The 121,896-nt window shown below is 42.1% G+C and overlaps 1 protein-coding gene and 2 long non-coding RNA genes across 4 annotated transcripts; 2 read left to right on the top strand and 1 right to left on the bottom strand.

Moving 5' to 3' along the window:
• The first annotated feature begins 328 nt into the window (after positions 1-328).
• Positions 329-4,671, top strand: LOC125722209 (uncharacterized). The gene is made up of 6 exons (XR_007386203.1): positions 329-587; positions 699-947; positions 1,206-1,298; positions 2,032-2,144; positions 3,617-3,739; positions 4,605-4,671. It is a non-coding gene; the product is annotated as an uncharacterized LOC125722209 (long non-coding RNA).
• Positions 4,672-9,413: 4,742 nt separating this feature from the next.
• Positions 9,414-61,663, top strand: LOC125722199 (uncharacterized). 2 transcript variants are annotated; one of them, XR_007386193.1, is made up of 2 exons: positions 9,414-11,018; positions 61,404-61,663. XR_007386193.1 is itself a non-coding variant. In XM_048998384.1 (2 exons), exons 1-2 carry the CDS (start codon positions 9,709-9,711, stop codon positions 60,840-60,842), a joined length of 675 nt encoding a protein of 224 aa, XP_048854341.1. In that variant the 5' UTR covers positions 9,414-9,708; the 3' UTR covers positions 60,843-61,663. The 2 variants fall into 2 exon arrangements, 1 of the variants encoding a protein (XP_048854341.1); XM_048998384.1 differs by having other exon boundaries at positions 9,414-9,798; positions 60,258-61,663.
• On the bottom strand, positions 28,738-30,037 carry LOC125722222 (uncharacterized). Its single transcript, XR_007386223.1, has 3 exons — positions 29,876-30,037; positions 29,525-29,617; positions 28,738-28,791 (listed from the first exon to the last, which is right to left on the bottom strand). It is a non-coding gene; the product is annotated as an uncharacterized LOC125722222 (long non-coding RNA).
• Positions 61,664-121,896: the final 60,233 nt, after the last annotated feature.

Here is a 121,896-nt window from a genome sequence, read left to right as displayed (position 1 = left end):
TGCAAAGTCATTGATTTATTTTTAATACAATTGCACTGTGATACATTTAACATCATATTTTCAGTTCTGCCTAACAGAACTAACAATTTTACAGGCTTTTGTTGAAATTACCTTAAAAATTCATCTGGAATGTATCGATTTATGCTGTAATTAATGATGCAAATTAACGCAGATGGGGCCATTTTGACCCAAAACAGCTAGTTGGAGGGGTAGCAATCCTCCAGATTGTAAAGGTCAAGATACTGGAGCAAAAAAGAAAAACAGTGAAAGCTGTCAGAAACAGGCAGGAAACTCTGCATGGATGTTTTTGAAGAGGTAGACAGGTCCAGTTGGCTGTATTAGTCAGTCTGCTAAGAAACATAGTGCCAACAAGCCCATGGCCCCTTTTCATGTAAAACTTCGTACAGGAGGCTGTTTGTGCAGTTTAGTGCCTTTGTTAGCCTCGGCTCCTGTAAATCATATAAGCACACCCACCACACCCCTAGGAGCATTCAGTGCGCCCCCACCTGCCAACCTGCCTGTCCCCCCAACCCACAGACCGTCTGTAGTTCTGAAATTTATCCACATGGCTGTTGACCAAGTCTAAGGTAAAATTCCATAAATGAAATTTTCAGTAAAATACAATTTTTTCCTCTAATCTGGGAGACAGTGCAGAATTATTGAAGTCGGTCCTAACTCTATCTTGAATATGTACCCAGCAGGCACCTAGGACTCGTATCTCCCTCTGAGAATCTCTTCTAAGGCGCTCAGCAGCAGAAATTCTCCATCCTAGATGAGCCTGCAAAGTTCTGTAGAAGTTAAATATACTTTAGTCAAATGAGAGACTAACCTGCTGTCAGGCTGGGGAAGCTTGAACAAGGCCTTCATTCATGACAGCTCCACTTGGCTTTTTGACGAGTCCCCATTTAGATGCAGCACGTCAGAGACTGAAGAGCAGGATGAAGGCTGTAAGTGCAGTTTGCTGTGGATTATGACTGTGTTTAAATCCAATAATGGATGAGACAATTTACTTAAAGCAAGATATAGTTCATATTGCTCTTCAGGCTTCGTGATAAAATATTAAAATTATGGAGTACAAAGTTGTAAATGCAAATAAAACAATGCAGAGCGGCAGGGCGCCTGGCCCAGAGGGTCTTCACATAGAATTCTACAAAGGGTATTTTTTCCTGTTAGATTAACAGCTTTGGTTGTCTTGCCCTTTAAAGAAATTCTCTCAAGAAAGAAGTTGCCTCTTACCATGTCACAAGCAATTAGTTTCACCCAAAAAGGAGGAGGACCCCTCTCTGCTCCCCGTGTTAGTAGGTTCTCCCCGACTCCTCCTGCTTATTCCTCCCTCCCTCCCTCCTATTTGTGCTCTCCTCCTCCTCTTGGGTTCTATTCATGTCTTTTGGTTCAGCAATAAAACCCACAAGGCTGCCCTTGGATTGTCCCTCTTCCCATCGTGACATATTATGTATTACATGATTATGAAGTGATTTGATTATTATACAATAGTCAATTAACCACTTTGTTTCTTCAACTTGTCTTTCTTCTGAATCATCAGATATATGTCGTAGCTGGTAATTTGTTACACTCTGCTGTCAGTGCCAGTGTAGCCTAGATACAACCAGTCGTATGTTTCGTTCATGCTGATGTTTGAACAATTTTTGGGAACAGATTTTCATAATGTTTTCTAATATATGTGGTGTGATAATTGAGCATGACCCCACTGTTGCTGTGCTCGGTGCTCCTGTCATGATCTGTAATCTCTTATTTTTTCATGTCTCCTCCCACTCATGCCAGCAGGGGTCGCTGCTGGCCCTTTGTAACCCTCCTAATTCTCCTGTATCCCATTATAGTTCTCCATCCTAACCCTGTACACCTGTTTTGTCGCTGATTAGTGTGCTGTGTATAAATATGCCTGCCCTCACTGCGTTCCCCAGCTCAGTCATTGCTGTTCCATGTGTAGTCTGTGTTTCCTTAAAGTCCACGTCTGTCTCAAAGTGGCTGCATTTGAGTCGAGTCTCACCCGATGCTCACATCTCCCCGCAGAAAAACAATACACCGCCTCACAGGCCAGAGCCACAGCCTTCTCCTCTCTGCTGGGTGGAAGAACAACTCTCACACAGTGGAAGTCCTCCAGACCCCCTGCCTTCAGACAATAGGTTAAAGATGTGTTTTCTATGTTACCTTTTGAAAATCTGAGATACAGCAGAGGCAACTGTAGGAAGAGCTTTCATGCTGTCTGGTCTCCTTTCACTGAAACTGTGGAGGGCCTGTATCTCACTTGGAAGATATTATTTAATCCCTTATATTACAAACCAAAGAATATTGCACTACACCATTACTAGGCTACACAAAGTTATTTTAACAACCACTGAATGGAAAAAGGTCAGTGCTGAATATATATAGCTGTGGAGCAGCAGCAGGCCTTGCTGGGCCGGAAATGCAAGCAGCATTGTCCACATTACCACTCTCTGTACTTGGATTGACCGAATGCTCAGACCGTAGGATAAGAATTAATACTTTTTATTGATCCCCATCAAGATATTTTCGTTTTGCCTCCCCCAACTTGCTCAGAGTGAGCTGGCCGTGACGGGCAGCCAGTCATAGTGGCACCCAGGGAGTTGGGGGCCTTGCTGAAGGACCCACAGATTTGCCCATGCTGGGCTAAAGTGGGCTATTTTCTGATCACAGGCTTAGCACACTGAGCTACACACTGCCCCTAAATTTATATTTATATGTAATCTGTGTGTGTATGTGTTATCTAGATTTGCCCTGTATGTTTCTAACTAAATCTAATCCAGGCCTTGATCCTACACCTACTATAATTATAAGTACCTCACTATACCTATATCTAACACTGCTATTCATCACCAGTGTTACATGTCAGGGCTTCGCTGCAATAGATCCCTCAGTGCTGCAGGTTATTACTGTGACTTTGCACACACACACGTTGCTGCTTCCTCAGCCAGTGTCACATATACTTTATTACACACAGACCTCAGTAATCTCTGCTACACTCACACCTGTTTCACCACACTTTACATCCATGGTTAAATTCTCCTAATGGAATCTATCTTAATGTCTTTATTCTATTTTATTTTAATTGTTACCATATTATTCATTGTATTGTTCTTTCGATTTTATTTTTATTTTATTATTGCTAATACACCGGATCTGAGTGCCTCATTTTGTTCCCTTCATGTAGAACACGTTTTGTAATGACAATAAAACATCCTTATCCTCATCTAAATCACACTGTCTAACTACTAACCTGTTTAAATAATATAATTGGATTTCAAAGGTTAATAGTCACTCAATTACCCCCTCAGCCCAACAGTACCACAAACACCCAACATGCACGGAAATGTTCTCCTAAGTTGTTTTCCCTGCCTGGAACAATACCACAGCAGTCACATGGACTAATGTTTCAAAACATTTCAGAAACCTTGCATTGAAACTTGAGGTGTTTAGGAGGGATCAGTCCTGGGTGGCAAAGTTGCCATCACAAAGGTTTTTGATTAAGGGATTCATGATGCCAGGTAGCCATCTTTCACAAGCTGGTGGGCTGTGCCACTGATGCCTTTGCTTGGGTTTTATATGTCTGTCCTGGTTTGTGTTCTTGCCACTTCAGGTTCCCTGGTTTTGGTCTACATTCCTCGGTCCTCTGCTGTGGAGTCTACCTTCTGCTTCACCTCATTCTGGAGTCGCCCATCCAGTCAGCGGCCCATGTCCCCCTGGTTCCCTGTTTCCTGAGGTTAGTCTGCTAGTCTCCGGGGCCAGGGGGCAGAAATCTGCCATGTTGGATGGGCGGCCCAGGTTGGGGTGCTCCATCATAGACTGATACATGAAGGATTATAGATGGTTTTTAACCAGTATGTACCGAGTGTGCGTCGTGACGAAAAGAATGTCATGGGAACATTTAGGACTGACTGCAGTATTAGTTCAAAGCATGATTGTGTTTTTCTTAATTTTTATTGATTTATTTTTGAATTATTAATTTTTTAAAGTAACTTGATTCAGTTAAAAGGGGTTTGTCCATTTGCTTTAGCAGAAGTTTGTGTAAGTATGATGTTCACCTTCCCTTTTCATAGTCTAGTCTTTGCCAAGTTTTATGCTTATTTCCCCTGGTTAAGTTAATCTGACTTGTGTGTTTAGGAGGGTCATACAGGCTTTTTGTTTGTAATGGAAGCACAGGGTCTGTACTTGCAGCTTATTTGCCATGCTAATGGAAGCATTTTACCTTCCTCTCTAATCTCTTTTTTTCTTGGCTCTCACTGCAGTCTCCTCTATGCCAGGGTTTCTCAACCCAGTCCTTGGACCCCACTGCAAAGATCCACAGATTTGCTCTGTCCAAGCTCTCAGCACAGCAGTAAAAGGTGACTGTTTGGTTCATGCATGCAGGGATCTGGGACAGAGCAAAAACGTGGAGCTGTCTGGTGGGCTGAGGAATGAGTTTAGAAATGCTGCTGTATGAAGTATTAAACCATTTGACCGGTTGGATAAATGTTAAAATGTTTTCTCAAAATATAAAAAGAGATAATCTTCTGTTTTGCGTCTCATTACAAGCAAACTTGTTTTTTGTTTTTATGTCACTCTAGTATTTGATATCTAATTTTCAGTCTTCTGGCAATATAATCTGGTGAATGGGGAAAGACTTCCAGCAGGGGCTCCGGTTTCCTCCCACAGTCCAAAAGTGCGCAGGGTAGGTTAATTGGCAAATCTGAGTTGTGAGTGTTTGCGCCCTGCAGAGTGTTGACTCCTGCCCAGGGTTGGTTCCTGCCTACGCCTGTTGTTCCAAGGACAGGCTCCGGTCCCCCCCGCGACCTCAGTTTGGCTTGCTGTCTCCCCGCTTGGTTTTCTTTGGTTTACGTCTTCACTAGCCCCCTTGTTGCTTTGACTTGTGTGTATGTTATGTATGTGTGATTGTATTGCTGCATAGGGAGTGACTGCAGTTTCTAGTGGTGCAACGGATCACAAAACTAACGGTTCGGATCATATCACGGATTTTGAGTCACGGATCGGATCAATTTTCGGATCAGCAAAAAGGGGAGGAGTCAAATGTAATTTGCTTCTCATTTATTACAAGAACAGTATGGCAAGGAACTTTTGGTTTTATCAAAAATAACTAAAATAAATTACAAAAATAAAACCAAGAAATAACTGAAAAAGCTGAATAAATACAATTTTTAAATAAAATTCTCAATACTTGAATACTTCAATGCAACAATTGAAAAACAACCTGAGAACTGAAAACAGGCCAAACCTTATAATGACAATTTTTTTTTCAAAAAGATGAGGATGTCTACATTCTCTGGGGAGAGAGTAGACCTCTTAGCTGTCACTATGTCACCTGCTGTGGAGAATACCCTCTCACTAGGAACTGAAGTGCCAGGCACAGCAAGGTAGTGTCTTGCCATTTTTGCAATGTGAGGGTATTTACACTCATTGTGTTTCCACCACACCAGCGGATTATCACCATCCACTGGCAAACTGCTTGCTGCCCTGTATGATGCTACCTCCTCTTTGATTGTGTTGTAAAAAGTTTTCTCTGTGTCTGACTCTTTCACAAATGTATCCCCAAAAAGCTCTTCTATGGCAGACTTCTTTTGTGGAGGAGATGCATTTGGCCCTGTGTCTTCTTCAGAGGGTGTTGGCTCTGTGGCTTGACCCTGCAGAAAAAATTACTGAGTTATTTAACTATATTTCTTGTTATATATTTCATAGGCAATCAATAACATATGCTGGTAATTTTCAAAATTAAGATCAAATATTCACATAAATAATAGTTAAAATATTTTATAACTTAATTATATTAATATTAAATAATATGAATAACTGTATTATTTTTTACCTCTTCAGTAGCCACAATCTCAGTTGTGAGATCAGTGTATGTCTTCTCGCGTAGGGCTGGTTCTATGTGAGTCAGGGACTTGAACCTTGGATCAAGTGCAGTAGATCTGTGAAGATAATCTTGTATTTCAGGGGGGTTGGTGTATCTGGAAATCAGGTCCCCTCTTATGGCAGCCTTAACATCTCTGGTAATGCTGGTGTCTTCCTCATTTGCACACATGGATTGTATAATTCTGGTTTTCAGAGGTAGGATCATGGACACAGATGGTGCATTTTCAGTACTCAATAGGGTTGTGACTGTTTTGAGAGGTTTGAGGAGCTGAAGGACCTCCTCTGCTACTTTCACATCATCATCAGACAAGGTGACAATGTCTCTGATATTTTTTTTCAGTGTCTTTTCTGTCAGTGCAGAGTATACTGCTGCCTGCTGCTCAAGATAGCGCTTCAGCATGTCATATGTGGAATTCCATCTTGTAGTGACGTCGTGTATGAGCTTGTGGGCTGGTAGCTGTAGCATTTCTTGCTTTGTTTTAAGGACATGAGCTGCTGTTGTACTTCTGTGGAAAAAAGAAACCACCTTCCTAATCCTCCCAAGAAGGCGATCCATCTGGTTAACTGAGATTCCTCTTTGGCATGCTAAATTTATCACATGTGCAAAGCAAGATATCTGTGGCCCTAGTCCAGCTTCTGTCACTGCATTTACTTGGTTTCTGGCATTATCTGTGGTGACTGGGATATTGCTACATGCATTGTGTCTCTTTAACTTCCACTCAGCTACTGCTTCTATCAGGATTTGCGCTAGATTTGTGCTTGTGTGAGTCTCATAGAGGGGGCGTGTCTGTAGCACCGGACTTTGCATCTCCCATCCCGCTGTTATATAATGGGCAGTCACAGTCACGTAGCTTTCGGTAGCCCTTGATGTCCACCCGTCTGTGGTGATCGAAATAGAGGATGCATCTGATAAGTCTGCGACGATTTTGCTTTTTTCCTGTTCGTAAAGTTCAGGCATGACCTTCATGCTGAAATGTGTGCGCGAGGGTATTTCGTACCGTGGCTCAAGCACTTTTAGGAGGTTTTTAAAACCCTTGTTTTCAACAACAGAGTATGGCCTCATGTCTGCCGCGATAAACATCCCAATAGATTTGGTAATAGCTTTAGCCCGCTCTGATTCTGGTGCAAAGTGCTGCTTAAATGCAGCGGTGAGCAGCTGTTGCTGTGGTTGCTTCGGTTTGCATCCTGTCTGCACACCGGGGTGATGTCGCTTCAGATGCGTGGCCATACTCGATGTATTGCCACTTTCATACGGCTTTCTCGTGCCACAGTGTCTACACACTGTAACTGTTTTGTCCACCACCCTTCTTCCGTCATCATTATATTTTACAGGAAAGCCAAAATGCTCCCATACAAAAGATTTGAATGACGCGGGAGGCTTTTCGAGTTCCTCTGTTCCGCCGCTAGCCATCGTTGTTGACTGAGTCACATGTTCCGCTGACGTAAACACGACTTCTGTGTAATTAATTATTTATTATTTAAGCAATATCAGCAGAAAACACTGTTTTATCTGCGGTTATTTTTTTTTATTTATCTAAAAGTTTAAAAAACGAGTTAATCCGCGGATCACGTGCGTTCCGAACCGTGGGTCGTAATCCGTACGGATCACGGATCAACCGCGATCCGTTGCACCCCTAGTAGTTTCTTAGCCTGAATTAAAATAAAATATTCTCGTCATATAGGAACCAAGTCTCTGGCTGGAAATTTCTACAAAAGGTCCATCTTCTTTTGCCGTATCAACACTTAAATGAGAAAAGCAGACAGGGACAGTATAGGTGACAGCAGTGACTGTCCTTCCATGCCATCCATATGTACAAGGGGTATGACCAGAGTACACATGTACAAAAAATTATATATCAAAAGCAAGTACCTTTGTTGAAACGTGAAGGTAATCGTTTATAGCATAACAATTCCATCCTAAAAAAAAGAATTTGTCTGTGTATTGCCTAGGAACTGCTACAATGTTAAAATGGTAAATCCCAACCAAACAGAGCAAAAACTGACACGTTATTTAAGAACTGAAAGAAGGAGAAAATTGAAAACTTTCTTCGAGGGATCAATAACATATATGTTTTGTTTCCCACGGTCCTGTTACTAATTCAAATCTTAAATCCTGTACTTTGATATTTTGGGCTGAATGTAATGACAGCAAACGTAACAGCTGCCTCAATGCAGGTGAAGGCAGCCCAGAGGGTCCAAGAGGTCAGTGGTCAATTACTGCATAGGGATCAAATCTGCAATCAGAAAATTACTGCATACATGCCTTTATATTACGGTCAAGCGGAGAGTCAGAGCAGTTTCCATAGAAACAACGTAAACAAACTTTACCGTTTGAAGCACAACAAACTGTGAGTGAAAATGGCGCAGAGGTGAGTAGCTTGTTAGCTCTCCAAAATGTCTTTGAATTCTTCAACTGATGTTGTGCTACTTTGATTATTTAGCCTTTTATACTATAATGACATAGTAAATGTCTATAATACAATAAAAAACATTACATTTTTTTTAATATTACATATTTTTTAACGTCATTTAAAGTGCAGTGGTTTTTATTGCTACTGTGGTTGCTAATATTTAAATAATGACAGACTATTTGGTTAGTAAATTCATCTCAAACATGCTAGTTTAGTAGGGCTTCCCAACCTTTCGATGTCCGCGGATCGGTTTCCGTCGTAGAAAAGTGTCACGGATGGGTAAGACGGCGGTATAATTTGGGGGTTCCCACGCCGAGCGGCGGGAGATTGACGGTGTATACGGACATGCGGGGCTAATGGCGTATTTCCGTACATCAATACGGGCAGCTTTCTTTCCAAAACGGCGCGATCCCCTAATAAACGGGACGGCTGGCTCCTCTACCCCCGGTTGTCTGCCGCCCGGTGCAATACTCCGCGCGGACGGTACCGGAACACCGACCGGAAGTTGGGACCCCCTACTGTACAGGGTGGTAGGTAAATTGTTAAAAAAAATTTGGGCCATTACTTTCGGAGTAGGCTAGATGCTTCTAAGTTTATCATTACATCTATTTACATTGTTACACAGGATTAACACTTTCAAATATTCTTAGCTTGGTTAGTGTTAACTCAGTTCTTAGTAGTATTCATCTGGGTATTCATTTGATGTGGAGCACAGTTGTTTCGTATTTGATTCTAGTTATAATTTGGTGACATTACTGTTTAATATGTTATTGCACTTACAGTATCGTGCATTTTACAGTAGATTTTTTTTGCAATCTTGCTCGCTGTTTCTTTTATTCTTTCTTTTTTATATATGTGAACCCTGTAATTATTTATTATAATAATTATAACAATTGTATTTTCTGTATGGTTGAAGAATTTCCAGCTCTTTATTTATTTTATTATCTCTCTTAAGTGCTGGTTAATCTCTCATTTATTCCCCAGAGAGCGAATTGAGAGAGCTGATCGATGGACCAACACCCAACACTGGGAAGCCTGGAACCTGTGGGATGAAGTGATCCACTAGGGAGAAGGTGTGGAGGAGTTCTCACCAGTGACACTCCCCACTGTCCAGGCTGGGGGGGTTAAGGGGGGATTGGGGGGGTCTACTGATTTGGGTAAGGGAGGGGAGAGTGTGGAAAAGGATGGACTGCTAGCCAGCACTAGTATTTCATCTCAAAGTCTTCAGAGTAATTACGGCCTTTCATCTGAAGACTGGGAAATTTATAAAACTTGCTACCTTAACAAAAAAAAGAAAGTCAGGAAGGACCGGACAAGCCGGGGGGAGGGTGAGGTAAGGGGGCAGAGTAGTGAGGAATATGTGGAGGTACCAGAGTGGGGAACATTTGAGGGGAAGGCCTCCAGGGTTGTGATGGAGGGGACAGAGGCTGGTATTAGTATAATGGATATGCTAAATGGAGGTGAGGAGAATGTATGTGAGGTGGGAGTGAATGTGGAGGAGGTTAAGGGAGGAGGAGGGAGAAGTACAGGGAATGCTGTGGAATATGTGGTGTCACAAGTAGGCAGAACTTGGCTAGAACCCATCCAGGAGGAAGACCTTGAGGAAGATGAAGAAACAGATGAGGAGCTTCAGGAAGCAGAAGACACTGATGCTGCCACAGTGGACAGTTGGCAGTGCATGGCGGCATATGTAGCCAGAATATGGCTGCAGACTTTACAGGAAGATGGACCTGAGGAAAATGAAGAAGCTGATGTGGTATTCCAGCAGGCAGAAGATGCTGATGCTACCACACTGGTCAGGTTTCAGTGTATGGTGGCATCTGAAGACAGATCACAGCTACTGACTATACCAGAAGAAGGACCTGAGGAAGAGGACGAGACTGAAGTGATGAAGACAGATAAAACAAAAGAAGATGCTGATGCTGCCGAGAAGATCTACAGTGAAGAAGAAGTATCATTCCATGTGAATGCCGAAGATCTTTCTGAAGATGATACTGAGAAGAGCCACAAGAAGAAGAAGAAGAAGATGAAGTGGTGCTTCTTCTGCTGTCCCCTGCCCTTCAGAAGAAGTAGCAAGAGGCAGTAATTATAAGGTTGTGAATTCAGGTTTACAAATGACTTAAAGCAGTAATATAACTGCATTATTGACACCTTCACAATGCACTGTAATGCATCCATAAATATATTATAGACATGGGTATAAATATTGAAGAAAAAAAAGCATAACACATTATAGCCATGTTTATTATGGATTAATGGCCGATATAATGTATTATGAAGATATTTATTGTGTATATATAGATCAGAGCATTCATAATGCATTATCAAGATAGCTATAATGTGTTATGCCTTTGTATAAGTATTTACAGCCGTGTTTTTAATACTTTTATAAATGATTTATAAGGCATTAATTGAGTATGTATAATGCAGTTATATGACTGCTTTAAGTAAAGTTAAGTAAAGTGTTTATTTTCTTTTTCTTAGAATACCCGTGTTAGAGCCCTGCATTGGGACTGGGATCCCGCGGGACCCAATGGAAAGTGATACTGTTTAAGTGTTAATGTAGCTATAAGATACGATAGGATAAGATATGCTGAGTTAAAATATAAGATAGGCTAAGACGAAATATATTAATATACGCTAAGTTGAAATATAATAAGATAAGATAGGTTAAGTTATATGATAAGATAGGCTAAGTTAAAATATAATAAGATAGGTTAAGTTAAGATATGACAAGATAGCCTATCATATTTTATCTTAGCCTAAGTTAACATATGATAAGATAGGCTAAGTTAAAATATCATAAGATAGGCTAAGTTAAAATATAAGATGGGTTAAGTTAACATATGATAAAGTAGGCTATGTTAAGAAAAGAGATTTGCAATAAAACATATTTACTTTTCAAACTGTGTCTTTGTCATCTCTTCAGTGTTGTGTCTGTCTTTGTTTGATAATTTTGAATTGTTAATTTATATCTGACACTCTCCTAAATGTCAATAAGCAGAGACGGAGGAATGGGAGGAAGGTACAGTTAAGTATAAATGATAAAGTATCAAAATCACAGTGTTGCCTTATTTTGACGCAGAGAAAGTAATTTCAGTGTTACTACCACATATGAGTTAATGGCTGCAAATGTTGGTGTTAGAAGTGCCGGTAAATAACGCGGAGTAAGTTTAACTCTGGTGTGTTTCTGAAAAACGCACCGCCTTCTGCCTGCTGTCATTCGGCGAACGTGTAGGAGGCTATTCTGGTAACAGGTAAAGTTGTCATTTAACGTAATGCTAACGTGCATTACCAGTTAGTAAGTGTTTTACTATATCACACACCTTACGTCCTTTATAGTTTTAGTCCGGTGCACTCTGTATCCATGCTAACTAGCTAGCTAAAGTTAACATGACGCAGTACAGTCTTCCAGCTTGGGGATTCCCACCCCTGTCCGCGGCCAGTATTCCGCAGGGGGGTTTGCGGAGGTGTTGGTTGCAAATGCAAACGATCCCTTCATGTTCATGCGTTGTGTTCTAATGTGTAAATAAAAGATAACTATCAAATTCAATGTTTATGTCCTATTATACTAGATAAGACTGTAAAATAGTTTGCCCTGCATATGGATGCCATGCAGTCAGAGTATGATCAAGATAGGGTGTGAGTGTGGAAAAAAGACAAATGTAACAGTATTTGAGGGATGGAGGGATGAGAAGAGTGGGATGGAGGGAAATGTAAGGAGAAGGAGGTTCCTCGGAGCTCCGAGATGTGTTTGGCTGTAATAAATCTGGAATATAGCTATATGACATAGTTTTTGATAACACCAGCATTTATTTTTTAGGTTTGTCGATCTCCGTCAAAACAATTAGAACGAGTTCATTATGTAACTGGAACCCCTCTCACATGTAAACACAGTGACACGCTACAGCGTTGGTTTGTTGTCTGAGGCTATGATACTGACCACAAACACATTCTCAAATTTCACTGCACCAATCACAGCATACGCAGGCAGAAAAATTATCGCAAAAAACATTCAGCATTAGACTCTGTAATGTCTGTGTTTATCCAGTGGACCATAAATTAAAATAAGCTTTCCTATTTCAGTTTCTTTTAGATGTTATAAAGTAATAAATAAAGAATCATAATAATTAAACCATGTATTACTGACTATCAGACAACTTCAACAAGTTACCACATGGATGCAAAATCAAAGATATTCATTTGCGCCTGGCACTAACCATGTACTCCTTCACAGTACTAAGCCATAGAAAGGGCCCCAATGAAACCCCTGCATTCCTGCATCGCAGATACTCTAATCTCAGCATTTATAAGATTATATTTGTACTACCTGCCAATTTTTATATTAGATGAGACTAAAAATTGAGAAATATCTATATGCAGAAGTAGTTTTTCCTGATAAGAAGGATAATATCAAGACTGTCAGCATTTACAAATCGAATTATGACACATCTGAGTAGCCCAGACTGTCCGGAAAACAAAGCCGTACAGCATATGTGGCTGACTAATGTACATACAGTGTAATAAGCTTATAATCAAATGGATAGAAAAACGCTCAATAATAGACAGGATTCAGAGGGTAAATAAGGTGCATCATGTGGAAGAGAAGTTAGGTGGCGTTGGGGTGCATTGTGAGTTTCATCTGGTAGCTAGAAGGGAATAAACAGGGCTTTGGGGGGGGGGGGGACTTCTCCGGCGGCTACATCGCTCTACCTTTTTTTTAAAATGATTTATTTAAAAAAATATATTTTCTCCTTACACTATAATGGCAGGTTTAGGACTAATACAGTACAGTCATAACCAGTGTCAAGGATTCTATGCATCGCTACACAGAGACAAGTCCAGATATTGAGCCCAAGGCTAAAATTGTGGTTTACTGACAAGTGCACTTTGGTGGGCAGTGGGGGTGTTTGTTCTTCTCTGCTCACATTTTCCCCTCTTATCCTGTCTTCTCCTCCGCAGCCCTTCCTCCTTCTCTCTGTTGCACCTATATTCCCTCCCCTCCAGTCATCTATGTTCTCCTTCCTCTGCAGTCTCTCCTCTTCTCCCATTCTTCAGTTATACTGTCTTCTCCGCTCTCCCTGTATCCCTCCTGTCTTCTGGTCCTGTCGTCTCTTCTCCAGTCATCCCCTGCTTCTCAGTCATCTCTGCATCTTTTCACTCTTTTGTTTGCTTATTCTTTGATTGTTTGTGTTATTCGTTAACCCACCACCCCATGCTGGATGAGTCTTGATGTTTTTTGTTCTTTTTAAAGTTAGGCTTCTTCCTTTGTTTTTGTGCCATATCTTCTGCCCTCTTCTGGTTGCGGCAGTGCATGACACGGCTGGAAAAATAGGGTTTATTACAACACACACATCAAAACCAAAAGGATCAGGATGGATCCAAAATAAACTGCAAATGACCAGGAATGAACTAAATGATGGAATAAACACAACTAGAGAACTATATACATGCATACATACATACAACATACAGCTATAATGAAGCATCAAAGAACAGAAGGAGAACAGGCACTTAAATACACAGCTAACAAGACACAATGCAGGACAGTGAGAATCATAACCAATAACAAGGACTGAGGGCAACCCAGGAACAGGCGTTACAGTTAAACAGCACTGGTGAAATCAAAGTGACCTTTCAGCCACATGGTCAGCTCTGCATCGCCCTCTGCTGTTTGCATTAGAAGCTGCTTGAAATTCCCACTCTCCTTACCAACACCTCGAAAAGCCAGGCCTTGCCGTGCCAAGTACTTAACTTCAGAAGATTTTTCCTCACTTGCTGCTGCTCTTTCCAGCTCATCTGAAGGTTGAATATTAACAGGATTGATCTTCTGAATCCATGTCATCAGTGCTAATCTGTGGCACTGCCTGTCTTTATGTGCACTGAATTTCCCCAGTGCCTTTTCCAGTTTCACATGCCAGTCTTCACAAGAGCTGAATGTGTCTTTCATGCCAGTTTAGACATTTGTGTTACAAATTATACAGTAGAAACAAAGAACCCCCCTTAAGATGAGGGGGGCTGTAAGGGAGCCCAGTGTGATCTTTAAACCATTTCTCCTGAAAGCAGGGTCTCCTGTTTGATAGACGTGACATTTACATTTGGCTGATTTGGTGAAGGTCCAAGCTCCTCCCCCCTCCTCCCTAATGCACCTTCATCTTCACCTGCCTGTCTGCTCTCTCTCTCTCTCTCTCTCTCTCTCTCTCTCTCTCTCTGCCATTGACTCACACTCAGTCTCCCTGATTAAATGCTGTATCTGAAATACACACCACAGGCCAAACTAAGAAGCATATTAAACTAACATCAGGATCAGGCTGCTGTGACGTCATTATTCACTCTTAACCATCAATATTTGCTCCTTTTCTCGCTCCCCTCCATGTCGCCTGCATTCTCTGCTGTCAGCAGCCTCTTGCTGTCTCTCCCTCTTCATCTTTACTCTCAGCACAGCAGAGTTTACATGAAAGCAGTTATCAGTAAACAAGTGGTGTTTCTTGGCATGATGCTCAGGAATGGATTTCTAAGGATTTGTTACCTGAATGGGATGATTAATATATGAAGAACCTTTGACTCACATACTGTATACGTCTATCATCTGACTGGCACTAATTATCTCACTGTCTCTACTTACTTTCCTGCTTTTCTGTGGTTGCCCAAAACCTCACGATTGTCACACTTCCTCTTCATGATGACAAGCTACTCACTGTGAATAAAAGCTGACTGTAATAAAACTACCTGCATTTAAATCACACATTAATAACGCAAAATACCTTAAGTAAGCAAGTATAGCTTTCTACAGTAATGGAATATAAAATTAATTAAACCTATTACTGTCTACAAAATAACACATTCAGCACTATATCAGACTTTACATCAGCTTTCTGACCATTATAAATATACCTGAGTGAGCACCGTTGTTAGTTTCTAGGAGAATGTGCAGTTAATAACATTTCCAGGTAATTTAACCAGCGTAACTGCACATGAGGCAATTATTATAATTATAAACGTAGTAGGGGTAGGGGGCGCTATAGAGCGAAAGGGTGACTACGCCACTCTGTAACTGTCGCTAAGACGGTTATTTTATAATCACCTTTTGCTGGTTTGATTTAATATAGAATGTATACTGTGAAATGTATGCCAGTGCCCTCTGCTGACTATTTAATTGATCCGTGTTAACCCTTGAATACATGGTCAGGTGACGGAATAGGGTAGGAGTAAATGCATGCTGGGAGATTCATGGAGTCAACTTGTGGTTTGTCGGCTTGTCACGGCAGGATCTGTAATAACTCCTAAGCATTTGGTCAGAAGGCGCACACGGTAATTTATATTTATTGTATTTACTTGTTGTCTTGTATTGAAAAGTGGAATTGCGGTGATGTATGAGCCGCTGTTTAGCGGTAATATCATGGATCTTTTAGAATGTCTTGTAAGATTAAATGTAATGCAGGAATTTAATAATATGTTTATTTTATAGTTTTTCACGGCGTCTAGAAGAATAAAGACGGAATAAACTTCAACATCTGTCAGGCGTATGTTTTCTGTACCAGATGAAGAACTTTGGGAGCTGTTATATCTTCTATAGTAAAGGTAACCTTACAGTAAATGACGTCTGCTGTCATCTGACGCTATATAGAAAATGTAATTAAATAAGATTAAATTTACCTTCTGCGAGGGGCACCCTAATATAATGATATATATAATAATTATAATATAATATAATTATATAATTATAATAAATATAATATAATTATAATATAATAATACACTGCTGTCTGTCTGCCATAAAATAAATAAAAGGGGGAATTGGAATTGCATATGACTATGGAGATTTTTACTAATTCACATAAGGGACAGCATAAAGGGTTGTTTAATTCAGTATCAGAGGAATTCATATATTTGTGTGATTATGATAATCACACTATTATAACTTGATAGTACATCTCTTGAATTGAACTAATTACAGTGTCATGTATAACACTGCACTTTTTAATACATTGTTTGGCAGAACAGACTGCAAAACTGTAGTCTCAATGGAAAGCTGGATGAAATTCCTAGGGTGGCGTAGTCAGCTGTCCACTGAGTCTACAGTTTTGTAGTTCGGTCTGTCACAGTCTGGCGCAGTTGGCAGGATCGTCGTCCTGAGAGCAGAGACGCGTGTTCAGTGTGAATGACTCTTCGGTTGTTTTTCTATTTTTAATTACCTTTTTATTCCTATCCATGTCTTTTTTTCCTTTTGTATGCTTATTATTCAGCCAGTACAACTGTTTTTATTGTAGTCGAAATCAACAGTGAGTGCCAGTCACTGGCAAATCCCTTGGTTCCCGGTTCCACTCCATCTGTCCTCTGGTGATCCCCTTGAGCTGTGGACCCCTTTCCAGTGTTCTGCAGCCAGATCCTCCTGAGCCGCACGGAAGCGGAAGTTGGCAAAGTGAGATGCGGCAGTAGGCCTATGCATGCAATTGACTGGAGTATGGAGAGTAAAGCCTTTCGTTTTCTTTAATAAAAGTTGTCCGTGTATTTTCTCATATGCGAGAACATCACAACTGCCACTGCACTTGTTGATGTGTAAGTGTGCCCTATTCAAACAATAAAGAGAAACTACATGCAGCACTGAAAAACTATTCCACGGCCAAAAAAAATGTAAACATTCTTTCTATATCAGAAGCTAGTCTCTGACTGAAATTTCTATAAATCTTTATATAAACTGATAGCAATTAACCTAAGAGTGCATGCTTGGATTTTAGTATCTGCATGTACTGTGGAACTAAAAAGAATCATAATCAACATATATAATTATGTAAATGAAAAACAAATACGTTGCATTTTCCTTAATAGTTTTGCACGTTGCCATAATTTATATTTAATTTAAAGTATGAAGCACCCAAGCAAAGTTTATGTTGAAATAATACTCAAGATTCTTACTGTAAGTCTTTACTCTGGCACAGTGGTGGATCTAGAAAATTTTACATGGGGTGGCAAGAGATTTTAACAGAGTGGCATGGAGGTTCAGTGAGAAACCGACTATCATTCAGAATCGTGGAGCTCAGGAGCATACTTACACTGAAAAAGTGACAATTTATCTAAGCATTTGGACTCTCATGGTTAAAACAATGCTGATTGTACTTTTCATTATCACTGACCAGTTGTTTTTCTTTGTTGTGCTGTGCAGCAGAATGTTTCACAAACATATCCAAATTAAGAGCCTTTGCACGCTGATTCTCAATGCTCAGCAGAGTTTCCAGGTCCGCGGTGTTCATGCCCAATTGTGCTATTTTTAAAACATAGTTTCGGGTAAATATTAGGAGGTCATGGGTTGCGGATTTTTGGGCTGATTTCATAATGTTATACAGCAGCAGACTGCAAGGGGAAAAATAAACTAATTATTATCAGTGCAAGTGGCTCCTAATCCTGAGTAATGCTGGATCTCTAGCCACCTAAAGTAAGAGACAGATGCACACGGAAAGCAGGGCTGCCGACTACCATGCATCTGGCATGACTTTCACGCTCTCAGACACTCACGCAAGGAATCTTCCACTATATTATTCCACTATAAGCCTAAATGTAGCTACATCAGAAGCGTTGGTGTAGTTTGCATACCCTACATACCATTTAGAACAGGGGTCACCAACATGGTGCCCACTGGCACCAGGATGCCCCCAAGGACCACATGAGTCACCCACGGACCTGTTCTAAAAATACCACAACTCACCAGTGGGCAGCGACTAAAATTTCATTTTATCTTGTTGCTATTCTTCTTTAATCACATTTGTATTTATATAGATTTGAAAATGACAATATCCAAAAAAGCATTTAAAACGTGTTTGTTCTACATGAAGTTTAGATAAGTTTAGGTAAAGTCTGTTCTGGTAGCCTTTGTATGGCTCAGTACCCGTGAAGTAGCTCTCAGTTTCAAAAAGGTTGCTGACCCTTGATATATAGTATACCCCAATCTTGGCTGATATATCCTAATCAGTAAAATAACAGTCGGCTAAATTCCGCATAGTGATCTCATTAACTGCGTGTTGTTGCTGAAATACATCACACAGACGTCGGGGGAATGTCAAATCATCAGAATATGTAAGATTTATACATTTGGTTAAGTTGAACGCATTTGCTGTTGAATGCAATTCCTATCACATTAACAATTACTGGTTGAAAAATTGCTGTTAGTGTCTTAAATCATACTGCTGTAAAAGTAAAATTTACAACAGAAATCAATATGCTTAGAATATGGGTTAAGATGGAAAATAATTTTTCCATCCCAATCCTAATCATGTTAATGCAAATTTACAGCAGTGTGGATTCTCAGAAAAAAAGGTACTCTGACATAAAGATCAGCAATACAGTGCAAATAACATTTAATTTCACATTTATACAAAAAAAGGTCAGGGCATTTCGATGATAAAATCTGTAGTGAACAATAAGTCGCATCAAAACAAAACCTGGAATTCGGTCATGCTACCTTAAGGCACCGGGGATATTGGCGGCACCCCATCTGCCCCCTTTGTCCCCCAACGGCCTTACTGCCCCTCCCCCCCATGCCGTTCAGCAGGAGTCACCCACCCACAACCTACACTGTGGCCTCTCCATCACAACTGACCAGGTGCGGAGTCAGCTGATGAAGATGAAAACCAGGAAGGCCGCAGGTCCAGATGGAATCAGCTCCAGACTGTTGAGGGACTGCGCAGGTCAACTGTGCCAGGTCATCACATACATCTTTAACCTCAGTCTCAGTCTGGAGAGGGTCCCCGTTCTGTGGAAGACGTCCTGCGTGGTGCCGGTCCCAAAGACAACGCACCCCAAGGAGCTGAACCACTTCAGACCTGTTGCCCTGACTTCACACCTGATGAAGACCATGGAGAGGATTGTACTTCACCACCTTCGCCCGCTAGTCAGGAGGGATCTGGACCCGCTGCAATTTGCCTACCAGCCGAACATCGGGGTGGATGACGCTGTCATCTACCTGCTGCATCGGGCCTTCTCTCACCTAGAGACGGCTAGGAGCACTGTGAGAGTCATGTTCTTTGACTTCTCAAGTGCCTTCAATACAATCCGGCCCTCAGTGCTGAGGGGGAAGTTAGAGGGAGCGGGAGTGGACCATCAGTTGTCTGCGTGGATTACGGACTACCTCACCAGGAGACCCCAGTATGTGAGACTCCGGGACTGTGTGTCTGAGGTGGTAGTCTGTAGCACGGGGGCCCCACAAGGAACAGTACTCGCCCCTTTTCTCTTCACCCTATACACTGCGGACTTCAATTACAACACGGACACTTGCCATCTACAGAAGTTTTCAGACGACACTGCCATTGTTGGTCGGGTGTCAGAGGGGAACGAGCTGGAATACAGGGGGGTCATCGATCGCTTTGTCAGCTGGTGTGAACTGAACCATCTTCATATTAATGCCAGCAAGACGAAGGAACTGGTGATTGACTTCAGCAAGAAGTCTTCTCCTACTACACCGGTGAACATCCAGGGTCTGGACATTGAAACGGTGAAGGAGTACAAATTCCTGGGTGTTCACCTAAACAACAAACTGGACTGGTCTACAAACACTGAGGCAGTTTACAAAAAGGGTCTAAGTCGTCTTCACCTGCTTAGGCGGCTAAGATCCTTTGGGGTGAACAGGACTCTCTTAAGGTCCTTCTATGACACTGTGGTAGCATCTGCTATCTTTTATGCTGTGGTCTGCTGGTGTGGTGGAATTGCAGAGAGGAACAGGGGGAAATTGGACAAACTGGTGAAGAGGGCCAGCTCTGTCCTGGGCTGCCCACTGAAATCCATCGAGCAGGTTGGGGATGAGAGGATGCGGTCTAAGCTAACATCCATTATGGACAACACCTCCCACCCCCTGCATGAGACTGTACGAGCTCTGAGCAGCTCATTCAGCAATAGACTTCTACACCCACAGTGTAGGAAGGAGCGCTACCGCAGGTCATTCTTACCAGCGGCTGTCAGACATTATAACAGTTTAGCGTGAGTATTTTTTACTCATATATGTTTAACTGACATATCACATGCTGTAACCAGGATCATTCACACCCCACCCCCGCACTTGTGTACATATCTCTGTACATTTTGTACATATCTCTGTACATCTTTATTTATTTCCAAAACTTTTGTACATTTGTATTTATATCTTTGTGTATCTACCTGCTCCTATTGTTCTATATTACGTTTTTGTGCAAGAGCTCTGTAACACCTAAATTTCTCATTCGTGGGATAATAAAGGTTTATTCTATTCTATTCTATTCTATTCTATTCTAAACATTACTTTGTGCAAAGTTCCTTGTTCTGAAATAAATACTTTCTGCAATAGCACATCCAACCATATTCACACAGTCTTTATCGTTATTTATTTATTCAGCCGTTTTTTTCTTACTGCCAGCATCTCATAAAAAGGGTCAGTGCTCACAGCAGCAGTGATGCTCTGTATCCACTTGTCCTTCTCCTCAGGGGTTGGCGCCGAGATGCGGCACACCACATGATTGCCCTCTACCAGGCGGCCGTCCGCCTCCGTTTTGCAGGCTTTCATCAGCTGTCTGCTGTTGTTAGGGATGTACAGTTCAAAGCAGTTAGGCTTCCTGAGATCCTTCACCTCACGGATGCTCAGATTCTCCAGCGGAATGATCACCCTGGGTTTCTTATCCGTAGTATGTTTAAAGTAGTAAAGGCAGTTATCCATCAGGATGAACCACCGCCTTTTCCATGTTTTCACCCGTCCTCCTCCCAGTTTGAAGAGCCAACCCTCTCTGTCAGGGTTGAAGAAGGCATTGTTCCCATTGTCTTCAGGAATCTTGAATGGTTCATTCTTTATGCTCTTATAAAGATTTCGGAGGAGATCATCTGGCAGGTTGCCTCCATCATTGATTCCTCGATTCATGGAGATGAACCTGTCCACACTGGGCTTGTCTCACACATTTGGATTATGAAGGCTAGTGTTTAGCATGATTATGGAAAATGAAAGTACATAGCAGGTGTCAATGTTTTGGAAGACTCCAGGATTACATTGACAGTACCTCTGCGCAAAGGCCTCCATCATCCTGTCAATCTTTTGTGCTTCTCCTGGCAGATGGAAACTCCAGAGGAACTGCCTGAGAGCCTGTACCAGGTTGAACCCTGCGAATTCATGAAGCCCAAGAAATGTTTGGAGGACTTGGATATTGAAGTCGTCTCTCTCACCCAGGTAATCCCTAATGGCTGTTTTGTTCAGCCCCTCTCCCTTGTATAGGAGCTGGGCGATGTCCTCAGACGTGTGCCGGAGAAGATTGTTTTGTACCATGAACAGGATACCCTTCTTAGGGTCCATGTTGAATTTCTTTCTTCCCATGGCGACATGCCTATTCTTTTCTAAGATTTGGCTGCGTTTGGTGCTGGATTCAAGGCCCTCCACTTCCATGAGGGCCTCTCTCAGCGCCTCCCGCAGCCTCTGGATCTCCAGCAGAAGGGCTCCTTTCCTCAGCCAGATGTCCTCAAGTTCAGAGTGCTTCTCGGTCCATGGAGACTGCAGCAGACAGGAAAAGGAGATCGTCAGCGGGTGTGGAGCTCAGCAGGTTGGCCATCTCTGCCAGTTTGGTTGTTGGTTCAACTCCCATGGCAGAGTAATCGTAACATTGTTAAGCCCTTGAGCAAGTCCCTTAGACCCAAGTGCTCTGACCCCAAACTCTCCTCACTTCGGACAAAAGCATATGCTGAATATATGTAATCCCAAAGGGCAGTTACAGAAGACCCCAGGACCGGAGTAACGTGGGAAGCAATTACTGATGCCTGGAAGCTTTGGGGCATGCAAATAAACTGCATCCAAAGGCAAATGGCTAATAAAGAATGCTCTGAATGCCAGGCATTCGTCCAGCAGTGAGATCGTAGAGATAATGAATAAAGATAGAAAGTGTGAATAAAGATAAAACATTTTGATTGTATTTGCGAAGCGATGCTGGATGTGCTGAGCTCGCCGGGAAGGTCATGTGGTCCGCATTCCCTCCCCATGCACACGTGATCAGCTCAATCACACCGAAATTGTCGGTTTGCTGCCCTTCAGGGAAACAATCTAAAGGGTGTTACGGGAAAAGTAATCGATGCAAGAGCCAATGATGTTCTCCTGGTGCCTACCCTTGTTTATGTTATCGTTACTGACACAAACAATGATGAACGATAATAAGCATTTATAAGCCATGATGACCGCACCATTAACGTGGAGTTGCACTAACGTCTGTTTTTATAGCTAACCAGCAAGTCAACCTCTCACCCTGGTAATGCAACAGCGCCGGTTAAACAATACGTTTACACAGAGTGCTTGTGATCAGTGGCCTATACTACGAATCAGGGTTACTGGCTTATCGAGGTAACTTGACGGATTTAAGGTACCACAGATTAAATGAACTTCATATTTGTTCATCGGGATGTCTGAATCGGTGCTAATCAGTACTACGATGCCAGTTATGCAATGTAGTTTTGATAAAACTTTTCTGTCATTTAACATAAGAGGAAAAAAATAATTATACTGTAGTCAAATTGGCTGATATAAAATCGTTTAAAACTGGGACAAATTTTGCCTTTTTTTACAGTGTATACTTCCAGTCACAAGGTAGCAGATACGGATTTCTGAAATAGCAAAGATAAAGGTCAATGATTAATATCCCTCATCTCTTTTAAAACTATAGGTAAGATGCTGTTTTGATATCCTGTCTAGGGTTGGAGTGTAACAGTATTCACGGGAAAGGGGAATGGGATAAAGGGACAAACGGGGTGAGGGCAAGAAGGGAACACCAGTGGACAAAGGGATATTTTTTGTATTTTCATTTTTTTTCATGTATAATACTGACACTGAACAAATAACCCGGTGCAAGACTTTGGGAGTGACCACAGCCAAAATAACAAACAAAATCCCCAACTATCAAGTGCGACCCACAGCTAATCTCACCTAAGTGCAAAAGAAAAGGAAACCAAAAGACAAACACTCCACCTCACTCCCTGACCAAATAAACAGAGTCCAACACACACTTGCAAAACAAAATAGCTAGGGGTGCAACGGATCGCGGTTGATCCGTGATCCGTACGGATTACAACCCACGGTTCGGAACGCACGTGATCCGCGGATTAACTCGTTTTTTAAACTTTTAGATAAATAAAAAAAAATAACCGCAGATAAAACAGTGTTTTCTGCTGATATTGCTTTAATAATAAATAATTAATTACACAGAAGTCGTGTTTACGTCAGCGGAACATGTGACTCAGTCAACAACGATGGCTAGCGACGGAACAGAGGAACTCGAAAAGCCTCCCGCATCATTCAAATCTTTTGTATGGGAGCATTTTGGCTTTCCTGTAAAATATAATGATGACGGAAGAAGGGTGGTGGACAAAACAGTTACAGTGTGTAGACACTGTGGCACGAGAAAGCCGTATGAAAGTGGCAATACATCGAGTATGGCCACGCATCTGAAACGACATCACCCCGGTGTGCAGACAGGATGCAAACCGAAGCAACCACAGCAACAGCTGCTCACCGCTGCATTTAAGCAGCACTTTGCACCAGAATCAGAGCGGGCTAAAGCTATTACCAAATCTATCGGGATGTTTATCGCGGCAGACATGAGGCCATACTCTGTTGTTGAAAACAAGGGTTTTAAAAACCTCCTAAAAGTGCTTGAGCCACGGTACGAAATACCCTCGCGCACACATTTCAGCATGAAGGTCATGCCTGAACTTTACGAACAGGAAAAAAGCAAAATCGTCGCAGACTTATCAGATGCATCCTCTATTTCGATCACCACAGACGGGTGGACATCAAGGGCTACCGAAAGCTACGTGACTGTGACTGCCCATTATATAACAGCGGGATGGGAGATGCAAAGTCCGGTGCTACAGACACGCCCCCTCTATGAGACTCACACAAGCACAAATCTAGCGCAAATCCTGATAGAAGCAGTAGCTGAGTGGAAGTTAAAGAGACACAATGCATGTAGCAATATCCCAGTCACCACAGATAATGCCAGAAACCAAGTAAATGCAGTGACAGAAGCTGGACTAGGGCCACAGATATCTTGCTTTGCACATGTGATAAATTTAGCATGCCAAAGAGGAATCTCAGTTAACCAGATGGATCGCCTTCTTGGGAGGATTAGGAAGGTGGTTTCTTTTTTCCACAGAAGTACAACAGCAGCTCATGTCCTTAAAACAAAGCAAGAAATGCTACAGCTACCAGCCCACAAGCTCATACACGACGTCACTACAAGATGGAATTCCACATATGACATGTTGGAGCGCTATCTTGAGCAGCAGGCAGCAGTATACTCTGCACTGACAGAAAAGACACTGAAAAAAAATATCAGAGACATTGTCACCTTGTCTGATGATGATGTGAAAGTAGCAGAGGAGGTCCTTCAGCTCCTCAAACCTCTCAAAACAGTCACAACCCTATTGAGTACTGAAAATGCACCATCTGTGTCCATGATCCTACCTCTGAAAACCAGAATTATACAATCCATGTGTGCAAATGAGGAAGACACCAGCATTACCAGAGATGTTAAGGCTGCCATAAGAGGGGACCTGATTTCCAGATACACCAACCCCCCTGAAATACAAGATTATCTTCACAGATCTACTGCACTTGATCCAAGGTTCAAGTCCCTGACTCACATAGAACCAGCCCTACGCGAGAAGACATACACTGATCTCACAACTGAGATTGTGGCTACTGAAGAGGTAAAAAATAATACAGTTATTCATATTATTTAATATTAATATAATTAAGTTATAAAATATTTTAACTATTATTTATGTGAATATTTGATCTTAATTTTGAAAATTACCAGCATATGTTATTGATTGCCTATGAAATATATAACAAGAAATATAGTTAAATAACTCAGTAATTTTTTCTGCAGGGTCAAGCCACAGAGCCAACACCCTCTGAAGAAGACACAGGGCCAAATGCATCTCCTCCACAAAAGAAGTCTGCCATAGAAGAGCTTTTTGGGGATACATTTGTGAAAGAGTCAGACACAGAGAAAACTTTTTACAACACAATCAAAGAGGAGGTAGCATCATACAGGGCAGCAAGCAGTTTGCCAGTGGATGGTGGTAATCCGCTGGCGTGGTGGAAACACAATGAGTGTAAATACCCTCACATTGCAAAAATGGCAAGACACTACCTTGCTGTGCCTGGCACTTCAGTTCCTAGTGAGAGGGTATTCTCCACAGCAGGTGACATAGTGACAGCTAAGAGGTCTACTCTCTCCCCAGAGAATGTAGACATCCTCATCTTTTTGAAAAAAAAATTGTCATTATAAGGTTTGGCCTGTTTTCAGTTCTCAGGTTGTTTTTCAATTGTTGCATTGAACTATTCAAGTATTGAGAATTTTATTTAAAAATTGTATTTATTCAGCTTTTTCAGTTATTTCTTGGTTTTATTTTTGTAATTTATTTTAGTTATTTTTGATAAAACCAAAAGTTCCTTGCCATACTGTTCTTGTAATAAATGAGAAGCAAATTACATTTGACTCCTCCCCTTTTTGCTGATCCGAAAATTGATCCGATCCGTGACTCAAAATCCGTGATATGATCCGAACCGTTAGTTTTGTGATCCGTTGCACCACTAAAAATAGCAGTCACTCCCTATGCAGCAATACAATCACACATACATAACATACACACAAGTCAAAGCAACAAGGGGGCTAGTGAGGACGTAAACCAAAGAAAACCAAGCGGGGAGACAGCAAGCCAAACTGAGGTCGCGGGGGGGACCGGAGCCTGTCCTTGGAACAACAGGCGTAGGCAGGAACCAACCCTGGGCAGGAGTCAACACTCTGCAGGGTGCAAACACTCACAACTCAGATTTGCCAATTAACCTACCCTGCGCACTTTTGGACTGTGGGAGGAAACCAGAGCCCCTGCTGGAAGTCTTTCCCCATTCACCAGATTATATTGCCAGAAGACTGAAAATTAGATATCAAATACTAGAGTGACATAAAAACAAAAAACAAGTTTGCTTGTAATGAGACGCAAAACAGAAGATTATCTCTTTTTATATTTTGAGAAAACATTTTAACATTTATCCAATCGGTCAAATGGTTTAATACTTCATACAGCAGCATTTCTAAACTCATTCCTCAGCCCACCAGACAGCTCCACGTTTTTGCTCTGTCCCAGATCCCTGCATGCATGAACCAAACAGTCACCTTTTACTGCTGTGCTGAGAGCTTGGACAGAGCAAAACTGTGGATCTTTGCAATGGGGTCCAAGGACTGGCTTGAGAAACCCTGGCATAGAGGAGACTGCAGTGAGAGCCAAGAAAAAAAGAGATTAGAGAGGAAGGTAAAATGCTTCCATTAGCATGGCAAATAAGCTGCAAGTACAGACCCTGTGCTTCCATTACAAACAAAAAGCCTGTATGACCCTCCTAAACACACAAGTCAGATTAACTTAACCAGGGGAAATAAGCATAAAACTTGGCAAAGACTACACTATGAAAAGGGAAGGTGAACATCATACTTACACGAACTTCTGCTAAAGCAAATGGACAAACCCCTTTTAACGGAATCAAGTTACTTTAAAAAATTAATAATCCAAAAATAAATCAATAAAAATTAAGAAAAACACAATAATGCTTTGAACTAATACTGCAGTCAGTCCTAAATGTTCCCATGACATTCTTTTCGTCACGACGCACACTCGGTACATACTGGTTGAAAACCATTTATAATCCTTCATGTACCAGTCTATGATGGAGCACCCCAACCTGGGCCGCCCATCCAACATGGCAGATTTCTGCCCCCTGGCCCCGGAGACTAGCAGACTAACCTCAGGAAACAGGGAACCAGGGGGACATGGGCCGCTGACTGGATGGGCGGCTCCAGAATGAGGTGAAGCAGAAGGTAGACTCCACAGCAGAGGACCGAGGAATGTAGACCAAAACCAGGGAACCTGAAGTGGCAAGAACACAAACCAGGACAGACATATAAAACCCAAGCAAAGGCATCAGTGGCACAGCCCACCAGCTTGTGAAAGATGGCTACCTGGCATCATGAATCCCTTAATCAAAAACCTTTGTGATGGCAACTTTGTCACCCAGGACTGATCCCTTCTAAAGACCTCAAGTTTCAATGCAAGGTTTCTGAAATGTTTTGAAACATTAGTCCATGTGACTGCTGTGGTATTGTTCCAGGCAGGGAAAACAACTTAGGAGAAAATTTCCGTGCATGTTGGGTGTTTGTGGTACTGTTGGGCTGAGGGGGTAATTGAGTGACTATTAACCTTTGAAATCCAATTATATTATTTAAACAGGTTAGTAGTTAGACAGTGTGATTTAGATGAGGATAAGGATGTTTTATTGTCATTACAAAACGTGTTCTACATGAAGGGAACAAAATGAGGCACTCAGATCCGGTGTATTAGCAATAATAAAATAAAAATAAAATCGAAAGAACAATACAATGAATAATATGGTAACAATTAAAATAAAATAGAATAAAGACATTAAGATAGATTCCATTAGGAGAATTTAACCATGGATGTAAAGTGAGCAGGTGTGAGTGTAGCAGAGATTACTGAGGTCTGTGTGTAATAAAGTATATGTGACACTGGCTGAGGAAGCAGCAACGTGTGTGTGTGCAAAGTCACAGTAATAACCTGCAGCACTGAGGGATCTATTGCAGCGAAGCCCTGACATGTAACACTGGTGATGAATAGCAGTGTTAGATATAGGTATAGTGAGGTACTTATAATTATAGTAGGTGTAGGATCAAGGCCTGGATTAGATTTAGTTAGAAACATACAGGGCAAATCTAGATAACACATACACACACAGATTACATATAATTATAAATTTAGGGGCAGTGTGTAGCTCAGTGTGCTAAGCCTATGATCAGAAAATAGCCCACTTTAGCACAGCCTGGGCACATCTGTGGGTCCTTCAGCAAGGCCCCCAGCTCCCTGGGTGCCACTATGACTGGCTGCCCGTCACGGCCAGCTCACTCTGAGCAAGTTGGGGGAGGCAAAACAAAAATATCTTGATTGGGATCAATAAAAAGTATTAATTCTTATCCTACGGTCTGAGCATTCGGTCAATCCAAGTACAGGGAGTGGTAATGTGGACAATGCTGCTTGCATTTCCGGCCCAGCAAGGCCTGCTGATTCTCCACAGCTATATATATTCAGCACTGACCTTTTTCCATTCAGTGGTTGTTAAAATAACTTTGTGTAGCCTAGTAATGGTGTAGTGTAATATTCTTTGGTTTGTAATATAAGGGATTAAATAATATCTTCCAAGTGAGATACAGGCCCTCCACATTTTCAGTGAAAGGAGGCCAGACAGCATGAAAGCTCTTCCTACATTTGCCTCTGCTGTATCTCAGATTTTCAAAAGGTAACATAGAAAACACATCCTTAACCTATTGTCTGAAGGCAGGGGGTCTGGAGGACTTCCACTGTGTGAGAGTTGTTCTTCCACCCAGCAGAGAGAAGAAGGCTGTGGCTCTGGCCTGTGAGGCGGTGTATTGTTTTTCTGCGGGGAGATGTGAGCATCGGGTGAGACTCGACTCAAATGCAGCCGCTTTGAGACAGACGTGGACTTTAAGGAAACACAGACTACACATGGAACAGCAATGACTGAGCTGGGGAACGCAGTGAGGGCAGGCATATTTATACACAGCACACTAATCAGCGACAAAACAGGTGTACAGGGTTAGGATGGAGAACTATAATGGGATACAGGAGAATTAGGAGGGTTACAAAGGGCCAGCAGCGACCCCTGCTGGCATGAGTGGGAGGAGACATGAAAAAATAAGAGATTACAGATCATGACAGGAGCACCAAGCACAGCAACAGTGGGGTCATGCTCAATTATCACACCACATATATGAGAAAACATTATGAAAATCTGTTCCCAAAAATTGTTCAAACATCGGCTTGACTGAAACATACGACTGGTTGTATCTAGGCTACACTGGCACTGACAGCAGAGTGTAACAAATTCCCAGCTACGACATATATCTGATGATTCAGAAGAAAGACAAGTTGAAGAAACAAAGTGGTTAATTGACTATTGTATAATAATCAAATCATTTCATAATCATGTAATACATAATATGTCACGATGGGAAGAGGGACAATCCAAGGGCAGCCTTGTGGGTTTTATTGCTGAACCAAAAGACATGAATAGAACCCAAGAGGAGGAGGAGAGCACAAATAGGAGGGAGGGAGGAAGAAATAAGCAGGAGGAGTCGGGGAGAACCTACTAACACGGGGAGCAGAGAGGGGTCCTCCTCCTTTTTGGGTGAAACTAATTGCTTGTGACATGGTAAGAGGCAACTTCTTTCTTGAGAGAATTTCTTTAAAGGGCAAGACAACCAAAGCTGTAAATCTAACAGGAAAAAATAGCCTTTGTAGAATTCTATGTGAAGACCCTCTGGGCCAGGCGCCCTGCCGCTCTGCATTGTTTTATTTGCATTTACAACTTTGTACTCCATAATTTTAATATTTTATCACGAAGCCTGAAGAGCAATATGAACTATATCTTGCTTTAAGTAAATTGTCTCATCCATTATTAGATTTAAACACAGTCATAATCCACAGCAAACTGCACTTACAGCCTTCATCCTGCTCTTCAGTCTCTGACGTGCTGCATCTAAATGGGGACTCGTCAAAAAGCCAAGTGGAGCTGTCATGAATGAAGGCCTTGTTCAAGCTTCCCCAGCCTGACAGCAGGTTAGTCTCTCATTTGACTAAAGTATATTTAACTTCTACAGAACTTTGCAGGCTCATCTAGGATAGAGAATTTCTGCTGCTGAGCGCATTAAAAGAGATTCTCAGAGGGAGATACGAGTCCTAGGTGCCTGCTGGGTACATATTCAAGACAGAGTTAGGACCGACTTCAATAATTCTGCACTGTCTCCCAGATTAGAGGAAAAAATTGTATTTTACTGAAAATTTCATTTATGGAATTTTACCTTAGACTTTGTCAACAGCCATGTGGATAAATTTCAGAACTACAGACGGTCTGTGGGTTGGGGGGACAGGCAGGTTGGCAGGTGGGGGCACACTGAATGCTCCTAGGGGTGTGGTGGGTGTGCTTATATGATTTACAGGAGCCGAGGCTAACAAAGGCACTAAACTGCACAAACAGCCTCCTGTACGAAGTTTTACATGAAAAGGGGCCATGGGCTTGTTGCCGCTATGTTTCTTAGCACTCTGACTAATACAGCCAACTGGACCCGTCTACCTCTTCAAAAACATCCATGCAGAGTTTCCTGCCTGTTTCTGACAGCTTTCACTGTTTTTCTTTTTTGCTCCAGTATCTTGACCTTTACAATCTGGAGGATTGCTACCCTCCAACTAGCTGTTTTGGGTCAAAATGGCCCCATCTGCGTTAATTTGCATCATTAATTACAGCATAAATCGATACATTCCAGATGAATTTTTAAGGTAATTTCAACAAAAGCCTGTAAAATTGTTAGTTCTGTTAGGCAGAACTGAAAATATGATGTTAAATGTATCACAGTGCAATTGTATTAAAAATAAATCAATGACTTTGCATGACTATTTTTGCACGACAGATTTAAATTTCATGTTTATAGTTCAATTTTATGTTATATAAACAAAATAATTTTTAATACAGTGCATTTTTTTATTAATTCAACAGCACCCATGTTCAATCCACTTAAGTTTGGAAGGTGTATTGGAAGGTAACGCAGATCTTTCTTAAGTGGGCATCTAGAGATATCGTCCCCCCTCCAAGCACCCCTTTTCTCCACCAGTTCTGTATGGAGCTCGACAGGAGGAATGGAGAGGTAGAGAAAGGGGTTAGTCTCACACATAATGTAATGCAAAATAAAGAGTAAATACAAGTGCCATGAAGCAGAATTGAGCTCCAGCAGGCCTCGACATACAGTAAAGGAATTGTAAGGCAGACATGCTAACAAAACAGCTTTACATTCCCAATTCCAAACCATTAATGGGCAACCTTAGAGTGACAATGGCTAAAAAAAACCTTAGCTATAAGCAGGAATGAAACATTGTGAAAAGCCAAGACTCCACATGAACATGTTCTCCCCTTGCAGAGTCAGATCACGCATTTGAAGTGTTCCCAAGTGTTTGTGTGTTTTAGGTTCCTGTTAGTGAGGGGTCCTTTGCCGTTCTGTCTGACATCCAACAGAAAGTGCACTGTGTCTCTGCAACTTAAGCTGAGTCAGTGTAAGTGTGTGGCTCAGTAGCTCAAGTATTTGGGCTTGTAATCCAAAGTTTGCTGGTTTAAATCCAGCTTCAGATGGATAACTGTATGTTTATGGGCCATTGAGTTATGAAAAATAATCAATGTAGTGAATCACTATATTCTCAAATTACTTGTCATTTTATGAACAACACCATTTATTAAACAAACAAATCTACATTGGCAGAATGAAAAATTAAAAATGAAAATAAACTATCATTTAAGAAACTGTGGAAAACTGAATTTACAATATTTGTAAATTGAAGGAAGAGTCCATTAACTTAAAACCGTTTTTTGATGGATTCTTTTTTTTTTACAGTGTATGACGCGCTTGAATTCACTGAGCTCAAGTGTATGTGAAAATTAATATATTTACATCTAGTATGTTTCATGGCTTCACTGTATTTCCCTGTGCAATGATCAGTTTCATCTAACTGGTGATGTTAAAGGCAGAGCTGAAATTTAGTTTAGTCATGACCTCAAAATTTAAATTGAGTAGGTATTCTGTACAACCAGACGGAACTGCTGGTTGGGCTGGTCATCACCTGCTTTTTCTAAGTGAGGTCAAAATGTAAAGTTTCAAATTGCACAATATATATTAATCTGTTTTTAATGTTTTTACAAAATATTTTTTATGTGTTTGCATCTTATATTTTGTATAATGGGCTTGTACATTTGATTCTTCCTTGATTTCGGTGTAATGAAGTGTAACTAGTGAAAAAGAGAGAAGCTTTTGGGAAGCATTATTGAACTTATTGTCCAGAGTCACTTGGGTGATAATGAAGGTCAGTATAAATCACCTATTACCCACTGTAACCCTTTGTATTCCCCCCGCACACTCTGTTAACAAAATAAGAGGGTTGAAGTTAAATCAGGTTTAAAAGGTAAATTTGATCCTCCCCCTATCGCGGAAGATGCGTTCCAGACCCATCAGCGATAGGTGAAAATCCACGATACAGAAGTTTTTTTGAAGTTTAAGCCTTAAAATACCCCTCCCACATGCTTTAAACACATGTAAACTCATTAAAACAACACATATATCTGTATGTCGGGCTAAGGATATGAGTGACATAATAGTAATAATAAAAATGAAATAATAATATGTAATATATATATATATATATATATATATATATATATATACACACACACACACAACTTTCTCTCTATATATGCAATGGAATATATAAAAATAAAAACATATATGGCTCTTACACATTCTTTTCATCCTTCTTCATGTAGCGTACTGTTGATTCATTCAAGCCATAATGGCGAACGCCGTCCGCATAACGCTTTCCTTCCCGAAGCACATCCAGAAGTTTTACCTTCTCCTGAATGGTCAACGTCTTCCATCGTAGGGCTTAGAACAAAACGAAAACAATCGGACCACAAACAATGTACGGGATACGCAGAGAATTGTGAGGCGTCGGAGGAAAATCCGCGATATAGTGGGGAATCGCTGTAATGTGAAATCTGCCAATCCTGGTTTTCAGCACCATGGACAGAAACCTTTCGTTTATAGGGACCTATTATGCCCATTTTCACTGTTCATAATTGGATTTTTATCTTCTGCTAGAATAGATTCACCCTTTTAATAGGTGATATCCTAGAATCCAATATATTATTGCAGGGCTGTTTTCATTTGATATTAACCAAACGTGATATATTTATTTTTACTTTTGATATCTCATCCTTTTCCCCTTATCTGATAAGAGCCGCTGTCCGCTGAGACAAGCTGGTGTGTTTTTACTGCTCATTGAAAAGTGGGTGGTGCAGACTTTGCGTATTACATCACACTCTGAGACAGTCACTAACTGGTGGGCTCTGAGGGGGCGGTGTGACCTGAAAATCATCCATCAATCAACCCAGGATGGGGGGACAGGCAAGTGTAAGGCAACAGTGCTAACCACTGCACCGCTCCTGAAAATAATGAACCATTTTAAATGTTGAAGTATTTTTGAAATATTTATTAAATTTAAATATTTATTAAATCAAAACATTGAGCAGTATACATGATATAGCGACTCATTAATGAATAAGCAATATAATAAGATTCAATTTTGCTTTCACTACTTAAAGCGCCAGAACAACGCATTTGAAAAAATCAACAGCTATATCTCTTACCAGAAATCAGGAACAGGTTAAGAAAATCCACAGACTTCGTCGCGAGCAGTTTAATATACGATCTATTTCCTTCTACCCAACTCCACACACCTGCAGTATCACTGCGCAGCAGATATCGCCAGGGAGCTCGTGCTTGTGTCTAATGCGCAGAGATAGGAGTAGTGTACTTCGATAGAAGCACGACATTTCTACGGCTGATATTTCCAAACCTGAACAACTCCCAGCACAACTTTGATGGATAGATAGCATTAAGGCCCCTCTAAAATATCTTTTTATAGTTTTGGGGTGAACCTCCCATTTAAACGAAGTACATCGTGGTGCTCATGAATTTGAAAGCCTAGATGCCTCATCTCGCTTTTCCACAACGTGTCAGCAGCGCCACCATCTTGGAGCGGTAATTAGGCATAAACAAGCAACATGTCAGGGTGTAGATGGAAAGATCTTTTGGCCATAACTTCTTTACTAATTAACGCATTTATATCTTACAATTATGTAGAATAAATAAAAAAGCCCACCACTCCCAATTTATGTAGTACTCCTGATAGTACTCTCAACGAAAACTAATCATGCTAGTATCCCGTCAGTGTCACAGGCTAGTAAACATTTTATGTATTTTATTTGACCGTACCGCAGATTTTTTTACCTGTGAAATGTGGTTCCCTGTTTTCTAGTTTTAACATTCCTCATGTTGTTGCAGTTTCGAAAATAGTCGGTTCACTAAGAGATATCACTCTTCTATTTCACAATTGCCGCGCCAATATGGCGTATCGCCCAACGAGGCATCCAGGCTTTCAAATCTATGGCGATGCTGCCTACGCTACTACCCGTCACATGACACAGGAGCTACCGAATACCCGCCAATCGGGAGCCGGCTTGATCAACCACGCCCACCCGTCACATAGAGAAGAGTGAGGCGAAAGAAGCCAATCAGTTTAAAAATGTCACCATTAACGCGGTATTTAGTAGTCCGGAGATATTTTACTTTAAGCAAGGCACAAAATAAAGTTGTAGTATTTGTAATAAAATTTGAAGATTAGCCATCCCCGAGGAGCTGACAGGAAAGTCAGGTACAGATATAGTCCTCATTAACCAGCTAGTCGGTTACTAAACGTCGCCAAATAAGGTTGCCTTTTTCTATGATGTTTTTTTTCAGTTAAATTGACATTAAACAAAATAATCTGAGACCTGAGATATAACATTGGCAACTATGGTCATTTTTTACAATCATGGATATTTTAACATTGAGGACGTGTGTCTCATGTCATTTTCACATAGCGGGAGTTTAATTGTTTTTATCTATGTCTGTGTGTCAACATATATCTATTTCGTTATGTCACTCAAATGTATGATTAGTATCGACATTTCGGTAGACTACTATGTTGTAATAAAACTGTATGGTCCTCTGGGAGTTGGGCAGTAGAAAGGAAATGTAAAGTATCAATAAGAAATACTATTAATGAAGTAGCCGCCCTATCCTTTTACTTTGTATGGAGTGTGCATACAAGACACAACTAATGCAGTTGTACTGTTATGTATATAATTTAAAAGGTATACTTGCCAGCAAAAGATTGAGTTAATAAAATTAAATGAAAAGTATTAAGACCCCTTGTCATTCATAGTATTATATACTTCTTAATTTTACCAAGACTTTTTTCCTATCATATTTTTAAGTTTTTGAAGTTGATAATCTGGAAAACTGCTGCCTGGGATCAACTATCCATTCTTGACTCGGAATAGGAATTGAAGTTGAATAAAACAGCCTTATAGCACCCTCTTGTGACATACAGTAATATGGAAAACAGAACAATTACTAACAGAACGCAACATCCCCCCTTTACTTATGTATTCTTCTTCCTGCAGCAGTACTGTATTCTATAAAAGACACACCTTACCTGTAACATTTCTTCCTTTAAGGTCACTACACCCCAGACAAAACAATAATGTAAGTTCAACAAAACACATTGTGCTTGTGCCTTCCTGTAAGTGCACAACCTTTTCACTATAAACTGCCTGTTTTGCTTCCAACAAAAATCAATTACAATTAGAAATGTTCCATTCACTGAGGACCACAGTAAGAGGATCTATGAACAACTGTTATATATTTTACACTGAATCTCTCTTTTCCTTTAAGGTATCTCTTTCTAACCAGAAAATCATGCTCAGAACATGCATTTCATTTCTTTGTTTAATTCTGTGAAGTTCCATAGTCCTTGAGCCGATGATGGTTTGTGTGCCCTGGCTGCACAGCTTCCAGTTCCTTAGGCCATTCCAAGCTCAACTGTTTTTTCAGGACCAGTCTTTGGCAGGGCTGGAAATTTGGGAAGTCCACTGGGTACTGAGGCCAAATGGGCAGCATGCCATGCTTTCCCGTCAGCCAGGCAATTTCTAATGCCCTTTTTGCACATGCGCTGGTTTCCACAGCCGCACTCTGTGCCCTTCTCTGAATGAGGGAGTGCGAGCTCCCTGTCTTGCATCACAGTACTGTTTCACGCGAGATTGGCAAAGAGACACCCAGCAATGCACTTTATTATCATGTCACTTAATTATCACTTATGCCCCTTCAGTATCAGGCCAAGTACAAACACTACACAAGCAGAGTATTCTGTGGGGAAAGATTAATGTCCTCAACTGCTGAGAGCAGCGTGCTGGTGATGCTCTGTGCTCATTACATCTGTGAGTTCATTACTCTCTGTAGTGCTTTTCAATGCTGCATTGAGCAGTTGCCAGGATGTTATGCTGCCTCTGAGGATGAATGTTTGTTTTGAAGTAGAATAATTCAGAATAATTCAGAAGATGGATACAGATTTTCTCTTATTAAACAAGACACTGGCTCACTCATAATTGTCCAATAAGAGATAAGGAGCATTCCTATTGAACAATCATGACTTCTAGCTTAAGTTAACTCCGCTAACTGAGAAATCCTACTTAGTGGAACACCTCCCAGGTCAGAAGAGAACAACTACAACAACCAAGAGTCACTACCTGGCTTCTGGTTATTGTGCATTAGCTCACAGCTCAGACTGGGAGTCATTTCATAATGAATCGACTCCTCAAGTCCAAGCCTTGCAGTGGACTGCAAAGCATCCAGGGACACTGCGCAGCACGTTAAAGGACAGCTCTTATGGAGTGACCACTAAACGTAAAAGTGGAAAAATAAATCATTTAAAAAATGTTAAATGAATAGTTAAGGAAGATGTAGCATTTGATTATGTCCATGCATTTTATAATCTATTCAGTACAGGATCATAGGGGAGTCACAATAGGACATACTGTAAGGAAGGGGAATATTCTGCCAAGAAGGTCAGTGCATCATAGGACTCACTGACAGACACAGACACACACAGGCACAAGGAAACAAGCAGCAGAACATACATATTACATGCAGAGCCAACAAGCCTGTAGGACCTAAGAACAAACTTAGATTTGGGTTTAAAGTGTTCTATCTGGGATTTTCTTGCTGTTGGTACTACAGCCAGACACACAACAGTCTGTAGTCATGATCCTCGTTCCCCAGTAAAATACTATTATTTTCTTTCATGCGTACTTTGACAAAGACATCAGCTTAATACAATGCACAAGGCTCACAAGTTGAAACTTCAAGAATAGGCACAGACCATGACATCACCTTAAAACCAGCTTGGAAGGTGATGAAACTGTAACCTGGCTGTCTTCATCGCCTGATTTAATCCCCATCGTTAACTATGGGGCCTTAATGTAGCATAAGATTAACCACGATCACAAACATTACACTTCTCAGAGCGGCGTCTAGGAGGTTGTCCTAGTTGCTTGTGTGTGTGTGTGTGTGTGTGTGTGTGTGTGTGTGCGTGTGTGAACTGATACCAGGCTCATGATGGTCATTGACAAGAAAGGGCATTAAACTTGGCAAAAGGGACCGCAAAGAATGGCAGATTGTTATTCTTTATATAAATTCAATAACTAACTAAGCCTTCTTTTATTATTGCTTCTCTTAAAAGAAAAGAGAGAAAAATCCGTCAGTTTCTTTTGTTTTCGTTTGTGACTAATTTTCTCTAAAAGAGAATTTACTTTTAGCAAGACAAAACTTCTGAATTCATTTTCCCAGTCTGTCAGTTTGCACGCACACACACACATACACACACACACACACACACACACACAGTCAAATGCATTCATAAATGTATATATATAGTCAGGAGTGGTACTTTCACCACGATATGTCACCCATGTGCACTGTCTTCGAGTAGTGAACCAGTTTTCAATACAATGGTTAAAAAGGCTGTTACGATCCTCAGTCTAGGGTTGAGGACCGCCAGAAAGGTAAAGGGAAAGGAGAGGGGAAAACGAGACAACCAGGGTATGGGAAAAGGGAACACGGGACACAAAGGGATCTATTTTTGTATTTTTTTTATGTTTATTCACAAAGACTTTCACACACAATAGGGCAACAGACTTCGGGAGTGACACCGCCAAAACAATAAACAAAACACCACTAACGAACACGTCCCAAACTAAGCTAACTCTAAACGAAAAGAAAATGACACAGACTAATCCTAACTCCCTAACCAAAACACAGAATAAGCAACACGTACGCAAAACAAAACAGCCGTCACTCCCTACGCACTTAACAGAAACCAACATACAGAACACCAAAGCCGAAACACAGTATCCGAGGGGCGAAGCAAGAGAGGAGTCAGGAGGAAGGCAAGAGATCACAAACCAGAAAGCAGTCAAAACCAAAGGCAAAGGTACAGAGGGATAAGGCAAGAGACGAAAACCAGAAAACCAAAACTGTCATACACGATCAATCAAAAGAACACAAGCAAATCAATAACGCAACAACCAAATGTGAGCAGAGCTGCCGCTACTCTCCCGCCACGGCCTTTTAAATCATAAATACGGAAGTAGCGTATAGCTCGGGGCGTGGCCAGGTCCGGGAGGCGGAGACGAAGGCAGCCGGACAACGATCAGGACAATCCCCCCCCAAACCTTACGGCACGTAACAAGGCTCAAACCTTCAGTGCCTCGTTGTGCCATCTCTACCAGTGTTTTTTTTAACAGGGAAAATACAACTTGTATGCTGGCCTTAGAAGCACAACTTAAAAGAATAGCTGCCATGCTTCTGCCTAGCATGGCAGAGGGAGTAAAATGGTATGGGACTGCATTGGTGCTGGTAAGGTGGGTGATTTACACAGAGTACAAGGTGCAATGAACCAGCAAGGTTACCGCTCTGTTTTACAACTCATGCCACCCCCTGTGGTCAGCACTTCTATCAAGCAGCAAGGCTGATTCAAAGCACACTGGTGAAAGATGAGGAATCCAGAGAACTGTCCTGCTTGACTGGCCTACAGAATCATCACATCTCCAGCCTATCAAGCTCATGTGAGACCAGCTTCACCGTGAGGTCAGAGAAAATACCAAGCCAGTCCCACCTCTGGGAATAGCAGGATTGACATTTCCCCTAATATTGTCATAAACGGACAGCTCTAATGGCAAAGGACTGCAAAGCTGTAATTGCTGCAAATATAGTTTTCATACAGTTTGATTAATTGAAAATGAAGATGAAACTTATTGCAATATTTATTATATTACAAAGCAGAAGGCAGCAGGGAAAAGTAAAAAAAGAATCACCCCAGATGGGACTTAAAACCACGATATCCAGCTCAGAAAGTCAGGGCCGTGGGCGTTTGGCCAGTGGGGCAACCGGCAGACCTGAGCTTATGACCGGGACACTTGACTCACAATGGAAGCTCAGCAAATTATAAGCAAGCCTGCAAAAGTGACATGAATGGATCTGTGTAATCTATGGTAAAATGCATCTTGGGGCTGAGACATTAACACTCACAGTCCAGGAGAAGATGACATCCATCACTGGATCTCAGTCAAATGCGGCAATTGAGTGTCCGCTATGCCTTTGGCATTTAATGTTTGTACTTAGGTATAGAGTGGCAGGAACACAAATGAATGGGGAGTTTAAAAAAAAAAAAAAACATTTGCATTACAGCAATACGTCACACATGACTATGTAAGGGAATAGATGAAACCCTGCATACATCACTATACCTGAGCAATTCAGTACAAAGTGCACTGACATGATTCATATGATTTCTGGTTTGTTTGGAAAATTTAGGTCCACCATAAGCTATGTGTTTTATTTATGATGCACATTGATGACACTATTTGGCTGACACAATATCAGACTGAACTTATTTTATAATTTTAAAGGTTTAAATACAATTCTGGGTGTTGGACATCTTGTTAGCCTTAGAAATCTATAATGCTCCCCCTCAAGAGAGAGTAAACGACTGCAGGGCATTACAAAGGTCCAGAATGGATTTTTCATTTACAGGTGTCTTCTTTGCCTCTCGTGACCAGTATCTCACTCTGGACCAGTGGTGGATCTCGTACTCAGGCACAGAGAATGGGTCCTTCCGCCCCGTGGATCTCCTCAGCCACTGATTCCCTCCAAGCTGATGGGGTAACTATGGTTGGCAGAAGTGGGGTTTGCTGTTCACTGTCATCCGCTTGACGTTGATGGACCACTTGCTGAGGCTGAGGATGGTGGTCTTTACGTATCCTCACTGTTAGGCCTCTGCACACCCATTTCTTTTGCTGACCTGTTGCACAGAAACATTTCATAGTAAACTGTAACATGATTACAGCAATTATTTCAATGTCGTTCAGTCAGTGAGAATCATTTACATAGTAGGGACCAGATAAGCAAGAACGGAGGTGGTGTTGCAGAATATGTAAAAGAAAACTTGCAGGCAAGGGAGCTCACTGATAAAAATATAGCTAGAGAAGCTACAGCGCCCTCCACAATTATTGACAGCCCTTGTAAATATTTGTGAAAAGGGTTAGAAAAAATGTACATTTTCTGAAGTAACTTCATCTTACACTGAAAAAGTTAGAAAAATAATGCAGTCATTGGTATAGAGTGTAAAGAGGAAGGGGCTGAGGACACACCCTTGAGGGGGTCCAGTGTTGTTGATCACAGTTGCTGATTTGGCTGTGCCTATCCTTACAATCTGTGGTCTATTGCTGAGGAAATTATGGACCCAACGGATGAGAGATGCGGATATGTTCAATTGAAGAAGCTTCTTGATCATCTGGTGCCGTTGAATGATAATAAAAGCGGAACTGGAGTTAATGAAGAGGACAGTAGCGAAGGTGCCTGGAGATTCAAGGTGTTGGTGAAGGGAGTGGAGGAGACATACTACAGTATCCTCTGTTCTGCTCTTCACCCAGGAGGCAAACTGGTATGAGTCCAGCTGCGGTCTGACAGCTGGCTGGATGATATGGAGTATAATTTTCTTTAGGCATTTCATTATTATCGATGTGAGTGCTACTGGCCGGTAATGATTTAGCTCAGAGGGACTTTCTTAGCACCCGGGACGATGGTAGAAGTTTTCCAAATTGTAGGAATGGTCACCAATCTATATGAGTTTCAGAGGATGGAATGAAGGATGGGAGCTAGTTCTGTGGCGAATAGCTTCAAAACTTTAGCTGGTACACGATCAGGCCCGGCGGCCTGGCCAGCTTTGCATCTGCTTAGCTGCTGCCTCATGTCCTCTACAGTAAAGGGAGGGTTTGTAGGATCGTCAGAGGGAAGGTCATTGAGCAGCTCCTCACAGACAGCAGAGTAGTCCTGCTTATCAAACATTGTATAGAAGGAGTTTAAGGAGTCAGCAAAAGTTGTAAGATCAGTGCCTATGGGATGAAGGTCATGGTAGGTATTTGACCAGTGAGTAACCAAAAGGCCTGTTTGGTGTTCATTGTACTGAACTCTTGCTCCAGTCTATTCTTATATTTGAGTTTGGCATTGATTATCTCATTCTTTACTTGTCTACTGAGTGACTGGACAGAAGACCAGTCCTTGCATAGAAATGCTTTGTGTTTTTCCTTCAAGCTGTGCTTAACATGGGAAGTGATACTGGGTCTGTAGGTAGGATATCCCCAGACAGTTCTGGTGGGAATAGTGGAATAAATACAAAACTTGATGTAGTCTGTAATTACAGAAACTTCATGGTTTTGATCACCCTGGAAAATGTCCCAATCTGTACATGCAAGTGAACCTTATAGTCGTTCAATTGCCTCCCCCGACCAGAGGGTGGCCAGGTGCACATCCGGTTTAATGCGCTTCAGTTCTGGTTTGCAGTGAGGTAGCAGGAAGACAACATTGTTGTCAGAGTGGCCAAGTGGAGGATGTACACGCGCGATGAAGGCATCAGAGATGTTACTGTAACATAAGTCCAGAGTATTAAGCTTCCTAGTGGGAATATCCACATACTGATAAAAAGATGGCAAAACAGCGTTGAGATTATAGTTGTTAAAATCACTCGCAGTAACTCCGGGGCGTCGGGATATCTTGCCGTCATGGAGCTGGCGTCCTCACACACTAGCTCCGCCACTGCCTTGGTGTTGGTGCTTGATGGAATGTAGACACAGCTAATTACTACAGTAGGGAATTCCCGCAAAAGGTAGAAGAGGCGTACAGATAGAATCAGCATCTCCATGTCAGGTGTCCAAAATAATGCGGTGTACTTTAATATTCGTGTACCACCGCTCGTTGACAAATATGCCGACCCTACCACCCCACTTCTTACCTGACTGAGACATCCTGTCAGTCTGCCAGATCATAAAATTAGAGAGACTAACCTCAGAGTCTGAGATGGTGTCATCAAGCCAGGTTTCAGTCAGGACAATAACATAGGTGATACCGATCCACCCGACAATTGGCATGCAATAAGTCCATTTTATTCTGGAGTGAACATACATTGGCCAGTATGATGGGGTGTAGCGGTGGTCTGAAGGGTCTCCTCCTCAACCTGGAGCGTACACCTCCTCGCCTACCTCTTTTACTCAGGTGAAACTCCAGAGGAAGAGCAACTGCCGGCCTTGAGGTGATAGCCGACTGCAGTTGGAGAAGCTCCCCTCTACTGTAGGTGAGTGGATTGTGTCCATTACCTATTGGTTTTATTGCTGAACAGTCGTCGATGATCCAAAGGATTATGAATGTAATCCAGAAAACCTTGTTCAGGTTCGGCATTTCAGGGTTTCATCTATTCCCTTACATAGTCATGTGTGACGTATTGCTGTAATGCAAATGAACTTCCCATTCATTTGTGTTCCTGCCACTCTATAGCTAAGTACAAACATTAAATGCCAAAGGCATAGCGGAAACTCGATGAGCGCATTTGACTGAGATCCAGTGATGGATGTCATCTTCTCATGGACTGTGAGTGTTAATGTCTCAGCCCCAAGATGCATTTTACCATAGATTACACAGATCCATTCATGTCACTTTTGCAGGCTTGCTTATAATTTGCTGAGCTTCCATTGTCAAGTGTCCCGGTCATAAGCTCAGGTCTGCCGGTTGCCCTACTGGCCAAACGCCCAAACTGGCCGACTTTCTGAGCTGGATATCGTGGTTTTAAGTCCCATCTGGGGTGATTATTTTTTTACTTTTCCCTGCTGCCTTCTGCTTTGTGATATAATAAATATTGCAATAAGTTTCTTCTTCATTTTCAATTAATCAATCTGTATGAAAACTATATTTGCAGCAATTTGCAGTCCTTTGCCATTAGAACTGTCCGCTTATGACAATATTAGGGGAAATTTCAATCCTGCTATTCCCAGAGGTGGGACTGGCTTGGTATTTTCTCTGACCTCACGGTGAAGCTGGTCTCACATGAGCTTGATAGGCTGGAGATGTGATGATTCTGTAGGCCAGTCAAGCAGGACAGTTCTCTGGATTCCTCATCTTTCACCAGTGTGCTTTGAATCAGCCTTGCTGCTTGATAGAAGTGCTGACCACAGGGGGTGGCATGAGTTGTAAAACAGAGCGGTAACCTTGCTGGTTCATTGCACCTTGTACTCTGTGTAAATCACCCACCTTACCAGCACCAATGCAGTCCCATACCATTTTACTCCCTCTGCCATGCTAGGCAGAAGCATGGCAGCTATTCTTTGAAGTTGTGCTTCTAAGGCCAGCATACAAGTTGTATTTTCCCTGTTGAAAAAAACACTGGTAGAGATGGTACGAGGCACTGAAGGTTTGAACCTTTATAACCATTATATTGAAAACTGGTTCACTACTCGAAGACACAGTGTACATGGGTGACATATCGTGGTGAAAGTACCACTCCTGATTATATATATATATATATACAGGTATGAATGCATTTGACTGTTCGTGTGTGTGTGTGTGTGTGTGTGTGTGTGCAATCTGACAGACAGCGTGCAAAGGCTCTTAATTTGGATATGTTTGTGAAACGTTCTGCTGCACAGCACAACAAAGAAAAACAACTGGTCAGTGATAATGAAAAGTACAATCAGCATTGTTTTAACCATGAGAGTCCAAATGCTTAGATAAATTGTCACTTTTTCAGTGTAAGTATGCTCCTGAGCTCCACGATTCTGAATGATAGTCGGTTTCTCACTGAACCTCCATGCCACTCTGTTAAAATCTCTTGCCACCCCATGTAAAATTTTCTAGATCCACCACTGTGCCAGAGCTAAGACTTAAGAATCTTGAGTATTATTTCAACATAAACTTTGCTTGGGTGCTTCATACTTTAAATTAAATATAAATTATGGCAACGTGCAAAACTATTAAGGAAAATGCAACGTATTTGTTTTTAATTTACGTAATTGTATATGTTGATTATGATTTTTTTTAGTTCCACAGTACATGCAGATACTACAATCCAAGCATGCACTCTTAGGTTAATTGCTATCAGTTTATATAAAGATTTATAGAAATTTCAGTCAGAGACTAGCTTCTGATATAGAAAGAATGTTTACATTTTTTTTGGCCGTGGAATAGTTTTTCAGTGCTGCATGTAGTTTCTCTTTATTGTTTGAATAGGGCACACTTACACATCAACAAGTGCAGTGGCAGTTGTGATGTTCTCGCATATGAGAAAATACAAGGACAACTTTTATTAAAGAAAACGAAAGGCTTTACTCTCCATACTCCAGTCAATTGCATGCATAGGCCTACTGCCGCATCTCACTTTGCCAACTTCCGCTTCCGTGCGCCTCAGGAGGATCTGGCTGCAGAACACTGGAAAGGGGTCCACAGCTCAAGGGGACCACCAGAGGACAGATGGAGTGGGACCGGGAACCAAGGGATTTGCCAGTGACTGGCACTCACTGTTGTTTTCGACTACAATAAAAACAGCTGTACTGGCTAAATAATGAGCATACAAAAAGAAAAAAAGACATGGATAGGAATAAAAAGGTAATTAAAAATAGAAAAACAACTGAAGAGTCATTAACACTGAACACGCATCTCTGCTCTCAGGACGACGATCCTGCCAACTGCGCCAGACTGTGACAGACCGAACTACAAAACTGTAGACTCAGTGGACAGCTGACTACGCCACCCTAGGAATTTCATCCAGCTTTCCATTGAGACTACAGTTTTGCAGTCTGTTCTGCCAGACAATGTATTAAAAAGTGCAGTGTTATACATGACACTGTAATTAGTTCAATTCAAGAGATGTACAATCAAGTTATAATAGTGTGATTATCATAATCACACAAATATATGAATTCCTCTGATACTGAATTAAACAACCCTTTATGCTGTCCCTTATGTGAATTAGTAAAAATTTCCACACCTTTTTCACCATAGCCAACCATTCTCTCCATAGTCATATGCAATTCCAATTCCCCCTTTTATTTATTTTATGGCAGACAGACAGCAGTGTTTCCCCTATCATTATATTAGGGTGCACCCCCCGCAGAAGGTCAAGTTAATCTTATTTTATTACATTTTCTATATAGCGTCAGATCACAGCAGAAGTTATTTACTGTAAGGTTACCTTTACTATAGAAGAGCTCTATATCATTGTCATTTTAATAAACAAATTAAATAGCCTTTTGTTATTTATCTTATTTGCACAAAAGCTTTTTCTCTCTATACCAGAGGTGCCCAATACATCGATCGCGATCTACTGGTCGATCGCAAAGACTGAGTAGATCGCATGACATAAAAAATAGAGGAAGGATGACGCGATCAACCGCGCCAGCTGCTGCAAAACTCCAGTAAGCAACCGAGTCGCCTCCAATTTATTTCTACTAAACTTAAGAGAGGGTATAAAACTGAATGGGGGAGCAGGACCAAGTACGAAGCCAATAACCTACCACTTCCATACGGAATGAAAGGACTCCGGAGTACTTTTTCCCCACAAGGTCATATTCGAAGTGCGTTTGTTTCATCTGTCAGTCTACCATTGCTATTCCGAAGAAGGGAAATATGGAGCGGCATTTTCGGACTGCTCATAAAAACTACGGCATTAACTTCCCTCCGAAAAGCGAGCTAGAAAGAGAAAGGTGAAGGAACTAAAATCCCAGTTCAATTAAAAAATAATGCATTTATGCCAAAGGGAAATTAATAATAATGATCAGAAAATATGTAGCGTCAGCCACCTGAAAAGCAGAGAAAAATATCTGCGTTTTTTAAAGGGTGATAAAGACGTTTCACAATGGAATTTTCTGCTTTAAACTATCACCATTTTATGCTATCAGCAATCGTTTTTAAAGCCTAACAGTTAATATATTTTCAGCTCGAGCCAAACATCCGCAATAGGCTGCCAGGAGACCATCTTGTAACTTGCATGCGGATCTCAATAAATAGGCCTGACGTTTCTGACTTCCCATATCAAGAGGCTCTAGGAATGTTCTCTTTTTTCCCCTTGTCCTGTCCGGCAGCTTTAGCAGAATCATGGTCTGAATGCACTGCTGTGCCAAACATGCTTGCTTTACCATGAGGGGATCTATAAACTCTGTATAGACCCCTCATGTTGATCTATTTCTTTTTATTTTAATTTTATTTATTTATTTCAGTTTTAACACACAGGAGAAAAAAAAGACAGGAAAAAGAAAAAAAAGGAGTGATAGATTCAGAATGGAATAAACAAAATTATAGTGTGCAGAAAGTAACACAACTATACAAGCATATAAAATCTTAGTGTGTGCTTGGATGGGTGCGTGTGTAGGTGGGGATTGTGATGGTGATAAGGGTTAATAGGAAACACCTGTGAGGGGAAAGGAGGAACAACATAAATTGTCAGCGAAGGAGTAAGAAGGGGGGGCCCATATGCTCGGTGGTGCTTGGAGTCCATGCTGCAGCTGCCAGATGTGGAAGCGCGTGCGCTGGGGGAAAATTACTGCATTGTTGGACATACGGCGAGTTATTGGGGTGCGCAGAGTTGGGAAGCTAATGACGCCGGTCCGCGATTGGTGGCAGCGGCGTGGATTCCAGGCGCCACAGGAAAGGTTTGTGGTTCCTTCTAGGAGTTGGATTATGGTTTCTGTTGGTTTCTGGGTTTTGTTTTCGGGGGATTGGGCTGTCTTCCCCCAACTAGTTACTTTAAATAATATTGTTTGATATAAATTGATTTTTTTTCCTTGTGTATTTGTGTTGTTTAGGAGGAATCACATGTGATTTTGGTGTTCATGGCCCTTGTGTTGATGTGAGCTGCCCAGGCCTTTTTATTGTACACGTGTGAATTTTAGCCGGGTGTTTTAGCTGAGTGTGAAATGTTTTTTAGAGATTGCTGTGCTGAGGTCATTGTGTGGGGGGTTGTGGTGCTGCCTGGGTGCTCTATTCACTTATTGAGGCAGCGACACTGAATTGTGGAATCCTGGTAATAAAGGCTTATTGCTAGACTTCTGTTGTGAGCTGTTTCTTATGCCTGGTGCCCAGTTTAGCCGAGTTATAAACCTGCATCATTTGGGAAAAGTGATCCTCTCTTACAATTGCATTGTGTTGATTACATTATAATGTTTACATTGTAATGATTACATCATGGATATTTGGCATACATTTTAATATCATAATACTTGTATTCTACGTTATATAGTGCTAAATAATATTCCATAAGAGCAGCTTCACTCCTGAGTGTCCTGGGTGATTGTAGCTCAGGTCCAGCTCTCTCAGGTGTGAGGGGTTTGACCTTAGAGCTGAAGCCAGGGAAGAACAGCCTTCTTCTGTGACTCTACAGCCTGCAGAGAGACAGACAAAAACACTCTGATAAATAAGATCACCAATACAATTATTACTTTTAAGTAAATGTAACTACTTTCCTATTGACAATGTGTTTCCTTTCAATAAATACAGTTTACTACGTGGACGGAATACTCAGTAATACTGGCCTCAGTTTCTCCAGTTTACAGTGTGGAATACTCAGTAATACTGACCTCAGTATCCCCTGTTTACAGTGTGGAATACCCAGTAATACTGACCTCAGTTTCTCCAGTTTACAGTGTGGAATACTCAGTCCAGCAGAGAGCAGCTTCACTCCTGAATCCTGTACGTCATTGTCACTCAGGTCCAGCTCTCTCAGATGTGAGTGGTTTGATCTGAGAGCTGAAGCCAGCGGCCCACAGCATTCCTCTGTGAGTTCACACCGGTTCACCTTTAGGACAATGAAAGACTTTTAAGATTCAAGGTTCTTTATTTGTGACATGCGTAGTTATACAGGTACAACATGCAGTGAAATGTATCCTGAACTGCTCTTTTGACTGTGCAACATTAGAATAATTAAATTTTAAAACCACTTTTTGCATTGGTGCACTGTATATTACATCACAGTGAGCCGTTACATTCATCACAGAAGAGATTCTTTTAAACAATGAATTTATTGTACAGCTTTTAAGTGGCACATTAACACTCACCTCAGTTTTGACGAACATTATATTTTGTTAAACTCTGCATATTTATATTTAAAATTGCAACACAACCATCACTTTTCTTTGTCTATTAGCTGCTAACCAACACAGTGCTAACCATGACAGTTTGGTGTAAGATCAGTGGGTAACGCCTGAGTGAGGGTATCCATTTTACCATAAACGATGCTGAAAAATGGGCTGAGGAGGGATGTTGAATATCAAGAGCAGTTCTGTTAAAAGGATACAGCGACTGAATAGAGGGGAACATTACTGATATTAAAGGTAAATTAAGGATTTTGACAGGCGTAGCCTAAGTGTCAATGTACTAGCTAATCAGCAAACATCAAAATATTCTTTGCAGCGTGAATAACTAACGTTAGTCATTAACAAGCTTGATTTATTTTCTGAGTTTACAATTTTCTGAGACAACAAGCACTATTAACCTGAGATAGGCTGAAAATGCTGGATACATATTACTAAACATATATAGTACATTACAGAGTTAATCAAAGGGGTATGAATATATTTTAGGTCCAAGCAGAGTCAGGTACTTCACCTCAAATGGATCATGGGGTTTCACATAGAAAATAAAAATCTTCAGCACCACTGTGAGGAATTATAGCAGGAGGCAGCTTGGTTATATGAAACATCCTCACTACTGTAAATCCATGATTCTGCAAAAGTGTGTTTTCTAAATTTGAACTGAGCTTCTAAGTGTCCCGGTTACAAGGAAATCAAGGGAAAGACAAACCTTGATCACATTCTCGTTTTTGATAAGATGTACATCCTGGTTCACAACAATATGCCACACTAGCATCAAAGAATTTTGTGGAATTCATCCCACCTCAGCCTCGTTTTCATTTTGAAAATGGTGACCTCTGCGAAATAAGCTAATAGCCCCCCCAATTCAGTGCCAGAACGTTGGAGTTCACCCCAGTGAGCGAGAGGGTTACCTCCCTTCCACTTCGAGTTGGCGGAGGGGGTCTGACTGTTTATGCGTATGCACCGAACACCAGCTCAGAGTACCTGGCCTGCTTGGAGACCTGGGAGGGGGGGCTGGGAGGTGCCCCCCGTGGGGACTGCATTGTCCTGCTGGGCGACATTAACGCTGATGTGCGTAGCGACAGTGAAACCTGGAAGGGTGTGATTGGGAGGAACGGCCTGGCCGATCTGAATCCCTGTGCTGCCCACAGTGTGTCCATAACGAACAGCATGGTGGAACATAAGTGCTCCTGTGACCGGAGCACCCTGGGCTGCAGGTCGATGGCCGATGGCCGTCTGATGGGACTGGTAATTTGCTACTTTTAATATCTCTCCTTAAATGTTTCATGTTTTTTTAATTAAATTTTTTATTGTCATATTTAGTCCTATGATTTTACTTTGTGCATTAAGCATTTTATTTTTTATCATCTTTTCTGGAAAGCACTTTGAATGACCTTCTTGTATGAAGATGTGCTATACAAATAAACTTGACTGAAACCGACATAAAATATTCATTCTCTACTCATTTCAGCTTCTCCAGTTTACAGCTGGGATCCTCCAGTACAGCAGAGAGCAGCTTCACTCCTGAGTCTCCTGGGTGATTGTAGCTCAGATCCAGCTTTCTGAGGTTTGACTTCAGAGCTGAAGTCAGGGAAGAACAGCCTCTCTGTGACTCTACAAGCCTGACAGCCCATTGAAAGGAAACCACAAAATTTCAGACAAAATACAGGCAGCAGTGACCTGTCAAAACACCAGTGCTGACGTTGCCAATGACTGGCCTGGACCCACCAGAGCAAACAGCCCTTTAGCACCCCCCCACCCCACCCTTCCCCCATCCCAGTTCTCCCTGTTGCTGATAAAAAGCTGCCATTCGGGGGTAATATTCTGCACTTGGGTTTGCCTGAGTGCCTCTGTTCCTGCAGCTGCCACAAACTGTTCACTGAAGCTCACCTTTTAGCGTCACTGACTGTAATAACAGACATAAATGATTGGCTTCTAAATTAGACCATCCAGTGAGAGCGACCCACTGCATCAAACAACTGGACTCTCTCATCCCCAGTCCTGCCAGAGGAAGAGCACTGAGGACAGAAAAATGACAGCAAACAACATTCAGCATTAGACTCTAAAACCGTCTGTAATGTCTGTGTTTATCCAGTGGACCATAAATTAAAATAAGCTTTCCTATTTCAGTTTCTTTTAGATGTTATAAAGTAATAAATAAACAATCATAATAATTAAACCATGTATTACTGACTATCAGACAACTTCAACAAGTTACCAAATGGATGCACGCTCAATACGCTCAATAATAGACAGGATTCAGAGGGTAAATAAGGTGCATCATGTGGAAGAGAAGTTAGGTGGCGTTGGGGTGCATTGTGAGTTTCATCTGGTAGCTAGAAGGGAACAAACAGGGCTTTGGGGGGGGGGGACTTCTCTGGGGGCTACATCGTTCTACCTTTTTGTAAAATTATTTATTTTAAAAAAATCTTTTCTCCTTACACTATAATGGCAGGTTTAGGACTAATACAGTACAGTCATAACCAGTGTCAAGGATTCTATGCATTGCTACACAGAGACAAGTCCAGATATTGAGCCCAAGGCTAAAATTGTGGTTTACTTACAAGTGCACTTTGCTGGGCAGTGGGGGTGTTTGTCCTGCTCTGCTCACATTTTCCCCTTATCCTGTCTTCTCCTCCGTAGCCCTTCCTCCTTCTCTCTGTTGCTCCTATATTCCCTCCCCTCCAGTCATCTATGTTCTCCTTCCTCTGCGGTCTCTCCTCTTCTCCCATTCTTCAGTTATACTGTCTTCTCCGCTCTCCCTGTATCCCTCCTGTCTTCTGGTCCTGTCATCTCTTCTCCAGTCATCCCCTGCTTCTCAGTCATCTCTGCATCTTTTCACTCTTTTGTTTGCTCATTCTTTGATTGTTTGTGTTATTTGTTAACCCACCACCCCATGCTGGATGAATCTTGATGTTTTTTGTTCTTTTTAAAGTTAGGCTTCTTCCTTTGTTTTTGTGTCATATCTTCTGCCCTCTTCTGGTTGCGGCAGTGCATGACACGGGTGGAAAAATAGGGTTTATTACAACACACACATCAAAACCAAAAGGATCAGGATGGATCCAAAATAAACAGCAAATGACCAGGAATGAACTAAATGATGGAATAAACACAACTAGAGAACTATATACATACATACAACATACAGCTATAATGAAGCATCAAAGAACAGAAGCAGAACAGGCACTTAAATACACAGCTAACAAGACACAGTGCAGGACAGTGAGAATCATAACCAATAACAAGGACTGAGGGCAACCCAGGAACAGGCGTTACAGTTAAACAGCACTGGTGAAATCAAAGTGACCTTCCAGCCACATGGTCAGCTCTGCATCACCCTCTGCTGTTTGCATTAGAAGCTGCTTGAAATTCCCACTCTCCTTACCAACACCTCGAAAAGCCAGGCCTTGCCGTGCCAAGTACTTAACTTCAGAAGATTTTTCCTCACTTGCTGCTGCTCTTTCCAGCTCATCTGAAGGTTGAATATTAACAGGATTGATCTTCTGAATCCATGTCATCAGTGCTAATCTGTGGCACTGCCTGTCTTTATGTGCACTGAATTTCCACAGTGCCTTTTCCAGTTTCACATGCCAGTCTTCACAAGAGCTGAATGTGTCTTTCATGCCAGTTTAGACATTTGTGTTACAAATTATTTTGCACAGTAGAAACAAAGAACCCCCCTTAAGACGAGGGGGGGCTGTAAGGGAGCCCAGTGTGATCTTTAAACCATTTCTCCTGAAAGCAGGGTCTCCTGTTTGATAGACGTGACATTTACATTTGGCTGATTTGGTGAAGGTCCAAGCTCCTCCCCCCTCCTCCCTAATACACCTTCATCTTCACCTGCCTGTCTGCTCTCTCTCTCTCTCTCTCTCTCTGTCATTGACTCACACTCAGTCTCCCTGATTAAATGCTGTATCTGAAATACACACCACAGGCCAAACTAAGAAGCATATTAAACTAACATCAGGATCAGGCTGCTGTGACGTCATTATTCACTCTTAACCATCAATATTTGCTCCTTTTCTCACTCCCCTCCCTGTCGCCTGCATTCTCTGCCGTCAGCAGCCTCTTGCTGTCTCTCCCTCTTCATCTTTACTCTCAGCACAGCAGAGTTTACATGAAAGCAGTTATCAGTAAACAAGTGGTGTTTCTTGGCATGATGCTCAGGAATGGATTTCTAAGGATTTGTTATCTGAATGGGAATGATTAATATATGAAGAACCCTTGACTCACATACTGTATAAGTCTATCATCTGACTGGCACTAATTATCTCACTGTCTCTACTTACTTTCCTGCTTTTCTGTGGTTGCCCAAAAACTCACGATTGTCACACTTCCTCTTCATGATGACAAGCTACTCACTGTGAATAAAATAAACCTGACTGTAATAAAACTACCTGCATTTAAATCATACATTAATGACACAAAATACCTTAAAGTATTACTTACTTACTTATTTTGCACAGTAGAAACAAAGAACCCCCTTTAAGGGGGGGGGGGCAAAGTGAAAGTGATGTGGAAAATCGCCTCAAGGGTTTAAATATACATTTGCAGATAAATGAAATGCTATGTGGCCCAGTGGGTGGCGCTGTCTGGGGATTTGAACCCCCATTACTGCATGTTCGTACCTTGTTTGTGCTGGTTTGCCTGCTGTTTCTGCCGCAGGTGAAAAAGCATACAGGCAGCTGAACCGGTGTCTCTAAACAAGCCATTGTGGGTGCAGGTCATAAGGCGATTTCCTACTGCACGAACTTGGCCCAATTGAAGGTCTTAGGAGGTAGTTCCTGAACCGTTTTTTAGTTCCAAAAAGAACGTACTTTTTTCTAGACCAAGACTTACTGGGTGGGGCTTATAGTGATAAACTTTTCCTATTGGTTGACCACAAGCCCCAGCGCCAACTTGAAAGTTTCATGGAAATGCGGGAAAAGAGAAGTGGAGCAAAAATTGAGCAGATGGAATTTTTTTGTAGCTGTTACACTAAAGGCATCAATGAGTAACTTTTTTGCTTCTGTCCCCATAGTTCTGCATCTGAAAATGCGATTGATAACGATTAGCATAATGAAGAAGTGTATATTATGGACACTGGACTGGAGCATTATCAGATAACCTCTCAGTTATCCTTGTGTGAGAAATATACACAGTCACATATTGAGACTATATTAGATGATGTGGTCTTGAGAGTGGGGCAGCATGGTGGTGCAGTGTTGCCTCACACCTCTGGGACCCGGGTTCGAGTCTCCGCCTGGGTCACATGTGTGCAGAGTTTGTATGTTCTCCCCATGTCGTCGTGGGGTTTCCTCCGGGTACTCCAGTTTCCCCCCACAGTCCAAAAATATGCTGAGGCTAATTGGACTTGCTAAATTGCCCGTAGGTGTGCATGTGTGAATGCATGGTGTGTGAGTGTGCCCTGCGATGGGCTGGTCCCACATCCTGGGTTGTTCCCAGCCTCGTGCCCATTGCTTCCGGGATAGGCTCTGGACCCCCCGCGACCCAGTAGGATAAGCGGTTTGGAAAATGGATGGATAATAATAATAATAACAAATAATGATGATAATAATAATTGCACTGTGTCCAATGACTGCCAGTTACTGTAAACAGTAAAGTACACTTAACTGGACATGTCTGTATTATTTTGGTTTATACTTATTAATCCATTAATTCTAACTTTTGTACTTTAAATGGACAGAGTACAGTTATTATTATTAGGAAAAGTATTGTGAGGGAACGCAAAACTATTGAGAGGAAACACAAAACAATTAAAAATATATTTTCTCACCCTGACATCTAAGGGACTCTATATACTGCAGATGATCTATAGAAAAAAATCACAAATACATCACACATCACAAATACATCACATGTACATTTTATATCCCCTACTCCTCCTGGGGGGTGATGCCTGGAGACCTCAATCTATCAAGATATCCAGCACACCCGGCCACATGTGACGTCGCCACCACCAGTGACATCCCTGCATCCAGCTCGCCGTTCTGATCTTCCATGTATGACCCACTGCCTTACCTCTGGTTGCCTGGCAGTTGGAAAAAGACTTGGCATCGGCATTGGCTTGTCATCTTCCTTGCTCTCCAGTTATTTCCCAAATCTTATGATTGGGACAATGTGACTTGGCCCATCTCTGGCACTTAACCATCTCTCTATTCGACTCTCCCTGCCGGCCCCTGGAGGTTGGGCTCCCCCTTTGAGTCTGGTCCCTCCCAAGGTTTCTTCCTTCTAGGGAGTTTTTCCTTGCCACTGTCGCCTATGGCTTACTCACTGGGGGCTTTGGGTGTGGATACTGTAAAGCGCTTTGTGACAATGTAATGTTGTGATAATGCGCTATATAAAAATAAATTTGTTTGTTTGTATCACTATCAACAAATATGTGGTTTTATTTATGATGTATGAAATCAAAATTATTGGGATGCAAAGCATTATGGCTCTTCGCAATTTTCTTTTAAACCGTAATCATAGGCTAATTGATTAAACATAAGTATTGATTTTATTTTGAAAGACCACTTTGTTATGGAAGGCCATTTGGGACTTAACATCTACTTTGACGCCCATGTCAACACGTCAAACAAATTACGTCTTAACACGTATATTATTTACGTGTTAAGCCATTCGGACATCTTAACACGTCTTAAAACTGCATGTTAATGTGGCCAATTTGAACCTCTAAAGACGTTTGTACCTTTAATGCATCTATGCTATTGGTTGGCATAAACGTACACACCCCTTTTGACGTAAGGGTTATACGTATGCAGTACATGCTCTGTACGTTGTAGTCACGTGGTCTCTACAATCAGCCATGTGAGTCCTATGTTGTTAATACGTATAGGCAACATATGTATTACATGTCAAACGTGACTGTGATGTTGTTTTCAGCACAGTCCATTTGTTGGAGGGGTGAATCACGGGTTTATTTAAACTGGCAGAACAGTTATCTTTAAATCTTTACAAAGTATAACTGGCAGTTTTAACATTTAATGAAACTGGAGCAAAAATGGTAAATCTGGCTAATACTGATTTAATTGCACTGGTGTCTTTGTGCTGAACAGTGCAGCTGAGCTAAACTTATCCTTTTGATCACTTTCTGTTCTGCATTATCAGCAAAAACTATATATTCAGCAAGGAAACGTATGTAAAATAATTCCATTAGGCTACGAGAAATACAGCAGTGCATAATAGAGGATGACACCACCTTCCGAAACATAAACAATGTGAGCATCTCTGCATTATCTCGTGTACTGGCATGCAACAGAATCAGGATGAAGCACATTTACAGAGTCCCTTTTGAAAGAAACAGTGAACGCGTTGGCATGGCAGGAACATTACTGGACACGGTGCCATAACCAATGTCCCAGGACAGCGTGGTGGTAACATAACTATGTGTGCAGCTATAAGTCAGAACGGTGCTGTTCACCATCATGCAACCCTGGGCCCATGTAACACTGCACACATTATTACATTCCTGGACAGTCTACATCATATGCTCACTAATGTTCACAGACCAGTTATGTCATCATATGGGACAATATTAGTTTCCATAGGACTGCTTTAGTTCGCAACTGGTTTACAGTCGCCCACTCTTCACTGTACTCAACCTCCCGCCTTACTCTCCATTCTTGAATCCGATTGAAGAATTCTTCTCTGCCTGGTGCTGGAAGGTCTATGATCGTCATCCCCATCAACGCATGACTCTTTTACAGGCAATGGAGGAGGCATGCGAGAATATTGACCAGGCATCATGTCAGGCCAGGATAAGGCACTCCAGGAGAGTTTCCCCGGTGCCTTGGACTAGAAAGCATTGCATGTGATGTTGATGAAATTCTGTGGCCGGACCCAAAGAGACGACAAGAATGATTTTTTTTCTCTCTCTCAGTGAAATTGTATGTTGTCTTGTGTTTCTTTTGATGCATGTGAATAAACATTCATACTTGAAATTTGAATCTTGAAATGTGTTTACAGAACTATTTATGACAAAAGTATGACCTCAAATTGACATACCTCGTGCACAGAGAAAGCAAAAGCCAGATGTGTTTTCCATTCCTACCATCAGTGTGTAGTTGGTGCATTGTATGCTTATTAAGATGATGGTTTGTGTTAACTGATTGGTACAAAAATACCATTTTTACAAAGCTTTGAAGAGTTAAGCAAGATTTATTAGTTTTTGCAAGAGACCTACAATGTTTTGCTGATTTGGTGGTTTTTTTTATTTGTGTGAAGAGTTTTTGTAAAATAGCCAATAGTTATGTGTTTAAGCCATCAGAAAAAAACGTGTGCGCTTTGGTGCACATCCATCCATCCATCCATTTTCCAAACCGCTTATCCTACTGGGTCGCGGGGGGATCCGGAGCCTATCCTGGAAGCAATGGGCACGAGGCAGGGAACAACCCAGGATGGGGGGCCAGCCCATTGCAGGGCACACTCACACACCAGTCACTCTCACACACACACCTACGGGCAATTTAGCAACTCCAATTAGCCTCAGCATGTTTCTGGACTGTGGGGGGAAACCAGAGTACCCGGAGGAAACCTCACGACGACATGGGGAGAACATGCAAACTCCACACACGTGACCCAGGCAGAGACTCAAACCCGGGTCCCAGAGGTGTGAGGCAACAGTGCTGACCACTGCACCACCATGCCGCCCCCCATAAATTCATTTTTCCATTTTTATTTTCAATAATATTGATGTTAACTCAGCATCTTATTTTCAATGTTGAAAAAGTCACTTTATATCAAGGTTTCGCCACCATTAATTTTTCAATATTGAAAATCTGACCAAAAATCAATTCAGTTTCAATGCTGATAATTTAACACTGACCATAATTCAATGCATTTAACTATACTTCAATGCTGAAACAATAACATGATGCTATCTGGGCTATGAATAATTATTTCAATTGATATACAGATTCCAAGCTCATATAGGTGACACACAGGTACATAATGGGCGTCTTATGTCTGAGGTAGCCAGCTACTGTGTTTGATAACCCACCATCATAATAATAGTTTCCTTGCACCAGTATAAAAGTAAACCAATTGATCCCTCTTGCAATAACCTGTGGTATGAAACTGAATAAAATGTATCGTATCAGTCTTGGGGAAAACCAGTGAGAATCCACTGTGAAACAGCACTGCGCAAATTCTCATGTGTTTCTAATGACAAGGGTAAGACTGGTAATCAAACTAGCCTTTCAGCAGGAGTGTTAGTGTAAAAGCAGGGCTTATTGACACAGATAATAAAGCTTGTTAGAATGCGTAACATAATTATTTAGCTGGACCCAGAGGAGGTGAGAGCTCCCCTAGTGGCTACAGGAGTGCATTTTCCCCAAAGCAGATATAATGGATGGTGGTCTTATTGCTTTTAGACCACAACTTGGGATAGAAGAACAAATCAAATTATTTTCCTCATTTAATATTCAGATTTTAATTGGGCTTAAATTTTAGAACACAGTGTGTTCTAGGATGGTACGTTATGGATATTAGTCTCTACCACATTCTAACGCTATAAATCCGGACCTTTTCCTATGTTTGATTTGGTGGCTGCCAGGCGTTCTGAGTAGTATAGTGACTATGGTAGGCGTGTGATTCCCTATGGAATTTTTTGTTCTGTTCTGTGTGGCAAATACATATAATGCTGACATTTTTCCTGGAAGATTTGGGATTTTTCATCCCGTGTCTTAAGGTATTTCTCTCCAGCTCTAGGGAGTCTCCCCCGAAAACACCAGTCACTCACTAGCCTTACACTTATGCTTGCTGACTTATTCAACACCATGAATGGATTAACAGAAAAACAGAAACCTATTAAAAGGCTGCACCATATCATGATATGCAAATAAACATCCAGCATCATTGTTTCACAGGGAAGTACATTATTTATTGATAATTATAACCCTAACCCTTACTTCTCAGCTTGACAAACATAAGGTGCAGCGCGTGAGCATGTGAACTGGTTGAAATGCAAGTGTCTCACAGTCAATGCATAAGACTTGAGAGCCCTGACTTTACTTATATAGCCCACAACATGTTTATGATTCATAAATAAATCTGGCCAGCAAATCGGTCTTTCATTTTCCATAGAATAAAAAAAACGATAATGTTATCCCGCTGATAATTGGAGGCGCGTTTCACCCCCGGCACTGGCTGGAGACACAGGCAAAAGGCATACAATCTTATTGAGGTACAAAAATTATTCCATCTACTCTGCACTTCTGCATAACTTCCATCATAGTGCCAGTTTTTGCCAGATCAAATCTGCAATCAGAAAATTACTGCATACATGCCTTTATATTACGGTCAAGCGGAGAGTCAGAGCAGTTTCCATAGAAACAACGTAAACAAACTTTACCGTTTGAAGCACAACAAACTCTGAGTGAAAATGGCGCAGAGGTGAGTAGTTTGTTAGCTCTCCAAAATGTCTTTGAATTCTTCAACTGATGTTGTGCTACTTCGATTATTTAGCCTTTTATACTATAATGACATAGTAAATGTCTATAATACAATAAAAAACATTACATATTTTTTTAATATTACATATTTTTTAACGTCATTTAAAGTGCAGTGGTTTTTATTGCTACTGTGGTTGCTAATATTTAAATAATGACAGACTATTTGGTTAGTAAATTCATCTCAAACATGCTAGTTTAGTAGGGCTTCCCAACCTTTCGATGTCCGCGGATCAGTTTCCGTCGTAGAAAAGTGTCACGGATGGGTAAGACGGCGGTATAATTTGGGGGTTCCCACGCCGAGCGGCGGGAGATTGACGGTGTATACGGACATGCGGGGCTAATGGCGTATTTCCGTACATCAATACGGGCAGCTTTCTTTCCAAAACGGCGCGATCCTCTAATAAACGGGACGGCTGGCTCCTCTACCCCCGGTTGTCTGCCGCCCGGTGCAATACTCCGCGCGGACGGTACCGGAACACCGACCGGAAGTTGGGACCCCCTACTGTACAGGGTGGTAGGTAAATTGTAAAAAAAATATTGGGGCATTACTTTCGGAGTAGGCTAGATGCTTCTAAGTTTATCATTACATCTATTTACATTGTTACACAGGATTAACACTTTCAAATATTCTTAGCTTGGTTAGTGTTAACTCAGTTCTTGGTAGTATTCATCTGGGTATTCATTTGATGTGGAGCACAGTTGTTTCGTATTTGATTCTAGTTATAATTTGGTGACATTACTGTTTAATATGATATTGCACTTACAGTATCGTGCATTTTACAGTAGATTTTTTTTGCAATCTTGCTCGCTGTTTCTTTTATTCTTTCTTTTTTATATATGTGAACCCTGTAATTATTTATTATAATAATTATAACAATTGTATTTTCTGTATGGTTGAAGAATTTCCAGCTCTTTATTTATTTTATTATCTCTCTTAAGTGCTGGTTAATCTCTCATTTATTCCCCAGAGAGCGAATTGAGAGAGCTGATCGATGGACCAACACCCAACACTGGGAAGCCTGGAACCTGTGGGATGAAGTGATCAACTGGGGAGAAGGTGTGGAGGAGTTCTCACCAGTGACACTCCCCACTGTCCAGGCTGGGGGGGTTAAGGGGGGATTGGGGGGGTCTACCGATTTGGGTAAGGAAGGGGAGAGTGTGGAAAACGATGGACTGCTAGCCAGCACTAGTATTTCATCTCAAAGTCTTCAGAGTAATTATGGCCTTTCATCTGAAGACTGGGAAATTTATAAAACTTGCTACCTTAACAAAAAAAAGAAAGTCAGGAAGGACCGGACAAGCCGGGGGGAAAGTGAGGTAAGGGGGCAGAGTAGTGAGGAATATGTGGAGGTACCAGAGTGGGGAACATTTGAGGGGAAGGCCTCCAGGGTTGTGATGGAGGGGACAGAGGCTGGTATTAGTGTGATGGATATGCTAAATGGAGGTGAGGAGAATGGATGTGAGGTGGGAGTGAATGTGGAGGAGGTTAAGGGAGGAGGAGGGAAAAGTACAGGGAATGCTGTGGAATATGTGGTGTCACAAGTAGGCAGAACTTGGCTAGAACCCATCCAGGAGGAAGACCTTGAGGAAGATGAAGAAATAGATGAGGAGCTTCAGGAAGCAGAAGACACTGATGCTGCCACAGTGGACAGTTGGCAGTGCATGGCGGCATATGTAGCCAGAATATGGCTGCAGACTTTACAGGAAGATGGACCTGAGGAAAATGAAGAAGCTGATGTGGTATTCCAGCAGGCAGAAGATGCTGATGCTACCACACTGGTCAGGTTTCAGTGTATGGTGGCATCTGAAGACAGATCACAGCTACTGACTATACCAGAAGAAGGACCTGAGGAAGAGGACGAGACTGAAGTGATGAAGACAGATAAAACAAAAGAAGATGCTGATGCTGCCGAGAAGATCTACAGTGAAGAAGAAGTATCATTCCATGTGAATGCCGAAGATCTTTCTGAAGATGATACTGAGAAGAGCCACAAGAAGAAGAAGAAGAAGATGAAGTGGTGCATCTTCTGCTGTCCCCTGCCCTTCAGAAGAAGTAGCAAGAGGCAGTAATTATAAGGTTGTGAATTCAGGTTTACAAATGACTTAAAGCAGTAATATAACTGCATTATTGACACCTTCACAATGCACTGTAATGCATCCATAAATATATTATAGACATGGGTATAAATATTGAAGAAAAAAAAGCATAACACATTATAGCCATGTTTATTATGGATTAATGGCCGATATAATGTATTATGAAGATATTTATTGTGTATATATAGATCAGAGCATTCATAATGCATTATCAACATAGCTATAATGTGTTATGCCTTTGTATAAGTATTTACAGCCGTGTTTTTAATACTTTTATAAATGATTTATAAGGCATTAATTGGGTATGTATAATGCAGTTCTATGACTGCTTTAAGTAAAGTTAAGTAAAGTGTTTATTTTCTTTTTCTTAGAATACCCGTGTTAGAGCCCTGCATTGGGACTGGGATCCCGCGGGACCCAACGGAAAGAGATACTGTTTAAGTGTTAATGTAGCTATAAGATACGATAGGATAAGATAGGCTAAGACGAAATATATTAATATAAGCTAAGTTGAAATATAATAAGATAAGATAGGTTAAGTTATATGATAAGATAGGCTAAGTTAAAATATAATAAGATAGGTTAAGTTAAGATATGACAAGATAGCCTATCATATTTTATCTTAGCCTAAGTTAACATATGATAAGATAGGCTAAGTTAAAATATCATAAGATAGGCTAAGTTAAAATATGATGATAGGCTAAGTTAAAATATAAGATGGGTTAAGTTAACATATGATAAGGTAGGCTATGTTAAGATAAGAGATTTGCAATAAAACATATTTACTTTTCAAACTGTGTCTTTGTCATCTCTTCAGTGTTGTGTCTGTCTTTGTTTGATAATTTTGAATCGTTAATTTATATCTGACACTCTCCTAAATGTCAATAAGCAGAGACGGAGGAATGGGAGGAAGGTACAGTTAAGTATAAATGATAAAGTATCAAAATCACAGTGTTGCCTTATTTTGACGCAGAGAAAGTAATTTCAGTGTTACTACCACATATGAGTTAATGGCTGCAAATGTTGGTGTTAGAAGTGCTGGCAAATAACGCGGCGTAAGTTTAACTCCGGTGTGTTTCTGAAAAACGCGCCGCCCTCTGCCTCTCATTCAGCGAACGTATAGGAGGCTATTCTGGTAAGTAACAGGTAAAGTTGTCATTTAACGTAATGCTAACGTGCATTACCAGTTAGTAAGTGTTTTACTATATCACACACCTTACGTCCTTTATAGTTTTAGTCCGGTGCACTCTGTATCCATGCTAAGTAGCTAGCTAATGTTAACATGATGCAGTACAGTCTTCCAGCTTGGGGATTCCCACCCCTGTCCGCGGCCAGTATTCCGCAGGGGGGTTTGCGGAGGTGTTGGTTGCAAATGCAAACGATCCCTTCATGTTCATGCGTTGTGTTCTAATGTGTAAATAAAAGATAACTATCAAATTCAATGTTTATGTCCTATTATACTAGATAAGACTGTAAAATAGTTTGCCCTGCATATGGATGCCATGTAGTCAGAGCATGATCAAGACAGGGTGTGCATGTGGAAAAAAGACAAATGTAACAGTATTTGAGGGAGGAGTGTGAAGGAGGGAAATGTAAGGAGAAGGAGGTTCCTCGGAGCTCCGAGATGTGTTTGGCTGTAATAAATCTGGAATATAGCTATATGACATAGTTTTTGATAACACCAGCATTTATTTTTTAGGTTTGTCGAGCTCCGTCAAAACAATTAGAACGAGTCCATTATGTAACTGGAACCCCTCTCACATGTAAACACAGTGACACGCTACAGCGTTGGTTTGTTGTCTGAGGCTATGATACTGACCACAAACACATTCTCAAATTTCACTGCACCAATCACAGCATACGCAGGCAGAAAAATGATCGCAAAAAACATTCAGCATTAGACTCTAAAACCGTCTGTAATGTCTGTGTTTATCCAGTGGACCATAAATTAAAATAAGCTTTCCTATTTCAGTTTCTTTTAGATGTTATAAAGTAATAAATAAACAATCATAATAATTAAACCATGTATTACTGACTATCAGACAACTTCAACAAGTTACCACATGGATGCAAAATCAAAGATATTCATTTGCGCCTGGCACTAACCATGTACTCCTTCACAGTACTAAGCCATAGAAAGGTCCCCAATGAAACCCCTGCATTCCTGCATCGCAGATACTCTAATCTCAGCATTTATAAGATTATATTTGTACTACCTGCCAATTTTTATATTAGATGAGACTAAAAATTGAGAAATATCTATATGCAGAAGTAGTTTTTCCTGATAAGAAGGATAATATCAAGACTGTCAGCATTTACAAATCGAATTATGACATATCTGAGTAGCCCAGACTGTCCGGAAAACAAAGCCGTACAGCATATGTGGCTGACTAATGTACATACAGTGTAATAAGCTGATAATCAAATGGATAGAAAAACGCTCAATAATAGACAGGATTCAGAGGGTAAATAAGGTGCATCATGTGGAAGAGAAGTTAGGTGGCGTTGGGGTGCATTGTGAGTTTCATCTGGTAGCTAGAAGGGAACAAACAGGGCTTTTGGGGGGGGGGGGGGGTGGGACTTCTCCGGGGGCTACATCGCTCTACCTTTTTTTTTTTAATGATTTATTTAAAAAAAAATCTTTTCTCCTTACACTATAATGGCAGGTTTAGGACTAATACAGTACAGTCATAACCAGTGTCAAGGATTCTATGCATCGCTACACAGAGACAAGTCCAGATATTGAGCCCAAGGCTAAAATTGTGGTTTACTTACAAGTGCACTTTGCTGGGCAGTGGGGGTGTTTGTCCTTCTCTGCTCACATTTTCCCCTCTTATCCTGTCTTCTCCTCCGCAGCCCTTCCTCCTTCTCTCTGTTGCACCTATATTCCCTCCCCTCCAGTCATCTATGTTCTCCTTCCTCTGCGGTCTCTCCTCTTCTCCCATTCTTCAGTTATACTGTCTTCTCCGCTCTCCCTGTATCCCTCCTGTCTTCTGGTCCTGTCGTCTTTTCTCCAGTCATCCCCTGCTTCTCAGTCATCTCTGCATCTTTTCTCTCATTTGTTTGCTTATTCTTTGATTGTTTGTGTTTTTCGTTAACCCACCACCCCATGCTGGATGAGTCTTGATGTTTTTTGTTCTTTTTAAAGTTAGGCTTCTTCCTTTGTTTTTGTGCCATATCTTCTGCCCTCTTCTGGTTGCGGAAGTGCATGACACGGGTGGAAAAATAGGGTTTATTACAACACACACATCAAAACCAAAAGGATCAGGATGGATCCAAAATAAACTGCAAATGCCCAGGAATGAACTAAATGATGGAATAAACACAACTAGAGAACTATATACATACATACATACATACAACATACAGCTATAATGAAGCATCAAAGAACAGAAGCAGAACAGGCACTTAAATACACAGCTAACAAGACACAATGCAGGACAGTGAGAATCATAACCAATAACAAGGACTGAGGGCAACCCAGGAACAGGCGTTACAGTTAAACAGCACTGGTGAAATCAAAGTGACCTTTCAGCCACATGGTCAGCTCTGCATCGCCCTCTGCTGTTTGCATTAGAAGCTGCTTGAAATTCCCACTCTCCTTACCAACACCTCGAAAAGCCAGGCCTTGCCGTGCCAAGTACTTAACTTCAGAAGATTTTTCCTCACTTGCTGCTGCTCTTTCCAGCTCATCTGAAGGTTGAATATTAACAGGATTGATCTTCTGAATCCATGTCATCAGTGCTAATCTGTGGCACTGCCTGTCTTTATGTGCACTGAATTTCCACAGTGCCTTTTCCAGTTTCACATGCCAGTCTTCACAAGAGCTGAATGTGTCTTTCATGCCAGTTTAGACATTTGTGTTACAAATTATTTTGCACAGTAGAAACAAAGAACCCCCCTTAAGAAGAGGGGGGGCTGTAAGGGAGCCCAGTGTGATCTTTAAACCATTTCTCCTGAAAGCAGGGTCTCCTGTTTGATAGACGTGACATTTACATTTGGCTGATTTGGTGAAGGTCCAAGCTCCTCCCCCCTCCTCCCTAATACACCTTCATCTTCACCTGCCTGTCTGCTCTCTCTCTCTCTCTCTCTCTCTCTCTCTCTGCTATTGACTCACACTCAGTCTCCCTGATTAAATGCTGTATCTGAAATACACACCACAGGCCAAACTAAGAAGCATATTAAACTAACATCAGGATCAGGCTGCTGTGACGTCATTATTCACTCTTAACCATCAATATTTGCTCCTTTTCTCACTCCCCTCCATGCCACCTGCATTCTCTGCCGTCAGCAGCCTCTTGCTGTCTCTCCCTCTTCATCTTTACTCTCAGCACAGCAGAGTTTACGTGAAAGCAGTTATCAGTAAACAAGTGGTGTTTCTTGGCATGATGCTCAGGAATGGATTTCTAAGGATTTGTTACCTGAATGGGATGATTAATATATGAAGAACCTTTGACTCACATACTGTATACGTCTATCATCTGATTGGCACTAATTATCTCACTGTCTCTACTTACTTTCCTGCTTTTCTGTGGTTGCCCAAAACCTCACGATTGTCACACTTCCTCTTCATGATGACAAGCTACTCACTATGAATAAAAGCTGACTGTAATAAAACTACCTGCATTTAAATCACACATTAATAACGCAAAATACCTTAAGTAAGCAAGTATAGCTTTCTACAGTAATGGAATATAAAATTAATTAAACCTATTACTGTCTACAAAATAACACATTCAGCACTATATCAGACTTTACATCAGCTTTCTGACCATTATAAATATACCTGAGTGAGCACCGTTGTTAGTTTCTAGGAGAATGTGCAGTTAATAACATTTCCAGGTAATTTAACCAGCGTAACTGCACATGAGGCAATTATTATAATTATAATCGTAGTAGGGGTAGGGGCCGCTATAGAGCGAAAGGGTGACTACGCCACTCTGTAACTGTCGCTAAGACGGTTATTTTATAATCACCTTTTGCTGGTTTGATTTAATATAGAATGTATACTGTGAAATGTATGCCAGTGCCCTCTGCTGACTATTTAATTGATCCGTGTTAACCCTTGAATACATGGTCAGGTGACGGAATAGGGTACGAGTAAATGCATGCTGGGAGATTCATGGAGTCAACTTGTGGTTTGTCGGCTTGTCACGGCAGGATCTGTAATAACTCCTAAGCATTTGGTCAGAAGGCGCACACGGTAATTTATATTTATTGTATTTACTTCTTGTCTTGTATTGAAAAGTGGAATTGCGGTGATGTATGAGCCACTGTTTAGCGGTAATATCATGGATCTTTTAGAATGTTTTGTAAGATTAAATGTAATGCAGGAATTTAATAACATGTTTATTTTATAGTTTTTCACGGTGTCTAGAAGAATAAAGACGGAATTAACTTCAACATTTGTCAGACGTATGTTTTCTGTACCAGATGAAGAACTTTGGGATCTGTTATATCTTCTATAGTAAAGGTAACCTTACAGTAAATGACGTCTGCTTTCATCTGACGCTATATAGAAAATGTAATTAAATAAGATTAAATTTACCTTCTGCGAGGGGCACCCTAATATAATGATATATATATAATAATTATAATATAATATAATTATAATATAATAATACACTGCTGTCTGTCTGCCATAAAATAAATAAAAGGGGGAATTGGAATTGCATATGACTATGGAGATTTTTACTAATTCACATAAGGGACAGCATAGAGGGTTGTTTAATTCAGTATCAGAGGAATTCATATATTTGTGTGATTATGATAATCACACTATTATAACTTGATAGTACATCTCTTGAATTGAACTAATTACAGTGTCATGTATAACACTGCACTTTTTAATACATTGTTTGGCAGAACAGACTGCAAAACTGTAGTCTCAATGGAAAGCTGGATGAAATTCCTAGGGTGGCGTAGTCAGCTGTCCACTGAGTCTACAGTTTTGTAGTTCGGTCTGTCACAGTCTGGCGCAGTTGGCAGGATCATCGTCCTGAGAGCAGAGACGCGTGTTCAGTGTGAATGAGTCTTCAGTTGTTTTTCTATTTTTAATTACCTTTTTATTCCTATCCATGTCTTTTTTTCCTTTTGTATGCTCATTATTTAGCCAGTACAGCTGTTTTTATTGTAGTCGAAAACAACAGTGAGTGCCAGTCACTGGCAAATCCCTTGGTTCCCGGTTCCACTCCATCTGTCCTCTGGTGGTCCCCTTGAGCTGTGGACCCCTTTCCAGTGTTCTGCAGCCAGATCCTCCTGAGCCGCACGGAAGCGGAAGTTGGCAAAGTGAGATGCGGCAGTAGGCCTATGCATGCAATTGACTGGAGTATGGAGAGTAAAGCCTTTCGTTTTCTTTAATAAAAGTTGTCCGTGTATTTTCTCATATGTGAGAACATCACAACTGCCACTGCACTTGTTGATGTGTAAGTGTGCCCTATTCAAACAATAAAGAGAAACTACATGCAGCACTGAAAAACTATTCCACGGCCAAAAAAAATGTAAACATTCTTTCTATATCAGAAGCTAGTCTCTGACTGAAATTTCTATAAATCTTTATATAAACTGATAGCAATTAACCTAAGAGTGCATGCTTGGATTGTAGTATCTGCATGTACTGTGGAACTAAAAAGAATCATAATCAACATATATAATTACGTAAATGAAAAACAAATACGTTGCATTTTCCTTAATAGTTTTGCACGTTGCCATAATTTATATTTAATTTAAAGTATGAAGCACCCAAGCAAAGTTTATGTTGAAATAATACTCAAGATTCTTAAGTCTTAGCTCTGGCACAGTGGTGGATCTAGAAAATTTTACATGGGGTGGCAAGAGATTTTAACAGAGTGGCATGGAGGTTCAGTGAGAAACCGACTATCATTCAGAATCGTGGAGCTCAGGAGCATACTTACACTGAAAAAGTGACAATTTATCTAAGCATTTGGACTCTCATGGTTAAAACAATGCTGATTGTACTTTTCATTATCACTGACCAGTTGTTTTTCTTTGTTGTGCTGTGCAGCAGAACGTTTCACAAACATATCCAAATTAAGAGCCTTTGCACGCTGATTCTCAATGCTCAGCAGAGTTTCCAGGTCCGCGGTGTTCATGCCCAATTGTGCTATTTTGAAAACATAGTTTCGGGTAAATATTAGGAGGTCATGGGTTGCGGATTTTTGGGCTGATTTCATTATGTTATACAGCAGCAGACTGCAAGGGGAAAAAGAAACTAATTATTATCAGTGCAAGTGGCTCCTAATCCTGAGTAATGCTGGATCTCTAGCCACCTAAAGTAAGAGACAGATGCAGACGGAAAGCAGGGCTGCCGACTACCATGCTTCTGGCATGACTTTCACGCTCTCAGACACTCACGCAAGGAATCTTCCACTATATTATTCCACTATAAGCCTAAATGTAGCTACATCAGAAGCGTTGTTTGCAAACCCTACATACCATTTAGAACAGGGGTCACCAACATGGTGCCCACTGGCACCAGGATGCCCCCAAGGACCACATGAGTTGTCCACGGACCTGTTCTAAAAATACCACAACTCACCAGTGGGCAGCGACTAAAATTTCATTTTATCTTGTTGCTATTCTTCTTTAATCACATTTGTATTTATATAGATTTGAAAATGACAATATCCAAAAAAGCATTTAAAACGTGTTTGTTCTACATGAAGTTTAGATAAGTTTAGGTAAAGTCTGTTCTGGTAGCCTTTGTATGGCTCAGTACCCGTGAAGTAGCTCTCAGTTTAAAAAAGGTTGCTGACCCTTGATATATAGTATACCCCAATCTTGGGTGATATATCCTAATCAGTAAAATAACAGTCGGCTAAATTCCGCATAGTGATCTCATTAACTGCGTGTTGTTGCTGAAATACATCACACAGACGTCGGGGGAATGTCGAATCATCAGAATATGTAAGATTTATACATTTGGTTAAGCTGAACGCATTTGCTGTTGAATGCAATTCCTATCTCATTAACAATTACTGGTTGAAAAATGAATTGCTGTTAGTGTCTTAAATCATACTGCTGTAAAAGTAAAATTTACAACAGAAATCAATATGCTTAGAATATGGGTTAAGATGGAAAATAATTTTTCCATCCCAATCCCAATCATGTTGATGCAAATTTACAGCAGTGTGGATTCTCAGAAAAAAAGGTACTCTGACATAAAGATCAGCAATACAGTGCAAATAACATTTAATTTCACATTTATACAAAAAAAGGACAGGCCATTTCGATGATAAAATCTATAGTGAACAATAAGTCGCCTCAAAACAAAACCTGATATTCGGTCATGCTACCTTAAGGTTAAACATTACTTTGTGCAAAGTTCCTTGTTCTGAAATAAATACTTTCTGCAATAGCACATCCAACCATATTCACACAGTCTTTATCGTTATTTATTTATTCAGCCGTTTTTTTCTTACTGCCAGCATCTCATAAAAAGGGTCAGCGCTCACAGCAGCAGTGATGCTCTGTATCCACTTGTCCTTCTCCTCAAGGGTTGGCGCCGAGATGCGGTACACCACATGATTGCCCTCTACCAGGCGGCGTTTTGCAGGCTTTCATCAGCTGTCTGCTGTTGTTAGGGATGTACAGTTCAAAGCAGTTAGGCTTCCTGAGATCCTTCACCTCACGGATGCTCAGATTCTCCAGCGGAATGATCACCCTGAGTTTCTTATCCGTAGTATGTTTAAACTAGTAAAGGCAGTTGTCCATCAGGATGAACCACCGCCTTTTCCATGTTTTCACCCGTCCTCCTCCCAGTTTGAAGAGCCAACCCTCTCTGTCAGGGTTGAAGAAGGCATTGTTCCCATTGTCTTCAGGAATCTTGAATGGTTCATTCTTTATGCTCTTATAAAGATTTCGGAGGAGTTCATCTGGCAGGTTGCCTCCATCATTGATTCCTCGATTCATGGAGATGAACCTGTCCACACTGGGCTTGTCTCTCACATTTGGATTATGAAGGCTAGTGTTTAACATGATTATGGAAAATGAAAGTATTCATGAAGCCCAAGAAATGTTTGGAGGACTTGGATATTGAAGTCGTCTCTCTCACCTAGGTAATCCCCAATGGCTGTTTTGTTCAGCCCCTATCCCTTGTATAAGAGCTAGGCGATGTCCTCAGACGTGTGCCGGAGAAGATTGTTTTGTACCATGAACAGGATACCCTTCTTAGGGTCCATGTTGAATTTCTTTCTTCCCATGGCGACATGCCTATTCTTTTCTAAGATTTGGCTGCGTTTGGTGCTGGATTCAAGGCCCTCCACTTCCATGAGGGCCTCTCTCAGCGCCTCCCGCAGCCTCTGGATCTCCAGCAGAAGGGCTCCTCTCCTCAGCCGGATGTCCTCAAGTTCAGAGTGCTTCTCTGGACTCAGGTCCATGGAGACTGCAGCAGACAGGAAAAGGAGATCGTCAGCGGGTGTGGAGCTCAGCAGGTTGGCCATCTCTGCCAGTTTGGTTGTTGGTTCAACTCCCATGGCAGAGTAATCGTAACATTGTTAAGCCCTTGAGCAAGTCCCTTAGACCCAAGTGCTCTGACCCCAAACTCTCATCACTTCGGACAAAAGCATATGCTGAATATATGTAATCCCAAAGGGCAGTTACAGAAGACCCCAGGACCGGAGTAACGTGGGAAGCAATTACTGATGCCTGGAAGCTTTGGGGCATGCAAATAAACTGCATCCAAAGGCAAATGGCTAATAAAGAATGCTCTGAATGCCAGGCATTCGTCCAGCAGTGAGATCGTAGAGATAATGAATAAAGATAGAAAGTGTGAATAAAGATTACATTTTGATTGTATTTGCGAAGCGATGCTGGATGTGCTGAGCTCGCCGGATAGGTCATGTGGTCCGCATTCCCTCCCCATGCACACGTGATCAGCTCAATCACACCGAAATTGTCGGTTTGCTGCCCTTCAGGGAAACAATCTAAAGGGTGTTACGGGAAAAGTAATCGATGCAAGAGCCAATGATGTTCTCCTGGTGCCTACCCCTGTTTATGTTATCGTTACTGACACAAACAATGATGAACGATAATAAGCATTTATAAGCCATCATGACCGCACCATTAACGTGGAGTTGCACTAACGTCTGTTTTTATAGCTAACCAGCAAGTCAACGTCTCCCCCTGGTAATGCAACAGCGCCGTTTAAACAATACGTTTACACCGAGTGCTTGTGATCAGTAGCCTGTACTACGAATCAGGGTTACTGGCTTATCGAGGTAACTTGACGGATTTAAGGTACCACAGTTTAAATGAACTTCATATTTGTTCATCGGGATGTCTGAATCGGTGCTAATCAGTACTACGATGCCAGTTATGCAATGTAGGTTTGATAAAACTTTTCTGTCATTTAACATAAGAGGAAAAAAATAATTATACTGTAGTCAAATTGGCTGATATAAAATCGTTTAAAACTGTGACAAATTTTGCCTTTTTTTACTGTGTATACTTCCAGTCACAAGGTAGCAGATACGGATTTCTGAAATAGCAAAGATAAAGGTCAATGATTAATATCCCTCATCTCTTTTAAAACTCTAGGTAAGATGCTGTTTTGATATCCTGTCTAGGGTTGGAGTGTAACAGTATTCACGGGAAAGGGGAATGGGATAAAGGGACAAACGGGGTGAGGGCAAGAAGGGAACACCAGTGGACAAAGGCATATTTTTTGTATTTTCATTTTTTTTCATGTATAATACTGACACTGAACAAATAACCCGGTGCAAAAGACTTTGGGAGTGACCACAGCCAAAATAACAAACAAAATCCCCAACTATCAAGTGCGACCCACAGCTAATCTCACCTAAGTGCAAAAGAAAAGGAAACCAAAAGACAAACACTCCACCTCACTCCCTGACCAAATAAACAGTCCAACACACACTTGCAAAACAAAATAGCAGTCACTCCCTATGCAGCAATACAATCACACATACATAACTTACACACGAGTCAAAGCAACAAGGGGGCTAGTGAAGACGTAAACCAAAGAAAACCAAGCGGGGAGACAGCAAGCCAAACTGAGGAGCCTGTCCTTGGAACAACAGGCGTAGGCAGGAACCAACCCTGGGCAGGAGTCAACACTCTGCAGGGCGCAAACACTCACAACTCAGATTTGCCAATTAACCTACCCTGTGCACTTTTGGACTGTGGGAGGAAACCGGAGCCCCTGCTGGAAGTCTTTCCCCATTCACCAGATTATATTGCCAGAAGACTGAAAATTAGATATCAAATACTAGAGTGACATAAAAACAAAAAACAAGTTTGCTTGTAATGAGACGCAAAACAGAAGATTATCTCTTTTTATATTTTGAGAAAACATTTTAACATTTATCCAATCGGTCAAATGGTTTAATACTTCATACAGCAGCATTTCTAAACTCATTCCTCAGCCCACCAGACAGCTCCACGTTTTTGCTCTGTCCCAGATCCCTGCATGCATGAACCAAACAGTCACCTTTTACTGCTGTGCTGAGAGCTTGGACAGAGCAAAACTGTGGATCTTTGCAGTGGGGTCCAAGGACTGGCTTGAGAAACCCTGGCATAGGGGAGACTGCAGTGAGAGCCAAGAAAAAAAGAGATTAGAGAGGAAGGTAAAATGCTTCCATTAGCATGGCAAATAAGCTACAAGTACAGACCCTGTGCTTCCATTACAAACAAAAAGCCTGTATGACCCTCCTAAACACACAAGTCAGATTAACTTAACCAGGGGAAATAAGCATAAAACTTGGCAAAGACTAGACTATGAAAAGGGAAGGTGAACATCATACTTACACAAACTTCTGTTAAAGCAAATGGACAAACCCCTTTTAACTGAATCAAGTTACTTTAAAAAATTAATAATTCAAAAATAAATCAATAAAAATTAAGAAAAACACAATCATGCTTTGAACTAATACTGCAGTCAGTCCTAAATGTTCCCATGACATTCTTTTCGTCACGACGCACACTCGGTACATACTGGTTAAAAACCATTTATAATCCTTCATGTTCCAGTCTATGATGGAGCACCCCAACCTGGGCCACCCATCCAACATGGCAGATTTCTGCCCCCTGGCCCCAGAGACCAACCTCTGGAAACAGGGAACCAGGGGGACATGGGCCGCTGACTGGATGGGCGGCTCCAGAATGAGGTGAAGCAGAAGGTAGACTCCACAGCAGAGGACCGAGGAATGTAGACCAAAACCAGGGAACCTGAAGTGGCAAGAACACAAACCAGGACAGACATATAAAACCCAAGCAAACGCATCAGTGGCACAGCCCACCAGCTTGTGAAAGATGGCTACCTGGCATCATGAATCCCTTAATCAAAAACCTTTGTGATGGCAACTTTGCCACCCAGGACTGATCCCTTCTAAAGACCTCAAGTTTCAATGCAAGGTTTCCGAAATGTTTTGAAACATTAGTCCATGTGACTGCTGTGGTATTGTTCCAGGCAGGGAAAACAACTTAGGAGAACATTTCTGTGCATGTTGGGTGTTTGTGGTACTGTTGGGCTGAGGGGGTAATTGAGTGACTATTAACCTTTGAAATCCAATTATATTATTTAAACAGGTTAGTAGTTAGACAGTGTGATTTAGATGAGGATAAGGATGTTTTATTGTCATTACAAAACGTGTTCTACATGAAGGGAACAAAATGAGGCACTCAGATCCGGTGTATTAGCAATAATAAAATAAAAATAAAATCGAAAGAACAATACAATGAATAATATGGTAACAATTAAAATAAAATAGAATAAAGACATTAAGATAGATTCCATTAGGAGAATTTAACCATGGATGTAAAGTGAGCAGGTGTGAGTGTAGCAGAGATTACTGAGGTCTGTGTGTAATAAAGTATATGTGACACTGGCTGAGGAAGCAGCAACGTGTGTGTGTGCAAAGTCACAGTAATAACCTGCAGCACTGAGGGATCTATTGCAGCGAAGCCCTGACATGTAACACTGGTGATGAATGGCGGTGTTAGATATAGGTATAGTGAGGTACTTATAATTATAGTAGGTGTAGGATCAAGGTCTGGATTAGATTTAGTTAGAAACATACAGGGCAAATCTAGATAACACATACACACACAGATTACATATAAATATAAATTTAGGGGCAGTGTGTAGCTCGGTGGGCTAAGCCTCTGTCCCTGTGATCAGAAAATAGCCCACTTTAGCCCAGCCTGGGCACATCTGTGGGTCCTTCAGCAAGGCCCCCAGCTACCTGGGTGCCACTATGACTGGCTGCCCATCACGGCCAGCTCACTCTGAGCAAGTTGGGGGAGGCAAAACGAAAACATCTTGATGGGGATCAATAAAAAGTATTAATTCTTATCCTACGGTCTGAGCATTCGGTCAGTCCAAGTACAGAGAGTGGTAATGTGGACAATGCTGCTTGCATTTCCGGCCCAGCAAGGCCTGCTGCTGCTCCACAGCTTTATATATTAAGCACTGACCTTTTTCCATTCAGTGGTTGTTAAAATAACTTTGTGTAGCCTAGTAATGGTGTAGTGTAATATTCTTTGGTTTGTAATATAAGGGATTAAATAATATCTTCCAAGTGAGATACAGGCCCTCCACATTTTCAGTGAAAGGAGACCAGACAGCATGAAAGCTCTTCCTACAGTTGCCTCTGCTGTATCTCAGATTTTCAATAGGTAACATAGAAAACACATCTTTAACCTATTGTCTGAAGGCAGGGGGTCTGGAGGACTTCCACTGTGTGAGAGTTGTTCTTCCACCCAGCAGAGAGAAGGCTGTGGCTCTGGCCTGTGAGGCGGTGTATTGTTTTTCTGCGGGGAGATGTGAGCATCGGGTGAGACTCGACTCAAATGCAGCCGCTTTGAGACAGACGTGGACTTTAAGGAAACACAGACTACACATGGAACAGCAATGACTGAGCTGGGGAACGCAGTGAGGGCAGGCATATTTATACACAGCACACTAATCAGCGACAAAACAGGTGTACAGGGTTAGGATGGAGAACTATAATGGGATACAGGAGAATTAGGAGGGTTACAAAGCGCCAGCAGCGCCCTCTGCTGGCATGAGTGGGAGGAGACATGAAAAAATAAGAGATTACAGATCATGACAGGAGCACCAAGCACAGCAACAGTGGGGTCATGCTCAATTATCACACCACATATATGAGAAAACATTATGAAAATATGTTCCCAAAAATTGTTCAAACATCGGCTTGACTGAAACATACGACTGGTTGTATCTAGGCTACACTGGCACTGACAGCAGAGTGTAACAAATTCCCAGCTATGACATATATCTGATGATTCAGAAGAAAGACAAGTTGAAGAAACAAAGTGGTTAATTGACTATTGTATAATAATCAAATCATTTCATAATCATGTAATACATAATATGTCACGATGGGAAGAGGGACAATCCAAGGGCAGCCTTGTGGGTTTTATTGCTGAACCAAAAGACATGAATAGAACCCAAGAGGAGGAGGAGAGCACAAATAGGAGGGAGGGAGGAAGAAATAAGCAGGAGGAGTCGGGGAGAACCTACTAACACGGGGAGCAGAGAGGGGTCCTCCTCCTTTTTGGGTGAAACTAATTGCTTGTGACATGGTAAGAGGCAACTTCTTTCTCGAGAGAATTTCTTTAAAGGGCAAGACAACCAAAGCTGTAAATCTAACAGGAAAAAATAGCCTTTGTAGAATTCTATGTGAAGACCCTCTGGGCCAGGCGCCCTGCCACTCTGCATTGTTTTCTTTGCATGTACAACTTTATACTCCATAATTTTAATAGTTTATCACGAAGCCTGAAGAGCAATATGAACTATATCATGCTTTAAGTAAATTGTCTCATCCATTATTAGATTTAAACACAGTCATAATCCACAGCAAACTGTACTTACAGTCTTCATCCTGCTCTTCAGTCTCTGACGTGCTGCATCTAAATGGGGACTCGTCAAAAAGCCAAGTGGAGCTGTCATGAATGAAGGCCTTGTTGAAGCTTCCCCTGCCGGACAGCAGGTTAGTCTCTCATTTGACTAAAGTATATTTAACTTCTACAGAACTTTGCAGGCTCATCTAGGATGGAGAATTTCTGCTGCTGAGAGCATTAGAAAAGATTCTCAGAGGGAGATACGAGTCCTAGGTGCCTGCTGGGTACATATTCAAGACAGAGTTAGGACCGACTCCAAAAATTCTCAGATTGGGGGAAAAATTTGTATTTTACTGAAAATTTCATTTCTAATAGATGGAATCTGATTTACCTTAGACTTGGTCAGCAGTCATGTGGATAAATTTCAGAACAACAGACGGCCTGTGGGCTGGGGGGGACAGGCAGGTTGGCAGGTGGGGGCACGCGGAATGCTCCTGGGGGTGTGGTGGGTGTGCTTATATGATTTACAGGAGCCGAGGCTAAGAAAGGCACTAAACTGCACAAACATCCTCATGTACGAAGTTTTACATGAAAAGGGGTCATGGGCTTGTTGGCGCTATAATTCTTAGCACTCTGACTTGCTCTCTGGGGGTTTGGGTTTTTGAGACAATATGAGAAGGGCAGGTGCCCTTTTGCATGGAATGTCTCCCATTCCTGTTTTTCCTTCTTCCTCTTTTTGTTTTCTTCAAGTGCCAACAAGAGAAATTAATATGACAATAGCAAAGCATCTGTAATTGCAAAAATTTTCTGGGAGAAGGGGTGTGTTTTTTGACATAAATGCAGGGGTGCCAATATTTTTGGCCATGACTGTAATAGTTATTTGTGATTTGTAATCATTATTTAATTTTATTGATCCATCTACCTACCTACACTAAAAAAATTACAGTTGGATGTAATTAATTTTAAGACAAATGGTTACATGAAATTACTTTCCAAGAACATTTTATTTTGTAATTCAAATTTTTCTTATTTTTCAGACCAAAAAGTTACAGCACTTCAGCCATTCACATTTATAAAACAATATGACCAATCACTAGTTCAACCTCCCAGCCATTTATCCTTCAAAAACATGGCCCTAGAAACGTTCCCACATTTTCATCATATCTTGTTTCCCATTTAGTCTGTCCAACATTTTTTCATATGAAGCTGCCTTAATCATCTCATCGGTCCATTCCTTTATATTGAGGATTATTGAGGATTTCAAATGCCTTAATATTACCCTCATGGCAGTTATGAGTCCCACCATCACAGCCTTAAACTGTTTATTATTCCCCTTTGGCAATTCCACTCTATCTCCTAGCAGACAGAGTCGGGTTTGCGGGGTAAAGTAAAGCCTAGCCATTTGTCCAGGAGACCAAGAACTCTACCCCAAAATGGATATACCCGAGAGCACTGCCACAGCATGTGTAAATAAGCCCCCACCTGCCTTCTAAAATTCCAACACTGATCAGTATTAATTAGTCCAGTTCTATTTAGTCTAATTGGTGTCCAGTAGTGTCAGTGCATAATTATACACTGAATAAATTTACCTTTTACTTCCCTATAATATTTCCCCACTCTAGAAAGTATTCTTGACCATTCATCTTCTGCATTTTAACACTTGTGACTCAATGCCTCAGTTGCAAAAACTTCCAAAAACTCCCTCCTCCTCCTACATCATACTTACTCTTTAAGTCTGATTATGACATAAACATCCCATTTACGAATAAATCCCAAAGAGTTTTCACCCCTTTGGATTGCCATTGTTTCCATACTTTTTCCTATTTGTATTTCAGGATTGTGCCAAATTGAGGAATATGGCTGCATGTCATGTGATACTTTAAGCTTCTTATGTATTTTGATCCAAATATTCCTCGAAAAAGATATTATCGGGTTTGTGTTTCTTATATTGTCCCCCCATTGTGACAGAATGTGCAGAGGTTGAAATAGTGAAGCCAAATCGCTCTCGATAGCTATCCAGTCCACATCAGAATTCACATTCTTCCAGTGATAGTAGAGTTTGGCTATTTCAAATGACATGCTATATAATCTAACATCTGGCAATCCTAGACCTCCCTTGTCTGTGGGCGAAGTAATTTTAATCCTAGGTTTTTTTCCTTCCCAACAAAAATCTTTTACTATACTCTCGTACTGTTTAAATATCCTTTCCGGAATATTAAATGGAAGCATCATAGAGAGATAATTAACTTGAGGCATCACAACCATTTTAGTAACATTAACCTTCCCCCCATAAGGATAATTTCAATGCTTTCCATTTGTCCATATTAAGTTTAATTTTGTTCAATGAGGGTTCAAAATTCAGAATTATTATTTTGTCAATATATAAACTCAACAGATTTAAATTTCATGTTTATAGTTCAATTTTATGTTATATAAACAAAATAACTTTTAATACAGTGCATTTTTTTATTAATTCAACAGCACCCATGTTCAATCCACTTAAGTTTGGAAGGTGTATTGGAAGGTAACGCAGATATTTCTTAAGTGGGCATCCAGAGATATCGTCCCCCCTCCAAGCACCCCTTTTCTCCACTAGTTCTGTATGGAGCTCGACAGGACGAATGGAGAGGTAGAGAAAGGGGTTAGTCTCACACATAATGTAATGCAAAATAAAGAGTAAATACAAGTGCCATGAAGCAGAATTGAGCTCCAGCAGGCCTCGACTTACAGTAAAGGAATTGTAAGGCAGACATGCTAACAAAACAGCTTTACATTCCCAATTCCAAACCATTAATGGGCAACCTTAGAGTGACAACGGCTAAAAAAAACCTTAGCTATAAGCAGGAATGAAACGTTGTGAAAAGCCAAGACTCCACATGAACATGTTCTCCCCTTGCAGAGTCAGATCACGCATTTGAAGTGTTCCCAAGTGTTTGTGTGTTTTAGGTTCCTGTTAGTGAGGGGTCCTTTGCCGTTCTGTCTGACATCCAACAGAAAGTCCACTGTGTCTCTGCAACTTAAGCTGAGCCAGTTTAAGTGTGTGGCTCAGTAGCTCAAGTATTTGGGCTTGTAATCCAAAGTTTGCTGGTTTAAATCCAGCTTCAGATGGATAACTGTATGTTTATGGGCCATTGAGTTATGAAAAATAATCAATGTAGTGAATCACTATATTCTCAAATTACTTGTTGTACTTTTACGAACAACACCGTTTATTAAACAAACAAATCTGCATTGGCAGAATGAAGAATTAAAAATGAAAATAAACTATCATTTAAGAAACTGTGCGTCACGATCGGACGCAGGGAGAGCGGCAATCGTGCGGGTAGTGAGCGAGCAGGAAGCAGGGAGCAAGCCAGCAGACGGATTTCGGGGAAAAGCGGGAATTTATTGGGGAAGGTACAGGCAGGACGGAACACAGGCATTGACAACATCAATGACGGACAAGGGAAACCGGGGAGACCAGGACTTAAATACACAGGACTAATCAAAGTAACTAGACAAAGCTGGAGACGATCAGGGTAGTACGCGTGGGTAATCAGGGGGCGTGGCATACACGAGGAGCGGACGAGCCAGGCATGACACTGTGGAAAACTGAATTTACAATATTTGTAAATTGAAGGAAGAGTCCATTAACTTAAAACCGTTTTTTGGTGGATTTTTTTTTTACAGTGTATGACGCGCTAGAATTCACTGAGCTCAAGTGTATGTGAAAATTAATATATTTACATTTAGTATGTTTCATGGCTTCACTGTATTTCCCTCTGGAATGATCAGTTTCATCTAACTGGTGATGTTAAAGCTGAAATTTAGTTTAGTTTAGTCATGACCACAAAATTTGATTTAGTAGGTATTCTGTACAACCAGACGGAACTGCTGGTTGGGCTGGTCATCACCTGCTTTTTCTAAGTGAGTTCTAAACGTAAAGTTTCAAATTGCACAATATATATATTAATCTGTTTTTAATGTTTTTACGAAATATTTTTTATGTGTTTGCATCTTATATTTTGTATAATGTGCTTGTACATTTGATTCTTCCTTGATTTCGGTGTAATGAAGTGTAACTAGTGAAAAAGAGAGAAACGTTTGGGAAGCATTATTGAACTGATTGTCCAGAGTCACTTGGGTGATAATTAAGGTCAATTTAAATCACCTATTACCCACTGTAATCCTTTGTATTCCCCCTGCACACAAAATAAGAGGGTTGAAGCTAAATCAGGTTAAAAAGGTAAATTTGATCCTCCGCCTATCGCGGAAGATGCGTTCCAGACCCATCAGCGATAGGTGAAAATCCACGATACAGGAAGACCATATACATTTTTTTTAAGTTTAAGCCTTAAAATACCCCTCCCACATGCTTTAAACACATGTAAACTCATTAAAACAACACATATATCTGTATGTCGGGCTAAGGATATGAGTAACATAATAATAATAATAAAATAATAGTATGTAATATATATATATATATATATATATATATATATATATATATATATATATATACACACATACACACACACACACACAACCTTCTCTCTATATATGTAATGGAATATATAAAAATAAAAACATATATGGCTCTTACACATTCTTTTCATCCTTCTTCATGTAGCGTACTGTTGATTCATTCAAGCCATAATGGCGAACGCCGTCCGCATAACGCTTTCCTTCCCGAAGCACATCCAGAAGTTTTACCTTCTCCTGAATGGTCAACGTCTTCCATCGTAGGGCTTAGAACAAAACGAAAACAATCGGACCACAAACAATGTACGGGATACGCAGAGAATCGTGAGGCGTCGGAGAAAAATCCGCGATATAGTGGGGGAATCGCTGTAATGTGAAATCTGCCAATCCTGGTTTTCAGCACCATGGACAGAAACCTGTCATTTATAGGGACCTATTATGCCCATTTTCACTGTTCATAATTGGATTTTTATCTTCTGCTAGAATAGATTCACCCTTTTAATAGGTGATATCCTAGAATCCAATATATTATTGCAGGGCTGTTTTCATTTGATATTAACCAAACGTGATATATTTATTTTTACTTTTGATATCTCGTCCTTTTCCCCATAACTGATAAGAGCCGCTGTCCGCTGAGACAAGCTGGTGTGTTTTTACTGCTCACTGAAAAGTGGGTGGTGCGGACATTGTGTATTACATCACACTATGAGACAGTCACTGATTGGTGGGCTCTGAGGGGGCGGTGTGACCTGAAAATCATCCATCAATCAACCCAGGATGGGGGGACAGGCAAGTGTAAGGCAACAGTGCTAACCACTGCACCGCTCCTGAAAATCATGAACTATTTTAAATGTTGAAGTATTTTTGAAATATTTATTAATTTTAAATATTTATTAAATCAAAACATTTGGCAGTATACATGTTATAGGTACTTATTAATGAATAAGCAATATAATAAGATTCAATTTTGCTTTCACTACTTAAAGCGCCAGAACATCGTATTTGAAAAATTCAACAGCAATATCTCTTACCAGAAATCAGGAACAGGTTAAGAAAATCCACAGACTTCGTCGCGAGCAGTTTAATATACGAACTATTTCCTTCTACCCGACTCCACACACCAATAATATCACTGCGCAGCAGATATCGCCAGAGAGCTCGCGCTTGTGTCTAATGCGCAGTGATACGAGTAGTGTACTTCGATAGAAGCCCGACATTTCTACTGCTGATATTTCCAAACCTGAACAACTCCCAGCAGAACTTTGATGAATAGATAGCATTAAGGCCCCTCTAAAATATCTTTTTATAGTTTTGGGGTGAACCTCCCATTTAAACGAAGTACATCGTGGTGCTCATGAATTTGAAAGCCTAGATGCCTCATCTCGCTTTTCTACAACGTGTCAGCAGCGCCACCATCTTGGAGCGATAATTAGACATAAACAAGCAACATGTCAGGGTGTAGATGAAAAGATCTTTTAGCCATAACTTCTTTACTAATTAACGCATTTATATCTTACAATTATGTAGAATAAATAAACAAGCCCACCACTACTGCCCCCCCCCCAAAATTTATGTAGTACTGTTCATAGTATTCTCAACAAAAACTAATGCTAGTATCCCGTCAGTGTGACAGGCTAGTATACATGTTATGTATCTTATTTGACCGTACCGCAGATTTTTTTACCTGTGAAATGTTCCCTGTTTTCTAGTTTTAACATTCCTCATGTTGTTGCAGTTTCGAAAATAGTCGGTTCACTAAGAGATATCACTCTTCTATTTCACAATTGCCGCGCCAACATCGCGTATCGCCCAAAGAGGCACACAGGGTTTCAAATCTATGGCGGTGCTGCCTACGCTACTACCAGTCACATGACACAGGTGCTACCGAATTCCCGCCAATCGGGAGCCGGCTAGATCAACCACGCCCACCCGTCACATATAACGAGAAGAGTGAGGCGAAAGAAGCGAATCAGTTTAAAAATGTCACCATCAACGCAGTGATCAGTAGTCTGGAGATATTTTACTTTAAGCAAGGCACAAAATAAAGTTGTAGTATTTGTAATAAAATTTGAAGATTAGCCATCCCCAAGGAGCTGACAGGAAAGCCAGGTCCAGGTTTAGTCCTCCTTAATCGGCTTGTCGGTTACTAAATGTCGGCAAATAAGCTTGCCTTTTTCTATGATTTTTTTTTCTCAGTTTAATTGACACTTAACGAAGTAATCTGAGACCTGAGATATAACATTAGCAACGATGGTCATTTTTTACAATCATGGATTTTAACATTGATGATGTTTCTCATGTCATTTTCACATAGAGGGAGTTTAATTGTTTTTATCTGTGTCTGTGTGTCAACATATGTCTATTTAGTTATGTCACTCAAATGTATGATTAGTATCAACATTTCGGCAGACTACTATGTTTTAATAAAACTGTATGATCCTCTGGGAGTTGGGCAATAGAACGGAATTGTAAAGTATCAATAAGAAATACTATTAATGAAGTAGCCGCCCTATCCTTTTACTTTGTATGAAGTGTGCATACAAAACACAAATAATGCAGTTGTACTGTTATGTATATAATTTAAAAGGTATACTTGCCAGCAAAAGATTGAGTTAATAAAATTAAATGAAAAGTATTAAGAGCCCTTGTCATTCATAGTATTATATACTTCTTAATTTTACAAAGACTTTTTTTCTCTCATATATTTAAGTTTTTGAAGTTGATAATCTGGAAAACTGCTGCCTGGGATCCGCTATCCATTCTTGACTCGGAATAGGAATTGAAGTTGAATCAAACAGCCTTACAGCACTCTCTTGTGACATACAGTAATATGGAAAACAGAACAATTACTAACTGAACGCAACATCCCCCCTTTACTTATGTATTCTTCTTCCTGCAGCAGCACTGTATTCTATTAAAGACACGCCTTACCTGTAACATTTCTTCCTATAAGGTCATTACACCCCAGACAAAAAAGAATGTAAGTTCAACAAAAAACATTGTGCTTGTGCCTTCCTGTAAGTGCACAACCTTTTCACTATGAACTGCCTGTTTTGCTTCCAACAGAAATCAATTACAATTAGAAATTTTCCATTCACTGAGGACCACAGTAAGAGGATCTACGAACAACTGTTATATATTTTATACTGAATCTATCTTTTCCTTTAAGGTATCTCTTTCTAACCAGAAAATCGCACTCAGAACATGCATTTCATTTCTTTGTTTAATTCTGTGAAGTTCCATAGTCCTTGAGCCGATGATGGTTTGTGTGCCCTGGCTGCACAGCTTCCAGTTCCTTAGGCCATTCCAAGCTCAACTGTTCTTTCAGGACCAGTCTTTGGCAGGGCTGGAAATTTGGGAAGTCCACTGGGTACTGAGGCCAAATGGGCAGCATGCCATGCTTTCCCGTCAGCCAGGATGGGTCTCGATGGGTGCAGAGAATTTCTGATGCCCTTTTTGCACATGCGCTGGTTTCCACAGCCACACTCTGTGCCCTTCTCTGAATGAGGGAGTGCGAGCTCCCTGTCTTACATCACAGTACTGTTTCATGCGAGGTTGGCAAAGAGACACCCAGCAATGCACTTTATTATCATGTCACTTAATTATCACTTATGCCCCTTCAGTATCAGGCCAAGTACAAACACTACACAAGCAGAGTATTCTGTGGGGAAAAATTAATGTCCTCAACTGCTGAGAGCAGCGTGCTGGTGATGCTCTGTGCTCATTACATCTGTGAGCTCATTACTCTGTAGTGCTTTTCAATGCTGCATTGAGCAGTTGCCAGGATGTTATGCTGCCTCTGAGGATGAATGTTTGTTTAGAAGTAGAATAATTCAGAATCAGATAGGATGGATACAGATTTTCTCTTTTTAAACAAGACACTGGCTCACTCATAATTGTCCAATAAGAGGTAAGGAGCATTCCTATTGAACAATCATGACTTCTAGCTTAAGTTTACTCCGCTAGCTGAGAAATCCTGCTTAGTGGAACACCTCCCTGGTCAGAAGAGAACAACTACAACAACCAAGAGTCACTACCTGGCTTCTGGTTATTGTGCATTAGCTCACAGCTCAGACTGGGAGTCATTTCATAATGAATCGACTCCTCAAGTCCAAGCCTTGCAGTGGACTGCAAAGCATCCAGGGACACTGCGCAGCACGTTAAAGGACAGCTCTTATGGAGTGACCACTAAATGTAAAAGGGGAAAAATAAATCATTTAAAACTTTTTAATTAATAATTAAGGAAGATGTAGCATTTGATTATGTCCATGCATTTTATAATCTATTCAGTACAGGATCATAGGGGAGTCACAATAGGACATACTGTAAGGAAGTGGAATATTCTGCCAAGAAGGTCAGTGCATCATAGGAGTCACTGACAGACACAGACACACACAGGCACAAGGAAACTAGCAGCAGAACATGCATATGACATGCAGAGCCAACAAGCCTGTAGGACCTAAGAACAAACTTAGATTTGGGTTTAAAGTGTTCTATCTGGGATTTTCTTGCTGTTGGTACTACAGCCAGACACACTACAGTCTGTATTCATGATCCTCGTTCCCCAGTAAAATACCCTTATTTTCTTTCATGCGTACTTTGACAAAGACATCAGCTTAATACAATGCATAAGGCTCACAAGTTGAAACTTCAAGAATAGGCACAGACCATGACATCACCTTAAAACCAGCTTGGAAGGTGATGAAATTGTAACCTGGCTGTCTTCATCGCCTGATTTAATCCCCATCATTAACTATGGGGCCTTAATGTAGCATAAGATTAACCACGATCACAAACATTACACTTTTCAGAGCGGCATCTAGGAGGTTGTGAGTGAGTGTGTGTGTGTGTGTGTGAACTGATACCAGGCTCATGATGGTCATTGACAAGAAAGGGCATTAAACTTGGCAAAAGGGACCGTAAAGAATGGCAGATAGTTTTTCGCTATATAAATTCAATAACTAACCAAGTCTGCTTTTATTATTGTTTCTCTTAATACGACAGAGAGAAAAATCCATCAGTTTCTTTTGTTTTCGTTTGTGACTAATTTTCTCTAAAAAAGAATTTACTTTTAGCAAGACAAAACTTCTGAATTCATTTTCTCAGTCTGTCAGTTTACTACATGTATAAGAATTAAAGAAGTCTTATTTGTTGTATTTCGTTAATATTTGAAAGTGATTTTATTACAGTGAATCTCATGACATCATTCTTTTGTTATCCCTAAAGTTAACAGGAACGTTTGTAGCTCCAAAAAGCAGTGCATAATTCGACTGACGATCGTGGGCCACGTACTACGGACTAAAAGTTTGGCCCCTTATCCTTTGCAAAAGTTTCACTGCAGCTTTTTTCCTCATTAACGTCAAAGCTGTGAAGAACTGAGAAAGTTCTTTTTTGAAGATAAAAAAAAAAGATTGGAGGAGTTTTGAAGAATCTTGTTTTATGAATATAGATTTTCCCAACAATATAATTTTATTGAGTAAAAGATAAAGCGTATCATCATTTACGACAACACCAAAGATAATATCATTACAAGTAAAGGAAGTCAAGAAATGAAATTTTGTACTTGTTGAGAAGCAACAAGAGAAGAACAAGTGGTCCAAAGTTTCTATGTCATTATTTTAAAAGGTGCAAGTATTATTATCAAAGTTAAACTTAGCATGAAGAAATGAATTACAGGGATATATAGCATTGAATACTTTAAAGTGTAACTCTGACTTTGGGGGGTATTGGATAATAAATATATTTAGTGCAAATGTGTTTACTGGTTAATTTGAATTTTTATTGGAAAGGTGATGAAATAGTTCATAAGCAATGTCTAATAATATTATGTCTAATAATTTCATTTAGGAATTTACCCTCCTTATAAAATAATACCATTGTATTGGAGAGGAGGGAGGCTATGAAATAGGACAAGGGGAGAATTGTTTAAAAGGTTCCTGACCAACATTAAATGTGCAGCTGGAATAGATTTTAGAACAATATCAAACTCTTTTTTAATAAACGGTATTATGTTTTAAACAAAAGTTTTCAAAAAACAGAACATTTCCTGTGATGTCCAATAGATGCAAAGCTGACCAGATGTTCTCTACCCAACGTTCATGGTACGGGGACTGATTTCTGTGGGTAATATATCTATTATTCCAAATAGGTACCAAGTTTGGACTGAAAAATAATAAGAGCATAAGAAATTTACAAACGAGAGGAGGCCATTCAGCTCATCAAGCACGTTTGGGGAGAACTTAACTAATAGCTCAGAATATTTTATATAGTTCCTGATTTAAAGGAACCCAGGGTTTTAGCTTGCACTACATGAACAGGAAGACTGTTCCATACTCTAACTACACGCTGTGTAAAAGTGTTTTCTCAAGTTCAGTTTAAAATGTTCTCCCACTAATTTCCACCTATGGCCATGAGTTCTAGTATTTAAACTAATATTGAAGCAGCCATTTGGCTGAACAGCATCTCGACCTGTTAGAATCTTATATACTTGCAGGCTCATGATGGTCATTGACAAGAAAGGGCATTAAACTTGGCAAAAGTGACCGTAAAGAATGGCAGATAGTTTGTTATTCTTTATATAAATTCAATAACTAAGTCTGCTTTTATTATTGTTTCACTTGATAGGAAAGAGAGAAAAATCCATCGGTTTCTTTTGTTTTCGTTTGTGACTAATTTTCTCTAAAAATGAATTTACTTTTAGCAAAACAAAACTTCTGAATTCATTTTCCCAGTCTGTCAGTTTGCACGCACACACACACACACACACACACACACACACACACACACAGTCAAATGCATTCATACCTGTATATATATATATATATATAATCAGGAGTGGTACTTTCACCACGATATGTCACCCATGTACACTGTCTTCGAGTAGTGAACCAGTTTTCAATACAATGGTTAAAAAGGCTCAACCCTTCAGTGCCTCGTTGTGCCATCTCTACCAGTGTTTTTTTTCAACAGGGAAAATACAAGTTGTATGCTGGCCTTAGAAGCACAACTTCAAAGAATAGCTGCCATGCTTCTGCCTAGCATGGCAGAGGGAGTAAAGTGGTATGGGACTGCTTTGGTGCTGGTAAGGTGGGTGATTTACACAGAGTACAAGGTGCAATGAAACAGCAAGGTTACCGCTCTGTTTTACAACTCATGCCACCCCCTGTGGTCAGCACTTCTATCAAGCAGCAAGGCCGATTCAAAGCACACTGGTGAAAGATGAGGAATCCAGAGAACTGTCCTGCTTGGCTGGCCTACAGAATCATCACATCTCCAGCCTATCAAGCTCATGTGAGACCAGCTTCACCGTGAGGTCAGAGAAAATACCAAGCCAGTCCCACCTCTGGGAATAGCAGGATTGAAATTTCCCCTAATATTGTCATAAACGGACAGCCCTAATGGCAAAAGACTGCAAAGCTGTAATTGCTGCAGATATATTTTTCATACAGTTTGATTAATTGAAAATTAAGATGAAACTTATTGCAATATTTATTATATCACAAAGCAGAAGGTAGCAGGGAAAAGTAAAAAAAGAATCACCCCAGATGGGACTTAAAACCACGATATCCAGCTCAGAAAGTCAGGGCCGTGGGCGTTTGGCCAGTGGGGCAACCGGCAGACCTGAGCTTACGACCGGGACACTTGACTCACAATGGAAGCTCAGCAAATTATTAGCAAGCCTGCAAAAGTGACATGAATGGATCTGTGTAATCTATGGTAAAATGCATCTTGGGGCTGAGACATTAACACTCACAGTCCAGGAGAAGATGACATCCATCACTGGATCTCAGTCAAATGCGCTCATCAAATTTCCGCTATGCCTTTGGCATTTAATGTTTTTACTTAGCTGAAGAGCTAACTGCAAACATTACTTGAATGGGATATAAAAAAAAAAAACATTTGCATTACAGCAATACGTCACACATGACTATGTAAGGGAATAGATGAAACCCTGAAATGCCGAACCTGAACAAGGTTTTCTGGATTACATTCATAATCCTTTGGATCATCGACGACTGTTCAGCAATAAAACCAATAGGTAATGGACACAATCCACTCACCTACAGTAGAGGGGAGCTTCTCCAACTGCAGTCGGCTATCACCTCAAGGCCGGCAGTTGCTCTTCCTCTGGAGTTTCACCTGAGTAAAAGAGGTAGGCGAGGAGGTGTACGCTCCAGGTTGAGGAGGAGACCCTTCAGACCACCGCTACACCCCATCATACTGGCCAATGTATGTTCACTCCAGAATAAAATGGACTTATTGCATGCCAATTGTCGGGTGGAGTGGTATCACCTATGTTATTGCCCTGACTGAAACCTGGCTTGATGACACCATCTCAGACTCTGAGGTTAGTCTCTCTAATTTTATGATCTGGCAGACTGACAGGATGTCTCAGTCAGGTAAGAAGTGGGGTGGTAGGGTCGGCATTTTTGTCAACGAGCGGTGGTACACGAATATTAAAGTACACCGCATTATTTTGGACACCTGACATAGAGATGCTGATTCTATCTGTACGCCCCTTCTACCTTCCATGGGAATTCCCTACTGTAGTAATTAGCTGTGTCTACATTCCACCAAGCGCCAACACCAAGGCAGCGGCGGAGCTAGTGTGTGAGGACGCCAGCTCCATGACGGCAAGATATCCCGACGCCCCGGAGTTACTGCCAGTGATTTTAACAACTGTAATCTCAACGCTGTTTTGCCATCTTTTTATCAGTAAGTGGATATTCCCACTAGGAAGCTTAATACTCTGGACTTATGTTACAGTAACATCTCTGATGCCTTCATCGCGCGTGTACATCCTCCACTTGCCCACTCTGACCACAATGTTGTCTTCCTGCTACCTCACTGCAAACCAGAACTGAAGCGCATTAAACCGCATGTGCACCTGGCCACCCTCTGGTCGGAGGGGGCAATTGAACGACTATAAGGTTCACTTGCATGTACAGATTTGGACATTTTCCAGGGTGATCAAAACCATAAAGTTTCTGTAATTACAGACTACATCAAGTTTTGTATTTATTCCACTATTCCCACCAGAACTGTCTGGGGATATCCTACCTACAGACCCAGTATCACTTCCCATGTTAAGCACAGCTTGAAGGAAAAACACAAAGCATTTCTATGCAAGGACTGGTCTTCTGTCCAGTCACTCAGTAGACAAGTAAAGAATGAGATAATCAATGCCAAACTCAAATATAAGAATAGACTGGAGCAAGAGTTCAGTACAATGAACACCAAACAGGCCTTTTGGTTACTCACTGGTCAAATACCTACCATGACCTTCATCCCATAGGCACTGATCTTACAACTTTTGCTGACTCCTTAAACTCCTTCTATACAATGTTCGATAAGCAGGAGTACTCTGCTGTCTGTGAGGAGCTGCTCAATGACCTTCCCTCTGATGATCCTACAAACCCTCCCTTTACTGTAGAGGACGTGAGGCAGCAGCTAAGCAGATGCAAAGCTGGCCAGGCCGCCGGGCCTGATCGTGTACCAGCTAAAGTTTTGAAGCTATTCGCCACAGAACAAGCTCCCATCCTTCATTCCATCTTCTGAAACTCATATAGATTGGTGACCATTCCTACAATTTGGAAAACTTCTACCATCGTCCCGGGTGCTAAGAAACCTCGTTCCTCTGAGCTAAATCATTACCGGCCAGTGGCACTCACATCTATAATAATGAAATGCCTAAAGAAAATTATACTCCATATCATCCAGCCAGCTGTCAGACCGCAGCTGGACTCATACCAGTTTGCCTCCTGGGTGAAGAGCGGAACAGAGGATACTGTAGTATGTCTCCTCCACTCCCTTCTCCAACACCTTGAATCTCCAGGCACCTTCGCTACTGTCCTCTTCATTAACTCCAGTTCCGCTTTTATTATCATTCAACGGCACCAGATGATCAAGAAGCTTCTTCAATGGAACATATCCCCATCTCTCATCCGTTGGGTCCATAATTTCCTCAGCAATAGACCACAGATTGTAAGGATAGGCACAGCCAAATCAGCAACTGTGATCAACAACACTGGACCCCCTCAAGGGTGTGTCCTCAGCCCCTTCCTCTTTTCAGTCTATACCAATGACTGCATTATTTTTCTAACTTTTTCAGTGTGAGATGAAGCTACTTCAGAAAATGTACATTTTTTCTAACCCTTTTCACAAATATTTACAAGGGCTGCCAATAATTGTGGAGGGCGCTGTAGCTTCTCTAGCTATATTTTTATCAGTGAGCTCCCTTGCCTTCAAGTTTTCTTTTACATATTCTGCAGCACCACCTCCCTTCTTGCTTATCTGCTCCCTACTATGTAAAAGATTCTCACTGACTGAACAACATTGAAATAATTACTGTAATCATGTTACAGTTTACTATGAAATGTTTCTGTGCAACAGGTCAGCAAAAGAAATGGGTGTGCAGAGGCCTAACAGTGAGGATACGTAAAGACCACCATCCTCAGCCTCAGCAAGTGGTCCATCAACGTCAAGCGGATGACAGTGAACAGCAAACCCCAGTTCTGCCAACCATAGTTACCCCATCAGCTTGGAGGGAATCAGTGGCTGAGGGGATGAGGAAATCCACGGGGCGGAAGGACCCATTCTCTGTGCCTGAGTACGAGATCCACCACTGGTCCGGAGTGAGATACTGGTCACGACAGCCAGAGAAGACATCTGTAAATGAAAAATCCATTCTGGACCTTTGTAATGCCCTGCAGTCGTTTACTCTCTCTTGAGGGGGAGCATTATAGATTTCTAAGGCTAACAGGATGTCCAACACCCAGAACTGTATTTAAACCTTTAAAATTATAAAATAAGTTCAGTCTGATATTGTGTCAGCCAAATAGTGTCATCAATGTGCATCATAAATATAACACTTAGCTGATGGTGGACCTAAATTTTCCAAATAAACCAGGAATCATATGAAACATGTCAGTGCACTTCGTACTGAATTGCACTGGTATAGTGATGTATGCAGGGTTTCATCTATTCCCTTACATAGTCATGTGTGACGTATTGCTGTAATGCAAATGAACTTCCCATTCATTTGTGTTCCTGCCACTCTATAGCTAAGTACAAACATTAAATGCCAAAGGCATAGCGGAAACTCGATGAGCGCATTTGATTGAGATCCAGTGATGGATGTCATCTTCTCCTGGACTGTGAGTGTTAATGTCTCGGCCCCAAGATGCATTTTACCATAGATTACACAGATCCATTCATGTCACTTTTGCAGGCTTGCTTATAATTTGCTGAGCTTCCATTGTGAGTCAAGTGTCCCGGTCATAAGCTCAGGTCTGCCGGTTGCCCCACTGGCCAAACGCCCACGGCCCTGACTTTCTGAGCTGGATATCGTGGTTTTAAGTCCCATCTGGGGTGATTATTTTTTTACTTTTCCCTGCTGCCTTCTGCTTTGTGATATAATAAATATTGCAATAAGTTTCTTCTTCATATTCAATTAATCAAACTGTATGAAAACTATATTTGCAGCAATTACAGCTTTGCAGTCCTTTGCCATGAGAGCTGTCCGTTTATGACAATATTAGGGGAAATTTCAATCCTGCTATTCCCAGAGGTGGGACTGGCTTGGTATTTTCTCTGACCTCACGGTGAAGCTGGTCTCACATGAGCTTGATAGGCTGGAGATGTGATGATTCTGTAGGCCAGTCAAGCAGGACAGTTCTCTGGATTCCTCATCTTTCACCAGTGTGCTTTGAATCAGCCTTGCTGCTTGATAGAAGTGCTGACCACAGGGGGTGGCATGAGTTGTAAAACAGAGCGGTAACCTTGCTGGTTCATTGCACCTTGTACTCTGTGTAAATCACCCACCTTACCAGCACCAATGCAGTCCCATACCATTTTACTCCCTCTGCCATGCTAGGCAGAAGCATGGCAGCTATTCTTTGAAGTTGTGCTTCTAAGGCCAGCATACAAGTTGTATTTTCCCTGTTGAAAAAAACACTGGTAGAGATGGTACGAGGCACTGAAGGTTTGAACCTTTATAACCATTATATTGAAAACTGGTTCACTACTCGAAGACACAGTGTACATGGGTGACATATCGTGGTGAAAGTACCACTCCTGATTATATATATATATATATACAGGTATGAATGCATTTGACTGTTCGTGTGTGTGTGTGTGTGTGTGTGTGTGTGCAATCTGACAGACAGCGTGCAAAGGCTCTTAATTTGGATATGTTTGTGAAACGTTCTGCTGCACAGCACAACAAAGAAAAACAACTGGTCAGTGATAAAGAAAAGTACAATCAGCATTGTTTTAACCATGAGAGTCCAAATGCTTAGATAAATTGTCACTTTTTCAGTGTAAGTATGTTCCTGAGCTCCACGATTCTGAATGATAGTCGGTTTCTCACTGAACCTCCATGCCACTCTGTTAAAATCTCTTGCCACCCCATGTAAAATTTTCTAGATCCACCACTGTGCCAGAGTAAAGACTTACAGTAAGAATCTTGAGTATTATTTCAACATAAACTTTGCTTGGGTGCTTCATACTTTAAATTAAATATAAATTATGGCAACGTGCAAAACTATTAAGGAAAATGCAACGTATTTGTTTTTCATTTACATAATTATATATGTTGATTATGATTCTTTTTAGTTCCACAGTACATGCAGATACTACAATCCAAGCATGCACTCTTAGGTTAATTGCTATCAGTTCATATAAAGATTTATAGAAATTTCAGTCAGAGACTAGCTTCTGATATAGAAAGAATGTTTACATTTTTTTTGGCCGTGGAATAGTTTTTCAGTGCTGCATGTAGTTTCTCTTTATTGTTTGAATAGGGCACACTTACACATCGACAAGTGCAGTGGCAGTTGTGATGTTCTCGCATATGAGAAAATACACGGACAACTTTTATTAAAGAAAACGAAAGGCTTTACTCTCCATACTCCAGTCAATTGCATGCATAGGCCTACTGCCGCATCTCACTTTGCCAACTTCCGCTTCCGTGCGGCTCAGGAGGATCTGGCTGCAGAACACTGGAAAGGGGTCCACAGCTCAAGGGGACCACCAGAGGACAGATGGAGTGGAACCGGGAACCAAGGGATTTGCCAGTGACTGGCACTCACTGTTGTTTTCGACTACAATAAAAACAGCTGTACTGGCTAAATAATGAGCATACAAAAGGAAAAAAAGACATGGATAGGAATAAAAAAGTAATTAAAAATAGAAAAACAACCGAAGAGTCATTAACACTGAACACGCGTCTCTGCTCTCAGGACGATGATCCTGCCAACTGCGCCAGACTGTGACAGACCGAACTACAAAACTGTAGACTCAGTGGACAGCTGACTACGCCACCCTAGGAATTTCATCCAGCTTTCCATTGAGACTACAGTTTTGCAGTCTGTTCTGCCAGACAATGTATTAAAAAGTGCAGTGTTATACATGACACTGTAATTAGTTCAATTCAAGAGATGTACAATCAAGTTATAATAGTGTGATTATCATAATCACACAAATATATGAATTCCTCTGATACTGAATTAAACAACCCTTTATGCTGTCCCTTATGTGAATTAGTAAAAATTTCCACACCTTTTTCACCATAGCCAACCATTCTCTCCATAGTCATATGCAATTACAATTCCCCCTTTTATTTATTTTATGGCAGACAGACAGCAGTGTTTCCCCTATCATTATATTAGGGTGCCACCCCGCAGAAGGTTAATCTTATTTAATTACATTTTCTATATAGCGTCAGATCACAGCAGAAGTTATTTACTGTAAGGTTACCTTTACTATAGAAGAGCTCTATATCATTGTCATTTTAATAAACAAATTAAATAGCCTTTTGTTATTTATCCTATTTGCACAAAAGCTTTTTCTCTCTATACCAGAGGTGCCCAATACATCGATCGCGATCTACTGGTCGATCGCAAAGACTGAGTAGATCGCATGACATAAAAAATAGAGGAAGGGTGACGCGTTCAACCGCGCCAATTGCTGCAAAACTCCAGTAAGCAACCGAGTCGCCTCCAATTTATTCCTACTAAACTTAAGAGAGGCTATAAAACTGAATGGGGGAGCAGGACCAAGTACGAAGCCAATAACCTACCACTTCCATACGGAATGAAAGGAGGAGTATTTTTTCCCCACAAGGTCATATTCGAAGTGCGTTTGTTCCATCTGTCAGTCTACCACTGCTATTCGGAAGAAGGGAAATGTGGAGCGGCATTTTCGGACTGCTCATAAAAACTACGGCATTAACTTCCCTCCGAAAAGCGAGCTGAGAAAGAGAAAGGTGAAGGAACTAAAATCCCAGTTCAATTCAAAAATGCTTCATTTATGCCAAAGGGAAATTAATAATAATGATAAACAATATTAAATAATAACAATAATAATAACAACAATAAATAATAACGAATATCTATAAATCTATAAATAACAATATGTTTTGCATTTTTATAGTAGATCATTTTGACTTGGTCATTTATAAGTAGCTCGCAAGCTGAAAAAGTGTGGACACCCCTGCTCTACATTTTCGCGCATGGCGGAGTTCCGTCCCGATGCGCGATCACAGACACGTGCGCGCACACACAGGTGAGCACACTCCCACCAGCGGACAGAGAGCGCGCGTCAGAAAATATGTAGCGTCAGCCACCTGAAAAGCAGAGAAAAATATCTGCGTTTCACAATGGAATTTTCTGCTTTAAACTATCACCGTTTTATGCTATCAGCTATCGTTTTTAAAGCCTAACAGTTAATATATTTTCAGCTCGAGCCAAACATCCGCAATAGGCTGCCAGGAGACCATCTTGTAACTTGCATGCAGATCTCAATAAATAGGCCTGACGTTTCTGACTTCCCATATCAAGAGGCTCTAGAAATGTTCTTTTTTTCCCCTTGTCCTGTCCGGCAGCTTTAGCAGAATCATGGTCTGAATGCACTGCTGTGCCAAACATGTTTGCTTTACCATGAGGGGCTCTATAAACTCTGTATAGGCCCCTCATGTTGATCTATTTCTTTATTTTATTTATTTATTTTAGTTTTAACACATGTAAAAACATTGCAGTGGGTGAGCTGGCCGTAGTGGAGGGACATATTAGGAGGGGGGAAAAATAAGGAAAAGGAGAAAAAAAAGACAGGAAAAAGAAAAAAGGAGTGGATAGATTCAGAAAGGAATAAACAAAATTATAGCGTGCAGAAAGTAACACAACTATACAAGCATATAAAATCTTAGTGTGTGCTTAGATGGGTGCGTGTGTAGGTGGGGATTGTGATGGTGATAAGGGTTAATAGGAAACACCTGTGAGGGGAAAGGAGGAACAACATAAATTGTCAGCGAAGGAGTAAGAAGGGGGGGCCCATATGCTCGGTGGTGCTTGGAGTTCATGCTGCAGCTGCCAGATGCGGATGCGGATGCGGATGCGGATGCGGATGCGGATGCGGACGCGGAAGCGCATGTGCTGGGGGAAAATTACTGCATTGTTGGACATACGGCGAGTTATTGGGGTGCGCAGAGTTGGGAAGCTAATGACGCCGGTCAGCGATTGGTGGCAGCGGCGTGGATTCCAGGCGCCACAGGAAAGGTTTGTGGTTCCTTCTAGGAGTTGGATTATTGTTTGTGTTGTGGGTTTTGTTTTCGGGGGATTGGGCTGTCTTCCCCCGACTACTTAATTTAAATAATATTGTTTGATATAAATTAATTTTTTTTTTCCTTGTGTATTTATGTGTTATTTAGGAGGAACCACACGTGATTTTGGTGTTCATGGCCCTTGTGTTGATGTGAGCTGCCCAGGCCTTTTTATTGTCCACATGTGAACTTTTAGCTGGGTGTTTTAGCTGAGTGTGAAATGTTTTAGAGATTGCTGTGCTGAGATCATTGTGTGGGGGGTTGCGGTGTTACCTGGGTGCTCTATTCACTTATTGGGTCAGGGACACTGAATTGTGGAATCCTGGTAATAAAGGCTTATTGCTAGACTTCTGTTGTGAGCTGTTTCTTATGCCTGGTGACCAGTTTAGCCGAGTTATAAACCTGCATCATTGGGGATAAAGTGACCCTCTTACAATTACATTGTAACGATTACATCATGGATATTTGGCATACTTTTTAATAATATCATAATACTTGTATTCTACATTATATAGTGCTAAATAATATTCCATAAGAGCAGCTTCACTCCTGAGTCTCCTGGGTGATTGTAGCTCAGGTCCAGCTCTCTCAGGTGTGAGGGGTTTGATCTGAGAGCTGAAGCCAGTGCCTCACAGCAATTCTCTGAGTTCACACCGGTTCACCTTTAGGACAATGAAAGACTTTTAAGATTCAAGATTCTTTATTTGTGACATGCATAGTTATACAGGTACAACATGCAGTGAAATGTATCCTGAACTGCTCTTTTGACTGTGCAACATTAGAATAATTAAATTTTAAAACCACTTTTTGCATTGGTGCACTGTATATTACATCACAGTGAGCCGTTACATTCATCACAGAAGACATTCTTTTAAACAATGAATTTATTGTACAGCTTTTAAGTGGCACATTAACACTCACCTCAGTTTTGACGAACATTATATTTTGTTAAACTCAGCATATTTAAATTTAAAATTGCAACATTTTCTTTGTCTATTAGCTGCTAACCAACACAGTGCTAACCATGACAGTTTGGTGTAAGATCAGTGGGTAACGCATGAGGGAGGTTATTCATGTCAGTATAGTATTAGATCAGTGGGTAACCCCTGAGTGAGGTTATCCATGTCAGTATGGTATTGGAGCAGTGGGTAACGCAGGAGTGAGGTTATCCATGTCAGTATGGTATTAGATCAGTGGGTAATGCTTGTGGGAGGTTATCCATGACAGTATGGTATTGGATCAGTGGGTAACGCCTGAGTGAGGTTATCCATGAAAGCATGGTATTGGATCAGTGGGTAATGCCTGAGTGAGGTTATCCATGACAGTATGGTATTAGATCAGTGGGTAATGCTTGTGCGAGGTTATCCATGACAGTATGGTATTAGATCAGTGGGAAATGCTTGAGGGAGATCAACCAGGACAGTATGGTATTAGATCAGTGGGTCACATGTGATGGAGGATATCCATGACAGTATGGTATTGCATCAGTGGATAACGCCTGAGTGAGGTTATCCATGAAAGTATGGTATTGGATCAGTGGGTAATGCCTGAGTGAGGTTATCCAGGACAGCATGGTATTAGATCAGTGGGTAATGCTTGTGCGAGGTTATCCATGACAGTATGGTATTGGATCAGTGCGTAATGCCTGAGTGAGGTTATCCATGACAGTGTGGTATTGGAACAGTGGGTAACGCCTGAGTGAGGTTATCCATGACTGTATGGTATTAGATCAGTGGGTAATGCTTGTGCGAGGTTATCCATGACTGTATGGTATTAGATCAGTGGGTAACGCCTGAGTGAGGTTATCCATGACAGTATGGTATTAGATCAGTGGGTAACGCTCGATGGAGGTTATCCATGACAGTATGGTATTAGATCAGTGGGTAATGCTTGAGTGAGGTTATCCATGACAGTATGGTATTAGATCAGTGGGTAACGCTTGAGTGAGGTTATCCATGACAGTATGGTATTAGATCAGTGGGTAACGCTTGAGGGAGGTCAGCCAGGACAGTATGTTGGTAGATCGGGGGTGACGTTTGGGCCCTTCCATGTATTGACACTATTGTGCTGGAAGGGTTCGTGTCCCTCTGTGAGTTTAGCAGCTATGCTGTCGGGGGAGCTGCCCCTGTTTGGGTCTCCCAAGGCAAATTGTTCCTGGGTGAGCGGCCAGACAAAGTGTTATTCACTAACACTAAGGATCATGTGACCCTGCCCAGTTCGGGGAGACCGGGACCCTTCCCTGGAGCAGGTGAGCGCCTAATTTACATGGGCTCCCCCTCCTGAGCCAATTTTGTGGAATTCATCCCACCTCAGCCTCGTTTTCATTTTGACAATGGTGACCTCTGCAAAATAAGCTAATAGCCCCCCCAATTCAGTGCCAGAACGTTGGAGTTCACCCCAGTGAGCGAGAGGGTTACCTCCCTTCCACTTCGAGTTGGCGGAGGGGGTCTGACTGTTTATGCGTATGCACCGAACATCAGCTCAGAGTACCTGGCCTGCTTCGAGACCTGGGAGGGGGGGCTGGGAGGTGCCCCCCGTGGGGACTGCATTGTCCTGCTGGGCGACATTAACGCTGATGTGCGTAGCGACAGTGAAACCTGGAAGGGTGTGATTGGGAGGAACGGCCTGGCCGATCTGAATCCCTGTGCTGCCCACAGTGTGTCCATAACGAACAGCATGGTGGAACATAAGTGCTCCTGTCACCGGAGCATCCTGGGCCGCAGGGCGATGGCCGATGGCCGTCTGATGGGACTGGTAATTTGTCACTTTTAATATCTCTCCTTATGTATTTCATGTTCTTTTAATTTATTGTTTTATCCATCCATTTTCCAGACTGCTTATCCTACTGGGTCGTGGGGGGTCCGGAGCCTATCCCGGAAGCAATGGGCACGAGGCAGGGAACAACCCAGGATGGGGGGCCAGCCCATCGCAGGGCACATTCACACACCAGTTACTCACACACCAGTCACTCACACATGCACTAAATGTTTTATTTTCATATGTATTCCCACGATTTTACTTTGTGCATTATGCATTTTATTTTTAATCATCTTTTCTGGAAAGCACTTTGAATGACCTTCTTGTATGAAGATGTGCTATACAAATAAACTTGACTGAAACCGACATAAAATATTCATTCTCTACTCACTTCAGCTTCTCCAGTTTACAGCTGGGATCCTCCAGTACAGCAGAGAGCAGCTTCACTCCTGAGTCTCCTGGGTGATTGTAGCTCAGATCCAGCTTTCTGAGGTTTGACTTCAGAGCTGAAGTCAGGGAAGAACAGCCTCTCTGTGACTCTACAGCCTGACAGCCTATAGAAAGGAAACCACAAAATTTCAGACAAAATACAGGCAGCAGCGACCTGTAAACACCAGTGCTGAAGTTGCCAGTGACTGGCCTGGACCCACCAGAGCAAACAGCCCTTCAACACCCCCCTTCCCCCATCCCAGGTCTCCCTGTTGCTGATAAAAAGCTGCCATTCGGGGGTAATATTCTGCGCTTGGGTTTGCCTGAGTGCCTCTGTTCCTGCAGCTGCCACACACTGTTCACTGAAGCTCACCTTTTAGCGTCACTGACTGTAATAACAGACATAAATGATCAGCTTCTAAATTATACCATCCAGTGTGAGGGACCCACTGCATCAGACAACTGGACTCTCTCATCCCAAGTCCTGCCAGAAGAAGAGAGGATGAGACCCTGGACTGATGTCAAGATCAAATGGTGTGACGTCATAGAAACTGCAAGATGCCCACGGTCGAGCAGAGAACCACCCGTGAGGAAGTGAGGAATGCCAACAGGAGGCGGTTGGTATTAGATCAGTGGGTAATGCTGGTAGAGTAACCAGTGCTCCCACCCACTCCTTATTTTCTACATCCTTTTTTGCCTGCTGTCGTGTCACAGAGACACAGAGTTTGGCCAAAACACACTGATGCTCTTCTGACTGTACATTAAGTCGCTCAGTCCCCACAAGCCGTAGTGAGGAATTGTCTCTACGAAAAATGACCCTTTTCACAGAGACCCCTCTGTGTTGTCCTGTGTGTGACGCAGCTCCTGACCCCCTGCCCAGTCAGCATGATCCCCAATCCCCATTTATCCCCAGTTATCACTTTGCGAGGCTGGAGAAGTCCTGCCATTTCCTGCAGACTTCAATCCCAGATCACTGCTGGCCACAGTAGCCTTTCATCCTGGAAGAGATTTCCCTCCATTGTTTTCTCCACATCCTCCATTAGAAGGAGATGTGAACATCCCCAGCAACTACTGCAGGCCTGTCTGGCTTTAAATTACGCAAATTATAAAGATAAGTTAATTGCAAAAAACTTTATGGATGGAACAGTATTTTCAGAAATTCTGTTTGAGAGCCCTTAGCACATGAACATTTTAAAGCCTGTGGTCCACACAGATCTGTATAGTACAGTGAGAGCTGAGGATAGAAGAGATTCATCTCTCATAGCTGACAGGTGGCTGATATGACACAGAATTGTGGTCATGCAGCAGATTTATAAAATAACAGAGTATTTTATTTGATGTAATTCCAAGGAAATGTGATTTAGCTTCTTCTATGGGACTGTGAATAGTACAGCGCATGCGTTTACTCTAGTGTACAGCAGAACAATATTACACGTTTTCTCAGTTACTTTGGTACATTTCTCAGATCAGAAATGAAATTCTCATAACTACTTGTACAACCTCCACATCATCGAGTCCCTTTTGCACATCGTAAATGCAAAGTCTCATTCTTTTGGTCAAATTGCAAATGCTTTGGCTCAGTCATGCGAATAATTATGTACAATCCTACATTTTCAATTGTTCATGACATGTTGGTCAAAATATATTATACTGGTTATCTGTTGAAAAGTCTGACATCTGGTGTTCATTATATAACTCATTACCTGCAAAATGGTTGTCATAATCGCTCAAGCATGTTCTCTATACATCTGTACAACTGTGCATGTATATATATCCAGTACTGTGCAAAAGTCTTAGGCAGTCCAAAGAAATGTTTGAAGCTGTTTATCTGGGTAGCAAGTGTACTTTGGCTTAGAAAAAAAAGCACAATTTAACATTAGAATGGGTGCAAATTAAGAGTAACACAATAAAAACTAGTAATAATTTCTTCTGTTTCCTAAAAAGTTACTGATATCTAGTTGGATGGCTAGATGAACACCGCTTCAGTTCCCAAACTTCTCCTCAGGGGCACCTCAGCTGTTCCACGATTTTGTTAAATTTCACAAATAGCTCAATTAAATATATAAATATATTGGTTTAAAAAGTCAGTGACAGATTGACTAGCTGTATGAGGTGGGCTAGTGGCCAAAAAATGCATGGCTGCACTGGACGGTCACTGCAAATACTAGGATGATTTTAGCAGAGGTTCTGAAATGGCGAAGCTGACACACTTTGACAGTCATCATATCATAGTTTTACACCAACAGGAGGATAATCTAAACATAATTTTCTTTGCCTGCCTAAGACTTTTGCACAGTACTGTATATATATATTTAGGTCCTTACAATGGCTGAGGCTGGTCGGCCGAATGATGGCCATGTCCTCAACCATTCAAACATTTCATAGAGCCAACAGGTATGTAATCCAACAATGTGCCCTGTACTGTAATATTGTCCTCTTACTGCAATGCTTCATATTACAGTATTCCATTTGCATTTTATATTATACAGTGAGTTTTACTTTATACAGTTACATACTGGATGTATACTGTAGCACACATGTCGCGTCACTCACGGTCACACACACAGATTAACCTCCCCCCAAACCACAGGCAATATGCCAGGACAAGCAGTGTAGTACAATCTTTTATTAAACACGCAAGAGCAAACCCAGTACTTAACACACAGGGGGGGAAACAGAATATCTAACACGACGAAGGGGGGGACATGCCCTACATACACACCTTTCCCACTGAATACACCCCCATAGAATTAGCACTTCAGTCTCCGAAATTCCTGTGAAAATGTTACTGCGATTGAGCATGTACATGAGCGATTGACTACACACCAATACAATCCAAATCCAAAACACACATGGTAAATGTGCTTTTCTACTTTTATGAGAACTGAAAGCACTTTACAATTCATGCCTCACATTCACCCATCCACACACCGGGGGCGGAGGCTGCCATGCAAGGCGCCAACCTGCACGCCGGGAGCAATTTGGGGTTCAGTGTCTTGCTCAAGGACACTTTGATGGGGTCAGGAGAAACCAGGGCTCGAACCTGCAACTCTCTGGTTGCTAAACGATAGCACTACCTCCTGCGCCACCATCTTCCCCAAATTTAAGGAGAAGGAGGTTCCTTGGAGCTCCGAGATGTGTTTGGCTGTAATAAATCTGGAATATAGCTATATGACATAGTTTTTGATAACACCAGCATTTATTTTTTAGGCAAAAATGGCAGGCAGATCAGAACTGGCCAGATTTGATGTTGCAGCTTTTAATGAAAGACAAAACAAAATTAAAAAGTGGTGAAGTTTGAATAATTGTGTGTTTATTTCAGTTGTTGATGTTGATAAGATTGGTTTCCTCATACAAATACAACACACATGATGTTTTCTTGAAATGACTGAAAAGTGATACCAGGATCAGGGGGTCAATAAGCTTTTAAGTAATAATGTGGATTGTGCTTGGGATAGAAGCTGCATGTTGTGTTGAAGAAAAGTATAGATTTTCATTTTACAAAATATTCAAAGTAATTGTAATAATAATATTAGTGACGGTCATTTTTAGATGACATTAATTACATAACTAATAATACATTGAGAAGAAATGTTTTGTTATTGTGTAGATGGAAAGACATGAAAGTAATGTGGAAAATCGCCTCTTACCACTGAAACACATTGGTATGGGTGGTGCTAATAATAGTACTGCAGCCAGCCAGTAGGGGGCGCTTGACATGTTGCGTTTTCACCTTTTAGAGACATTTTGGTCTCCATGTTTTTTACAGTCAATGCTTTGATGACAGATTTGAAAGCAGTATGCATAATGCATCAGGACTCACACTGAAATTGCCTATATGTGGATATATTATGTAACATGGTTCTGTAGGAATGCTGGTACCTTGGAAACAATATACAAATATACCTTATATGTGAGTTTGGATATGGGTGTGGCTGCAACTGGAGAGGCTTGTAGTACATATTCTGCAAAGTTTTCATAATGGTTGTTGCAAATATTATGTAGAAAATATGACAGAGACTTGAATGCAAACATGGGTTTTGTTGGGAAAATATCAGTTCATGAAATACATTACTGAGGAAACTGTAGTTGCTTTTACTTCTATTTAATACTTTTAGGCACACACACATCACAAGGAGAATAAGCTATTATTTATAATAATTTATATAGCATGCAATGATTAAACATAAAAAACTATAGCATAGAAAAATTCAATGTTACTATTGGACAACATGGTTATGGAAATATAACAGAGAGCGGTGAGCTGGAGACCAGAGTCTTGACCCTGAGGAGTGAAATAAAATATTTAATTTCTCTGTTGTGTCGCAAACCTGACAGATACACTATTTGTCAAAAAGAAAAGAACTTACTTCCTCACACATTTCTAAAAGGATGCTTTTGTCAAATCCCTCCAACTCACTGAAAAACCACAGATCAAGATCACATATTATGGCCTAAATAAAAATATAATATAGATATATAATATACACAGTTCATGGTGCATTTTGTAATACTCAAGACACACCAAGGCCATGCACAGTGCATACTGATAAAAGGGAGGGGAAAAACACTTCAATACATTCTCTGTATCACAAGTGTTACGTCCAACAATTCAAGGTGGTCTCTCTTACAATTGTCACGCGCGCTCGTCCGCTCCTCCCGTGTGCCACGCCCCCTCGTTAACCTCGTGTGGAATCCCGATGTCATTCGCTGTTTCCAGTTGTTTTCATTAGTTCTATGTATTGAACTCCGCGTCAAAATATATTTTCCCCGTCCAGTCATTTAAGTCCCTACTTCTATTATCCTGTGTTCCTAGCTGGTTTCCAGATTCTCCATCTTCCTGCTCCTGCTTCCCCGATCCGTGACGTGACAACAATCAACATGAACGCGCCACAGTCCACAGAACCAATCTGTTGAGGAACATCCTGCAAAATACAAAATAACACTAACGAAAACATTTCTTACAATTCTAATACAAATGTAACGACAGAAAATGCTGAAATCTACTTTACCATGTTTTCCAAGCATTTTCCAGTGTCCTGGGCTTATTCGGTTTGTCAGTTTGCTGCAAAAAGAATTTTGGAATTGTCAGGGGCAACATAACTACAGCTTTTCATGAAACGGGATTAAAACTCTATGTATGAATTAATGGACACACAGAAGACCTTTTGTCACATTTGTAAATGTTTCACTGTTGTGCTACATCTGGTTCTGAGTGTTACCGAGAGCGTATGACAGTCTCTGCCCCAATTGTCGTCAGGAATGAACGAAGAAAATGATGATTAAAATATTAAAAAACAGCAAACGATACGACTTAAATATTATAGCATTTATTGTACAATATACTATACATATGATCAGGAGCGCACATAACTGCATGGTGCGCAAGTACGCATTCCCCGTACACGCGGGGCAACTCCTTGTTGTAGCAGCGGAAATGCGTATTTATTTTATGTGCATTCACGCTGTTATGACAAGAAATTACCGTGCATCTTAACATTTAGGCTAATTTGTAATTCTTTCGCGGCATGAAGGCTAAAATACACAATGATTTCTTGTCAGAACAGCGCGTATGCACATAAAGTAAATACGCATTTGCGCTGCTACAAGACATTACCACGCGTATCGCTTTAGACAGCGAATGAGTACTTTCATATGAGTTATGTGCCCCCTGCATATGATCATTTTTGCATATAAAATAAGGGGGGCGACTTACGCAGGGTTGCCAACTTGGGTCAGCTTGTTGGCATGAGATTTTCAATTCGGGACAAGCCTACACACGTATTCACATTTATATAACAGTTTCATTACCTTGTAAATAGTCTTTATGGTTTGCAAACTGCCGAAACGCTTCTGATGCAGCCAGTTTTAGGTTTTAAATGGATTAATGGAGATTCTCCATAAGATTTATTGCTGTGAGCGTTTGAGTCCAAAAGCCCGAGTCTCGCGCCACATACGTCAGAGTGGCAATCTGCTTACAGTCGAATCGGAGCCGAACGCGGCCGAAAGTCGCGACAAGCTGCATAGTATCGCATTGTCTGTTATGGTACGAATGGGCGTCCGTGACAACAACTTGATTGCTTTTGAATCACATGTACTTATCTTCTCAAACTGCTTTCGAGCATCTTAACGACTGGTTGCATTTTGAAGTATCTTGCCATCTAAAGAATGGAGAACAAAGAAATAAACATAGTTAAGATTAAAATTAAAATTACAATTAAAGTAAAAATAACAACGAAGGAAGGCGTCATTAAGAAGACAGATGACACAGACAAGCCCCGATCGACACGGAGGGTGCCTGACATGCCGAAGGTAAAGCCCTGGCTTAAGAGACCTTATTAGAGCACTTTAATTAGAGCATAAAATGTGTTATATCAATAATCTTTCCTTGTTTTAACAATCGGCTGTCCAGACTGGAAGAGAAGAAAATCACCGGGGCCAGAGGGTTCGTCCGTGGAGCGGGAGGGACAGGCTACCCACGCTGGAGGAAGAAGGAGCGACGAGGAGGAGGCCCCAGCTGAAGTTCCTCCGTCGTCCGGACAGCAACGGCTCCTGCGATCTACAACCAGAGAGAGGCCAGGGGCAACGTCAGCGATCGGCGGAACAGCAACTCCTGACAAGGATCCATGGACTTATGGGATATGGCCGGAGAAGGAGGACTGACTGCAGAGACATTGTTCCTGATGGACTTGTGGGTTATGGGCGGGGACAGAGGGGTAATAGCGATGTTGTTGATGGACTTGTGGGTTATGGGCGGGGACGGAGGGATAATAGAGATACTGTTTAAGTGTTAATGTACAAAAGAGATAGGATAAGATAAGATAGGATAAGTTAAAATAGGATAAGCTAAGTTAAAACATAATAAGATAGGTTAAGTTAACATATGATAAGATATGCTAAGTTAAAATATCATAAGATAGGCTAAGTTAAAATAGGATAAGAGCTTTACAATAAAACATATACTTACTTTTCAAACTGTGTCTTTGTCATCTCCTCATTGTTGTGTCTGTCTTTGATAATTTTGCACCGTTAATTTATATCTGACACTCTCCTAAATGTCAATAAGCAGAGACAGAGGAATGGGAGGAAGGTACGGTTAAGTTAAAGGAAATGATAAAGTATCAAAATCACAGAGTTACCTTATTTTGACACAGAAAGAGTAATTTCCGTGTTACTACCACCTATAAGTTAATGGCTGCAAATGTTTTATAGTTTTAGTCCGGTGCACTCTGTATCCATGCTAACTAGCTAGCTAATGTTAACATGACGCAGTACAGTCTTCCAGCTTGGGGATTCCCACCCCGGTCCGTGGCCAGTATTCCGCAGGGGGGTTTGCGGAGGGGTTGGTTGCAAATGCAAACGCATCCCTTCATGTTCGTGTGTTGTGTTCGGATGTGAAAATAAAAAAATCAAATTCAATGTTTATGTCATATTATACAAGATAAGACTGTAAAATAGTTTGCCCTGCATATGGATGCCATGCAGTCAGAGTATGATCAAGATAGGGTGTGAGTGTGGAAAAAAGACAAATGTAACAGTATTTGAGGGAAGAGTGAGAAGGAGGGAAATGTAAGGAGAAGGAGGTTCTTCGGAGCTCCGAGATGTGATTGGCTGTAATAAATCTGGAATATAGCTATATGACAGTTTTTGATAACACCAGCATTTGTTTTTAGGCAAAAATGGCAGGCAGATCAGAACTGGCCGGATTTGATGCTGCAGCTTTTATTGAAAGACAAAGTGCTGAAGTTTGCATGACTGTGTGTTTATTTCAGTTATTTTATATTGGACTCAAGGATTGGTTTCATCATACAAATACAGCACAGATAATGTTTACTTGAAATTACTGAAAAGCAAGTGATACCAGAATCAGAGGGTCAATAAGCTTTTAAGTAATAATGTGGATTGTGCTTGGGATAGAAGCTGCACGTTGTGTTGAAGAAAAGTATAGATTTTCATTTGACAAAATATGCTAATGAATTGTAAAAACAATATTAGTGACATTCATCTTTAGATGACATTAATTACATAACTAATAATACTTTGAGAAGAAATGTTTTGTCATTATTTTCTATTATCATTGCTTCTTACAGTAAATTATTCTTGATGCTCCCAGTCGGTGCCCATGTATGTAAAATATGTGGGTAGGATGCCGGTTAAACCCCCCGATTCACGTGCAGCATTTGATCACAGTTGACCCCATTCATGCTGGGCAGAGTCATCCCGTCTTAGCAGAGTCCTGCTGAAGCTGTGTGTGAGCTTATTCTCCAGGTCTCACTGGCTTTTGTGTGGCTCCCCACACTTCTGTCACAGCAGACAGTCCTGCCTGCCTGCAGCTTAACCAATGAAGCGGCTCTTTCCTTGCATATAATTAATGCAGCAGCTATTTACTTGCATCTATCACTCAGGCGGCTGCTTCCCTGCATGTGACCTACTACAGTGTTTTATAAGGTGTTTCCTTTGCTGTTCTCAGTCTCTGCCCCGATTCCCCAGTTTCTTTCGCAGTTTTTCCTGCCATCTCTGCCACAGCTTCAGCTGCATTGTTTGCAGTCTCTCCTGCACTGTCTGCTCTGGCTGCAGCTCTGCCTCTTTCAACCCCCCAACCCCCTCCTACGGCTCCTGCTGCAGCCAAACCCCCCGCAGTTACACCCACTATTCCTACTACTGCTCCTGCCCCTAATGCCCAACTGCCCCAGCATCAGCAGCTCCTGCTGCCCCTAATGCCCCAGCTCACTCTCTCTCTTGCTCTTTTCCTGATCTCAGACTCCCCTGCTTCCTCTCCTCTCTCATCCATCTCTTCTTTTGTCGTTTTCACCTCCATTTCTGCTATGACCTGCAGTGATTTATTTCCGTAATGACTGCTGCCATTGTTTGTCACCATGTTCTCTGTAGCTGCCAGCAGCTGTTTAATCTGAAGGCTGTTACTCCTGTACTCTGATGCATCCAGGTTTCCATCAGAGCTTGAAGGTCCTCCTGACCCTTGGCCTGGTTCCTGATCAGGTGTGATGATCTTTGTTCTAACAGCCAGTTCTTCATTTCCTCCAGTGTCTGAACAGCCTGTGCTTCCCCAGCTTCTCTCCTCTCTATCATCACTTACTGTAGTTGTTCCATGAGATCTGCAGACTGAGCATTTTTATCTTTTCTGTTCCAGTGCTTAGAGTGAATGACATGGACTCGGCCTCCACACTTATCAACAAGTTCCTTCAGATCCTTGTTCTCCTTCACATATTCCTCAGTGGTTTGGTTTTCTTTAAGCTCATCAGCCTGTGTGAAGAGGACACCTGTGTGTTTCAGGGCTTCCTCCCCAAACCACTTCAGTACCATCTTCACTGACTCGTTCTCTTCCCCCAGGATAACATTTCCTGTGCTGCTCTTCCTAGATCCTGTGTTTCCCAAAAGCACAATTCTTACTTCAGAAGGTGCTTTGGGAGAGAAACACGATATCAGTTACCATGGATGTTATACATTTGTGTCAGTTTGATTGAAGACTCATAGCAATGTGCTAAAATCAAGCCTGTCAACAGGAGGCACCGTGAATGTGGTTATAATGAACATGAACATGTCATATTGCTGTGGAAATTCTCCAGTATGACTTTAGCTTGTCTTGGGTGCAGCTACTTTATTCTGTCAGCAGATGGCAGTGCAGAGCCACACAAAGCATGAGCGCATGGGAAAGAGACTGACAGTCAGAGGTACTTATTCAACTCATTTTATTACTGAACACAGATATTTCATCTGTCTGCTTATCCAAAGGAAAACCTCATTTCTATACATAGTTTGTTTACCTGAACACTGACAGAAAAGCTTAGACATGCAGCCACACTTGGCAATTTCACGACAGATGCTTCTGTCCAGCTCAGTGGATGTGAGTCTGGCTCAGGGGTCGGCAACCGAATTGAGAAGAGCCACTTTTCGGAAAAGAAGCCAGAGAATTTTACTGGAAACAAACATTTATTCCAAACAGATTAGCGACTTTTTATACATACCAACGACAGAGTAAAACAATTTTCAATGTTTCATGGACTTTTTAAGAAAAACGGCATGTTTGCCCTAATTTTATTAATTATATCGTTATAAGCCTATAAATTAAGGAATGGAAATTCACTCAAAAAATGCAATATGCTGTTTATTAAGAAGATAATTCCTTCATATTTTTGCATTACGTATTCAAAAAAGTTTATAAAAACAGTTGAAAACAGTTGGATTAGAACGAGCCCATTATGTAACTGGAACCCCTCCCACATGTAAACACAGTGACGCGCTACAGCGTTGGTTTGTCGTCTGAGGCTATGATACTGACCACAAACACATTCTCAAATTTCACTGCACCAGTCACAGCATATGCAGGCAGAAAAATGACAGCAAACAACATTCAGCATTAGACTCTAAAACCGTCTGTAATGTCTGTGTTTATCCAGTGGACCATAAACTAAAATAAGCTTTTTATTGCCCAATTTTTATATTAGATGAGACTAAAAATTGAGAAATATCTATATGCACAAGTAGTTTTTCCTGATAAGGAGGATGACATCAAGACTGTCAGCATTTACACATCAGATTATGACATATCTGAGTAGCCCAGACTGTCCGGAAAACAAAGCCATACAGCATATGTGGCTGACTAATGTACATACGGTGTCCATCCATCCACATGCGGGTCATTGTTGCAGGGGAGCCTGGGCCCATCCCAGCCAGCACAGGGCAGGGGTTCACCCTGGGTGTGACGTGCATCAGAAATACAAATTTAAAGTGATCGATATATTAAACAGTCTGGGACATTTAGAATGTTACTGTATATTTCCAAAATTTAATGATAAATTAAGATTTATTTTGCTTTGAGAAATTTAAACAGAAAGTTATAACTCTGTTCTGTTATGTTTCAGTGTGAGCCTCTTTTGTCTGTGAATATACTTTGACCCATCGACTGTATAAAACATGGACACTTGTCTGCATACACACAGGTGCATCCTGCCATTCTGACACTATTCTTTGGTAAGTTTTATATTTACAGAAGACATAAAAATGACAGGGCTGAATTATTTTATTGCCGGCCGGGGGGTTGGGTTTGATTATAACCACCACCAAGTGTTATAACAGAACCACGTCAGGACACTAGGGGGCACTAAAGCATTGGGTAAGGGGAGATACAGGAAAAGGAGAGGATACAGAAGTAAAAGGCTGAGTCTGAATGCATCTGTGGTCGTGGTCTGTTGGAAATTCTAAGATTCACAGCAGAATATTATACATGGGGTCAGAAGATCGGCAGCAGGAGCCCGTGAGTAGAAAACCAACATTAGTTTGAAGGTCAGAGGAAATACAGAGGATCTGGCAATACTAGGGCCTGCTACAGTAAGTGAGGGAGCTGGCCAGCTTACAGATGCGTTTCCAAGAGGGGAGCAAAGAAAATAACATGAGAGGTGGAGCAGATATTTTCAGTAGAACCTCCAGGAAGCTTCAGTTTTGACAGGCCAAGCAGCTGGACTTAGTGCCTACGATGCTTTGAGTGATTTCGAGGAACTTCAGGAATATCTGAAAAGACTGAGGAAGACCATTCAACTTGCTGCTGTACATGACTGGGGAGAAAAGCAATGACACGCTGGTTTTGTCTGACGAACAGAAATAGTTTGCAGAGACATTTACATTTACATTTACAGTATTTGGCAGACGCCCTTAGCCAGAGCAACTTACATAAGTGCTTTAAGACGCTGCAATGAATTTTTCCGATACTAGCTCAATAAGGACCCAGGCTATGAATACCATCTATCTGAACACTGTTGAGAAAGTGCAACAATAATTATTATTTTTTTGTACACATACATACACGGAAAAGAGCTGAGTAAGAATACAGAGTACTACTTCAGGTATTTCTGAAAAAGGAAAGCTTTGAGTTGTCGCTTGAAGACAGCCAAGGTTTCTGCTGTTCGGACATCAAGGGGGAGTTCATTCCACCAACTAGGTGCCAGGACAGAGAAGAGCCGAGATGTGTGTCGTCCTTGTGCCTTGAGGGGTGGTGGGACCAGTCTAGCAGTGCTGGAGGATCGGAGAGATGGGGGTGCAGTACGGGGTGTGATGAGGTCTTTTAGGTAGGATGGTGCCAGACCATTTTTGGCTTTGTATGTGAGCATCAGTGTTTTGAATTTGATGCGGGCAGCTACAGGAAGCCAGTGGAGAGAGCGTAGCAAAGGAATGGTGTGGGAACTTTGGAAGGTTGAAAACAAGTCGAGCAGCTGCATTCTGAAGCAGTTGGAGGGGACAGATGGCACGCAGTGGTAAACCCGCTAGAAGCGAGTTGCAGTAGTCCAGGCGTGAGATGACGAGGGACTGGACGAGTATCTGGGTAGCCTGAGTGGAAAGAAATGGACGTATCCAAAACCAAAAGCCCTGGCTGAGTATTTTATTATTAAACACATTATAATATATGAGAGAGCAAATTTTAACAGCCGAAATCAACAGGCAGGTGAATCAGCAGGAAGTTGTATTATAAGACAGAGTTAGCTGAGGTGGCAACACCATATGCACTGTCAGCCCCTGGACATGGAGCTCTGTACACATGGAGGTGAGAGTCAGCTTGGCAGCAAAGGGCAGCCACCTGCAGTGGCACCTATGGAGCTGGGAGTTAAGGGCTCTGCTCAAGGGCCCAGAGACATGTGGCTGTTCTGCCAAAGCCAGGCTTGATCGAGCAACCTTCCAACCTTCCGAGGCTTAGCCCGCTCTGCCACATATTAGGATCTGTGTGGACCTAACAAGACTCAATGGAAGTGTCTGCTGAACGAGGCACATACTCCCAGCTGTGGATGACGCACTTGCCAAACTGGACGGGGCAGGAGCGATCTCCAAACGGGATGCCTGATCGGGATTCTGGCAGAAACCCTCATATAAAGACTCCCAGCCCTTGATGACCTTCATTACACTCCTTCAGCAGGTACTGTTTAAACAGACTGCCTTTTGGGATCTCCTCGGCACTCGAGCACTTCCAGCTGAGAATCTCTCAGATTGTTTCAGGCACACCTAGAACAATGTGCTATACTGATGACATTTTGGTAGTTGGCAAAGACCAGAGGGAACATGACGATAGGCTATGCAAAGTTCCCCAGAAGTTTGAGAATGCAGACCTCACTCTAAATGAACACTGTGAGGTCAGAGTGAATGAGTGAAGTTCCTGGGACATAAAATAAGCGCTAAAGGGACTGAGGTGAATCCCGACAACATTAAAGCCGTTATCAACATGCCCAAACCTCAGAGTACTGAAGGAGTGAGACGCATCATGGGGATGGTGAACTACATTGGCAGATTTTCTCCCTGGCTGCCCCCAGCCGGATGGAGAATACAGACCAGTGATGTACATGTCTGTGTAGGAGTCTGACTCCCAGTGAAACCCGATACACACTGATCAAAAGAGAGAAACTCCTGTGTCAGCAGATGCATCGTCATACAGCCTTGGAGGAGGGCTAATGCAGAGGCAGCCGGATGGAGAATACAGACCAGTGATGTACATGTCTGTGTAGGAGTCTGACTCCCAGTGAAACCCGATACACACTGATCAAAAGAGAGAAACTCCTGCGTCAGCAGATGCATCGTCATACAGCCTTGGAGGAGGGCTAATGCAGAGGCAGCCGGATGGAGAATACAGCCCAGTGATGTACATGTCTGTGTAGGAGTCTGACTCCCAGTGAAACCCGATACGCACTGATCAAAAGAGAGAAACTCCTGTGTCAGCAGATGCATCGTCATACAGCCTTGGAGGAGGGCTAATGCAGAGGCAGCCAGATGGAGAATACAGACCAGTGATGTACATGTCTGTGTAGGAGTCTGACTCCCAGTGAAACCCGATACGCACTGATCAAAAGAGAGAAACTCCTGTGTCAGCAGATGCATCATCATACAGCCTTGGAGGAGGGCTAATGCAGAGGCAGCCAGATGGAGAATACAGACCAGTGATGTACATGTCTGTGTAGGAGTCTGACTCCCAGTGAAACCAGATACACACTGATCAAAAGAGAGAAACTCCTGTGTCAGCAGATGCATCATCATACAGCCTTGGAGGAGGGCTAATGCAGAGGCAGCCGGATGGAGAATACAGCCCAGTGATGTACATGTCTGTGTAGGAGTCTGACTCCCAGTGAAACCCGATACGCACTGATCAAAAGAGAGAAACTCCTGTGTCAGCAGATGCATCGTCATACAGCCTTGGAGGAGGGCTAATGCAGAGGCAGCCGGATGGAGAATACAGACCAGTGATGTATATGTCTGTGTAGGAGTCTGACTCCCAGTGAAACCCGATACACACTGATCAAAAGAGAGAAACTCCTGTGTCAGCAGATGCATCGTCATACAGCCTTGGAGGAGGGCTAATGCAGAGGCAGCCAGATGGAGAATACAGCCCAGTGATGTACATGTCTGTGTAGGAGTCTGACTCCCAGTGAAACCCGATACGCACTGATCAAAAGAGAGAAACTCCTGTGTCAGCAGATGCATCATCATACAGCCTTGGGGGAGGGCTAATGCAGAGGCAGCCAGATGGAGAATACAGACCAGTGATGTACATGTCTGTGTAGGAGTCTGACTCCCAGTGAAACCCGATACACACTGATCAAAAGAGAGAAACTCCTGTGTCAGCAGATGCATCGTCATACAGCCTTGGAGGAGGGCTAATGCAGAGGCAGCCAGATGGAGAATACAGACCAGTGATGTACATGTCTGTGTAGGAGTCTGACTCCCAGTGAAACCCAATATGCACTGATCAAAAGAGAGAAACTCCTGTGTCAGCAGATGCATCATCATACAGCCTTGGAGGAGGGCTAATGCAGAGGCAGCCAGATGGAGAATACAGCCCAGTGATGTACATGTCTGTGTAGGAGTCTGACTCCCAGTGAAACCCGATACGCACTGATCAAAAGAGAGAAACTCCTGTGTCAGCAGATGCATCATCATACAGCCTTGGAGGAGGGCTAATGCAGAGGCAGCCAGATGGAGAATACAGCCCAGTGATGTACATGTCTGTGTAGGAGTCTGACTCCCAGTGAAACCCGATACGCACTGATCACTGATCACACTTGGTGTGACACGGGCCTGTAAGTGAATGATCATATGTCTCTTGGGATTCGACGTCACGGTGCATACAGACCACAAGCTCCTGATCTCCTTCATAGGTTCTTGACCACTTGATGACTTTCCTCGAGGAACTCAGACTCAGATTGAGGACGAAGAGATTCAAATACAGAATCATTCATGTTGCAGGATAACAACAGGTGGCAGCTGGTGTGTGACCACAAGCTCCACTCGGATCCGAAAACACAAGGGAGAGTGACACACTGGAAAGGGAGAGTGACACACTGGGAAGGGAGAGTGACACACTGGAAAGGGAGAGTGACACACTGGAAAGGGAGAGTGACACACTGGGAAGGGAGAGTGACACACTGGAAAGGGAGAGTGACACACTGGAAAGGGAGAGTGACACACTGGAAAGGGAGAGTGACACACTGGAAAGGGAGTGTGGAGTCTATATCGATTATGTCATGGAGCACATTCCTGTGACAAAGACTAAACTGGGTCAGATTAGAGACGTGCTGAATGAAGACAGAACCACCAGGCCACTAAGACAGTTCGCAGACAGAGTTTAGCCTGTACACAGGAAAGCCGTCCCAGGGAATCTCTCACCTTACTGGTCGTTCAGATTGGACACACATGTAGCAGAGGATGTCCTGCTAAAGGGAGAACAAATCCTTATTCTGACCAGAGACATCAGAGAAATGGTGGAACAGTGTGACATAATCTGCCAGCATTCTGGCCAAGTAACAGAACCTCTCCTCACAGCACCTTTGCCTGCAGGACCATGGTAGAGAGCAGCTGCAGATATTTCCCAGTGGGAAAAAGATCACTACTTAGCTGCAGTGATCACTTCTCCAGATACATAGAAGTAGCCAATCTGCCGACTCTCACAACCTGAACATGTCAGTAGTAGCCCCTGAATTTTCCCAGTGCAGCAGAGAGTCAGAGAGCTGTTAGAGCAGTCAAACAGATACTGAATAAAGATTAGGATCAGAAAGCTCTCCTGGCTTACAGAACAACTCCATTAGGACATGGAGTCTCACCAGCAGAACTGTGATGGAGAGAAAGTTAAGGTCTACAGTTCCAGTCCCTCCTCAAACACTCAGATCGGAGTGACCAGACCTCTAGGTCATTAAAATGAAGGACATGAAGATAAAATGAATCAAAGAAAGCTTATGGAGAAAGAGGCAGAGCAGGAAAGCAAAAAAATCAGGCAATTTACCTTTTCCCTCAGTTTATAAACCCTGATCGTGGACTCCATGCTGGGAATAAATGCTCCTTTTCTGAAGGCGTCTTTGCTGTTAACATGTCTTTGCTGTCCAGGTGTAGATGTGACAAGACTATCATGTGGTCTGCTTGAGGTGTGTTTGGTTCTTTTTGGTTTGACAGTGGCAGGAATGTGGCGATCACTGCATGTTTCAGTCACTGTACCCACAGCTCAGTAAAGCTGTCCTCTTTGCTATGTTCTCCAAAGGTCTTTCTGAGGGTGTCAGTGAGGTCGGCTACTTTGCTAAGATCAGCCTTAGGTGACTGGAGCACGTCTGGCAGAAACTTTGCTTGACCGAGCACCTTTCTGAACACTACAAGGAGCCCTACAAAACTCAAGTCAATCTGAGACTGCAGTCCTCTAGCCTCTGCAGCTCTCTGGGGATCGGCATCATCTAAAATCTCTCCCGGCAGCCTTAGTACAGCACTCAGCCTCTCCGTAAGGTTTCTACATGCAGCACGGCAGCAGGCCCATCTAGTCTCACTGAGCCTTTGCAGTTCCCCCGGGCCCCACTGAACATTTATTTCTGAACATCCAGCCATTTCTTGTGAACATATGAGCCTGACATGAACACATACAGTCTTTCCAGCAAAGAGGAGAAAACATGCAGCTACAGGGACATTTTTCACACAGTCAACAATGACAAATGCAAACAGTGTGGGCTGCAGTGAACATAAAATGCATATCTGGCAACCTCTCTAACTCCTGTTTGGACCCCAGAGCATCTGCCACTCATGACCTTCACTGCTTTGGCCACCAGCTTCTCTCTGTATTCCAGCCCATACTTATCCAGACATAGAAAAGAATAGAATAGAATAGAATAGAATAGAATAGAATAGCTACTTCATTGTCATTCAGAACATAAACTGGCTGGTTAGTGCACATCAGAGCAAAATTACGTTGCATTGACTCATCATCGGCCCAGTAGAGTGTATAAAAAAAATATAAAAAGCGGAATTAACATAGAATATGCATAAAAATATATTAACAGCACTATAGCAGCAAACACCAGTGTACATCGCCGTTTCAGACATATTGCAGTAGACATCCATCCATCCATCCATTTTCCAAACCGCTTATCCTATTGGGTCGCGGGGGGTCCGGAGCCTATCCCGGAAGCAATGGGCACGAGGCTGGGAACAACCCAGGATGGGGGGCCAGCCCATCACAGGGCACACTCACACACCATTCACTCTCACATGCATTCCTACGGGCAATTTAGCAACTCCAATTAGCCTCAGCATGTTTTTGGACTGTGGGGGGAAACCAGAGTACCCGGAGGAAACCCCACGACGACATGGGGAGAACATGCAAACTCCACACACATGTGACCCAGGCGGAGACTCGAACCTGGGTCCCAGAGGTGTGAGGCAACAGTGCTAACCACTGCACCACCATGCCGCCCTTGCAGTAGACAATTAAAAAAAAAGCAATTCTTGAAAGTGACGTGTGGATGGATGGAGAGAGACGGAGTGTCTAGGGGGGGGGGGGGGGGGGGCTGCCATGAGGTATTGAGAGTTCAGGAGTCTAATGGCTTGAGGAATGAAACTATTACAGAATCTGACTGTCCTGGTCCTGATGCTGCAAAGCCTCTTCCCAGAGGGCAGCAGGGCGAACAGTCGATGGTGGGGGTGGGCGGAGTCTCTGATGATGTCACAGGTTCTGCTGAGACAGTGTTTGTGCGCGATGTCCTGGATGGATGGAAGAGAAGTCCCGATGATCCTCTCTGCTGTCCTCACTACTCTCTGCAGCCATTTCCTGTCTGAGGCTTTCGAGCTGCCAAACCAGATGGAGATACAGCTGGTCAGCACGCTCTCTATGGTGCCTCCGTAGAAGGTGCTGAGGATGGGAGAGGAAAGCTCTCTTCATCCGGAGGAGGAAGTGCAAACGCTGCTGAGCCCGTTTAACCGGTGATGTTGTGTTTGGTGACCAGTCCAGACTGTCAGTTATCTGCACCCTCAGGAATCTGACGCTGCTGAGCACCTCCACAGCACTGTTGTCAATGACCAGTGCTGAATGACTGGGCTGTTTCCATGATCATCTCCTTGGTCTTCTCCACATTCAGGATCAGGCTGTTGTCACTGCACCATCCCACCATTCTCTTCACCTCCTCTCTATAGGGCAGGTCGTCGCTGTTCCTAATGAAACCCACTAATCTACTTTGGATTAAGCCTGAACACCACCTCTCACCCCCCCATCACAGACGCCCCACCATAACACTGCCTTAATATATTACCTGCACTGAAGCCCGTTTGGAGTGAGGTGTTTCAGTGCTGCTCCGGTCTCCTCCCACAGTCCAAAGGTGTGCAGGGTTGGCTGATCAGCGTCTCTAAATTGGCTCTGTACTTGTGTGAGTGTGGCTGTGTGAGTGTGTGTGCCCTGTGGTGTGTTGGTTCCCGCCCAGGGTTGGTTCCCGCCTGCGCCTGTTGTTCCTGGGATAGACAATTCTATATTATTCTACTATAAATTTATATTTAGTTACATCAAAGGCGTTTGGGTAGCTTGCAAACCCTATAGACTATTTACAAGGTAATAAAACTGTTACATAAATGTAAATGCGTGTGCAGATTTGTCTCAAATTGAAAATGTCACAGCAGCCAGGAGACCAAAGCTGGCAGCCCTGTGAACCTCTGAAATATATGTAAATAAGCGGGAAACCTTTTCCTGCCACTGAATTAGCTTTCATTAGTGTGGCATTCAGGCCACACACTGGTTTGTGTTAAATTTGCCAGACAAAAAATAAAGATCAGGCTAAATAAAGATGCGACTCAGAAATGCCTGAGTGATTCGGTGTCCAAGGCCTGTGAGATACTGGCACCATATCCAAGGGGCCCCATCGCAGGGACGCAGATAAACAGCTTTTGGAAATGGATTCATGCATTTCATCTAACTCAGGACAGAAAATCACCTCCAGACATCCAGACAGGACATCAAGGGCCGTGCTGCACTTAATCGTAAGCTTGTTAAGGTATAGAGGCCTTCATAAATGTCGAGTTTTGCAGTAACAATGAGGTCAATCCTCTTTGAAAGCTGCCAGCTGGGAAGTATGTTGGATTATTGAACAAGACATTCAGTAATAGCTGCTTAAACAAGCTGATTTATCAGTCTGTTTTATAATAATACACTCGTCCTTCCTGAATAACCCCTCACGCTGTTGAATACAGTGATCTGATGCCCATTGCTAATGCAGCACTTGATACTCACAGGATGCTAATTCATTGCATGGAGATTTCGGTTCACTAACATTTTCTTCATATTGTGTGCGGTAAGTGCAATAACCAGAGGAAACCTGGTAATCTACTCACACACGTCTAGGTCTGATTTACAGTCAAGATAAAATGTTATTTACTGATTTTCAAAGTGTTCTCTCATCGGTAACACTTTATAAGCACAAATAATGTAGTATTATGCTGTTACTTATGTGTTAATTAACCGCAAACTAAGTCTTAGTCAGCAGCTTGATTTTGTCCGTAAATATGGTCGCTGCACACGCTGCATCTAACCGCTGCTGTCGTGGATTTTTAAAGGTCGCCGACAGGAAAAGGCAACATCACGTTCATCTAAAACGGGAAAAGTGCTGAATTTCAGCGGCGCGATGTCTTTTCCTGCAAAATACATTGATAATTTATGGCTAATAAAATTGTTTTTATTATGAAAGAACGCAAATGACTGCTAATGACAAACTTGAATAAAAAGAAGTTTTCCGTTAAAATGGAGTAATCATGGTATTTTATATCGCGCATAGATCCGCTTTCTTATAATTTAATTCTGATCCTATTTTATTTAGTTATCTGTGTTTTGTCTCCACCTAGTGGCGTCCCTGAAAAGTACACATTGTTTCCGGAATGATCGCTTTTCTGTGAATTGACGTGTCCAGTGGATGTAAGAAATATGGCAGCAGCTTGATAGAGAGACATTATAACTGACTACAGTCACTTTATAGAATGTGCAATAGGTGGATGAATCCAATGGTGGATTGTCAATGGATGTCTGTGTATATTTTTACACGTTTATTAATGAGATAAATGCATGCAGATAAATTTAGTGGCTTTTGCCAGCCGGGCGTGGGAGGGGTTCAGTATCCATCTATGTATCAATTTATCTGAGTCAGACAGATAAGTGGGGGCAGAGGAGTAAGGGTGCATGGGCACATGCCCCCTCTGTCTGACGGAGGAGCATCCAGACCTTTTACAGTGGGCTGGGGGTGGCAAGGGTGCATGGGCACCTGCCCGTTCTGTCTGACGGGGGCATAACCAGACCTTTTACAGTGGGGTGGGGGTGGCAAGGCTGCCTGGGCACCTGTCCGTTCTGTCTGACGGGGGCATAACCAGACCTTTTACAGCGGGGTGGGGGGGGGGGGGTGGTAAGGCTGCTTGGGCACCTGCCCGTTCTGTCTGACGGGGGAGCAACCAGACCCATTACTGGGGGGTGGGGGTGGCAAGGGTGTTAATTATTTAACAAAACAAATTTCTTTATTTATTGATGTCACGGGACGCGTTCGGCGAAGCGGCGATCGTGAGGGGAAGCGGGGAATCAGGAAGCAGGCAGGATTCGGGGCAAACGGGGATTTAATCAAGGGAATCGGGGCAAGGGACATCAGACACAGACTGACATCAATGACAGACAAAGGGTTAGTGCACACCAGAGACTTAAATACACTGAACTAAACAGCAGAGAACAAGACACGACTGGGCACGATCAGGAAACCACACGTGGGTAATTAGGGGGCGTGGCACACACGAGGAGCGGACGGAGCGGGCGTCACAGAACCCCCCCCCCAAAGGCGCGCTGCACCGGGCGCGCCCGGGAGGAGGCGACGGACGGGACGAGACAGGGGAACCAGGACCTGAAAGACAAGAGCAAAAAAATCAACGGGGAACAGGGAACAAGACGGACAGGCAAAACAGACAAAGAGACAGGAGCCAAGACAGGACACCACACAAGACAGGAAAGGCCGACAGACCAGGAAGGGAGAAACAGAGGGAACAGGCGGAACAAAAGGAGCGGGAGTGACGGGAGGGAACGACGGGAAACCAGGAACAGAGTGGGGCAGAACAAAGGGACCAGGAACAGAGGACGGCGGGACAAAGACAGGAGGGACAAAGGCAGGGGCACAGGGTGAGAAGGAGGGGGTACCAAGGGGAGCCTGAGGGAGCCTAAGCGGGCGACGGGAGGCAGCTGGAGGGGCCGCAGGCGGCCGGGAGGCCGTAGCCGGAGGGGACCCCGGAGGGGCAGAGGAGACAGGGCGAGGAACCGTGGAGGGGCCAGGGAGGGAGCAGGAGGGAGCACCAGGGAAGGGGACGAGGGAGCTGGAAGGGGCCAGGGCGAAGGTAAGGCGAGGGGGGGAGCCGCCGCAGGCGGCGACGTCCTCCGACGGGCCGCAGGTGGGGGCCCCGCAGGCGACCGAGGAGCCGCCGTCGGGGAGCCCCCAGGCGACCGACCAGGCACCGGAGGGGGGAGCGAGGCAGGGCGACGAGGCACCGGAGAGGGACCCGCAGGCGCCAACCGAGCCCCAGCGCAGGCGAGGCAGGGCGAGCCAGGGGGCAGGGCGGGCGGGACCCCAGCCCTGCGTCTGTGTCCCCGCCCCTTACGGGACACGGACATTACGACCCTCGGTCGGGGTCGAGTTCGCCGGAGCGAGGGACAAGGGGTCACAGGAGCGGGGCCAGGGACAGGGACCCGAACAGGGTCAACTGGCAGAGGGAGCGCCTCTGGAGCTGCAGCAGGGAGCACCGGGTCAGGAACAGGAGCGCGGTCAGGACCCGCAGGCGCCAACCGAGCCCCAGCGCAGGCGAGGCAAGGCGAGCCAGGGGGCAGGGTGGGTGGGACCCCAGCCCTGCGTCTGTGTCCCCGCCCCTTACGGGACACGGACATTACGACCCTCGGTCGGGGTCGAGTTCGCCGGAGCGAGGGACAAGGGGTCACAGGAGCGGGGCCAGGGACAGGGACCCGAACAGGGTCAACTGGCAGAGGGAGCGCCTCTGGAGCTGCAGCAGGGAGCACCGGGTCAGGAACAGGAGCGCGGTCCGGCTGTGGGGGCGCCGGCCCGGGAGCTGCAGGTGGCGAAGGGGGCAGCGAAGGCGGCTGCGCAGGCGGCGGCGGCTGCACGGGAGCGGGGTCCGCCGGCAATGGCGGCTGCACGGGAGCGGGGACCGCAGCCCTCTGGAGCTGGAGGAGCTGCCGAACCTCCTCTGCCATTTTCTCCAGATCCCCCCGGTCGGAGGCGGGAGTAAACGCGGCAAAGTCCTTCTGGAGCCGCGTTATAAGGTCCTCCGCCTCCGGACTCACTGGAGTGCCCAGTCCCTCCCAGATCCTCCAGAATAGCCCCTGGAGGGCGAAGAACTGGGAGATGCAGTCGGCCGTCTTCCCTGGGTGAGGCGCGGACGGCGCCTCCGGGGTGGCTGCTGCAGGGGGGATGAGCAGTGGGTCCGGGTATGTGATGGACTCCTCCTCCTTGCTCTCAGTCGGGAGCCAAAGCCTGGCGAGAGAGCAAGCCCCCAGGCGGATCGTAGGCTCCTCAGGTCTCCTTCTCCTCTGCCTTTTCTTTTTTGTTGGGTCTGTCATTCTGTCACGGGACGCGTTCGGCGAAGCGGCGATCGTGAGGGGAAGCGGGGAATCAGGAA

This window comes from Brienomyrus brachyistius, unplaced genomic scaffold, assembly GCF_023856365.1.
Source record: "Brienomyrus brachyistius isolate T26 unplaced genomic scaffold, BBRACH_0.4 scaffold37, whole genome shotgun sequence".
NCBI lineage: Eukaryota > Metazoa > Chordata > Actinopteri > Osteoglossiformes > Mormyridae > Brienomyrus > Brienomyrus brachyistius.
The sequence above is the reverse complement of the archived record's forward strand: the minus strand, read 5'-3'. Positions and strand labels throughout refer to the sequence as shown.

Bases quoted from the DNA above. Each gene is read 5' to 3' on its own strand.
- LOC125722199 (XM_048998384.1), top strand. From the start codon at position 9,709: ATGGAGGGGACAGAGGCTGGTATTAGTATAATGGATATGCTAAATGGA. The intron at 9,799-60,257 runs GTTAAGGGAGGA...AATGTGGAGGAG, and splicing joins TGGGAGTGAATGTGGAGGAG to GTTAAGGGAGGAGGAGGGAA.